This window comes from Cyclopterus lumpus, chromosome 23 (genome assembly GCF_009769545.1).
Source record: "Cyclopterus lumpus isolate fCycLum1 chromosome 23, fCycLum1.pri, whole genome shotgun sequence".
Classification (NCBI taxonomy): Eukaryota; Metazoa; Chordata; class Actinopteri; order Perciformes; family Cyclopteridae; genus Cyclopterus; species Cyclopterus lumpus.
Genome location: NC_046988.1, coordinates 10,206,806 through 10,350,984, shown reverse-complemented (window position 1 = coordinate 10,350,984; position 144,179 = coordinate 10,206,806). Strand labels below are relative to the sequence as shown.

Here is a 144,179-nt window from a genome sequence, read left to right as displayed (position 1 = left end):
CTGTGTACGTGTGTAAATGTTTGTGTGAATAAACAATGGCTGTCATCGGGGGTTTAAAGACAGGACAGCCTACTGTTTCAGCCTCCATTCACTTCGGGTCGAGCAACAATACGAACCAGCTGCATCTGAGTCCCCGGAGATCATAATAGATTTGAATAATTAATTGAATTCAGGGGACTAAAATTGTCACTTAGCTGACATTCTTTAGGTGGTAGGCGACCGTAGAGCGTTGTCATGGAAATAGGCATATAGAGTGCACGAGACTCTAAAAAAACGATCTGTTACCATGGCAAATGCTTCATAGAGTTGTGTTAATCGTGAAGCGCTCTGAAATGTATGCCTCATAGCGCTTTCCCCACATAACACAGTCATTCCCAGAGATCAAGCATCTGCTGCAGAAGGATCGCTCTGTCCTTTCTATCCGCTCTAATTCTACGATATAAACCTGCTAATCTTTCGCCGTCCTTCTTGTTTTGCATCAAAGGCACATTTGATCAAAAATGATAATTGGAATGACACATAATACAAGACCTTACACTTTTATCATTATCTACTCGTCAGAAAGGGATGTGAAAAAAAAGAGGTGTTTGTAGTGAAGTGAATGAAATGGAACCTGAGAGCTTTGTTGATTCTGACACAAGGCTTTGAGACTCAAAGGCGACCTGAGGACAAGTTCAAAGTCGTTGCCACCTTGACATTCCTTCATCGCCATTCTGCATCTATATTCGCGCCGTTTTTTTTTTATTTATGCTTTGAAGCATCTTCCCTTCCATCCCACAGATGGAAACCTAGATGGTGATGGGGGGAGGAGCAACGGATAGGACCTCTATAAATCGTCCACTAAGATGTGTGTCTGTCTCTGAACTTGTGTGGTGTGTGATTACATGTATGTGTTCTTGTTTTGTTAGTTGTTTTTTTTGTGCAACAACAGCAGCCTGCAGGAAGAAAGAAAAAGCAGGGAAGTGTGTCTCTTTTCTATCGATTCAATGCAAAGGCAGTTGCCATGGCAACACAGCAGTCCCACTGTAAGCGGCTTTCACTCTCTGCCCCCTCTTGCTCTGCTCGGCAACAAGGTATACAGGCATCCGCCGACACGATGATGATATGTTGCTCCTCTGATGGAGTGTTGACAGGTGGGCTCCACTGCTTTCCATTAATTTTCTGAGTTTATCTGCATTCTGGAGCAGCTTTTAATACACTGCCGATACTCATAAAAGGGTGTCTGTCTTCTTATTAAAGAGTCCTCTCACCTCACCGGCTGCCTGACGAAGAAAGGAGGAACGGTTCACCAAAGGTTGTGGGGGATAGGGGATCGGGGCTCAGGGGTGTGTCAGTGTTTTTTATTGCTTGTGTGTTGGTGAGGAAGAACGAGTGTGTGTGTGTGTGTGTGTGTGTGTGTGTGTGTGTGTGTGTGTGTGTGTGTGTGTGTGTTAGAAAGGGCAGGAAAAGAAAGGAAGGGATGTCAGGAATAAAAAGAGAGAGATAGAGAGAGAGAGAGAGAGAGAGTGGAGAGGCAGTTACTCACATAAGCTGACAGAAGCAGGCTGAGGTGCTGTTTCCTCTCGCCTGTCACTCAAACTAAAATCAATTGGTGTAAAAAGCAATGAGGGAAACTGGACTTAGGCAGCAACCTGCTCTCCTTCTGTCTCGCTCTCTTACAAACACACACCATGTCCATTCCAACTATATTTCACCCTACAGTATCACACACACACACACTTAAAGTATACTACACACACCATCCTCTAACATTTCACGAGCCTGGCAGCTGGTGAACCATAACAGGCCTATCTCCCCTTACTCTCTCCTTGTTAGCAGAGAGAGAGAGGGAGGGAGGGAGTTAAAGACAGAGAAGTGAGGAAGAGAACTACTCTACATTGTTGAGAGGTCACAGAGTCTGAACATGTGAATGTGAGTTCATGCACCTCAAGGAGAAGGATAATAGCTGCTTCCCAGAGACATAATTTCAGCTTAGTGAAGAGAGACTTGATATACTTCCAGTGATATCTTCGGTATGCACTGATGAAGGTCTTTTAAACCAAAAGTTTGAATACAGTGTAACACTGCATGGATCTACGTGTACAACTAACTCTTTTAGAAGAGACACCTTTAAAAAGATTCTAATTAAAAAGGCTCATAATTCTATGTTCATCCTTCTCCTTCAGTGTCTGACTCCACAACCCTGCTCACAACAAAGTCAAAGTAACACGGGTTACTATGGTAACTATAGGGTGACAATAGCAAAACTACTGTCGACCCCTTGGCGGTAACCTTTCTGCCTTTCAGTTTAATCATCGCAGTTGCAGATATGCCAGATCCTGATTGTGAAAATGAATATTTCATGAAGTGAAACAAAATAAATAAATAAATCTTCTTCTGGGGACCTGTACACAATTGAGCCTCATGCACTCTAAACACACCTGGGATACCGCATTCACGAGAATGAAGTGGCATCACTTTTGACCTTTGACCGCCAAAATCCAATCAGTTCACCCTCAAAATATGAAGAAAGTTTCCGCTAGAGATACTTAGGAACACCTTTTTGTTCTGACTGAGTCAGAGGACACAAAAGAGAAAGATACTTTAGCTGAGAGCTTCGATTCTTTCCTGTCGCGAAAAAATCCATATGTCGTTTTCTGATACTTTTATATTGGGTGAAATGAAAGTCGTTGCCTTCAACATATATATGTAGGACTTCTGAAGGATGGATTACCCTGCAATAACAATCTGACACAGTCGAAAACGCTCGAGGAGCAAATGATTTGCTTTTGAGGAAAGATATTGAAAACTAATTCATAACACGCAGAGAAATTGCTTGTTGCGTTGAATCCCTTTCATTAACAAGACACAAAGAGAATTTGACGGGGATTCTTCCTCTGCGATAAAATATATATATATATCACTTTCACGAGATAAACCATTCTCAGATGAGCTTAGAAAGGAGCGGAATGATGAGGTCACACGAGTTTGGCTTCTTTGCTGTGGATGGGAGTGTTTGTGAACAATAGCACGCTTAATCATTTTCACAAAACTGAAACACACTCTTCCACAGCATCCAGAGAACTGTGATGAACTCCGGTAAAAGTATAGCAGCAGAGAAATTGCTTTTTGTACCACAATTTAGAGGAAACACAGTAACTTTATTATTATCTATTGGTTATAGGACATATTATTTTTCTGTGTTGTGAAAGTCTAGTACAATCTCTCTCTCATACGTTCATGCACACACCCCACTGATGATGTAACATATTTCTATATAGCCAATGTCCTCTCCTAGTGCCTTATTAAGTCTGGAGGCATGGTTAGCAGGTATCATGTTGTACTCTCAGTACGTGGCAGTGTGTGAATGCATAAACCACAGCAGAGTGTGTGTGTGTGATCTCCGATTGGGAGTCCTGGAGCGCGAGCATTAATCAGACCCAGGGGACCTGGGGCTCAGACAGGGCCTTTGACAAGGCGTGTGTGTGTGTGTGTGTGTGTGTGTGTGTGTGTGTGTGTGTGTGTGTGTGTGTGTGTGATGTGGGGCAATGTTAGAATGACTGCTTTTGACAGACATCTGATGAGCAGACCCAAAGGGAATCTGCTGACCTGTCTTTTAAAATGTAAACCACTCATCCACAATGAAAATCTGTTGGCTAATAATTAACTTATTGTAACAATTATTGAGTGTGAATGGAATAAAATAAAATAAAGTACCCCAAGATGGATTATATGTGCATGCAGCGCTAATACAAAGTCATTAGACAGCAACTTTCACTGAGGACTTTAACGCCGGGTCCTTTGGCCAGGTGATTTAAGTCGCACACCTTGACATGCATCAAACATATTCTCATAAGACACACACATACAGGTGGACCGACACAGTTCGCTGGTGATCTACGGTAGCGGAGCTGTAAAAATCGATTGAATTCAGGGTCACCTCACACACAGCGGCAATATGCACATCTCATACCTCTTTTCTGTCTTAGCCTCCTTTCGTCACATCCTTTAAAATCCATCCATCTGTTCAACATTCCACATCTCTCCCATATTTTTTTTTCCACCACCGTTCTTTACCTCGTGTTTCCACGTGGCTTGTAGCTGCTCATAAATGATGTCTTTAATTCCTCTCCCCTGCTCTCTTAACCTTCCCCTCCACCCTTGGTAGTCTGTTCCATCTGTGTCTTACTCTCATCGAATGTACGTTGTTAAACTCACAACGCGCGTGTGTGTGTGTGTGTGTGTGTGTGTGTGTGTGTGTGTGTGTTTACAGTAGCTATAATAGTCTTGTGTGGCAAGTCAAGAGGATTACTGCTGGGCATATCAGTGGGAGAAAAGAGAAGTAGTGTAGTTGAGGAGAGAGGGAGGCGGGGGGAGGTGATGTAGGGACACAGACAGGCAGAATATGCGAGGAAGTGGCTGGCAGCAAGAGCATCAAAGGTATGATTGGTGTTACAAAAGCAAATAAGAGAGGACAACATATTTCCCATTCAAAACAAAGAAATTTAACGTTAGAGGAAATTGCACACTTGTTGCCGTATTTAATAGGCAGATTTTCCAATTTACTATAATGCCATACGCCGAGTGCAATTTCTGAGCCGGATGAAATGTATTTTTGATTTGTTCCGTCAGTACCGTGATGTGATTCAATTCCACGAAAAATAGCCTGTGACGATAGCTGCGGGGTGAAATGCAAGAGTAAAATGAGGTAGCAACGGCATCAAGGGAGGGGAAAAAATAACACAAGTTGAAATGAGTAAAAAGACTGAAGCCAAATCAAAAGAGAAAGACAGATCATACTCATTGTGTGACCTTTTCCTCACAAATGGAGAGACAGACAGAGTGGATGAGGGAGAAGGCTGTGTGATGAAACCCATTCGTGTGAGCCCGGCTGCCAACAATATGTTGGTTCTCAATATGGTGCACTCTTTGTGTAATCCTAACTGCCCACACGCAGCCATATAATGCAGCACACTAGCAGACACACACATACTCTACACATTCTGCAGCAATTCACACACCCATACCCCCACACGCCCACGCGTGCTAAGGCATCGCTATGGGTGCAGACGCACATGTGAAGTGAGGCTTCCCACACATTACACACAAGGGTGCACAGAAACACACACACACACACACACACACACACACACACACACATGACACAATTTACCTTGGCTCCAGACTCACTGAATGAATCACCCTGAAATCTGTCCCTTCTGTCCAAAATTCTTAGCCTCAGAATCCCATTCTGCTGTAAAGAGCAGGCAATGAAATCAGTGGCTAATGTTCCTTTATGTCTCTTTAACTGGTTATACAGGAGACAAGGACAAAAAATATGTTGTAAAAAAAGCTTTTTGACAAATGCATTGTGGCTTTTTGCCCATCAGATTGTATTTTTGTGTACAGTTAAATGAGAAGCAAAATGAAAGTTGCTGTATGTTTTGGGCTCCAAATCCCTTCAAAATGAACAAACAACGTGAGCTGTGTCTGAGTGATATAACCCTTTTGTAGGACCAACATCCAGGATCCAGAGAGGGAGAGAGAGAGGGAGAGTAAATGTGAGTTATATGGTTCTGTCGAATGTTGTTCTGACATTTAGGTCAACGCTCTAAATGGCATGCAGACAGATTTACTGAGGGCTTTCAGAGAGGCCGACTGCTTGTCTCTTGACTGTCAAACACTCAGGGCCTGCCTGGTCATCGCTAAAGCTTTTCTTAACCCTTTGCTTCCTTTACCTGCATGTCAGTTTCAAGATGTCTTTTTGTCCTTGACTTATCTGAAAGCACTCCTAAATCGCCTTTTCTCAATCTTTAAATATTATTGAAGCTCAGACGGCACGCTACATTCGGTCCACACATGACTGTAGGAGGCTCTCTCGTGCTGGCTTCAAATGTAATGCGCGTCTTAATATTTTGTTCTCAAACGTTGGCGGACAAACTCTTTCCTAACACTGCAGCGGTGGTGAATTAAGTTAGATTCAGGGTAGTTTTTGCAGTTGGGTTAGTTTAAGGGGAAAATGTTCGAATGCTTAATATTTTATAAGCTATAACAGAGTGCAGTCAACCTTTTAAAAGAGATATATCTGTGCTCAAGATTTTGATAAAGCTTTAACCCCGGTTCACCTGAAACTGCATTAGCGTTAAGTCATCATTCAACGTGCTGGTGAATACAGGCCTTACTATTGAAAATGAATCGCTATGGAAACAGCTTTGTTTTACTTTACTCTCTGCAAGCGGAAAACAAACTTAGAGTAATTTATAATGTTTCAGCTTTGTTGTCTGCAGGCTGGGACTGGACTAACTGAAGAGCATTTGTGCCTGAACATTTCTACTGACTCAGGATATTTAAGCGATGTTGTTGATGGCATCTACATTAGACCTGTGTCCCGACATTAGTCACATATTTACAACATCAACATCTAATAGTGATGAAGTTGTTGATGGAAAACCATTTTTTCTTTGGTAGATGTAAGTAATGCATGAATATGTCCGAAGAACAAGCACATTTTTAACAGCAGATATACTTTACGTTAAAGGGTGACCATGTCACTTTAAGACAGTGTTGGATTATGGGTTGTTTGTTGTCTCAGTGTTGCTATGCTTGTGAATTTCTGCCCCGTCTGTCGACAGTGTATCAAAGGGTTGTCAAGTTAGTTGAGAAGCTCATGTTTGTGTTTTTTCTGCCATCAGGAAACTAGAGAGCCAATTGTGAAAAATATTTGCAACAGGAACATTTTTAAGATTCCATATTAAATTAAATGACTTGTAATAGTGAACATCTTTTTTTCTGTGCAGATGTTACATGATGCCAATTTTCAAAATTATACTTATGTCATACAAAAGATTTTAAGATTTAAGATTGAAAGAAATTAAAAGAAATTATGCTCTGATTGGGTCGAGCCAACATCATCTTGCTGCAATCAGCCCGTGATCTGGAATCAGTTCTTCAGCAAGTGAGTCCTTCAAATTCACACTGTGGCAAAACAGTGAACGCAGCCCGGTCAGCTCGGTCCACCAGACGAAGGAGGTTGGCCTCAAAGCACCATCTTTAGACTGGATGCAAAGTTATCGGACCTCCTCTGAGTTTGTATTATAATTCAAACGTGTGAAAAGTACGAGAGCAACCGATTCGTGGCCGAAGGTGTAATTAATCCTTGAGAGGGAAACAGTGCCTGTTATATATAAAACAGTTTAACAGTATATGATTAATGCCTGTATAATGCAGATGGATATACTTGACATTTACTGGAGAACTGAAAGAACCGGTCTGCAGCTATTGCAGAATTAAAGCAGTAAACCAGTTATTAAACAGTCTCGCAATCAACCCTGGTCTGAAGTTATGTTATGTTTCTTTTCATTCGTTTATTCTGTTTCCCTGTGTTATTTTTGACCTCGTCTTTCCTTTGAAATACCTTTTGTGTGATTGGCCTGATTAGTTCTTACCTGTGTCTCATCGCCGTCTTTTCGTTTGTGCGCCCACTTTATAGAGTTCAGCCTTTCAGTCGGAGGACTAGAGGTCCATATACCATTTTAATATTTATAAAATAAAAGTAGGACATCATACAACATCAAAGTATAAAGAATATAAAAGTTAAGAAAATATGTATATTTTATTTATTCACTTTACCCCCTATTTTATTCTTTTTCATATTTTAGGCATTGTCAGAAATCATTACATTCATACATTAAAACAAACAAAAGCATTCAATCTGGTATCATAGCAGCGATGCTGTTACGGCCTATCTAGTGTGCCTAGGCCGGGGTACATAGGGCGTAACATACGGGTATCACAAAACCGAATGAAAAAGGAAACAATAAGGCGGGTGAAAAATACTTAAGGAGCAATAATACGCAGCATTTATTGACAATTTACTGATCAACACAGGTAAACTAACTAAAATGGAAGCAAAGGCGTCAGGGTCTCAAAGGCCAAAACCAGAACCAGAACCCAACACTAGCTAGGAAATAAGGTCAACTGGCCTATGTAAAAGTTCAGAGAATCTCGAGCTGCCTGGTGCTTGGAAGAAGAAGCTCTGAAGCCAGAGATATATAATAATCATTATTTAATCATAACAAACAAGAGTCATCTGTATACATACACACAGTCCAGGCCCGGACGCGCTCACATGGCTTCGCTTCCACAGTCTCCTGACTTAGCCAACAGTTTCTGTCTGGCGTCACCACGTAAGAGACCAAATTCACGTCTCACAATTAGTTTTATTCGCAGTCCATTCGCTGAGCTAAGCTCCCATTGGTTAGTGGAGGTATTCATGCAAATACCTTTCAGAGACACAGCATGCTACGCTGACCAGCGAATAAGACATGAGGTTCACACCTGAAGGTTAGTTCCATTGGCCACTTCAAAGAATGCCTCAAATCGATAAAGTAGCAGGGTCAAAGCTCACACTTCCGGTCAAGGACAGGAAGTTCCCCTTCAGAATAAAACCCTATTATCCTGCCTTCAGAATAAAAGCAACATCTCAGGTTTCAATCGGCATCCCTTTAACTATTGTCTAAACAATAAAACATCCATTCATTCTCATGCATCATACAATTAATCATTACATTTGTCATTAACAAACAGAATAATAAAACAGTCGCCTCACAGCAAGAGGGCCGCGGGTTCAATTCCCGGTCGGAGCGGTCCTTCTGTGTGGAGTTTGCATGTTCTCCCCGTGGCAGCGTGGGTTCTCTCCGGGCTCTCCGGCTTCCTCCCACAGTCCAAAGACATGCTGCAGGTTAATTGATCTCTAAATTGCCCATAGGTGTGAATGTGAGAGTGAATGGTTGTATGTCCCTACATGTGCCCTCGATGGACTGGCGGCCTGTCCAGGGTGTCCCCTGCCTTCGCCCTATGTCAGCTGGGATAGGCTCCAGCGCTCCGCGACCCTAATGAGGATAAGCGGTATTGAAAATGGATGGATGGATGGATGGATAATAAAACAGTGATCCTCTCTTATGCTTCATAATACATTCCTCAGAATATTCCTCAAATTAATTATCATAACTTTCTTTATGTATTAATTTAAAACATAACCTCTCTTATCTACATGTGCACGTGTATATAAAATCCACTACAACTCAACACCTACCGTAGCAAAAAGAAAAACAATACTGAGCTCCCTGATATTCACAAAACAGGAGAAAATAGAAACAACAACAATAGGAGAGGACCCCTAATGGAAGCTAGGAGACAGGAATAATACTACTTTTTTTACTCATTAATGGTAACTTACTTTGGGTGGAACTGTTATGAGGCTTTGCCATTTGAGTATGTTTTTGAGTTGTCATGTGTTTTTTCATATCAAAGTTTGACATAGAAATCAGCCTTACAATACGTATATCTTTTATTATATCTCCAGTAAAGAGTATGCCTGTGTATCATCTCCAAGAAACGGCTTCAGTCAACCTTTGAATTCAGGGTTTGAGTCCCACTCCTTTCTTTATTTTTAAGCGTACACTTTAGACTGAGACATTACATTTATTTCAATTACGTTTATTTTGTATAGCCCAAAAACCCACATTACAAATTTGCCTCAGAGGACATGATGAGCTAGATGTTTAGCTGATGTCACAGAAAGGCACACGCAGTGGACGAATAAGTGACTTTATTTTAGTGTCAATGAAGAAACATTTACATCCCTCTCTGTAAGCCAAGGCGGGATCCGCGGCGGAGTTTTTTTGTTTTTTTTGTGAGTCTCGTCTCAGTTCTGACTGCTGCGCGAGGCTCCTGTGAGACTGACCGCCTGTGAGTGCTTTGGTACGGCGGAACGGGCTCACGGCAGCACCCGCTGCTCGTTGAGGATAGAAACTGCAGACCGATACTTGCTTTCACGTCAGAGTTTCCAAGACACCAGAATAATCTCCAAAAGTGTCCAATACCACCAGAAAAAAAGTTGCTAGATTTGTAGCAAAAAAAAGTCGCTGAGAGGGTTTGTAAAAATCACAACAACAAAAAAGAACGTTGGCAAAACGGGGAGGAGCTTCAAAGTGGGCGTGGCCCCTCTTCCCAGTAGAAGGGGGCGTAACTGTTGCTATGCAAAGTCGTCGAATCAAAGGACTCTGTGACGTCACGAATTCCTTTATAGTTCTGGAGAGTGTTCCATAAATAGAAGGACAACTATTTTTCTGTTATAGCAACTTTTTCTCAGACTTCTTTTTTGTTCAGAGACACATTTGATCATTTAAATGGCAAGTGCACAGTACAAGAGAAGTCAAGGACAGAACGAAGAAGACATGGAATTAAATTCCACGGAGGTTGAAGCTCCAATGAACTTTTACCTAAGTTCACTGGAGGAGCAAGTACGGTGTGACTTGAACGACAGCGAGGCAACACTCACCCAGACTAAGTCTGAGGGGAGAGTCCTTCTAAACATCAGTGAGGACTGCCTGCAGCAGTTCCTGGATCTTCTCCAAGGAACAAACGGAGATATACAGAAGGAGATTTATCCTCAACAGGATAATTCTCATCTCAAAACACTGCTGGTTGAAGCACAAGCAGAGACCAAGAAGACGTCAGAAGCCCTGAAAGAGAGCAAGAGTCTGCTGGAGACTGTGCGCCTCCAGTCTAAGCAGAAGGCTAACATACAGAATAATCTACTGCATCAACAGAAACATGACATTAGTAAGCTCAAGACTGCTCTGAACAAGTTAGAGCAGAAGCTGAAGTATGTAACTTGGTGTGAGGCGGAGAATTCCTCTCTCAGAGCAGAGCTGACGACAGCCAGGTGCTCTAACAAAGGTCAGCTGAAGACCATAGCTGATCTTAAAACCCAGGAGGAGCAGATGGACAAGGAAAGCAAGGACCTAATGGCAGCTCTGAAGAAAACATCTAACGTTAAAGATAACCTGGAGAGTAAACATCTCCGATGGCAGCAGGAGAAAGAGTCCTTTGGGATTCAGCTGGTCCATCAAAAAGAGGCAAACCAGACCCTCTTGGCTGCTATGAAGAAAACATATAACGATCACCTGGAGAGTGAACATCTCCGATGGCAGCAGGAGAAAGAGTCCTTTGGGATTCAGCTGGTCCATCAAAAAGAGGCAAACCAGACCCTCTTGGCTGCTGTGACGCAGGCAGAACATCTGCTGGAGCTGCGTTGCATCGAGTGGCAGGTGGTAAAGACCTCCCTCCTTAAAACCAATGACAGCATGGAGCAGGCTCTGCACCAACAGAAACAGGAGCGGGAGACTAGTGAGAGCGTCTGGAAGACCCAGCTTGAAGATCTCCAGACCCAGATCACCACGATGAAGCGGAAGAAAAAGTGGTACAAATGTTTCATACCATGCTGCTAAGTGAAGAATATAGCTGATCTTAAAACCCAGGAGGAGCACATTGACCAGGAGTTAATCGCAGCTCTCAAAAGCCATCTGAAACAAGACGAGGAAAACAAGGACCTCATGGCTGCTCTGAAGAAAACATGTCCACAAAATGGAATTAAATTCCAGGAGGTTGACCCTCAAATTAATTTATCTAAATTCACTGGATGAGCAACAACAATGTGACTTGAAGGACAGTGAGGCAACACTCACCCAAAGACCCAAAGACTCACAAAGACCATCTGAAGAATATAGCTGATCTTAAAACCCAGGAGGAGCAGATTGACCAGGAGTTAATCGCAGCTCTCAAAAGCCAGCTGAAACAAGATGAGGAAAACAAGGACCTCACGGCTGCTCTGAAGAAAACATGTCCACAAAATGGAATTAAATTCCAGGAGGTTGACCCTCAAATTAACTTATCTAAATTCACTGGAGGAGCAAGTACGATGTGACTTGGAGGACAGCAAGGCAACACTCACCCAAAGACCCAAAGAGTCACAAAGACCAGCTGAAGATCATAGCTGATCTTAAAAAACAGGAGGAGCTGATTGACCAGGAGTTAATCGCAGCTCTCAAAAGCCAGCTGAAACAAGATGAGTAAAACACGGACCTCATGGCTGCTCTGAAGAAAACATGTCCAAAACATGGAAGTAAATTCCAGCAGATCAGCAGATACCGTAAACACTGGGGAGTAATAGACTGAGACACTTATGCATGACCCATCGTGTAAAGAGAATCTTCTTTCCTGAACTACAGCTTAAGCAGCTCAGAAGAAGAAGCAATAAGAAAAGCAACAAGCATTAGCCATACAGCTGAGCAGAAGCCAGCTTGGTGTCCTTAACACAGAAGCCAAGGTCAAGCGGAGTACCGAGGAGATGCAGGCTGTAATCATGAGAACCTCCTCAAGGGGGCGGAGCACAGCGCTCGCCACCTCTATAGCATCAATGGCCAAATCCCAGGTTTATGCCAGGAAGAAGAGAGCGTGGCGGGGTGGGAGGAAACTTTGGACAAAGACCTGGTTCCAGAGGGCCACAAGGGGGCTCCAGATAACCGTTTGACCATGGACAAGCCCCACAGAGAGAAGGGGGGTATCAGAACCCAAGTGACCCACAGCAGTATGAACAGAACAGTTGGTATCAGTGTTGGCATTGTGGCGACCCGGACACCAAAAACGAAACTTTCCCAGGCTATACCAGTGACCACAGAATCACTACTGCACATCTTGGTGTTATGATTAACTCTAAAGACCCTGTCATAATTGTTATAATCTACAGACCGCCAAAGTCTAACAGTGTTTTTATCCAAGAGTTTAACGAACTTTTAGCCTATTTTATATCACAATATGACAACATTCTTATTTTAGGGGATTTTAACATACATGTCTACTGCCCGTCTCAGACTCTTGTAAAAGATTTTATGGATGTAACAGGTTTCCCTGTCACCCGGTGAGTCGCGGACTTTAACAGAGGCAGCACAGTACAGAATCAGTGTCAGAAGAGTCCACTTTTACAATTGCCATCAATGGCAAGGAATACACACATTTCTTAGTGGACTCTGGTGCAACGGTCTCCAGTGACAGATGGTCAACTCCTTCCCCAATCCATAAAGACAATGCGTGTCACTGGCTTCTCGGCTTTGGGACCCATGGTGAAGCGTGGAGTCGAAGCACTCTGGTTCCCCACGGACAATTCCTACATCCACCGAACAAAGAATGGAACAATGACCAGATTGTCTGTAGTGTATTTTGTCTCCACAATAGCCAAAGAAGTTATCCTAGACAGAAGTACTGTCTACCAGCTAATGATGACCAACTCACAAAGCAAAGACGAAATACCAATACTGAACCTGAAAACCCTTTGTTAAACACAGTACCAGAAACTCTGTGGACAAAACATGCCACATATGTAGGGCTGTATTCCCTCAGCGGGACAGGTGCTTATACAACTCAAAGCAAACGCCCACCCTCCGAACAAGAGACAATATTCTTTGTCTCAAGAACAAACGGCAGGCATAAGAGAAACCATTTGTAATAATAATAATAATAATAATCCATTTATATAGCGCTTTTTAAGATACTCAAAGACACTTTACATGTTACATGAAATGTCTTCTAGGGATCAATCATATAGAGCTAATTGAGAGAATCCTAATTAAAAGGGCATTATTGTAAACAACAGGATAGGGTTTATACACAGACTTCCTTTATTACCATCCTAAATACGCACAAGTATAAGTAAATCACATCTGTAACAGTTAACCACAGTTAATAATAATAATAATAATGCATTTAATTTATATAGCGCTTTTCATAGTACTCAAAGACACTTCACATAATTAAAACATCCAAAAAGCTAAAAATAAATAAATAAGAATAGCTAAAATACAGGTAAAACAAATAAAACAAATAAATAGGGACTTTGAGTCGCTCGGACCCTGATAAGAAAACAAAAACAAAACAAACAATCACACATTAAAGCAGTTCTGAACAGGTGGGTTTGATTTGCGATTTGAATGAGAAAAGATCAGTGCAGTCTCGGATGAGTTTGGGGAGAGAGTTCCAGAGGGAGGGGGCAGATATGGAGAAGGCTCTGTCACCCCACGTCCGGTGCTTGGTCCTATGTGGGATGGACAGGAGATTGGCATCAGAGGAGCGGAGCTGACGGGATGGAGTGTGGTGGGTGGAGCAGGTCGTGAGGTAGGAGGGGGCCTGATTATGGAGGGCTTTGTGAGTGAGGAGAAGGATTTTGTATTGGATCCGTTGTGGGACGGGGAGCCAGTGAAGGCTCTGGAGAACAGGGGTGATGTGATCACGGGAACGGGAGTGGGTGAGCAGGCGAGCAGCAGAGTTCTGGATGTATTGGAGTTGTTTAGGATTTTGGAAGATGTGTCATAAAGAATACTATTGCAATAGTCAATTCTGGAGGTGATGAAGGCGTGGATTAAAGTTTCAGCAGCAGATGAGGAAAAGTGATGAGGCGGAGACGGGCAATGGTTTTTAGGTGTAAGAAGGAGGTTCTGGTGATTTGTTTGATGTGATGTTCAAATGAGAGGTTGCTGTCAAACATGACTCCGAGGTTGCGGATGTGAGGGGAGGGAGACAGAGGTGGAGTTTGTCATGGTGAGGCGAAGTTGTGACTGGTTTTGGTGAGAGATTTGGGGCCGATGATGATCATATCCGATTTATCACAGTTGAGTTTGAGAAAGTTGGTTTGCATCCATGATTTAATGTCAGTGAGGCAGTTGGTCAGAGTGGAGTGAGTAGCAGTGGTAATGGCTTTTGTGGAGATGTAGAGCTGGACATCATCAGCGTAGCAGTGGAAGAGGAGACCGTGATGACGTATGATTGTTCCAAGAGGGAGCAGGTAGAGGATGAACAGAAGAGGACCAAGCAACGAACCCTGGGAGAACGCCCTGAGACAGAGGAGCAGTGGAGGAGGTGCAGTTGTTGATGCTGATAAATTGTTGTCTGTTTGTTAGATATGATTTGAGCCAGGAGAGAGCAGTTCCGGTGATGTTGAGGGAAGATTCGAGCGGGAGAGAAGGATGTTGTGGTTGATGGTGTCAAAGGCTGCAGTGAGATCCAGGAGAAAGAGAATGTTGAGGTGGCCAGAGTCTGAGGAGAGGAGGAGGTCATTGGTGACTTTGAGAAGTGCTGTTTCGGTGCTGTGCTGTGAGCGGAAACCAGATTGAAATGGCTCGACAGATCGTTTGAAATGAGGTGGGTTTTGAGTTGTGCAGCGACGACACGTTCCCAGTATTTTTGACAGGAAGGGAAGATTTGAGATGGGCCGGAAATTGCTCATGGTCTCAGGTCGAGTCCAGGTTCTTGAGGATGGGGGGTGACAGCAGCCAGTTTAAGTGTGTCGGGGACTGAGCCGGAGTTGAGGGAGGAGTTAAATATTGCTATGATGAGTGGAGGCAATGGCTGGGAGACATTCCTTGGTGAGAGTAGATGGTATGGGAATCCAGAATAACAGGTGGAGCTTCTCATTCCTGTTATGAATGAAGAGAGCTCCAAAGGGGACACAGGGGAGAACTGAGAAAGGGGCTGAGGGGTGAATATGGGGAGAGGGGGTGGCGAAATGGAAAGTGCGGGTGAGGTCTTCAGGTTGCTGGTAAATTATATCAATTTTTGTAATGAAAAATGAAAGGAAAGAGTTGCACTTGTCGACTGTAAAGGATTTGGAGGGTGTTGTCCCTGGGTTTGAGAAAGCTTGTTTATTGTTGATAAGAGAGCCTTTGGGTTGGAGGAGCCAGCGTGTATGAGGTGTGAGTAGTAGGTGGTCCGGGCTGAGATGAGAGCGTCATTGTATTGTTGAAGGTAGTCAGACTGTGCTTGGAGATGGACTGTTAAACCAGTTTTCCTGCAGAGTCTTTCAAGCTGGCGCTTACAGGATTTCATGTGGTGGAGATCAGGAGTATACCAAGGAGCTGAGTGAGTGAATGAGACCGTTTGGGTTTTAATAGGAGCCAGCTGATCAAGACAGGAGGAGAGTGTGTTATTGTAGTAATTTACGAGATCGGAGGGATTATCAGACAGTGGGAAAGGGGAGGCCGACATGGTACTGGCAAGAGAGGCTGAAAGAGTTGTGGGGGAAATAGTTTTGAGATTTCTGAAGGATATGTTGCGCTTGGTTCTTGGGATGGGGATAGGGATGCCGATGTCCATGGTGATAGCCAGGTGGTCGGAGATATTGAGGTTGAGGCTGGAGAGCTGAAGTATTGTGAGACCAGTGGAGCAGACCAAATCCAGGATGTGACCTCGGCTGTGAGTGGGGAAGTTGATGTGTTTGTGTGAAAGTTGAAGCATTGGTAGCAGTTCTAGGAATTCTATGGCAGGTTTACCATTCCGTGTCATCAATATGGATGTTAAAATCACCAAGGAGGAGAACGGCAGATGAATTGCACAAAGCTGGGTCAGAAAATCAGAGAAGTCAGAGAGGAAGGAGGGGTTTGTCTTGGGGGGGAGCGGTAAATGTTGGTTGGCTTTAAAATGTGGCTGAATATATATATAGTATATATATTATATATATATATATATATATATATAATATATATATATGTAAGTACCTGAAGTAGCCTTATGCTGCGTTCACACAAACGCGTCACGAATATTCGCAACGCTTTACTAGCGTGAGTTAGTCGCCCGACAAATTGTGCTGCGTGCGTTCACACCAAATGCGCGACCGGATCCCATGCAAAGTCAATGCTCAGACGCATTAGATGCGAAAAGAGGGCGGGGCTTATCTCTGTGGCTTTTCTCCGTGAAAACGGTTATAACTTCCGCCATCCACCATGAAATAAATAACCACTATTTCTACTCTATACTTGTTCTGGAAATACCACAAACGTCGGAACATCAGACGTCCTCGTATTTGGGTTCATAACATCATCCGTCGCCGCACACAGCTCGGTGAATTTCACCGTCTTCTCCAGGAACTGCGTCTGGATGACTGTGGCTTCCAGCGCTACTTCAGGCTAACCTGTAGTTGTATTAAAGAGCTCGGGGTGTCCGCAAACCGCTACAATGAGAGTGCTTCCACGAGCGAAGCATCTCAACGCTGATTGGCTTTCGCCTCGGGGGAATTTTTCGCCAAAGTTCAAATATTTGAACTCTGGCAGAAAAATTTGCGCTGTGCGATTCGCGTCTTAACGCGTCTGTGCATTGACTTTGCTTGGGCTCCGGTCGCGCGAAAAAATCGCAAAAAGTTTGGTGTGAATGCATCATTATAGTCTGTGCATATGTATTGGATGGATGTTTGTGTTGCTGACTATGTTTCAGGTTACTGAGGCAAATTCGTAATCTGTGATATTGGGCTGTATAAAATAAACTGAATTGAATTGAATTGAATTGTTTCCATATTGTTTGTTTTTTTAAAAAAAGGTCAAATGTGAGTTTCTGGCCTTGAAAATATCAACCAACAACGGTTTATGGCGCAATGCTTGTTTTCTTGCAGAGAACAAAGGACCGCCTGGCACCGTGGTTTTCTACAAGGTTCAGAGAATGCCGCCGAAGGGAACATTTTCTCAGGAAAGGCTTGTCTCCTTATATTAGTTGGCCGAGTTGCAGGACATTAGAGGGAAAAAACAACTCATTGTGATTCACTCTGCACTGCAAAAGAAAAGTCCATTCTTACAAGCCCTCTTCATCCAGTAGGTGAGTATTTTGGCCACATAAGGTTTAGGGTTCACAACTATATTTATTGCTTCTTCTCGATTAATCTGGTGCTCGGCACCAAAAGATTCACCTTTGCACTCTTCTAGTTCCTTGCTATTCCTGTTTGGTACCAAAACATGACTAAATCAGACATAAGCTTATGCATACAACATTCCTCATGAGTAAAATATCTGCCCCTCCTCCTCCTCCTCCTCCTCTCCTGCTCATCTTCCTCCTCATTCTTTCATTCACCTCTTCGCTGTGATGAAACAATCCCAACCGACAGCACTGAGGATGACAAACGGCACCGTCATCTCATGGTTATGCAGCAAAGTCTCTTCCCGATAAGAGCAGGAGTAGCTGGGGAACGAGGAGAAGAACGGGGAGCAGATACTGGCGGAACGTTCGGGAAGAGGAAACCCGACCGGCTGTGAAACGAACGAAATAAAAACCCGTTAATTGCAAAGATCCCGTGTGTTGCCCTCTTTTGTGCCTGCCCGAGACTCACACCTGTTACAGTCATACTTTGATAAAAGCGACACACTGCTTTTGTTTAAAGATGCAACTTATTTCAACAGTAAACACCTTTCTAAATAAATAGTTTGGGTAATTAACTAACACATAGATGTATTGCTTGTTATTATGTTAAAACACTCATGTACAAGTTCAATTAAGTTGAGAGAAAAAAACCGTTAGCCCCATGGTACCACTCCAGTGTCTTATTCTCAGATGGATCCCGCAGCAGTCAGTGTGGTGCAATCAGTGCGGAATGGGAGGTGACGCATGCACAGCTTTCAAATGCCAAGTGACAGCGGCAGAAAGCCATGGCTGTCTCAGTGATGCAAGAGCCAGCGGACATCTGGGAATGTCGAGGCCCTGAGGGTAGTGAGAGGAGGAGGCAAGTGGTAAATAGGGGGATGGGATGGGGGATGGGATGGGGGGGGGGGGGGGGGGGGCAGGAAGCTGGCAGGTTGAGGGAGGGGCTCTGATGAGGCAGAATGTGGAGACGGGTGAATAAAAACGTGTTCCTGACAGCGACCCATACCGGCCCCACGGCCAGCACCCCTCCCTCGGCTCCCCAATCCTCCGAACCCAGCAAATGCCGGCACCCTTCCCAACCCGCAGGGGGTCCCTCAAAACACCAGGGCTGCCCGGAATGGCAATTGGTAAACACACCCCGGCCATTCCGAGGGCGCGTTTGCGCCCTCTGCATTAATGAGGTACCGTTCGAATGAATCGCCATGGACCTCATCTGGCCATTTCACCGAGTGCACGCGGATATCGCTTTGTGTTAGTCCTCGTGGATTACGCAACATGATATCCGGAGGCAGTGCCATTGCGCAACATTTCTTGTCTTCCTGAGGTGGTCTACGATGCATTAGAAGTGGAATGAGTTTGTAACTATGGATCATTCTTTTCAAATATAATCTAAAGTTAGACATAAATGGTCTCGTGAACTGATTTGAAGTCCGAGATTTTGACGAGCTTTCATTTAAAATCAAACATCAGAATGTCTTGATTGTCTCTGAGGGACATCTTGAGATGGTCTACTATGGATCTGAAGTGAAATTAGTTTGTAACTATGCACCATTTCCTTCTAAATCTAGTCTAAAATTAGAGACACATTTGCTCATAAATGTGATTTCCCTAGAGCTTTTATTTTGAAATTCAAAATCAGAATGTCCCAATATTGGGAAGAGTTACCTTCCTATTTTTTCTAGTCATAATTCATAAAATTCATGATTCTTCATCCATTCATTTATTGTAATCAATTACTGTATCTGTATTCAAAGGCGTATTTCATCATATCAGGTTCATCGGAAGTTTGCTCTTATTTTGAAGTCAGTTTTTACACACTCCTACCGTAATGCCTACTATACCAGTGATGAATTTGGTGCGAGACGTGTATGTTTCTGAAAAGTGGAGCTGCATTGTCATCTGCTGGAATAAATGCAACATTGCAGCAAGGTTTTTATTAAAAAAAAATAATAATAATCAAATCCACTGTACGCCTTTTAGTGTACATTTACAGTGTCCAAAGTTTGCAACGGTATCTTGACATGACTTTTTAATCCTGGGTAGCCTTAGTAATGGTATTCTCTAAAAAAAAAGTTGTTGAGCTACCTTAAGGCCAACATATTTCTTCCTTTCTTCCTCATTTTCTCTTTGTTATGGAATTAAATTCCAAAAAAATGATCACGAGGAGAAACAGTAAAGTTATGTAATCTCTTCGGGACCTTGATAACTGATATAGGACCACAGGAAGCTTGTGTTGAATACGAATATAGGAATGCTCTCCTGAAAATATCTCTTACATGATAGCGCGACCCTCATTCTAGTTTGCCTGCATACGCACGTATATCGAGACAAATGCCAACACCATCCTGTATACACACTGTAATGTGAGAGTGTGGAGAGCATCAATGTTTGATGATTGGCTCTCAGTTCAGCCATGAGTTGTATCACAAGGTGCACGGTGTGATCCAGAGAGTTGATGCACGTGACTGCCTCGACCTCCTCAATGACCTCGTATGGATCAGAGTAGAAACTGTCACAAGAAAGTGTCAATTAAGAACATATTGAGTTTAAAATACAGTCCACGAAGTGAAACAGTTCAAATTCCTTAAAGCGAATTAACAACATTCAATGAATGAAGTGCCAGAATAGGCAAATAAAGAAGTAATGCTGACCGTTTTCATGTTCATATTTTTTAATATTGCTAAACAGGTAAAGCAGTTAATTGTAATTTCATGATTTGTGGATATTAAAGTCTCCTATCTATGACTTCTCACCGCCTTCTGGATTTGTAAATGTGCAACCATATCCCTCTTCCTGATTCTGTCCGTACATGTTGGCCTGTGATTTAGTAAATTCTACGACCTCAAGGTAACCTCAGCTCATCGAGATTCTGTCCTTGCTTCTCACTTTCTTCCTGCCACTGCTACTTTTTGTGTGCACTCACACAACAGTAGCAGTGCCAGGATTGTACTGCGTCCTCAAAGCAGTGCCCTGTGCAGAGTAGCCTTCCCCATTGCCAACATTGGCTTTCGGCCAGTTTGCTGAAGGTGCCAGCACGGGATTGCAGCCATCTTACAAAAGGTCAACATACCCCGGACGGGATCAAGTGACTTCGACTGCGCCGCAGTGTCACTCAGACCGCCACTTTATCGCACACGGTGTCCACACAGGGAGACTTATCTGCTTCTTGGTGGATAAGAGGATAATATGTAGTGACGCAACAGCCTGTGTAAATATAGTACCAGAACGAAAGTTGAGACAATTTATGTTGTCATTATTAGTTGGGAGGTGCATAATATTGTAAAATCCGTATCGCTGAAATGAGCTCAAAATGTTTTGTGTGCTTGTTTAGGGTTGGACTTGGATGGCATATTGCCATACAACAGATGCTTGCTGGAACGGACACGTTATCAAACCACCCATGACAGACAGAAAGGCATGTATTTAATGTATCAAGAATTATTTCCCATTAAATCCTAAAACGTCTCAATACCGTGTGTATTTATATAATTCACTTCTTCCTGTGCACACTTGTTGCATTTGCTTGTTATCATGTGGTCATTGTTTAGTTACAGTATGGACAACATGCTACCTCATAAGGGATAATAAGGGTTTCCCAAATGGCATGTATCGTATTGTGTTATTCACCTAGTTATATAGTGCATGCTGTAAGTCACATGGAGCAAACATGAGCAGGGATGAAATGGACTATTTGCTATGTTCATTTCTCTTAATCCCAGCTTCTTTCAGCAGGGCCCTAAAATGTAAATGATGAATGACTCCGTAGAGACCGGAGGCAAAGATGGGAGCCTGGTTTTCTCTTTAAAGACAGCCTGCTAAGGTTCAAAGAGTTAATTTATCTGATACCCAACGTGTAATTCTACTGAAGCTTCCAAAGATTATATTCTTTAAAGATCATAATTCTGACCTTTTTCTTAATGCTACAAGTTCCTCGAAATGAATAAATTACCTTTTTGAAGCAGTTTCCAAATCCAAGAACAAAGAACTGCTGACTGTTCCTCCGGTCTGTGAAGGGCGTCATACAAAGTCAGTGACTGAGTGACTTAGACTACAGTATGTCAGAGTGTTTCTGTTAATACACGGTCTGTGAACTATTGCCAACAAGGATTATGACCTTTCCCAATCACACTACAGGCGACTGTAGACACATTCTGACCAGAGCATTCATTTGAGTCTTCAAACACCATTGTATGTATGCCTTGTTTCCAATCCAACATGTTGTGAAGCAATGTGGGTTAAGGCTTCACATTGCCATAATTAAAGGGACACTTATGTCCAGTAAAATTCACAATGACTAAATAGGTAGAAGTTCCGTGTATCCTGTTTTGCACACAGTTTCTATGCTTTTACAGAAGGTTATAGTTATATAATGGTAATAAAGATCTTCTGGGTTTATATTTTGAAAGAACTATTGTGAACTATAAATGGTGATTTGAAAAAATTAGAATATATGAAAAACAAAAAGTAAAGAGAGAAAATGCATGATGTACAGTATAAATGTAAGCAATTAAATGAATGGAATTTGACGATCTGAAAGATAGTATTTTTTACAAAAGTATGAAAAATGTCCCTGTGAATTTACAAAAAGTTGAGTATAAAACTCAGAGAAAGCAGATAGATCATGGGTAAATATTGGGCAGAAATAGACCTTGGATACTTTTTGCATTCATCAATATACATTTAGCTTTTTTCTTGTTGCGAATCATGAAATAAATATACAAAGTGTTTCTAAACTCTCTCTGCTGGTAGCATTTCTTATTAGTGGGGCCAACATTTAGTAAAAAAGGTACATTATCAACAGAAAATTCAAATGTAAAAGAGTCAAGAAAAAGTTTAAAGTTGTTTTTCTTTTATTGAAGAAAAGCAAGGAAAGTGAAACATTTCAAATCTAAATCAAACACAGACTGACTTTGTTCCATTTGGTGCATTGTAAAGTGATATTGTGCCCATGCAACACTGCAAATATACACACATTATAGAAATGATTGTTTACACAAAATCTGCATTAACTAACGCATTCAACAACAGGTGGATTCTAAAATGAATTTCATCAAAGAAAGAACATTTAGTACTTTTTATTTTCATTTTAATGTGAAGTTGATTAAATTAAATTAAAGATTTGAAAAGATACAATTGCTTCTTGATTTTGTTAACAAAAATCAAACCTCTCCTCGTTCACTAATTCAGTGGTTCCCAATCTGGGGGTTGAGACCACCACGGGTTGCAAGAAATATTTAAAGGGCCGGGGTTTACATTATAGAAAAATACATTTCTACTACATCAAAGTGTGTTTGTAATGCTTTCCTCTAACCATTAAAACAACTAAATAAAAAATAATAATCTGTCTTTAGTTAAACTTGTGACTTGCAACAAGTGAGAAGGAGGAAGTAGGAATTGCTTGGTTAGGGGTCACAAGTCAAACATGGATGGGAACCACTGCACTAAACGCACGTAAGAGTTAGAAACAACCAAATATAAAAACACAAAACCAAACACACGTTAGTGCTGTGGGTTGCATTTCGTTTTGTTATTTTTGTAGCTATTTTTCACAATGGCCTACCAGGCTGAATAAATAGTATGACAATATTGAGGCCATTGCAACTAATAAAAGTGATGTGTTGACGGTTAAACATGTTACACACACACACACCTCTCTCTCTCTCTCTTGTAACTCCCGGCCTATCCCACCATCCCCTTGTTTGTCATCACTTGATGCCTCTTCCACTTATAAAACCACCAGCACAATGAAAATATGTAGAGCACAAAAAATGCTGGGAAGTCATACAGGAAAACGATAAAGAAGAATCCAGCGATCAAGAGGATGCAGATTAGAAGTCTGGTGATTTGACTCAGGATGTATAACACACTCCACCAGACAACATTATTGGACTCTTTTGATTTGTCGGATGAGGAACTCGGATATTTGTGAGCTGTGTGTGTTGATGGATTAAAACTCTCCCTGTGGGTGACCACCCGGTCTTCTATGTGTCTGCCTGCGTCCCGACAGGTGACTGATCTTTCCTTTACTTGAGTGTAGTTTTCCTGATCCTTTGGCGAGCTTTGGGATGATTCAGTCAATGACGGCCTACTCTGAACAGCTAAAATGGGGGTGAAATCTTGACTGAGATGAGCTCTTGAATTCAAATCTGTCTGAGATTCTGAGAGAAAGTGGGTTTGTTCTGCTGGGGTGAGTGACTGACTCGTCTCTTCTGGGACGTAATCAATGCTCCTAGTGGTGGAGGTTTGCTCTCGGCCTTGACAGAGATCTGTCAAGGAAGAAACACCTGAATCAAATGCATCATTGACGTCTTTCTCAAATGGATGATGGCAATCTTGTGTAATATCAGGTATATCTGCCAGCCCCATTCTATCCACAATATCTGGGTCTCTATTAGAGGCCTGTTCTTTCCGACCAAACACCTCTTCCCAAATCCCCCTGACCAAATTGTCTCCAAATCTTTCTATGAACATCTTCTCCAATCCGGACTCTATCACTTCAAGTGCGACAGCATTTTCTGCTGTAATAGGGTCTTTTGTTCCCTCTGACAATTTGTTATATTCAACACGTGGAGAGCTCTCAACTTCTGCTGACAACTCTTGTTCTTTCAATTCAGCTGGTACATTCTCCGTCTCCCCCTGAGCGTTCTCCGCACTACCCATCAACTCCCCCGGTACTTCTATTTTCAGCTTTCCAATACTCACCCTCTCATCTTTGTCTCTCTGACTCATATCTTCATCTGTTCTTTCTAATGTCTCCGGTTGGTGTTGAAGCTCTGTTGGAGTGTCTTTCTTTGCAACGTTCTTCGTCGCCTTAACTTCTTCTGGGCTTATTTCATGGCCTACACCCTCTTTCTGACCCTTCATATCTATCTAGTGAATGGATACCATCTCGTTTTACCACCTCCATGGGATTTTGGGTGCTTTTATCTGTTATATTATCACCTTGAAAGACCTTTTTCATTTCCCTTGATTCCACTGTTTGTCTTGAATGTGGTGCCGGGTTTATTCCCTGTTGCTTCTCATGTATTCCATCACAACTCAAACCTTTTCCTTCCTCAGTCTGATCTGAGACTAACACGTGTTCATCTGCTTCAGATTCCAAGTGCATTTCCTGTATTTGTGTCAGTGTTGAGTCCTCTGATTTATCAATGCACTCCTCTTCCCCTGCTTTGATTGACCTTGACTGTTTATTATCTGCTTCTGAAATTATTGATGTGTTTCCCCTCTGCCATGATGAATTACATTGTAAAGCTTTATCATAAGAGTCCTCATTTAATAACTGAATAATGACCTCTTCTGCACCAGTTAGTGTGTTTATTTCATGGATTGCTGTACAAAAGCAAGGTTCCCCCTCTGTCTTTTTGGATACCTTCAAGTCTTTGTTATTTGATGCAACATCTTCCCTCTCGGATTCCTCCAATTTGAATTCACTTGCCATAATTTGTCTTTGCCTGAAAGACGTTTGACTTGAATTGGATTCATCTGCATTTGGCTGTGCAAGTCCCAATTCATTTTTTTCGTTCTCATTCTCCTGTAATGGATTTCCACTGTTTTGGTTCGGCCTCAATTTCTCATGTTGCTTTTCATCTGCATACCTATGGGAGATGTTACACTCTGTTTTCCATGGCCTAAATATCTCCTCATCTGTAGCTCCTTTATTTTCCATACAGTTACTCGTGATCCCTCCCTCCATTCCTTGTCTGGATGCGGAGAAGACAAAACTCACCCCATCCTTTGTCCCCTTTCTGATTGTCCCCCTAAATGCCAGCGTGTCATCCATCACATTGTGTGCGGTACCTGTAACCTCCTCTTCTCCGCTGGAAGAAAGACCCTCATCCAGCCTTGATCCCTGTGAGATCCTATCAACGGTGGTGGCATTCTGAGTCTCTGGCATTGCTGTCAAGTCTGTTGTCTCTGACTCCCCTGAGCTTGTTACTAAGTCAGCTGTGTGTGGTGCTGAGGGCTCACCTCTTTCTATTCCTTCTGGCTCCCTGATCGCACACTTGTGACACTCAGTTGAACTTTCGCCATAGCCCTCAGACACAGGCGGTGTCCCCTCGAGGCAAAGTTCCCTCAGAGTGTCTGTTACGGAGTTTTTCTGTGACCTTTGGGATGCATCTTGTGTCGCTGCGTTGTCATCTCTTGGGCTGCCGACACACGCCTCTGCCGGCTGGTGGTATTCAGTGTTCACGGCAACATTAGCCAAAGATATTTGGCAAGTATCTGACAGCAGCTGACATACAGCTGAGGTGTGCACATGTGCATCTATGCCCACCTGAAATTCATGCTCCTGACTGCTTGCTGCACATTGAGCATTGGGCTCTTTATCGTTTGAGGGAGACACTAACGCTGCTGTCTGCAGCCATTCTGACTCCGGAACACCAGAATGGTCCGTACAGCTCGGCCCATTAAGAAATGCCTGCCATACGTCGCACGCAGAGGTTTTTTCATCAGCGGTATCATCTGAACCGTTACGAAAGGTCCCCCACATATCATTGGCAGCAGGTGTGTCTTCTATATTTTCCTGTGACGCTTTTGACAAGGTCATGTTAGCTCTTTCCGTCCAGTTGTCACCCATGTCAGCGGTTCCCCACTGATGGGCTTTGTCAGTGTTCCAGTCCAGTGTGAGCAGAGGAATCTGGTGGTAGGTGAGCACCTGTGGACTTTCTCTCTTTTGGCGTTTCTGAAGGGAGCCCCACAGAGTCGGCAAAGGCTGAGAAACATTCTGGCCATTGGCTGAGTCATGTGAATAAGCCTTTGTCACTCGCTGCCTCCTTTGTGAGAGGTGGTCCTTCACATGTGCCATACATGCTGCTCTGTGTCTGCGTGTTATGCTTTCCACCTGTCAAAAAGGTCAAAGGTCAAGCCAAGTGTTAATGCTTGAACTAGTTGAACTATAACTAGAGACTTAAGTTGGTCTTTAAGGTAATCAGCTACTTTAAATCCTCATACTGACTGTATGCCAAAACTGGATGCAATGGCCCATTCCGTTTTCTTTCATATTTAACATTACTGTGATGATGCAAGGTAGTGCAACGCTGCTGCAAGATCAGCACATAAGACTAATTTTTGTTTACATCATCACCTGTACTGCACCTTTTACGAGCAGGTTGCATTTATTATTAATAGTTTGCACATTTCAGACATACTGTCAAGTGTCAGATTAGCTGACTTTTCACATCCTTTTGGGGTTCAATGAGCACCGTGCATTATGGGATGCATCTTTGCCTCAGCTATCATGTCTTTGCAGAAACAACACACACACTTTCTTACTTTATATTTACGGTTTATATGTGCAGCTGAAGATATGCTGACTGGCGTGGATTGTGAGCAGTGTTGTTGCAAACAGTGTTTACTTCGGGGGGATGTCGACGTTTCATTTTTTACACAAACATCAAGAAGAGTCTGTTCCTCCAGAAGATGATAAATGAACCTCACCAAAGGTGTGTGTTCTTCCTGGTAAAGTAATGATTGTACATCTGTGCTCTCCTTTCCGTTAGCCCACGTTGCTTTAAGCGTAGCCTCTGCAAAAAAAAAGACAAGGGTCAAAATGTGCTTGCACGCTCATACACACACTTAACTCGCGTACATGCATGCATGCGCACACATAGAAACATTTGAGGGGAACAATGGACATTTTAAGAAAAGAATGATATTATTCTGGAGGTTATACAACATGATTATACAACATGATGGAAACTAATATTGAAACCTGCTCATGAAATCCATGACAGAATAATCTATTTACATAATTAGCTATAAGTAACGTTATATTTTACTATCTAACCAGCTAGCTAGCACAACTTAATATGCCGTGCCTGTAGCTAGGCACACATGAACTATACCTACCGGAAGACGAAAGAAGTCAGAAAAGTACGACACACTTTCCCTGCTTTCGTAGTGTGTGTAACAAAGATTCAGAAAGTGACAGCATGTTTATTTATATTGCAAATGTTTCAATGTTATACTCTGTTCATATTGCCACTGGCTGGAGGTTACTGTTGACCATGATGACACTGCATCCCTGTTTCCATGTTTTTTTTTTTCAATCATGTTAGACTCCAGAAAAATCTTTTGTATTTTTAAGAAGTGACCATTGTTTCCTTTTAAGTAAACACGCCCACCTGCAGCAGCTGTTGATGGCTTACTGGTCTCCCTGGTCTTTTCCTCTGCACTTCCCCTCCTATGGTTCAAAAGGAAGTAGGAATACCATTACATAAGCGTTGCACATGTTTGGCTGTATTTGCTTCTGTGAATAGTGATGTGTGGGATGGTCAAACCATTGCAGCTTTTCAAAAGATCAAATCAAATCAAATAAACAGTCTCTGCATTTCATACTGCACCTGCTCAGATTATGATACACGGTAAGAGGTGTACAATAACTAGCTGTGATCCTTATTTCCATGCAGTGTGCTTGTGCCAGCAGCCTTTGACACTGGTACAATGCAAATATGAATTGTGTGTAATGTGTTTGTCTACTTTATTATTATTATTATTATTATTATTATTATTATTATTATTATTATTATTATTATTATTATTATTATTCATTCTGCAGCAAGTCAGACCAGAACAAGCACAGATACAAAATAGGGAATGAATGTTCCTAAAGCAGAAACAAAGCATTTTGTGAATTGGAGTCAAAGAGGACAAAGTAAGCATATGTGGCTTTCTAAGCCAGGGTGAGACGTCATGGAAAACTGGACGGACACCTGACCTTAAATGGGCAATATGTGTTCTGCAGTCCAAAAAGGCCATTACTGAAAAGTTACATAACATCTTACTGTAAACACACAATTGCCCTTCCAACTTCCTCCTAATGAGCGAGCAGCACAGTTTAAACACTCACACAAACTTCTATGTAAAGTTAGCACTGACGGATCCAAATAACCCCCGTTCCATTTAAATATTGATTATGTCATGTTGTCTTTTGTCACAAGTGGGATGTGACTTCCTTCAGCAGAGGCATGTTTAAAAGAAAGATTGAGAATCAGCTTCTCTCACCTGTTAGCTTTGAGACAGCTCCTCTTGCTCTTGTAGCCGATACTCTCCTCTTGCACTTGAGGCCGATGCTCCTTTACTCTCTGGTGGCAGAACACCACATAGTTCATGTCCTTGTTATTCGCCCAAAAAGTGCCCACTGAAGTTTCATAACGCAGACATATCTCCACTCTGGTGCCTTCCTTTGAAAGAGGGGGGACCAGAGTGTACTTGAAGGTAAACCTGTCGGTTTTCCAATCACTGGATCCAGGCAGATACTCCGCTGGCAGGTCAAAGTAGTTTGTCCAGCGATTCATGGTCATCCGGGCAAAAACGGACTTGCTGTAGCAGAGGTTGACCACCCTGATGATGCCGCGGAGTGTGGTGGTTCCCGGGAGGAGCTCGATGCTTTCAAGCTCGACCATCTGCCTTTGTAGCCTCTGGTGTAGCTCCTCTGGGGATGAGGGCACTGCAAACAGACAGGACATGTAGAACTCCGCTAAGGAATAGGTTGCCTCATTCTTAGGGGGCCGGCTGACTTCTGACTCTGCCACTTCGGGATTGTCAAACTCCTTGACTGACACCAGGTTCAGGCCGAAGGCATCTGCGAATGACACCTTCCTCCGAATGACCTGTGGGGGCTCCGGTTCGGAGTCCTCATCCGTTTCCTCGTCTGTGTCTGAACCCATGGGAGACGAGGCCTTCATTCCTCCCTCTTCCTGCTCCCCATTTTCTTCCCTTTCCTCCTCCATAATCTCCCCTTCCTCTTCCATGGGTGGGCTGTCCATAATGTGCGGTGGCCTGAGAGGCAGCTGTCGGCCCGTCCTGCCGTCTGTCTGGCTCGGAGGGTGGCACAGACCAGAGTGCCCCGAGCCTGGCTGCAGTGATACTGTAGATGGGAGAGCAGGGAGAGGACGTGACTTGACAGATGGAGTTTGGTTACAGCTGAACATTGTGAGTCTGAGCCATGCCTATTAATAGGGCACATATAACTAGACCAGGGCCGGACAGTTATCCTCACACAATATGTTTGCTAGTTACAAAATAAATAAAGGGAAATACAGCTTTTTTAAAGCACTTTAAAGTACAACTAGTGTCTGAACAGGTCCATGTTTTAAATATATTGACAGTGTGTCTATATTGTGCTCCTTCAAATGTGAATATATATATATCTCTAAGTTAATCTTTTTATTGTTTTGTTATGACAATAAAAACACAATAATGACATGGCTGAGATGAGAATTGAAATTCTGAGTGTAATGGTATGATGCAATGTCTTCTGGTCATGGTGGCAGGTGATAACTGAGTCATGTAACCATATCGTTTTATCACCACGACATTTAATCCGTGCATGTCAATACACAGCTGGACAGCTTTATGCCAGATGGAGATGGTGCTTATCTCAGGATTTGCAGACTTGGAAACTGAACTAACAACTACAAGCAATATTCATTAGTGTGAACAATGTTGTATTTGGTTTAATTTGCTTCAACTGGGTATTTAATAAAAACGCAGTTGGTTCTCCAGACTTAAATATCTCAATATAAATCACATTGCCATCACATTTTGCACAGACATCATGTCTGAATGAACTGTAGTGACTTTGGAGATCCCTTAACTTCTAGCGCCATCATCAGGTCACAATGTAAATGTGTTCAGAGTTTGGTTTCATGACTAAATGTTGGCATGCTAACATGCTAAAAAACTAACACGCTGAACACGTCGAACATCAGAATGCCACCAATATGTTAACGTGCCGACATTAGCATGTTAGCTCAAAATACTGCACCACAGGGCAGCGAGTGCAGCTGCTTGAGAACACAAGTTACCCTCTGTACAGGAGACGTGCTGCCATTTGTCACATATAATCAGTTACACACACACAAATGGCTGTCAAAATGGCCTATATTTATCCAAGAATCTCTTCAGTTTGTTAATGTACAATCTTAAGTATTATAATTGACATAACTTTGCAGAGCAGGACGCTGCAGTGAGTTGACCTGCAGTCCAAGGAGCAGAGTTTAAGAAGGACTGAAGCCCCCAGGACATTGTCACCCTAATCCTGACCTCTGACCTCCGTGTGCAGACAGCAAAAGAAAGAAAATTCCCTGTTGAGATCGATAATGTCTCAAATTATTATTAGTGCTGAGGCTGTGCTTGAAAGCCATCTGGATTGAGTATCTACAGAAACGCTCATTGTGATTGCAGCCAGCCGTCATTATTTAGGTTCACTGCATCTTGGAACAGAAGACTGAGGATTATTCTGTTTTTTGTAGCGAGCCGAGTTTGTGTGTGTGTGTGTGTGTGTGTGTGTGTGTGTGTGTCTGTGTGTGTGTGTGTGTGTCACCATCTCGGATAAGAAGTTCAACTAATCCTCGAAGTGCAGTGTAACTCTACACCCAAATCCAGTATATGTTGTAAATAGACTTTAGTGCTGGTTACACAATCCTCCACATGATAGGTGAGCAGCTTTTTGTCCTCAAATGAACCTTTTGTTCTACGTTTTTTGAACTTTTAATTGCAGTTTTTATCTTTAAATAGTATCACAAATTCTCATTTGCATTTTCTGTAAAGGCAGCTTGTTAAGTGTTAAGAATGCTCTATATTAATAGGTACATACAATTATTTAAGATACCGCCCACACCTGTATGCATTCAGTCTGTAACACTGTAATAGTTCATCCAAAACATAGTCAGCTGCTCCCAATCATGCACAACTTTTTTTTTAAATTCTATTTTAAGGGTTCATTATTAAAAAGGAAGCTAACAAAGTATGAGGGAACAACTTCCACCACAAAAAAAATAACAACCAAAAGCTGAATCAACAACCTCTTTAAAAACCTCTTTTATTAAAAACAAATGTGTTTGCTCCAATTATTTTGTCAACCCTTTGAATTGATTAGCAAAAAAACAACTTCTATGTCTAATGTACATCAGTAGATGGCACTATGCGATCAGATTAGAACATACTATGGCAAATTAGACTACACATCAGCCCAATTCATTTGCATTTCCAATTTGTGATAATGAGCTTCCAATTGTGCAGATTGTTTTGGAGAAGAAAGAAAACATTCAACATAAAGTGGAAAGGGGAAATAAGACAACTTTACAGTGTATTTACAGTCCATTGTCTCATGTTACCTCGGGCAGACGGTTATTAAAAGCGACCGGTAGGTGGCAGCATATCACCACAATTCCGCCATACTCGTTTCCTCTTTCCATCCTCATCACTTCCAAGATGCTGTTTCCTCCTACTATTAATTTGATGTTTTTTTAATTAGCAGTTGCGCAAACAAAAACACAACAATCAAATAGACCAGATTGTTGCATGTTAGGCAAAACGATGCGCCTGTCCCATTTTGTTCTAACTAGAACAATACTTGTTTTTTAGCACATACATTTTTCAAAATCTTCTCTGACAATTTGTCTCTAAAACTCGGCCAGTCTTGTGACATTTTGGACACACTGTATTGTAACGGTGCAGCATATTCCCATTAATGCCCACCACATCTGGGAACATAGTATTAGAAGTAGGCCTACTGAAGGGATGACGCTGTTATATTCATATGAATAATAATCACTATTAAGGACAAATCGAGTAGTTTATGCTTTTAATCAATTACACTATCTCCACGGAAAGACACCGAATGCAAACTGTGTTTCTATCAACAAGAAGAAGAAAATAAATGCTCAAATCACATTTACCACAATCACTATGAATACAAATCAGCATAAACAACATGAAATATAATTTAAAATGTTGACAGTAGAGAAAACAAGACAACAATACACTTGTCGCGTTTCCCACATTTTTTAAAACGTGTCCCCCACCCTTTCTTTTCTTTTTTTTCAGTTGATAATAATCTGGTCATTCATTTCTTGACCGTGAACGTCTCAGCGGTTTGAAAAAAGAAGAAGAAAAGAAAGACGAGACAGAAGAGAGCGATGCCTTTTAACTACTGTTAAATGTATGATCTACTATTAAATGAATAAATAGGCTAAATTACCTTGTGAAGTATGACAGAGTGGATAAGGAAAAAATCATTCAGTCAAAAGGTGTATCTCCATCTTTTTGTAATAAAGTATTGATTGAGCAGTGATTTTATTACGACGACATTTATAAAGAGTTAAAGGTATAGTCTAAACTCACGTGTACATGTTTACATTACAATACGCAATTCCGCATGATGATCATTATAATTCGTAAGATATTACCGGTATTGATCACCCGTCATTTTGCTGTATGCATACACGTTCATCAATACATTTATTTTCCACTGTAAACTGAACAAATATAGTGGAAGTGAAATGTATTAAAAATAAATAAAGGCTTATTTAAAGAAGTGTGACCAACAAATGCCACATACGTGATGCGCAGGTTTAAATCCTGACTTGGGAGGAAGATGAAGATATAATCAGTTTTCTTCTTTACACAATCAAAAACATGTTATCTTCAATCTGTATCGATGTAATTCCTATTGATTCAGTTCCCCAACAATGACGAGCCTACTTATTTATTGTAGGTATTGTAAGTATAAATAGAGTGTGTGAGCGACGTACTTAACAAATATAACACACAACTTCTTATAAGAATATCCTAAAGATTAGAGAGGGAAATATTATGCTATAACGTTGATGTCGGTCACTGTTTGGTCTCTCATGGAGAAGGATATATATGCCACAGAAAAGTAGACTATAGTTGAAATATTACCGGGATATTTATTGTGTAAAAGCAACACGAATGTGCTGTTCCCACAATTGGATTGTTGTCAACTTGGCGATGTCCTTTTTTTTTTTAATGCAGAAAACATTCTCACATTGTCACACCGGGCGCACTCTCGGTCGGTAGAACCGTCCCGTTACTGTGGGGAAAGGGTTACCCGGTTGGACAACGCACGACTATCGCGGAAGCTTCCTTTGCGCACACGACGCCTCCGCGCCGCTCTCTCCGACGCCGGAGACGACCGCTTCCTGGAGGGGAAAAACCGACAGCAGCACCGCGCGAGACGGTTTTTTTTGTTGATAAAATCGGGAAACAAAACTTTTTTTCTTCTTCTAAAAAAAATAAATACAAATATTACTTTTTGTTTACATAGCAGGTGGCCCTGACGTCACACGGGGTCGCAGCACGCCCAAAAATAACAACACACACCTCCGCGCACAAGCAAGTGCCTCCCCTGGGGGTGGTGTGTGTGTGTGTGTGTGTGTGTGTGTGTGTGTGTGTGTGTGTGTGTGGGGGGGGGGGGGGGGGGGGGGGGTCTAGTCCCAAATATACTTGCTTGGCGGGGGGATACTGCTTGATGTGTGTTTGAATCGTAACGGGAAAAAAACAAGCCGCGTCTTCCTCGCATTGCACGTCATTCAAACAGGACTCGGTGTACTGCTTTTCCCTCTGTTGCATTAGTAATAACAGCGGCGTTGACGGGAGACAGCAGGAGAGAGTGCGTGTGTCTCCGACAGCGGTGCCCAGCGGAGGAATATTCGAGCTTTTTTTTTATTTACTCTGCAGCTTGTTGTTCATATTCTCCGTGTTATGGTGAACTTGGACGGTCACGTGCGAAGATCTCTGCAAACATAGAGAACGGCGGCTTCTCACCTGGCGTGTCCCCCTTTTGACTTTTTTCTTTCTCCGCGAGGAAAAATAATTAAAAAAAAGGCTCTACCTGCCATTTTTTTTTTGTGGTAAGTTTTTTTTCTTTTTCTGCCCGACTGCATGTTTTCTCTCCGCACTCTTTGACTTTTTGTGTGTGTTTGTTGTTTGTGTGAATTAGGAAGTGGACCGCCGCCCACAAGTTAGTCAAACCCCTGTGTTGTCCTCGCGCTCTGCAGCTTGACTTTATTATCATTATTTACACGTTGCGCGTGGACTTCCTGTGATTAGTTTTTTTTTTTTTAATTACCCAGCGGCTGTGAACATATTCCAGCCAGGCTTATTGTAGTTCGCCCTTTTTACGCTGGACCCTCAGGCAGCAGCGGCCAGGCTGTGCCTGCTCTGAAAAGCTGCACGCGGACTTTAAAAAAACAAAAAAACGCACAGTTATTGTTTTTTTTCCCCATCTGCATATTGTTTTAACCTTTTTGAATTCAAATGCGGCTTGTAAATTGTAGCGATTTATATGTAGCACCAATTGATGGAATGACATCTAAAAGTAATTTAAAAAGGAAAAAGTCTGTTCAGAAATGTGCTGAATTCTGTAATATTTGGCTATTAGTAACTTGCATTTTTTATTTTATCTACCCACCTTGAACAACATATAATGACAGATTATATCTGCATTGATGTCACTAAAAGCCATTTTAATATCTGGTTGGTGTTTGCTGGTTATTGCTAAATTGCAGTAATTGCTCAAAACGAGTAATCAGTGAATTAATTATGTGTAATACAGCTCGTTATTTCTATATCATCTACAGCAGATCTATATGGCACCTTTTCTTATTCATTAAATAGTCAAGGATCACTGCGGTTTAGACATTCCTTTAGTGTTGTATGCCATGGTATTTTCTTCAGTGACACTGGCGTATAGTTCAAAACTATTTCTTTCTCTTCAGTCACAGTTTCTTAAGTTCAAACCTATATACAAAAAATGAAATGCATAAAGCATACGCTGTAGTTGTTTGTAATTATCAATGCTTTATCTGCATGATCAATACCTGTCTGGTTATCAGCAGTCAACACCTTACCGTGCTCGCTTGCTCCATTTCAATATTCCGTTTTTGTCCAAACAAACAGGGATGCAGGTAGTATATTTCAGAATTCATGATCATTGATCTAAAATTCTATCTTAATTAATCAAAGCAGTAAAAGCTCATAAAGAGCTTCGGCTGAGTCTCTCTATTTCACTCCCTGTGTCTTGCCACTGTTCTCCTGCAATCACTGTGGCCCAAAAATCAATAGATGTAACTTCTTTTTTTTCTCCTTTTTTTTGGGGGGGGGGGGGTAAAGAAAGGCTAACAAGGCAGTGAGGGCTGCTGAACTCTTCGGGCCTGTCCTCTGATCAGCTTTCACCCCTGGATTAGCTGGATCGACCCTCCTTATTCCAGCCGCAGGGTGCACAGGTGTTCCCTCCTCAGTAATGCAGGTGTGGGCCAGTTCCCCCCCTCACTCAGCAGCTCTCACTCTTCAAAGGACGGGTGGCAATAAATGCCCCACGTGAAATATGTCATAGCTAGTGCACAATCAGCCCCCTTTGTTGAAGAGACCCCCGTAATCATTCCTTAAAGCATGTCTAAAACAGTCCGTTCTCTCTTGTGTACTTGGTGGTACGTGGCATGTGCAGTAAGTAAGGTCACTGGTATTGTGTAGAAACTGGATGCATATTTCCCCCCAAGGCAGTGGGAGAGCTGGAGAGAGACTTGCCATTAGTCTCCCTCTGACACTGACCGTTGTTGGGAGCAGTGCACTTATTACCCCGACTCGCCCCACTCTGCGTCCGTCTTTTGATTGCTGCATTTATCATCGGGCAGTCGTGCTCTACATTATGGTAATAGGAAAATGAATGTCCTCCACAGGATTAATGTGTATACCCTGTCATACGTTTCAATCATTTATCAATATTAAGATTCAGATTTCAGCTCAATGAACACTGGTTGATGCATGATTTTGTTTATCTTTTAGATATGGAAATTGTTGCTTCCGCCCGAGCGGAAGCAGAAAATGCTTTGCAATTTAATTTTTTTTTTTTTTTTTTTTTTAATTTCTGAGAGTCCTCTGAAAGCGTGCACTGTGAATGCAGAGACGGCTTCAGCTGACAACACAGAATTCATGCAAAATGGCGACTCGAGAATAATATTCGGAGTCCAGAAAAGGGGATTTTTTTTTTTTGTGCACAGATCCCATCCATTCTGTTTTGAGTCAGAGTACTTCTTAGGCAATGAAACACTTGCTCACTTTTGGATTAGCTTTTGAATTGCACCATCACCATCCCCCAACACCTCTGTAATGAAACACACTGCTCGCTCAGCCCTTGAGGTGTTGCTACATTTTTGGGGAAGAAGGGTAAGAAAATCAAGGGAGTGGTGCACCAGCTTCACTTTTCTAAACAACTCACTGAGCCCATCCACGCGAGCTCCACAGTGAGTTTTCAGATGCAGCGAACTTGGCCCTGTTACGAAGCTTCAAGGCAATTAAATGGCAAATGTTCAGGTTTTATCCCGGTTAACTTCATAGAAATGTTTCCATGACAACCTCCATGCAAGTTAAAGCAACCAGAAGTGATCAAGTCCTTTTTTTTCTTCCCTTCTTCTTTCTCCCGTCTCCCCCCCCCCCTCTCTCTCCTGCTTTGGTTTCCCCCGCCCCCCTCCCCCGTAAGAATGGAATTTGTGTTGACAGTTTTGGCCTTTAATGGCACTTTTGTGCCGCGGCAAAAGTATTTGTTTATGAGGATCATATACTGCGAGCTGTCGGCTTGGGAGAGATTGACTTCTTAAGATAAAAGAGTGTATTACATGCTTAAGAGGCCACCCTTTTGCACTGTAATTATCCACATCTCGGTAATGATGTTTTGTGTGCCACAGTTACTAAGAGTCTTGAGACAGCTCAGACTTTTTTTAGTTACGCTCTCTGGGTCACTTCTTAAGCCCGACTCAACGGCGTTGTGAGGGAGAGACGTTGTGACTCTTTGCTGGAGAAAGCCGTGCAGGGTGGGGTCAGGGGGTGAGGATTAGAAAAGGAGATTGCAGGCTGCCCACCACACAGGGGTGAGCGGGAGCACTATCGGCCAGTGACTTATTTCCTTCACACTGAGTTCATTTTTTAAATTTTTTATGTCTTTCACGTTTGCCCGGCCAAGTTTGAAAAAAAAAAAACCGGCTTTGCGGTTACGTATATTTACTTAGAGCAAAACAATCAAGTGTCAAAACATCTTGCAAAGATTGTTTTTGCAAATATTAGATCCTGCGTCATGGTACCTCCCTCCGAGGATTGTAAAGCAACAAGAAGTGTAGCTTTTGGCTGGTGTGCGCGTGACCTCGCAGTGTGTCAGATTCTGCAATGGAAAGCGACATGCATGTTAGGTTCTAAAACAAACGTTTGGTCTGCTTACACAATATTTCTTCAAAGCGGCGGGAGATAATTTATGCCTTTTCATAAGGTTTAGAGTTCACCTCTTGGCACCGCCGTCTCCACGGTGACCTTGTAGTTTAACGGTCTCCCGTTGAGCTGACACTCCAAGCTGCCATAAGCTTGGCCTGTAACGCTCACTGACTTGTCAGTCTGTATATCCAATAAACTATTTATTCATTTAAATCACGGTACGCCAACAGCAGCCACAGACCTCGCCTCTTTTTCTTCCCTTGTTGAGTTAACAATCACATGTTTACTCGCCGGTCAGTGTGGTGCGAAGTCACGGTCGGATGAACAGTGTTCTGGGTGTGAAAAAATGTGTCGGTTTTGGTGTCTTGCCCCGAATTAAAGATAGAGGGTCACTCATGGTAAAAGGCAAGGTCGCGGTTGCTCCGCTCGCATTCAGCCATCAGCCTGTCACTCGTAAACAGTCAGACTTCATGTGAGACAGCACCGCGGGCTGAAAGTGGAGGCTAAGTCATCCATTGTTTAAAAAAAAAAAAAAGCATCTTTTAGTCATAACAGAGTTTGATTATTAGTGGTATTTGAAAAGGGGGGTGAAAAAGGAGCACTTCTTTGGGTCAATTGGGACAAGCATTGGGGTAATGATAAAAAAAAGAAGAAAAAAAAGATGAGTTTTGAATGTGTGCGTGGCTATAATAGCTGAGCTTTTGAGCCATAGAGCGTTTGTGTTTCTGACTGGGATACAGATGCAATAGTGAACAGTTAACTGCGTTAACTCTGCCTCACATCTCCAAGGACCTTTTCTCTTTACCCAGAGAGCAAAGAGAAGAAGGAACAAAAAAATGTTTATTTCAAACATGTTGTGAGAGGGGAAAAAAAAATACATCGAGGTGGGGGGGGGATTCGTGACAGTAACAGTTTTTGACAGGCACATTAGGCTGCAGAAAGAGCATCCAGCTCGGGGCTGAGGGCATATGGTGCTGCCTTCTGCCGGCGTAGCTCTAGACCAAGTTACAACACTCGCGCAGGGTCACGACTGTCTCAGGTTTGTTCCTTTCTCTCTCGCTCATCTAAATAAAAACAGGAATGAAAAAAATAAACAAAATGGAAGTTTGGGGGGTTGGGTGGTGGCGGCAGTGTTGAGTGCGTTTGGCGGGCAAAGGGGTGTGTTGTACAGTAGCTGTGTCTCTCAGTAAAGGACAAAAGGAAATGTTTCCAGCGGAGCCCTTTGGGCCAGGACATCATTTGGTCAAAAATGGGGAGGAGAGACATTTGACATTTTCAGAGATGCATCCCTGTTAGCTTGGGTTTGTTTCACAGAAACACAATTTGTGATTCTGGCATTGGGGAAATATGGATTTGCATTAAACATAATAGCAGTTATCTGGTTATGAGTGTTGTGATTTTTTTTTTATTCACCATCTGAACACCCAGCTTGTGCTCTGAGATGGCGACCCCGAATCACAAACAATTACCTTGTCCTCACCACATTGGCTCTGTTGGGGTTTTCTACTCTAATGTGGAGAGGATGGACTTGGATAATGTGTAGGGTGACGCAGGGCTCTGGTCTGAAGACAGTGGATCGGTGGGAGGGTAATTACAGGCTACTGTGCGGCTCTCTGGGTTTTCCCTGGATCACAGCTATAGGCCCTCAAAGCTCAGCCTCCATTGCTACTCTGAGAATGAAATAAAATAACTATGACATATGGAGGCAGCAAAACAATGGTTTATTTTTATGATATTTGATGAGTGGTTTTTAATTTAGATTGTCACTTCTGGCAAGCAACAGGGCAGATGGTGCAGACTTGAGTGCCCATTAGAGCCTAAATACCTCCAGGCAGCTGTTGGTCATAAACTTTGTTTTTTTTCTCTTTTTTTTTCATGCATGCATACATGTTTTATTTTCCTCCTCTTCTTCTTCTTCTTCTTCTTCTTTGCATTTCTCTCTTTAACATGGCTCGGGTCAAGAGGAGTCAAACCTGTTGTAACACCTGTTTCTACATATGTAAATCTGTTGTTTTGTCATTTCATTAGGCAAGGCAAAAAGACAAGTGTCCCTTGTGGTTGCAAATGCGACTGGCACCGCGCCCAATTGGCATGCTACACGGCAGAAAGATGCTGGAGGCGGGGTGAGGGGAGGGACCAGAAGTTGGGTTTCCGTGGCACAGCGACTTAGCCATTGGATGCCTTCACATTACAGCTCAATCTGGATGGGTTCCTCACAAATTCCAATTCAAAGTAGTCTTGAAATCGAGGAGGGGGCCCATTAACTGGCTTTGTCTTTTTTTTTGGAAAGAGTAGCGGCAAGTGAATGACGGAGGACATGCCCAGTAGCCCAAAACTGGCACACGCGTGTCTGGCACACGCAACACGCCCCCCTCACCTCACCCGCCCAGTGTCCCCCCCCCCTCCTCCTCCTCATCCCTTCATCATCTGGCACTCTCCCGCAGCGCTCTCCTCTTAACCACATGTGCCAGTGCCGGGCCTGCTCTTGCTCCGGGGCTAATTGTTCACTGGTAAACTGCATGCTTGTTGGTGGGGGTCTCCCCTTCATCCAGGCACACTGCTACAAAGCAGGGTGGTGATGGTGGGTGGGTGGGTTGGCCGGGGGGTGGGGTGCAGATCATGATCTCTCCATGCAGTTTATTTTCGCTGTATAAGTCTGAAGATTGTCGGTTGTAATCCAGCCTGTGCTCTGAATGCAACAAATACACCATGAAATTAAAGGTTATTGCAAGAGCGTAATGCAAAAGCTCTGTTCGAGATTACCGACGCTGTTTGCAGACCTGGGGAGAATGAGAAGGGGGGGGGGGGGGGCAGCAGAGTATGCTGCTGTTTCATGTTTATGACAGTCAGTCCCAGAATCTCACTGGTTTCGGCATTTTATTTTATTTTTTAAGATATTTATTGATATTCTTTGATTTAGCCTGCAGTCCGGTTGTATAAAAATCCTCAAAGACACTGCATAATGAATTAATTTTGACGGTTGCTTAAAGTGGAAATTCCATGTTGAATTGTTGGTTGTTTTCTTTTCTAGTTGTCCTGTAAAACTGACATGTGGCCGTGTCCAGTAATCCTTTACTTGTTCACATCAAGTGCTATTGTATTCTCTTTATGAGTGCCTTCCTCGGCCGAGACCAAAGAGTCAGATGGATGGATGGAAAGCCCATAGGACTAGGACGGTTCTGAGTTAATCTCATCTGATAACCGAGGCCTTCCTCCTCCTCCCTCTCCTGTCTCTCCTTTTCTTTTCTCCGCCTCTCTATCTTCCTCCTCCTATGGCTCGGTGGGTTTGTAGTTCTGCTCCTCTCTCCCCACACAGACGGCATTAAAGCCAGGCCCCACAAGCCCCCTCTGATATGGGAGAGTTCATTAGAGATGTGCCTTTGATGGGCAGCCTTTTCATGTGACTACCGGTTTTTCAAATACCTTGATGTAGAAGCTTAAGAAGGCATTGTGCAGTAAGCCCTCCTTTTGATGCGACTTATTTAGATCTGCATAGTAAATCAGGGGGGAGTAAATAACCAGCCAACAGATGGAAGCAAGGAGATAAGGCACCAGCGAACAATCGCATTTGTATTTTGTTATGATGTTGACAGCAGCTAAAATTCACTAATCTAGAGCCACTGATCTGCATTTCAAAGAAATCTCATTTAGCAGCGGGGAGGATAAAGTTCCTCTCATTGTGTCCATTTTATTGCATTCTTCGCTAATTTATCTGGCCACAGATTTAACGTGCAGGGCTCGGTGGTAGGAGCTGGCGTCCGCGCGTTGCATAGGGGGGTCTTAAATACTGTGAAAGCGGTTACGTCTAGACTGTGAGCTGAGGGTAATTACACGTCTGACCATGAATAGAATGAGTTTGAAGACTCATCTTTCTTCGGGCGGGCCTGAATTGCTCGACTAACACTGATAAGGAGCATTTGGTCCCCACAGAAATATTGCCAGTGACTTTCCATAATGCCCCCCTCACCCCCCTTTTTCCAACACCAAGGATGGTATTTACTTTTAAGATAAAGTTATTGTGTACAGTAATCTGACTTGTTAGCATAATGTCCTCTTTCATCGCAGAACCCTCCTTTTTCTGCAGTGTGGAAGTATTTGTGGTCCGGGTCTTAAATAGTTTATCTTGACTTAGTGCGCGAACGCTTTATGTAAATATCAGCCTATAGCATTATTAGTCCTTCATGAATACTTGAATGCATTTGCCATATTTATAAGTTGATAGAATTTACCAGTGGTTTTGTATTTGGCATGAAGATATGTGTGGTATTTGTAAATCCCCGTGAATTGGAGGTCATACAGACTAATAGCATTCCTAATGCTTTTCCAGTGAATAAAATATGACATCTGCACAGCCCAGAGGTGTTGTGATATTGAAGTCTACTCAGCAGCAAATCGTTTTAAGTAAAGGGGCATTAACTTGAAATAGAGTTTTCTATCTAAATCATATTGAAAACAGTTTTCTTTACTTCACGGTGATGTTGACAGCCGTAGTCATCGCATGTCTTTTTTTTTTTTTTGCGAAATCACATTACATCTTTTAGACCTTTGTCCATCTTTTTACTTTATGTAACTATATATTTCAGTTGTTCACGATGTAGATATGTCGACACAAATTACAAATTAATCATGTGATTGTCTTTTGATCTGAAACCTTTTCATGCTCGTTTGCCCCACCCCTACCTCAAACCCTCTCATTGTGAGTCAATTTTTGCACGGCAATCTGTGCAGCATATTTCCACAAACTCAAAAACATTGAAAAATTATAGCAGTTTGTTTTCATCTGTGCTCGTTGAGCTGAGGGCTTTTTGTACAGTTCAGAGAGCACATTCCTTAGAATTCGGCAGTCGTTGGGTGCCTGTAGGGGTCATTGGAATTCTGGGGAAAAAAATAAAGGAGGAGAAAAAAGAAAAAAAAGTCTCGGAGGGGAACGTCCAGGCCATTTTGTGCCTGGACGTTCCCCACCCCCTGTGCCCCACCCCCTGTGGCCTCAGCAGCAGAATTCTGCCCCCACAACGTTCTTCAACGAGGGGAATTATTTATTGTGTTTTGCCCAATGCTCTGAACTGCTCCATGTACAGCATGTGCAGTAAAACTGTCAGTTGTAGTATTGTACACTACTGTAGATGTGGGATTAACACAAAAAATCATCAATACTAATAGTCTCTAAATTATAGGGATGCCATAGCACGTGTACTTGGATGTAGACAGCTGAATGGACAGACAGCACACGAGAAATCAATCGTGTCAGTTTAATAGTGTGATTTACTTGGCGTTGAGAGCTTGTGCCTTCAAGGCACTCCACCTTTTTAACTTGGTGGAGGGAGGAGTGTGTGATGGAGGGGGGGGGAGGGGGGGGGGGGGGGGGGGGTCCATGGCTTTAACTGTTGTGTATCCTGCCTGTTTGTGCATGCACACCGACACACACCCACGCCCACACACACACACACACACACATACACACACAAGCTCTCATGCTTAACAGCAAAATCCAGGTGCACTTTGTTGTTCCAAAGTTTATTGCTTTCTCCAACGAGCCACACAGACAATAGTTATGCAAGACACAATCGAGCCCACACATGTCCACAGCAGCACTGAAGTAACCGGGGAAACATTTAAAAAAAGATCAGTCCTTCATGAATGGCTTTGGACTAATGGTATACTTTCTGTTTTGTCTTATCTCAGATAGCTGACATCGCTGGACTTCTTCTGCTCCTGTGACGGACAACAACAGCAAGTTCTCTCCCTCAGGGTGAGTACTTGAACACGGCTCCTTTATGTCCACCTGTCAGAGAGTCCTTAACCTCGAGACAGATTAGACGAGCTTTTCAAGGATCAGTGTTCAAATGAACAGTAAACTAGTGCGAAGGCTCAAGATCAGTCTTCTTTCCAGAGTACAACTCTCATGTCTTTCTTTTGTTTGAATAAAACGATAAACTCCCTTTTTAGTTTTTTCTTCTTTACATCACTGTGTCTTTGGAGGTGGTTATACAGTACTGTTAGCCCTACTGTGTTTGGGTGATTGTATTGGCTAGTAGAGGTCAGGGGGGGGGCTCTCCATTCCCCACTCAAATGTTACAAATCTTCATCTTGTCCACCTTGATAGAATTCCCCCTCCACTGGGCAACCTTTCAGTTGTGCCTGTTTGGTTTTCACACCCCAAGGATTTTTCAATCTACTCTAGCTTAGAAGTTATGATATGCATTATGGCCGGCAAATGTGGGCACGCTCGGATTTACTTTGTTGATGTCTCGATTGAGATTTGTAGCCGAACAGAACAGAATGAAGTGTGTGTGTGTGTGTGTGTGTGTGTGTGTGTGTGTGTGTGTGTGTGTGTGTGTGTGTGTGTGTGTGTGTGTGTGTGTGTGTGTGTGTGTGTGTGTGTGTGTGTGTGTGTGTGTGTGTGTGTGTGTGTGTGTGTGTGTGTGTGTGTGTGTGTGTGTGTGTGTGTGTGTGTGTGTGTGTGTGTCAGTCACTCTTCACTGGCTCTACAGAAACTAGAAGGCAGAGAGCTGCCGCATTATGCTCACGTTTTCAGTCCAAATATCGATTTGTTTATCTCTTTTTTTTTTTTTAGGATGAAATATGCACACTCTGTGCCCGTAGAAAAAAGCAGACGACACACACCGTAAAGTCCAAAGTGGTAAGTGGAAGCAGTTTTTCTTGTCTTTGCATGCCTGGTGTTGTGTTTCTCCCCCCAGATAAATGTGTCCACTGTAAAGAGCCTCATCAGTCATAACTGTGGCTGAGGTTTGGCTTCAGAGTAACACAATCGTGGGTGCTGAAATGACAAAACGGCACAGCCAGATATGAGAAAGATGTACCTGTTGGTACATGGGCCTAACTTTATTCACAACCGTCTACTAAATGTCATCATTTAAAAAGTACGCGTCCATTTCCGGTAGTAACTTCTCAAGGACAGGTTTATTTTAGCTTAACATTGAATAATAAACATGCATGAGTGAAAATATATATATATATACAGTATATCTGTTAAACAGTTAAGATCGAATAAATCTGACTCTTTGATTGATCCTGCATCTTTGCAGTTCTGCCAAACTAGGACATGATTAAAGATGGCTCCCTTTTCTGAGCTAATGATACAAGGTGGTGTTTGTCACCGGGTCAGACCACAAATGAGGGTGAGGAATCTTAAGTTCACGTAATGGGAATCGCCAATTATATCTCCCATCATGGGGCCACTCTATTGATTTAGAACTCTCACGCACACTCATGTACCCATGCCGCACAACGGCACACACATACACACACAAATCCATGTAGTGGCGGGGGGAAGAGACACAATAACACTTTTAATTGTGTTGGTTTGACAAGTAAACATGGCGGTGAATAATCACGTTTCTTGTCAAAGGAGTGGTGCGTGTGTGAGTGAGAGAATGTTTTAATAGAATGATTTGTTTCAGGTATATTTCCATGTGCTGTCACTCAACTCACGGCTAAATGAATTGTTTTAATTCGCCTACCTAATTATGCCATAGAACAGTGAAATGTAAAGTGACTTCATTAGCGAGTAATGTTTGGTTTGAAGCTGTAAATCGTTGTCCGTTTGCTTTGAGGCCGTAGGTTTATTTAGATATTCTGCTCCTCACCTAAAGGAGGAAGTGTGTCCACCAGCGTGAAGAACGTCTTTGAGGTCCAGCTGTGATTAAAGTCTATAGGCAGGCGTGAAGATGCTGGTTGGCTTGGCCGTACATCCAAGTCCACCTCCCCAAGAGCCCTAACTTTCCAGAGTGAAGCAGAGTCCAGATTTCCTTTTCCACCTAAAAGAGATTTAAATATTAGTTCTTAATTTGCCTAGTATTCAGTTAAATCTTCAAAGATGAACTCTTACTGCATATCTGCTGGCCTTTAAAAAAGTCCTTCTAATCATTGCAAAAAAAAAAAAAAGAAAGAAGTGTAATTGCCCCAACACTGCAAGCAGTACTTCATACTTCCAATGTAGACATATATAAAAATCTACAGCAATTAAATATATCTTTGGCTGCCTTTTTTTTTTTAAAGAAGCTGCAGTTCGGACTGAACAGCCCTCTGCTCACATTTCCAGTTTGAAATTGATTTCTTGTCATAGATCAGAGACCTCTTGTCATTGCACTTCCAATCCTCAAATGGTTTCTCTGAGCCTGCTAACTGCCGTCGCTGTGAGTGGGCAAACGGGGGGAACCTCCACGGATCTTTACCCAGGGCACTCAGAGCAGTCGAGGGGGTAGAGGCAGAAATCAAAGGGACTTGGATCATTCCCCATTGGCAGCCTCCATTGTCTAGCTGATTTAGGATTGGTGGAGAAGGTGAAAACTGCGGGCTGGAGTGTGGGGGTGGATGGAGATCAGGCAAAGGAACCCCCTTTTCCCCCCTAATCTTTATCCACCATTAACCCCAGTGCCCCAGTGTGTGGCTGAGATCAGGGCCATTGGTCAATCCCCCATTCACTGCCACCCAGAATATTTTAAAGTTAAGCCCCCTCGCTTAACAAAAAAAGTCTTACTCATCAAAGGTTTACTTTCCCCTCTCTCCCTCTCTTCCTTCAGTCCCAAGGACCTGCTGCCGTTCTTTATGCACCCTTCTTCTCCCTCTGGTCAACTGTTTTGTCTTCACACTTAGGCAAGAAGGAGGGAGAGAGGCTGGAAGTTTTGGAAGTTCCCCAAGTTTCCATATTTCGATTTAATGAGGTTTGGTTTGGGGTCTGATAGTGCCGTGCTGTGAGCAAATTGGAGCAAAAGGGGATCGACCCTTTGCTGATCTCTGGGATTTAGAGCTGTCCTGTTTTGAAATAGATTCCGGAATTGTACTTACATTATTTCCGCGGAGGAAGTATTTTTCACACCTGTGACGTATATGTTTTCCAGCTTCTCCCATGCGAGAGGGCCCCCGCATGAAACCCATCACACGTTGAAAACATAACCATAACAAGGCAGAATTCAGTCCAGACCTCCGACGCCATATTGAACAGATTCTGGATTCGCTCTCTTTCTCCACACTACACCTTTTCGTGTATCAGGTAATTATCTTGCACGTATCTGATGTGAAAGAGAAATGACTGAGGGACAGAATAGGAACAAAAAAGCAAGAAAGGATGTGGAGATGGGGGGGTCGACGGTGAGGAGGGAGTAGAAGAGATTGCATGAAGAGTGTTTGACCAGAGTGCACAGTTGCCATGAAAATGGAGTTAGAAAAGTGGGAGGTGAGGAGGCTCAGAATGAGTATTGCCATCATTTCTTAAGGAGAAGATAAAGAGGCTCAATGAATCTATTGATCTAGTGGCTGCCTATATTGTTCCTCTCTTTTTTCCTCCGCCCCAACACACTATCAGCCAGTTGTTTATTTGAAATGCCAAATCCTCATTGGTTGTTTTTTTACAGAAGAATTTGGGATTTGGGAAATTAAATTGAGGGGAAAAAGATACATTTGACCCTGAGCAAAGTCGGCCTCAGCGTACACACGGCCCCTCAATTGTTCTGTATATATAAACACCTCATATTAGACATTACTGTTACTTTAGCATTGACTGATTGCAAATACTGCATGCACCACCTTCACTTCTATAAACGAACGGGGATCTAGTGTTTCACGTGTTATTCTTTCCCCGCAATTTAATTGGAGAAAGCTTGGGTGCGGAAGCTGGAGCCGATGGCATCTCTCCAAGAGCCGGAGATTATTGTGAAACCCAACCCGAGGCAGGCATGACATCAGAGCAGCCTGACATTAGTTTGAACTCCTTATTTCAGGTGGGAAGAATTATGAGTGGCTTCACTCGCAGGTGATCGTGTCCAATGAATCGGTCGCACACAGTCGCACATTCTTCTCCCAAGGTCTAAATGCTGATTGTCTTGACAGATTGAACTTGTGTGTTATCGCAAAGCTGTCACGCAGCCTCATTTTTTAGCCGGCGCAAATAGCCCTTAGTTTATGTTAGCCCTTCACAGTCCAGTGTTTTATAGTGATACTGTCATTATGACATCAACTAAATCGACACTATTTTAACCTGGCTGATGAGTTCTATTAATCTCAGCGACGGGCATCCTCAGAGTAAAGAACTATCTCGGGACAAGTCGATGCTGAATTCTTAGTAAGACGATGTTAATATTGCCACATGCTCTATGTTATCCACAGAAATTGGCTGCTAAGAAAAACACCTCTCTGTTTTTGTACTAAATCGACCTATAAAAAAAATGAGCATTTGGCTTCCTGCGGAGAAATAATACTTGCTTTGTTTAAGTAATCAGATACAAAAAAATGTTTGTATAAATGTAAATGAGATTGTTTGTTCTGTCCCTTGTTATGTGTATATAATGAGATTTAGTTTCATGCCATTCTAAATGGAGAGACGACAGCACTCGAATGGTTTCACTCCGAATGTGTCAACTGCCCTTTTTCATTGGTAATATTTATTATGAAAATGACACGTTTTAAGATTCCTGCATGAGATAGCACCCTCTTCCACTGTATAGCTCTCTCTCTCTCTCACTCTCGCTCTTTTGTTTGTTTTAGTAAAAAGTTTTAAATCAAACAACACGGTCACAGTCAATGAAAAAGCTTTTACTCCAGAGGCAACGAGCCAAGTCCTTTGTTCATAATGATCACTTAAGCTCGGGCTGAAACGGGATCCAGGTGGCGGAGTCCTACAAGAGCTTAGAATCGGACTTCCTCGCCGCAAACCACAGGCTCAGATAGTGCAACTGTTACTACCTGGTTGGAGACAAAATGGGCAGAAAGCATGCGTGTGTGTGTGTGTGTGTGTGTGTGTGTGTGTGTGTGTGTGTGTGTGTGTGTGTGTGTGTGTGTGTACAAAAAAAAAACACACACTCGCACAGCATGCTCGATTTGGGTCACGGAGCTGACAGACAGTGGAATGTGAATGTGTGTATGTTGACAAACTCCACTGCACTCTGAATGGGGTTTGTGATTACACCTCATCATGCGTGCTGCATCGGTCCTGTCCCGGCCCCCGATCCTTCTCCCTGTCTCTCTCTCTCTCTCTCTCTCTCTCTCTCTCTCTGCCATTCACTCTCTCTCTCTCTCTCTCTCCCCCCATTTCTTCCTCTCACCACAATGCCTCATGGGCAATCATGTGGTCACACTACCTGACTCCTTGCTGCTCAAGAGTGCAGTTGACAAAAACAGCCCGAGGCCCGTCATGTGGAAAAGATTCAGTCGGCACACAGCGTACATTCTACCCCCCCAACTCCTCACTTTCTCCCACTAAGTAACTGAAGCACCAGGGTGTTTCCTTCTCCTGCTCACCTGTGAAGGGAAATAGCGTGGCTTTCCTCTTGTCTGAGTGTGTGTGAGGGTGGATATTTTCATGTTTGCAACCGTGTGGCCACAGTGCGTGGATGCCGCTTTAAAAAGCAGTGTGTGTGTGTGTGTGTGTGTGAACCCGTCTCCCTCCCACACACTCTGAGAGATGCAGGCGGTTTCTCTCTGTCAGTTGAGTTGCACTCCTCATGTCATGTAACATAAAGCTGGCGGTCAGTGAGAGCTCTCAGCTGTCAGTCAGCTTGGTGGTCCTGGCCTGTCGAGCTGCTCACCTGTGTTTAATGGACAAGACCTGCTGCACACTACCCAGGGAGAGCACCGTGTCTCCATTCCTTTTCCTTCTTTTGTCTCTCTTCCACTTTGTTTGTGTCTATTTCTATCATTCCCTTTGTCCGTCTCCCTCACTCTTTCTCCCAGTCTCACAGCACAATATCACTTTTTATTTAGCTTTTTTCTTCTTCTTCAGATCCACCCCGACCTCTGCTCCCCAGTTCTCCTCCCCACTGTCCTGTGCAGTTTATTTTATTTCATTTTTTTCTGCTTCTCCTTTTCTGCTGTCCCTGCTGTCCGTTTTTATTTTGTATTATTTTGAGACCTCTTTGTCAGTCCTTCGTTTAAAGCCGCGGCGTCTCTTCGGCGGCGGTGTTCATCTCTTCTCTACACCTGGCTGAGCACACGCATGAGCGTGCTCACACCGCCGCTAGACGGCTGATTGAAACTCGTGTCTCAAAGTTGCTAATGTTCACTGAAGCATTATATTGTAGATAAAGTAAATAAACTAGGTTACCATGGGAGAAATCTCTGGAATAGACTGCAGTGATCGACACAAACACACACACACACACACACACACACACGCTTTCTCTCTTTCACATAAACAGGCACACACACACACACACATCATGGGAATGGCTGAAAAGGTGTCAGTGATATTGAGGTGTGAGCGGAGAAAAGGGTCGGGAGATATTTTCTATGGCTCAGGAAGTTTTAATGTTTTTTGAGGAGCTCTCTAGAGAAATAAAAACCAGTTGGCCTGCAGTCAAGGGTCTGCTTGTATTGTCAGTCCTTAGTATAAAGTCGGCACATAATATAACATTTTTACTGCAAAGATCATTTAGTTTTTGCTTTGTGAATTTACCAGAAGCCATACTTAACCAGATTATCTTAGATGTTCAAAAAGTCTGAAAAGAAAAAGTTATTATCTTACCCGGGGCCAAAGGTAGTCTCAATCGTTTTCAACTTCTTTTATGCGCGTTTCTCTTTCCTCTGAACGCTGTAATTTTGCTTTTATTTTCAGAAGTTCTTTGGAACCGTTGTTCGGCCTGTCCAATTCAAATGATTTTTGTTGGAAAGACTCATTAGCTGGGCCGGTTCGCATATTGGTTAAACCCAAAGGCGGACTCTTTGTGGCCACAGGGGTCCACTGACTGATCCCTCAGGTTGGGGTGCTGGCGAGGCACTAAAGCCACACATCGGAGGAACGTGGCATTCATAGTTCCACCTGGTATTATATGAAACTCCCTTGTGTTTGCCGTGGTTCCATTTTTTGCCGTAAAGTGGTATAGGTGACATGGTAATACATTTGCATTGTGCCCAGTGATAAATACTCTACCAGGTCTTACTCACTCCGCCGCTTCCCAATGTGTCCGGACAGCGCCTGCATTGTCAAAGGCACGGGGGCTCATTCAAAACCCGCTCTTCCTCCCTTCCGCCTTTTGTCAAATATTTCTGCGCGGGTGATAGTTTTCTCATTTATTTAGTGAATAGTCGGCGGCTGAAGAAGAAAGAGAGTTTTACATTATGGAAATGATGGAATGGGTTATAATCTCCCACATATTCATCACGGCAGACATTGGACCCTTGTGATACCGTCCTCCATTTGGCCATTGTTCCGGTTCTCTTTTTTTCGAGAACTGTTCCCCTCAATGGGCAAAGCAGACTCTCTTTGGAATGACAATGTTTACCAGCTATCATTCAATAAGGAGCCAGGAGCATGACACACATCCCTCTGTTAGTTAATGCTGTGTGAATGTGCACAAACCACATTCAAAAGAAAGGTATTGTTGGCCCTCCTGAGGATGGGATGGAAGGGTGAGGCCGTTTGTGTGCATGCTCCCTGACGACCTAAAACCGCTCGATACCTTTCCACCTATATTTCTTGTTTTTACTGTGTACGTTGCATTGCAGTTCAAACTTGAGCCCCAAACAGGCCTTTGGAGTCCATACAGCAAACACACTGACATGGCAGCGTTGGGTAATTATTGCCTGTAAGCAGGGATTGTGGATGTTGACAGTGAATTGGCTTTTTCGGAGCACGCGGATCAAACACATTCTAGCAAAGAGCGAAGGTGTCTGTACAGAAACGCCCTCTTCTGTCACGTCGCCCTGGTGTGTTTACAGTTTCACCAATAAATATGGCCTCATTTCTCCCACTCGCTTGTCTCCGATTGTGAAAGGGCTGATGAGATTTCAAAAAAAAATTGTATAAAAGAGAAACAAAGAATCCAGGGAAGCTAAGATGTTTGTCTGGCTTTATTTGCCTCCATTTCCCTTCCAAATTGTGTTCCCTTCAAAGTCTTGACAGCAATAGGGATTAGCGCCATAGCTGCTGACAATCATTAGTGTGTGTTCACCATTGTGTCATGCACTGTTTTCTGCGACACCCCCCCCTCCCCCCCTTACCTCCTGCACATGTCTCCTGCTTTCGTGCCAAGCAAGAAATGAAAAACAATCGCTGCGACCTCCAGCGACCCCTTCTGACGCACAGACAGTTAAATGGTTTGTAAGACGTTTAATTACCAAATGGTATAATCGTTATTCATCTCATCATTAGATGTATGATATTAAGTGAATTGCCTCCCTTGGGTCCCTGTGTTTCACAGATCAATAGATTTAGATGGAGCTTGAAGGGGGTGCGCGGGCAGGGGGGGGGGGGGGGTAGGGGGGGGTAGGGGTGGTTTGTTAAAACACTTCTAAGGCCCCTGATATGAACAAGTTGCATTGTTTGTGTGATGCACCACGGTGACATTAACTCATTTATTTATGCAATTAGCTTTTTTTTTTATAGGCTTAATTATGCAAATGTCTACGTTTGAACCCAGAAATGGCAATATGTCACTTTTGAAAAAAAAAAAAATTGTAATGGATTTGCGGCTCCTGGGTTTATTTTGATGGTGAAAGGACATGAAACAATAGACAAGGTTACGGCACTGCAGACTTCCCATCGGCAGAGTGCTTGCGTTTGCACTTTGGGACACTTTGTTGGTATCAAGCATTGTTTGAAGGCATTGTGGAGATTGCTAATGCGGCGTGTACACCTCTGAGGCCCAGTAGCCTGCAGCTTGATATCGCCTGTATTCCCAATGTGAATATGGCTGAGTGGTGATCGGGGACTCGCTGCACCACAAGCTGCTATTCACTGCAGCCGGCACTACTAGCCGGAGTTAATTGTCCATTATCTGCTATTATCTAAGCTCTATCCCTCTCCGTCTCTTTTATTCTCTCTCACTCATGATTCTAGCCGTCGCCACCAGTTCCACTCTCTCAATATGCTGTGTCCACTGCTACCCCCCCCCCCACCCCCCCCCCCACCCCCACCCCCCCACCCCACCCCACCCCACCACCACCACCACCACCTACTCTAGCAACCTTACACCAGTGTTGAAGCCAAGTCCTGGCAACTGAGTACAAATAGTAATAATGATTCCCTTTGTTCCTGAGGTACCTCGAACATGAAGTCAGCAAAGCATCGTATTCATTGCTCGTCTTATCGTCTCCCTACTTGAGTGGGAGGCGCTCTTGTGTCTAATATTCCCATCCAGAGTAAAGATTTGATTTCTGAGAAGAAGAAAAAAAGATGTACAGATTACATTTGAATTACACCTTACAAACGGTGTGTTTAATAAGTGTTGGATTGATGACGTATCTGTTTGACAAGACATGGTGATAGATTAATAAATACCATTTTACCAAGTTTACAGGATAAGGCTCTTTTTTAGATTGATAAAGGTGATAGATCTGCTGAGGTGTTTGAGGAATCCTCAGAAATTTCACTTGATGGCACTGTTTTCCTTTTTGCTCCAGCTGAAGCAACAGGGCATGTTTTATGTATGCTGGGAACAACGTGAAGAGCCTGGCTGTGCCACAGATGTGTGTCTTCCTTTCTCTTCCTGTCCCTGGGCACTGAGAAACATGCTGGAACACTGACAAACAATAAGCTCACGCACTCTACTATTTTTTAAAAAAGCATTATGCGTCAGATAAAATGGTTGAAAAATCAAGTACATATTGGCACAGTTACTGCGCAGTTGTTTATTAATTTTTTGGGGGGGTGTTGCTCGATGCTTCTTTTTCTTTCAAAAAAAGTTTAAGGTTTTTATTCTGTATTTTATTTCTTGCCTGCCAGAAAAATGTAATGTATATTTTAATGTAAATTTGAACTGTCACTATTCAGCAGTTTAAATTAATTAAATTGCATTCCCCCTGTGCTGCCAGGCGATGCTTTAATAATTACATCAACAAGATGATACACATTCTAAAGCCTGGAGTGTTTCTGCAGTTCATTTCAATCATACACCTCTCAACTGATATAGTTGGATCTTCACCTGCAATTAGTTCCCCCCCCAACCACACACACACACACACACACACACACACACACCGTACTATACCTTTTCGACAGTGTTATAGTTTATGGTTTAGAAATAAATACATAGTATTAAAGCATAACATTCAGTTGAAAGGGAAAAATGGTTGCCCTTTGTCCATTACTCTCCCCGCTGTCTAACGGGGAGGGAGGGGGATTAAACAGAGTTTAAATAGAGGTTGGATGGATGGATTGGGGGTGTGTAGGGTGGTGGGGGTCAAGATCGTATTAAGAGCTCACAAAGCAAAAGGTGTTAGGAGGTGTTGGTCTGGTGGCCCTGCCTCATGAGCAGCCTTTAAAGACGCAATACATCACAGTGAAAAATGACTAGCGCTTGTATTTCAGCGTCGTGCGCATCATAAATAAAGGTGTGCCTTGTGTAATTGAGGCTCGTGCACGGGGAACTCGGCTGGAGATGAGAAATGGAAATCTGTGTACTGGTAAATAGATAATCACACAAAAGTAATTGAGGTTTTCAAACCCCAATCTAGTCTGCCAGCGTGAGCTCGTTTGCATGTTAATCACGTCAGTGATTTCCCTTCATCACAGGGAAGTCCGTGCACACTTCCATAACCAGCTTTTAATTGCATTTAAAATGTCACAGAGGTGGAACACATGTAATTTAGCCAGAACTGTGTCCAAATTAATGGGTACTACTGAGACGCTCCATTGGACAGGGTTGGAAATGAGAGAGGCTGTCCATTGTTTGGGTCTTTATTAGAGGGTCTTCCAGTCTCTCCACGATAACATCTCTACAGGATATATCAAGACTTCAAAATTAAATCTGACAAGCATTTTGTGAAGGACTTACCACGACTGTAGATGCCAACTTCTTGCAAAATACCCCAAATGGATGGGCATTAAAAAAAAGGTGGGAAAATAAACATCAAAGCGAAAGACCCCAACGCCAAAGAGTTGGGTTTTACATGGAGAAAGAAAGGGAGGAATAGTTTATTTTCTTTCATCACCAGGTGTTCTGTGGCGTATGAATTACCAAGATGATGTTTCCATAACACAGCTTAGGGCACTCTAGAGAAGGGAAACCTGCAAAACAGACCTGTTTAATTTTTCATTGAGGTGGACCATCAGGAGCAATAAGCCAATATTCCTCTTCCCCTTTTTTCCAGATGCCCTCCACACCACTGTATCTTACCAAAACCCAAGCCCCTCTTACTACTTTCTTTTTTTAAAGGAAAAGTTCTGCCGAGACCCACATGAAAGGAAGGAACTGTTGAAATGTTAATTTTACCATCTGCTGTCGAGGCCTGCTACCTTTTCTTTTTTTGTGTGTGTGTGTGTGTGTGCATTTTCTTTTTTCTCCCTGCCTACTCTAATTCCCAGTAGTTCTGTTCTGTTTCATGAATGTGCTGCTATTTTGGCCGTTTGAAGTCATGGGGTCTCTGCTAGCATGGCTTTGACTGGCTGGAAAAATACAATGCCACATGGTGGAGACTGTCCATTAGTTTCCTGTTAAACGCCCGGTCTCTGCTGGTAACCCTGTTTCTTATACCAGTCCCAAGGCTCCAGTTCCGCTCCCATGCCCACTTCCAGTACACCGCCTGTCAGTCTCTCCCACTGACTTAGTCTTGCCCTTGCTCCCTTTCCTTCCTGAGTGTGCACGTCTTTGGGGACCTATTTAGTGTGTTTATCTTAATGCTGAGGATTTTAATCACTCGTTTACAAGACCCCTAGCACCTTTAGCTGATCAGCGTCCTCCCCCCCCCACCCTCTCAGCACACATGATATTAGTTTTCCTGTAAGGTCAATAAACACCAGCATATCCCAGATAGAAATGAAATTCCTGACAACTGTGCTCCTCCATTTTCTTTTCTTTTTTTTTTCGTCGCGTCTTCTCATCAGACAAGTTGACACATTTTAAAAAGCATATTGCCAAGTTTGCTGTGAAGATTTTGCCAAATGGATAAATTCCATTGTGAGATTTGATAGTTGGCAATTAGGGTGAGACATCCTGTGTGCAGAGTTGCTTAGCATTTTCCTTGGCCGGGACCGGATTGTTTAGTCTGCTCTCATTGTGAGCTGTTTCTGAGCTGCACTTGACGGTTGTTTGCAGAGCGCTGGGGGAAAATGTGAGAGGGGCCAGTGCCTTTCTCTATTTATTTATTTTCCCCGTCCTCGGAGCTGGAATCTGATTTGTGTTCATGTTTCTCTATTCTCTCTGAGCGGTTTTTAAGTGTGGCTGCTGAAATCTAGACTCTGTATGACCTCACTGTGCGGCCTGTGTTTCATTAATGACCAGCCCTGTGGTTTGGGGAGAGGAATATTTTTCATATGACACCGCCTTGCATTAGCGTGGAGCGGCAGCTGCACAACCACAAAACCATTCCAATTTTGTGGCTTTGAAAGGTGTGAAAAGTTCAGCTCCCTATAGAACGCATTGCATTTATAATTATAGTCAGTGTGTGTATATATATATATATATATACATACACGTGAGTATATGTGTCACGGAGCGGAACTACTGAAGACTTGTAAAAGTAACAACAACAAAAAAAGAAGTCACCTGCTAATGATAACATTTGTCTCTCATTCTCCTAGGCAACTCGTGAAGCAAATAGTGGAGATATATTTCAGAGTGAGACATGCTACGCCTAAGAGAAGCCACCTAAAATAACACGCAGTAATTCAAAGGGGAGTAGGTAGCATTTAGACAGCTTGATTCATTTGGAATAAATATTTTATTTCAATATGGTTTCATACGGTTTTGAGCCTCAAAGTCCCTAATACAAGCAAGTCTTTTTAAGTCTTAAAAGAAATATATATATTTAAGTGCCACATCTGGCATAAGAGGTATTTCTTCGCAGATTGATTGATTTCCCAGGCTTTGTTGGAAGCGACTCACGCAAGCCACACAGCAATTGACTAAGAAGCATGCAACAATTCACAGACACACGTAGCCCCGGCAGCCCTCCCCTCCAAAGAAAAGCCCAGACACTAGACTACTGTAACTCTGTTTTGTACCTTGCAGGATATTGAATATCCAAAAGGAAACCTCGGATTTGTCCCGACCCAAAAACAAAGAGCCCTTGTGCTGCCGCCCTGCGCCTCTCGCTCCCTCTTCACTTTACAACCAAACGGGCTGCTGTCATCATCGCACAACAAACACAACTCATTTGAATACAAGCTTGTGTGTATATCCAGATCACGGCCGTTCATCACTGCACTCCCTGGCAGCATTAAGCGCGGTGTTGTCAGCTGGAAGGCAGGAGGTAGACCAGAGGAGAGATTGAGGTTAGTCACCGAGGCTCAGGGAGAGTGAACAAAGGAGAAGATTACCTAATAGTCCTGCAATGTATTTGAAGTGGAGCCTGCTGTTTGTTTGGGGAGGTTTTGGGGGGCTGCATGTGCGGGGAGATGTCTCGCAGGCAGCTGATGGGTACTTTTAAGCTGTCAGAAGCATCCCCCATGCCATTCGTCTTCCCGAAGAGACGGCAACGGGCTACCACGGGGGGGGGGGCAAAAAGGCCACGCGGGAGGAAAGTTAATGATGTTTCCCCAAAGTTCGCAAACTCTCTGAACAAAAAATGTTGCCTCGAAGTATAATTGGGTGCCTTTATTGTAAATTAAAAAAGTCATCCGTGATGATTGCTTGACAAGTGTTTTCAAGCCGCTGACGCGCACTCCGCACACTATTTTCCGGGGCGTCGTGTTACGAGATTCTCTAATGAGTCTGCTCTCCACTTGTTTGTGTTTTGTAAATAACAATCTCGCAGGTTGTCAACCGAGGGAGGAGAAAAAGTTCTGTATTCTTGCTCGCGACAGAAATGAGTTCGTAGCCACGGCACAAACATCATCAACCTGCCGGTAAACTACTTAATTACATGCCACGGCTGCGTAAAACAAACTAAAGACGGGGATCCACGTGTGCATCCGAGGGTCATTTATTTAATTTGTTGCATCGTTTTTTTTTCCCAAAATAACCTCATTAAGAAAACACAATACAAAGGTACACACATTTCTTGATTTCTAGGTTGTGATACACTGAATGTTAAACCGGGTGAATCAATTTTGTGAACAAAACACTTTTCCTATTTAGACTTCTCGAAGGCGTCGTTGGACAGTATGACCCAAACCCAATCTGTTGAAAACTTTTTAAATGGTGTCGCCGAATTTCTTTTTCTTTCCACGCCCGTAAATTGCAGACTTCCTTTCTCCGGTGATTTTGAACAAACGGTTACAACTCTCGATTCTCTGAAATCCCTGCCAGGCTTTTTCTGTTTTGATAAATTGTTCATCTCGTCCTATTTTCAAAGTCATCAGCGATTGCTTTTTTGCCACTCAGAGTACTGAACATGGACAGCTTTTAAAGGTAGTGAGTAGGTATGATAAGTGGCTCAATCCTTGTACTAAAGCATTTTTACTGAAGATTTAATAGCTACTGTATAATTAATTATAATGTATTCTCTCCAATTGCAAATTTCCTCTAATATAGCTTGTCTGCCGGAGCAAAAAAGTCCATCTGAATATTATTGTGACCAGCTTTTAAAAAATACAAATCAATTGCATGGTTTTAAGTAGTTAGATTCATACTTTTGTTATACATTTCCCCCAATGCCAAATGGAATGGTGCTTGTATAACCGGAATAGCTAACCAATTTCAAGTAGTGACATCATGGTCAACTATATGTTTTAGTAGAAGATACAACCGTTCATCCGAACATTTCAGCCTAGTTTGAACTCATTGAAAAGCAGCAGGCTTATGAATCATCTTGCTGTTCCAATTTAATGGAACATACCTTTCAATGACAGCGTGTACCAGCACATCATCAAAGTGAAACTTCCAAAGTTCCGCTTAACTTGTTGCGGAAATAGTTTCTCGTTTTCAAGAAAATTGCAGTGCGCCAAGTCTCAAGAAGTGTATCAGGGAATCTTCCCTGAAGGAAAAATTGCCACTTGCATACTTGTCTTTGACCAAAGTGAAGCCCTCACCCACTCCAGGGGAACACACGCTGTTTAGGAAGATATATAAAGGAGTAATTTTATTACTCGGTACATCTCCCCTCAGAAGCCATTTCATTTCTCCTTTCAGCTTCCACAGACGCCTTTTATTTGATCTCATATTCCAGAGTATGACTGCCTCGAACCAGTCGGACTCCGTTTATTTTCATTTGGAAAACACATTTAGTGTTGGTGGGGTGGCAGTGAAGTGGAGAGCATGGGGCTCGGATGTGGAAGGGACCGAGGCAAGTTTCTCTATCGCATGTTAATGTCCCCCTGCAGGGAGTTTTCCACTGTGCCTGATTGTTGGGAGCCAAAACTTTATATTTAATTCCCCCAATTTGATCAGAGGGACTTCCTTCAGTGTTATAAAGAAAAATAATCTTTCAAATATGTCCACTTCCAGTCCTCTCCTCCATGCACACGCTTCCCCTGCAGATAACTGTGGCGTTTGCATCCATCCAGTGAGACTGATACAGCTGGATACCCTTTACTTAGTGCTTTGAAACGGCAGATCATTGGAAAAGTGTGCCATTTATTAGGCAGCCCACTTAGGCAGCCCAGATGTAGCTGGTCACTTGAGAGCGAGACGTCCTCATAAACTTTGAGACTTTAGAGAAGGGCACAACAGCCGACTGTAGAGTCCAAATTAACCCCCGACCCCACCCGTCCTGAAACTCCACATCTTTTGCTATTTACCAAACCAGCTGTCTGGAAGACCTCAAACCGTATCAGAAGTCCAGCATTTTCTGAAAACCCTCTCTCTCTCTCGCTCTCTCCCCCTCTTTCTCTCTCTCTCTCCTATTTATCTGTGTCTGAGTCTGTGCCTGCAGCCCCTACTGTATATCCTCTCCAGCCCTTTTACTGGTGACAGCACAAGGAAAACAATTTTTTTGTGAAAAGTGTCTTTTCAGTGCTCCGGAAGTCCCACTCTCCTAAATAGTTCCTCTATGTCTTGTGTGTCTCTCTGTTTTCTTTTCCTTCTCTTTTTTTTTTTTTTTTTTTGCTGGGTAGGGGTGGAGGGGGTATCGTAGTCTCCACTGGGCTCAGTTCCCCTCGATGAATTACCTCCAGATGTAATTCCTATCCCCCGCCTTTCGCCCTCAAATTAGTGGCTAGTAAAAATTAGGTTTGAATTAGCCACGGCGTGGAGAATAGAAGAGTTTGAAATTTCCATATAATTAGTTTATTATTATTCGCTGGAATGCCGTTTCCCTGAATTAATTTGATCTGGGTTCCTTTTTTTTTTTTTTGAGGTGTTATTGGTGTCTAGTTGAATGGTGTTTTAGTCATGAATGGATAGCCACTGTGTCAGCAGTAAGTCCGAAGGCCGAGGTAATCAGAGGACTCTGAAGTCCACACACTCCAGCAGAACGCTCCATGCCTCGACAGCTTCTGGAGACGATACCCAAACCTTCTCCATTATCCAATTCCTGCTGGCTCTTTAATTCTCCCGTCTTCCCGCATGGAAGTATTTTTCATCACTACTTGCGAAAGCATCTGCAGGATTCCTCGGGCCTTAGATAGCGGTCGTTGCTTAGCATATACAGGTGTTGTGCTCCTTTGACTGCCAGTGGAGCTTGTCTTGCTGCCATTCAACTGTGTAGTCACGGTTCTGGGAATGATAATCTCTTTGGCAGAGCTGGAGCTGTGGGATCCTCAGACACCACAGATCACTGTCGTAAATGGGTTTCAGATCCATCCGAGTGTCTGAAACCACTATTGTATCTCGCTTTTTCTTCTTTTCTTTTTCTTCTTCTTTTTTTTCTCCTCATCTCGATGACATCTCAGTGGCCGGGAACATTAAAAAACAACAACTCAGTAGCATTTACATTACTCTGAGAAGGAATCTAATTTAAACTGCAACAGCCTTCACTCTATGATAATATCTACCACTGTGAAAAAAGGGAAGTTGTCTGCCATGCGCTGCTCTTTCATCTAATTCCAATCTGCTGTATAACAGGTAAACTGCTGTGAGCCACACTTGCTTGTTTTAAATTTACCCGGCTCAGCCGAGCCTTTGATTTCAGCAACTCGTTTAATTCAAATGTGCTTTTTGAAGAAAAGCTTCTTTTTTTTCTTCTCCTTCTTCTTTTTTTTTCAAATATTTCTTTTTATATGCAAGCGGGGTTGGGCATTGGAGGCAGCTGTGGTGGTGAGGAAATAAGAGGAGGCGCAGGAGGGCCAATTTAACCTGAAGTGTCTGTCGCTCGTCTACCAGCTCCTCCGCTTCAAGAGGCCCGGTCAGCTTGAACTGTCTGACTTCTGTCATTTCGATCTCTTTTTATTTTTCTGCTGTAATGTATACTTTAATTCCCGCCCGCCTGCTGTCTGTGTGCGGCGGCGGCGTCTGCAGAAGCAGCTGGAGGGGAGGCGCAGGTATCATTAAGCTTTGGAGAGGCACCAGCAGAACGCCGCTGAGGAGCCGCGCGTGTTGATATTTCGAGGCCCAGTGAATATACAGCGTGGTATATTTTCAATAGGAACCCGAGGCAGGGCTCTGCCGGAGAGTCCCCCCCCCCCCCCCCCGCCCCTCCCCCCCCCCGGGCTTCTTACTCGGGCTGTTGATATTGAGTCAAGCAAACACTCTCTCAGGGATGTCCTGTTGGGCACTCAGCCAAAGCCGCAAATGGAAGTCACATGTGGAGACTCCCCAGAGGAAGGCAATTCACACCACTCGCCCCTTCTTTTTTTCCCTTGCATAAGTTTTGTGAAAAGCACTACATATATAAATAATAGTTATTTTGTCCACCGAATCATCGAGCCTTGCATTTGTCTCACTCACTGATTTAGAAATTGTATATTTCCTACAAGGGCCGGAATTTTTCGAAACAACAAACACAACAGCATGATTTATTATTGTGATTGCGGTAATCAGGCCCCTCTTTACCTCCATTCACCGCTCTCAGTTTTTGCAGTGAAATACATATGCAAATATATTTGGACACTGTCATTATCAGCCACTTAATAGGCATTTCATTAGGGATTTTCTGAATGCACGTTGCAAAGGCAAGTTGCCATGGATACCTTGGTGCTTAAGTACAGTATATTAAAATGGTGCTGCCTTCCAACCACTTATATAATCACTGGTCTGTAATGGTCTCTGCTCTCTGGCCATAAGCAACATATCGTCTGATCAACTGTGGTCCAAACTAAAAAGACCCCTTCCTCCTCATTAAGCCTTATTTGGCTTCTTAATTCTTTATTTGTAGGCAGGACAAAGTGGCTCATGAATTGTGCTTGTGAAACATTTGTGTGACATCTAATGAATGGAGCTGATGTGTGTGCGTTTCATATGTTTTTGCTCTCTGGGAACAGTGGTTATCATTGTGTGGGAGTTGTCAGGGGCAGTTGAGCACATTTTAACAGACGGTAAAAATCACTTTATTTTGTCTGACTAGCTCATAAATGTGGGAATGGACAAGGGAGGAGGGAAGTCGAAAGGATAACCTCCCAATGCAAAGTTAACGTCACTGATGCTCTTGGCAATTATTATTCAATAAATACCACCCCCGCAGTCAGAGGAAAGCCACATAGTCTTTGTCTCCCTGCGCCGTTCTCTTTGTCTTCTGTCCTCATTCCACTTGTGTATATTTCAAAGGTCATGCATCCTTTTATTTAAAAGACGCACTAAGCGTTTTTCGCTTCCAAATTCCATTCATTTCTGTCATCAGCGTCCACGTTTTAGGCTTAATGGTTGTTAAAGGAGTGAGTCACATGGCTGCAGGCTGGGCTGCCTCTGACTGACAGACCTCACGGCCGCGCACGCACTTTGTGGTGGAAGTGTCGTTGGCAGAAATGGCGAAGGGAGCCGGCTGTGATGGGCGCTCGACTTTGTCTTATGCCCCCCAGAGGTAGTGCACTTCACTGTGGATTTAATTGAAAATGAATAGTTAGTGGTGGGGTGTGTGTGTGTGTGTGTGTGTGTGTGTGTGTGTGTGTGTGTGTGTGTGTGTGTGTGTGTGTGTGTGTGTGTGTGTGTGTGTGTGTGTGTGTGTGTGTGTGTGTGTGTGTGTGTGTGTGTGTGTGTGTGTGTGTGTGTGTGTGTGTGTGTGTGTGTGTGTGTGTGTGTGTGTGTGTGTGTGTGTGTGTGTGTGTGTGTGTGTGTGTGTGTGTGTGTGTGTGTGTGTGTGTGTGTGTGTGTGTGTGTGTGTGTGTGTGTGTGTGTGTGTGTGTGTGTGTGTGTGTGTGTGTGTAAACCGTGAAAATGATAGCGGTGCCCGGGAGACGGAAAGCAACATCCGTCGCCATCGTTGTCGCGGCCGTTGCGCTGCATCACAGATCCACTGCTCCCCCACTGCTGCTGCTGCTGCTGCCAGGGTTGGTAACCAGCTGCTGCCACCCTCACCCCTCCCCACTGTACCCACTACACATGTCTATCCTCCCACCTCCCCCCCTTTCTCTCTCTCTCGCTCTCCTTTTTTTCACTGTTCTGCTGCCACCACATCATGACGCTGGTGGGCCTGTTCGTCTCCGTTGACCTTGGCAGCGGGAAGCACTGGAAGAAGAGACATAGGGAGTAAATACCTGAAGGGAGGAGGCACGTAATTGTCACAGATGTGTAGAAATAGGCATAGCGGTCCCCTAGTGAAGCAAATGTTTCTAAGGCCGGGGGCCTCTTGTTTGTCTTTTCCAGTGAGGCTCTCTGAGTCGTTTATTAAAGGGGCTGAAGGAGCTTTCTAGCCCGAAGCCCTTAACGTTGAAAGAGAAATGGGAGAAATTACTGACATAATGTGGATGCTTAGAGCAATTAACAGCAGTTGTTTAATGTTAGCTCCCTTTGCCTCTCTCTGTCTCTGTTTTTCTCTCCCTCTTGCTTGCTTTTGCTCTCTTGTCATCCCCCCCCCCTCCCTGTCTCTCCCACTCTGCCGAGGTTGTTTAGTGTTTACCCTCCCTGCTTCAGAGTACACTAATGAAAATGCTACATCCTTTGGCCTGTGTTGGTCTCTAAATAATTATATCATACGGCTGAAATATGCTCCAGCGGAGCCCGGGAGATAATATGCTACTCAGAGCCTTTTAAATCATGCCAGTGCACCGCTCAGAGCTGCGGGTTCAAGTGGTCTTTACCCCATGTTAGGGGGCCGCGTCTTTTTCCTAAATAAAGCTGCCATAGTTGCTGTGGGTGCCTCTCATTTTTAAAACATAAAAGTTCTGGCACTCTCAATAACCTCTTGCTGTGGCTGACTGTGTGCGTCCGTCTCATGCATTTTTATTTGGATGTTGCATCTCTGCCAGATTTAAATGTCTGCCTGTATTTGATTCCATGTATGTGGCACAAACTTATGTAGGCAGATGAAGAAGAAGAAGAAAAAAAAGAGAAAAGAAAACAACAATAAAAAAAAATAAAAAAAGTCCCGTCTTGTATTAAGTCTCTCAGGCCCATGTGGCAGAGCGAGCTGGTGGCAGATGGACTTGCTTTCTGCATCTGCTGTGTGCAGACTGGGGGCTTTGTACTCCTCTCTCCTGGGGAAGACCGAGCCTTTCTTCTTGCCAGTAGATTCTTGTCTGTTGGAGCGACTAAGAAAAACATCTGTGGCATGCAAGAGAGAGAGGAGGAAAGGAAAAAGAAAGAGAGAGAGAGATATTTTAAAAAAAGACAAAAGAATTGGCAAACACCATTAGCCCCTAAATGTTCCAGCTCATTGCCTGTTGTGCATTGTTTACAGAAGGAGGGGGGGGTACACGTTGATACTTCCCATTCAGCACTTCTGAGCTCAGCCCAGCTTAATTCAGCTCGCTCCAGCTTTCGTCGGCTTCTTTAGCAGCGAGTGGGGACCGGCGGTTTCTGTGGTCCCAGTTAGAGATACTGAACCAATTCATCAGGAGAGAACTGTTCAAATAACTCAATCCTCATGTAAGACATCTGTACATACACGTTTGCCTTTTATCAAGTGGTAAACCAAGCTTTTCAGAAACTGTGGCGGAGGATAAAAGCTGTGAAATGTTTGTCAGCTTGTGTGTTAAAAAAAAGAAGAAGAAAAGTGGATTCAATATTAAAACCATAGACTCTTCACTGTGTTGAGCGTGAATAATTAGTTTGGCCAGGCGTATTGTTTCATTCTTAAAAATGTACTAGAGCAGGGGTGGTGGCATGTTGGCAAAAGCCTCTCAAAAAACGTGGTCCTTGTATTTTGTATTTAAAAAAAAAAGAAGAAAAAGTGAGGGAGCATTCGGCATGTGGAGGTCCCCCCAGTTCTCAACCTTTTTGTGGTCTCCCTCCCCTCTCAGATTCCTCTACAAAACAGCTCTTCTGCACACACACCCCCCACCCCCCCCCCCCCCTCTTATGCACACACGCGCACGCACACGCGCGCACACACAGTCCCACCCCCTCACCATTTCTTTGCTAACTCTCGCCACCCTCCGCCCCCTCCTCCCCGCGACCAGCCCCCCTACCCCACCGATCAAGCCGTTGGGTTTTTGTGTACTATTGGTCCTCGGGCGTCAAAACAATCCAGTGGGCTGCCTTGTTTTAATTAGGCAGCACTGAAACGGCAACTGTCTCTCAGACGTGACCAGGCAGAGGTGCTCTCCCCTCGCACTACTGTAAATACCGCTGTCAATACTTCTCTGCCGACGTCTTTGACAGTAAGCGTCAGCTAGTTTCTCCTTACTTTTTCTCTCCCACCCCCCACCACCCTTTTTTACCCACCCCCCCACACACACTTTTGATGCTCTGATTTCTACTAGTGGCATTTCCCCCTCTCTGCATTTTTGATACACACTTCCAGGCTTCTGAGAATACTTCTTCAAATGCTTTCTTACCGGGTGGAGTGGATTTCTCACTCATTGTTCGAAAGGTAGGTCATTTCGTCTGCGACTCTTGTCGCTCTCTCTTTTGCAGTCCTATTTATGTATTGTTGTGTACTCGTGGTGTCGTAGCAGTGCTTTGTGATCGCGTGTTACTTGGTAACGCATCGGATGTGATACGGCTAATTGTTTCTAAGAGCCCTGTGCACGCCGGAGCGCAGTGTGGAGGCTACCGACTGCCGCTCAGCCCCTCACTAATCCCATTCAGACTCTTTACATCCACACGCACGCACACTTTGACATGCACACAATCGGAGCTGAATAGAAAAGCAGTGAACTGTGCTCGACTCAAGCCAGACGACACATACCTTTTGCGGCGAATGCACCTCTCGTATCGCGGCGTCCTCCAGCCCTTCTTCTGCCTCCGTTTCCCCCTCGTCTCTCTGCGCCGCCGCGTACGCAGAGCAGAGCAGAGAGCCAGTTGGGCAGGTTGTGTGTAAGAGTGTGTGTGTGTGTGTGTGTGTGTGTGTGTGCGCGTGCGTGCGTGCGTGTATGTGCACTTGTACAGGAGAGGGAGAGAGAGAGAGATAAAGAAAGAGAGAGAGGGAGAGAGGGAGGGAGGGAGGGAGAGAGAGAGAGAGAAATCGAGAGTGTTCTGAGAAGCAGATGTGCGATTTAGAGCGTGAGCAGCGCGAGCTGCCGGGGAAGCATGCAGCCGAGGAGCAAGGGGAGAGCCGGCGAGCATCCTGCAAGGAGTCGCAGCACTCCCCGTGTGAAGATCCCCTCACACACACACTCTCTCTCATTCACACACACAGGACCCACCCACACACACACAGGCGACCTACACACACCCAGTTGCTCTTCCACATTTGCACCCAAATGCACAGGAAAAAGAAAGATTTTTTTTTTAGATTTACTAAAGTAACACATTTAAATAAATCTAATCATTTGAAGGCCATACCCTGAATTTAATAGGCAGCAAAATAGAAGTCCAACTCTTAATTGCTATGTCTCTCATTTCCAATAAAATGTGGAAATGATATGTAGTGTTTTCCAGTAATTGTGATATATTTCATCAGCGGCAGGCATAAGAAATGATGGTTTAATTATTTCCAGTGAAGACAGAGAAAGAAGCCACCGTGTCTCTGTCATAAATTTCCATTTTGTACACTGCCCCCCCCCCTTCCATTCTCACACACACACACACACACACACACACACACACACCCACACACCCTCTCCCTCCGCTGTCCCACTCTTTTCCTTCTCTCCCCCAACTCAAGCCCTCTCCGATCGGGCCTGCATGTCCGACCCGCACAGGGGGCCCCGGTCGGTAATTGCCCCGGTGACAACTGGAAATGATAGAATAATTGTCAGGAGAGGCGTCTGGGCTTTCTTTTTTTTTTTTTTTTTAATGGGGCGAGGGTGATTTAAGTATGCATGAATGGCACGGCGGCGGCGGCGGTGGTGGTGGTGAGGTGGCGAGAGGGAGAGTAGAGCGAGTGAGCGGGAGCGGGGGGAACTCTGGGGCGGGGGCTGGGTGGCGGCTGGCGGGGGGGAGCTGGCTTGTTTATGATGCCATCCCCCATAAACACGGCTGAAGTGATGACACAGATAGTGTTGCCTCTCCACGGGGTGACACCAGTAGACGTGCGGCCGTCGCTTCTAGACACCCTCGGCATTGGCAGAGGCAAGCACTCTGTTCTCTGGTCAAGCTCTCTGGCACTCCTCACCTTCAGGTAAAAAAAAAGAAAGAAAAAAAAAAAAAAAAAGTAATGCAGACTGTCCATCCATCCATCTCTCCAGTCATCCATCATCCATCCATCAATTCTGTGTCATCCGTAGTCGACTCCAGGCTCTTGGCTGTGTTTAATGGCTGTGTTTTATTGCCGGGCTGTGCCTTCAGCCTTCCCCGCTGGTCGTCTCACTGTGTAACCGGGCAGCCTTGGTCTGCGGGCTCCGTTAATCTGCTGCTTAATTAGTGCTGATGAATGTCTCAGTGTGTGTGTGTGTGAGAGCGTGCAACGTTTTTTTTTTGTCTTTGCGTGTGTGTGTGTGTGTGTGTGTGTGTGTGTGTGTGTGTGTGACTGAACTCACTTCTACGGTGGTAATTTCTGCTCTCGTATTAGTTGTGGTGTTTTTTTTTGTTTTTTTTTGACGTTGCCACTTGCTCGCTAAGCTAATCATTGATCATTAAAATCAAGAGGACGGAGATTTACTGTTACAGTGAAACAGAATGAAAGGGCACAACCACTGGACACTCTTTTCATAAGCTAATCACGTTCCAACATGAATCGGTTGCAGATATGTGTTTTGCGAGGGCAAAGCTTTGACTTAAAGTTTGACTTGTTTGTTTTTCTCCCATCTCTTGGTGTAGATGTTTTTAGTTTGAGAGGTCACAAGACTGATAATCGGTGAAGCACTAATTATCTTTATCAAAGGCGAGTGGGATAATTTGTTTACTTAAATATTGATGAGGGTGAGCAAGGCATGGATTGGGCTATTGTGGGCATATTATTAACATTTCATAGGGCTTTGTGCAGGAATGCGAAAGGGACTCCTCTTCATAATTTAATACCCTAATGCATAATGAGCTATGTGATTAGTTCACATGGAGAATTGGCCAAACTCCATTTTGAAGGCAGATAATTTACATTGTTCTCCAGAGTCTGGCATATAATAGGTTCTTTAGCGCAATAAAATTAAATGCTACACATTTTATATTTCGGCTTACAAATCCCCCTGGCAATATGCAGTCTCGAGTCCCTCTTTCCACGTTGGTCTCATTTTGTTCATAATAATAATAATACAAAAATGGAAGGCTGGGGAAATGAATTTCAAAAATTGTTTAACTAAAACACATGTTTACTTACATGTTTTATTTAGAATGCACACTGGCCAATTAACACCGTTCATTAGCAGAGCCGCGTTATTTGTTTTGAAAGTTTAACCGATCACTTTGTTATGCTAATTGTGATGTAATTTAATTTGAGTTCCCGTAATGATGATGCCGCTATTATCCACATAAATGATGCAGTTAAGCAGCACAGTCTCATTTGCATGTGCTTGAAGGGAGAGAGGCTGAAAGGAGCCGGCTCCCGTATCACTCTGCTTTAATTTTCCAGCTCTGTTCACTCCTGCCCTTTGGGTCTTCCTGGCCTGTCGCTGGCTATTGATGATCAGCACTTTTATCTGAATTTTTTTTAATGACAAAGAGGCCTTTATTTGTCCGCTAACAGACTCCTAGAACTGCAGTGTAGAGAAATTAAATGATGGAAATATAAGACTATTAAAAAATGCAAATTACTTTTTTCCTGAGTTGATGTATCAAACAGTAATTGAACAATTGATTTGTGTGCCCCAGTGACACACACCTACTACACACACAGATGCACGTCTCTTACTTCACGTTTTCATTGGTCCTGTTTTGGATTGCGGCGTGTGTGTGTGTGTGTGTGTGTGTGTGTGTGGATAGGGGCTTCTTGAATTTAATATTTCCATATCAAAGTGCTGCTTTGTTGGCAAGGGCTTAATTTTTAATCTGTTGACTCCATCATCATATTGGGTTTGGACGTTATTCAGATGAGGGTTTGAATAGTCTGGTGTGTTTTTCAAAAAAATGGAGAGGTGCAGTCAAGCTGTCAGACAGTACAAAGTCAACCAGTCTCTGCATATTTTTTGTAAAATCAATTTTTTAATGCTAAGAGGAGCAAGAGCGATCCCTTGTTCTGAGCAGTCCCCAACCGGGCAATGGGGAAAGTGTGACTAAGCCGGTGTTAAAGGCTGCCTATTATTATCTATTTTTTCCTGGGTTCGACTTTGGTAATTTTCCTGTGGACTGATCATTTTTTTTTCTCCTGACCAGTCCCCCCCTGTTATGCGCCTAATTGGTTACATAAATCTTGTCTTGGTATGAATGAGGAATGTTGCGGTGTTGTCAACTGCAATCTTCCCCCTTATTTACCAATTCATTAAGATCTATCGATGCAGGACTGCTGAGGGGGAATGACAACATAAATCAGAGTTGGAGACATAATGGCCCTAATCAACCAGAAATAACTGGAAACGTCACAATGAGCTATGTCTCTGTCGCCGTGCCGACCGCCGCTCTCTCCCTGCGCCTGTCTGCTGGATCTGCCGCGCCGCGGTGAGGACCGGAGACTCAGGCCATCCAACTGCTCCTCTGATTCTTCGGCTCCCCCCCCCCCCCCCCCCCCCCCCCCCCTTCCCCGACAAGGCACGAGACCAGTGTCAAGAATTTGTCCATTTTCTCCTTGTTGTTTTCCAACTCTTTGCTCCATGTCTGGGCAGCTCGGTCCCGATCCGCTTTAGTTCAGCTCGGGAATAAAACGTCTTTTCTGAGTGGAACAGTTCCACACACGAGGTCTATAAATACAGTGCGGTTTGGAAGTACCCAGCATTCACCGGCGCACCTCCTCTGCTCTTGGTGATTGGACGAGACAATGAGGCCTCCCCTCTTTATAGGTCAATTAGCCCTGATTAGGTGGGCCGAGTTAATTAATGGAATTGGCAAATATGCAAATGAGAGCCGACTGATCAGCTTTCGTCACTGTCTCGCTGAGGCCCAGCGGTGGGGCTGTCTCCTGCTTCAGCGGAATGAGGTGCCGGATGTATAACGTGGAGACGATATGGGACGAGCCTAAATGCAGGGGGGGAAAAAGCCCAGTCTCTCTCCTCCTCTTTTTCTCTTCTGCTAGGGGCGTGCTGCGCTACAGTCATATATTTAAGACGTGTGGATGGATGTAATGCAAAGGAAATAAACTGTCAATTATTTTATTTCATCGTAAAATATGTTTCATCTTCTTTAGCACAGAATGATTCATTGTTGATTTTAATTTAATGTCGGCCTACCATGTGCTTTTTTTAAATTTATTTTTGTTAGTAGTATTTGGATAGGCCATGGACAACAACTGGTTTGTTGTATTCCAGAGCTGGTTGTATTCATATAAAATGTATTTGTGTTAACATCGTATCATGCACACTATTCATGAGTGCCTCTTGCATTTGATTCGAAGAAGACATTGTGCAGACTGTACAATTGAACATGCACTTTACACACTTTCCTCTGGTTCTCTTTGTCATTTCTATTCCCTTTCTGTACTCCACAAACACTGACTCTGACACACACTCCCACTCCATTCAGGGACACTCACACACTGTGGCAAATAGTCTGTCTTTTATCTTATTCTGTCTCATCTCCTTATTGTAAATAGAAGAGAATTAAGTTCTGAACATTCTTGACTGAATGTCTCCTATCACAGAACTACGATTTATTGTCAGCTCAAGTGAAGAATTGAAATATGACTGAGGTTTTCTCAATGTGTAGGGCTCATTGGACAGGAGATAACCACATTTGATTCTGTTGCTTTGAATAATGTTAATCCCGAAAAGTCCATTATTCATATTCATCTCTTTTCATTTGGCCCCATTCCTGATTTTGTAAATATGATTTCTTCAGCCCCCTTTCTTTTTTTTTTTTCCAAAGCAATCTTCATTCACCGTTGAAACACTTTTGAAATTCCTCTATCTGAGAGCAGAAACCATTACCATACACAGGTTTATAAGAAGTAGTCATTAATGCTCTTTTATGGTGGCCTTTTAGTGCCAAAAAGGAAGCTTTTAATTCTAAGGCACGGCAGCCCTTACTTAATCTGCGGGACTGGGTTGTGTCGAACGTAGCTCTCCAAGTGGTCGGTTTTTTTCCACCTCCGACTCCAAACTCCCAGCTTGAGGCTGTAATAAACTGCATGTGGTCTCCCTTTGCTGTGACAACTGGCAACCAGAAGAAATTACAGTACACACCCAGTAAAAACAAACATATGATCATAATCAATGGTGATTTCAAGGCAAACATGTATGTCATGCCAAGCAGTTTTTGATTAAGTTATTTTAAACTTCTTTGCTCTCTCTTTTTTTTTTTCGTCAGCACATATGTGGCATTTTGATTTATTAAGCAATCTGAAGTATTGGGTATGTGAGCCCTTGCCCTTGCCCATTTACTTATTTTATTTTGTATGCATAGTTACGTATGGCAATGATGAATTAATTTCACTCAAGCACAGAATCTGTTATTATTTAAAATGGTAACCATATCTCGACTTGATCAGAGAGCTGTGAGGAGTCAGCAGACTGTGAAATGTAATTTCTATTATTTTATTTTTTTTATTTTGATCTCACAAACCAAAAGAATTCCAGCCAGCCACCTGAAATGCGAACTGAGAGAGAATGAACAGACGTCGGGGATCACAGATTTACAGGTCACTCTTTTCCTTTTTTTTTACAATATATATATATATATATATATATATATATATATATATATAATTTTTTTTTGCAACTCATGCATATTAAATGAGGGAATGGATCAGTGTTCTCGATCGAGACACAGTGGAGAACATACTAACATTGAAAATGGATAGTTCAGTGTGTGTGTGTGTGTGTGTGTGTGTGTGTGTGTGTGAAATTCCCCCGTGTTCCCCAGACAGTGTTGGAGCACAGCAGACAGCTGTGTATTCCCACGAGATGGATGGCCAGTGTCATAGTGTGTGTTTACTGCACATGATAGAGCGGGAGACAGGGCAGGTAATGAGGCTACATTAAGGGCTTTTAGAGCTAGCAAACAAAGATGGAGGGCTGCTTCTTTTCCCTTTAATGATAGGTGTGTGTATGTGAGAGAGAGAGAGAGAGAGAGAGAGAGAGAGAGTACTCGTTTGAGGCAACAGAAGGCTGAATTCTCCTTACACCTTTGCTGTGTCACTTCTCGGAAGATAGAGGAGAAATTCTCTCAATCTCTGGGCCAAATACGTCGTCAGGACAGTTTCTCAGATCCCGTACCTGATGGAAGAGACAGATTTGTGAAGTGCAAGATGTGGAGAGTAAATATTTGCTCAAGCTGAAGAGGAATAGCAAGCAAGGGCTATGGTTGCACAAGGAATGAGACAAAAGCTGGAGTTGGTCTGAAGCTTTTGCAAATATAGTGCCTGTCTGTGTCTTTCTTTCCTTCATCTGGAAATGCCTTTCTTTCTATTGTGCCTCCACCTTAATAGAAAAGTTAAAGCCATCGGCGATCTTTTTGACGACAGTAAATTTAGAGAGTGCAGACGAGTTATCTCCGTCTCTCACTATCTCTCCACAACCTAAACATTTAGTATCACTATCATCTTCCTTCCCGTTGCCGTACATCTACAGAATCACCAGCGTATTGCCAAGGCAATAACAGGCTTCCTCTGTTTTTCCTCTCAACGCTAATAAGTGGTATAGGTTCTCCCTCATTGGAAGATTATGGCTTGAGGAAATAGCATCAAATAGTGGGTGTGTTGAGACGCAGGACACCGGCAATTTCTGGGATGTCAAACACACGTGCTGGCAAGCCGGCAGCCTCACTCATGCAGCATTGAAGCCGCCGCAGATCCGAGTGAGGGCCCCCTGGTCGATATTGTAGCTGGGGGGGTGCCGGGGCTTCTTCCGACCCAGTTGGTTTAGGACATGGTCAGGGCTGGTATCCCTCAGGGAGAGGGCACAGGGCATCGTGGTCCTGTGGTATAGACACACACACACATATATAATATATATAGTTACACACATGCATACAGTCACACCCTCAGGTGCCGAGTATTGTCACTATCTGTCTCGAGTATTGTGTGTGTGTGTGTGTGTGTGTGTGTGACAGTTCCATCACCCCCGCAGTCGGAGCCGCAGCTCGGTCGCCCGCTCATCATTGCAGCCTGGCTGTGTTTCTAATTGACATTCTAATTGGCAGATTTGAATGCCGCCTTTAGATGGCTAATTAATTTATCTCACCGCTGTCATTAAGGTTAAAGCACCATCTGATCTCTGCGAATATACTTTGCATATATCTGCATTATCATTATGTTGCTGTTAGACATATTGCCACCATTTTATTTTGGAGGAGGGTGAGAAGATTATGGCACCGAGATTAAGCCGGGTGTTTGGGCTTTTATTGTTTGTGTATTAAATTCAAATTATGTCTCCAGGTTTTATTTTTTTGTCCTCAAGCTGTGATGTCTAATTTATTTTCTTCTTTTTTTTTAATCCCTTTTTCTTTTTATCATATTAGTGTTTTAATAATCACGTGCAAGTGCATTAAGAGCACATTCAATTCGCAATCTTCCTGGGATTTCCGTAGTGGATTGCATTCAGATGTTATTAAAAAATCCTTATTTCCTTGTCTCGTATATCTTCAAGTTTTCTGCGCATCCATCGCCGTTCCAAGAAAGAAAGCGAGAAAAAAAAAAAAGAAGAGATATCCAGGCTCCATTAGAATGTTCATAAAATTGTAGTAAAGGCAATCAGACAGTCTTTCTCTGAATATTTTAAACATTGGGCATGTAAAATTTATGCCTAATTTGAATACTTATTAGCCGGCTGATCTCGGCTGCAGCCTTGAGTTTCTTATGCTGAGATTCATCACCGGATTGGTTGTCACATTGTGCCAGTCTCCCCCTCCCACCTCCACCACCGCCACCTTCCTCCCTCCCACCCACTCTCCTTTTCTCTCTCTTTCACTCTCATTCTTTTCATCTGTCTCTCTCCGTCACCCCCCTCCCTCTCTCTCTGCTCCTCTCTCTCTCTCTCTCTCTCTGTCTCTCTGTCTTTTTTCTGTGTCTCTCTCCATCAGTAGTGAGCGGTGCGGTGTTTAACAGGGGCCTGTTTGTTCACAAGCACGCCTTGTCCTGGCCTCTTCCCTATTTACTTGTGTCCCGGGCAGCTGTCGCCCTGCTCTGTGTAACAGCTCAGTCCTGTTTGTTCTCCCCGCTTGGATCCTGTTTATCCTGGCGGTGGACATCCTTTAAGGCCTGTCCTGTATCTGCCCCTCGTCAAACACACACACACTCACACACACTCGCAGACACAGGGAAGGACGTGTACACACTTCTATTAAAAACGGTATTTACTGGCCAAAGAATACACATGGTACCTTGTGGGCTGGGCACAAATGCTCACATGCGCACACACACAACCATAATCACCATTCGTCCATCTTTTGTTGCATGCATGTGGATTAGCTGGCACTGGGTTGCACGGAACGTCCTCCACAAGGTAGTGAAAGTTTTTTGTACCCTCTTTTTAAAATACGAATTGTCTCAAATATCAATTTATACAGCATTATAAATAATTATTTTGCGAATAGAGAAGGCATCCATGATTGTGGGATGCATTCTGAGTTGCATTTTGTTGGGTCTGAGTGTCATTTATTTATTGTGATAATGTCGACTGTTGTTGGGGCTCCTCTATGCCCCAGTGAAGGTGCAGAACATTAAATGCAGGAGAAAATGATAAAACATTTATTACTGGAGAGAGAGGAGGTAATATGCATAATTTATGCTGTTTTTAGCACAATCATTAGTGATATTCGTGATAGATTTTTCCTCTTCTTCCCCCTGTTTTTTTCTCCCTCTTTCACCAGTTTTACATATCTATTAGATGCCAAAATAATTAATTCCATAACTTATATTTATTTAAAACATCGTTGTCTTGCATAGATAGTCTTAGATACCCCTCTATAAACTTTGATTGCAGCTCGGTTTAATTGTGTCCCGTTGAGTGGATAATTTTTAAAAATAAATAAACATATCACTAAATAAATGAATATATCAGGTTTGATTAAAGACGAGTGGATAAAGGAATCAACCCAACGGATGACATACGAGCATCGTGCCCCTATGGAAACCTGTGATTTTATTTAGCCACAGCGCAGATGACAAACCCATTATAGTGTTCATCACCAGCCCTGCACCATGTGATTTGGTGCCACCTCCTCCTCCTCCTCTTCCTCCTCCTCCTCCCCGCCACCAAATTTTAATTTTGCATGATTAGCTTTGCGTCATTAGGCAACTCATTCAGATGCGACACACTAAAAATCGGACAGCCCCAAGACGTCAAATATTTTACGAGTGCCCGTGCTTCTGTTTGTCTGTCTGTGTAGCCTGGCTGTCCTAAAGTGTGAGGGAGATATTAGGAATTAAGCATATGCTCATTTGTGAATCACATAACGGCGCAGGCATATTTCTATGTCTACATTTTCTACAAATGTTTTTTTATTATATATAATGATGACAAAAATAATAAAACTTTTTTTTTCTTCTTAAATCCAGATGCTTAGATGTATGCCCACATTTATATGGATAAAAAACATTTGCCACATTACCCCTCCCATTTTAAATAGAACCAGGACGTGCATCTCTTTGTATTGCTTCATTTACACAATGAATGCATAATTGCTCCTCCTGAACCCCCCCCCCCCTCCCCCCCCCTCTTCTCTTTTCTCCCTCCCTCTTCTTTAAATGCTTTAATTTGCAGTGGGGGACTGAGGGCTTGATAATGGAAGCGTAAAAAAAAAGGAAAAAAGGGGGGAATTGTAACTAGAAGAGCCCTAACCGGTGCCTCTTAATCACTTCTAGGTTTTAAATCATGATGATGCAGGAGTCGGCCAGAGAGACAATAAGCAACAGTTCAATGAGTCAAAATGGAATGAGCACCCTAAGCAGCAGCCAATTAGAGGCTGGCAGTAGAGATGGGAGATCAAGCGCTGGTGACATGAGCAGCGAAGTAAGCACAGTCGAGCTGCTGCATCTGCAACAACAGCAGGTAAGTTGTGTTTCTCCCCCGTCTCGTCTCTCTGCCGTTCTCTGTCTCTCTCTCTCTCTCTCTCTCACTCTGCTTTCCCCTCGCTCTCACACTCTTCTCTGCTCAGGCAGCGCTGGGCTTTTCTACATAGACACAATGAAATATTTTGTTGTGTTTTTTCATGTTTGTTTTTAGGGGAAAAAAAAAACATTGTTTACTTACTCGGCTGTTTGTGTTGTTGGTAAATTTTCACGTTGGTTTGTTTCGCTGTCAGCATGTTTTGCCTGAAGCTTTTGCCTGTGGAGTGATGACAATGTTTTGCAGTGACTGTTTTTAGTTGGTTGTGTATCTTTTGCTTTGGCATTTTTAGTCGTATTTATAGAGAGCATGTTGCAGCAACCATGTTGGAGTTAGTGTGTGTGTGTGTGTGTGTGTGTGTGTGTGTGTGTGTGTGTGTGTGTGTGTGTGTGTGCGTGTGTGTCGGTGAGAAGAAGCAGGAGATAGACAGAGAAAGGGAAAGAATGTGTTCGTTGGAGCATCGTACGGACCCGTTTGAGTCGTGTGAGTGTGTGTGTGTGTGTGTGTGTGTCATGGCAGCGCTGTATCCACCAGAGGGCCTCCTAACTCGGCACTAGTTGGAGGCTCACACACACACATACAGACACTCTATCCACAGACCCACCAGCGGCAGAGAAACCTTTGACCGGGACACTTTTAAAAAGACCTATTTGCATGCAGTTCCCACAACTAGAAAGTCATTTTGATTTTCTTTTAAACCTCACTGTGAGATTATTAATTCTCTGACTGACTCGCTAGTATTATTCTCTTCTGTTGGATATTCATGGTATCGGCAAATATGTGATGCTCTGTTTTCAATCTCTTTATCTCTCTCTTTAAAAATGTTTTTATATCCATGTTTTATTGTACCGGCTCTATTCTTCTCCATCCGAGCAAGTTGAGGGTGAATGAACTGCAGGGGGGTGTTAGAGTTGGTGGTGGTGGAGGTGGAGGAGGGTGGAGGGAGTTGTGAAAGTCAGTCGCCAGCAGAGTAGAGGAGTCAAGTGTCTCTCGTGTCTTTTCACGGTGAATGATGGCTTTGACAGTTCGCCAAAAGAGCAGTGGGAGATGAGGTCAGAGGGCCATGCTTTAGGGTGGATGGGGGACAACACCGCGGGTTTGTAATGATGCGCGCTTGTCCTTTTCGTTTGATGGGTATTTGAATGCGTCCGTGCGTGTGTGTGTGTGTGTGTGTGTGTGTGTGTAAATTTGGAGGCAGCTGAAAGCCTGTGGTCAGTGTGGTGGTCGGGGGGGGGGGCAATATAATAGACGGCGGCGTGTTTCTGTGCGTGTCTGCATCTGTGTGTGCGCACAGGGGAGGTATTTGGTGTGGCAAAATGAAGCATGTCCCGCAGGCAACCCCCGACTCGCCACCTCTTCCATTCCCCCCTCCCCCCCCCCCCATTCCAACTCAACACCCATCCTCCATCCACAGCGCAACCCCAGCGGTCCTGCTGGTGGCTGCGGCGGCATCACAGTACTGTGGCCTTGGCCCCCCATTTATCTCCACTCATTCTTCCTGTACACACTCACCTGATTGGGGTCAATTCTCCCCCTCTCAGTCATCACTCTTTTACATTTGAAGGTGTTGGGACGAGGACTGCTTTCTATCTGTGTTGATACTCTCTGCAGATAGAGAGGGTGAAATAGAAAGAGATAGAGAGCCGGATAACAAGATGATGTTCAACTGTTGTACCATAGGACTTTAAAGCGTTACATTGCACTAGAAAATAGAGTTACATTGTCCTGTAAAAATAATTGTTTGCATTGTTCGAGATTATATTTTAATATTTTGTCCTTTTCAATTGAAATGCTGTAAAATAAAATAAGTGTAAATAATTGTATTTACACATTTGGAGATCTAACATGATTATGGGTATTGGCATAAGCAGAGAAAAGTGTATGTGCGCATGTAAAATGTTAACTCAACAAAGCTGTGTCGTTAAAAAAATAAAATAAAAATGAACCGGGCCACAGCAATGAGAGAGAAAAGCGACGTCAGCATAAAGTGTCCAGTTAAGTCTGAGATGGACGTATCGTAGTGGTGGGGGGGGTTGGGGGGCAGTCGTATGACAGTGTGAGCCTTGTAAAGAGGCCGGCCCGACCTACAGACGGACACATTGAAATGAGCAGTCCAGCTAACAGGTCTCTGGAGGCTTTTTAAAACAGGGGCCCTGTGCTGTTAACTTCACACACACTTCCTGTGGCGTGCTCACACTGCATCTCTTTGGAGAGAGAGAGAGAGTGAGTGAGTGAGTGAGAGAGTGCAGTCCAACAAAATATGGAGTTCTTTTATGCATTTGTCCGCACAGAGCTGTGCTATTTTGCAGTTGTTAGTGTGCTCATCTGAAGATGGTGATGCTGGCAGGTGTGTGTGTGTATAAGTGAACAAGTGTGTGTGTGTGTGTGTGTGTATGAAGCGTGCATTTGTGTGGTCGTATATATTCATGCGTCCATCCATCCTTGCACTTTTCTTGTCCTTTTTTTTTATTTTTTCACCTGTGTGCAGCTAAAAAATTCCAGTCCACATCTGCTCTGAGTCCATTTTGAAGGGAGGCTGTTGGGTGTAATTTTCCATCCGTATTTGGGATGACATTGAGTGGTCCAGTGGGTATAAAAGCTCCAGTCTCTCATCACGCTGCTGGGGGGATGATTAATAATAAGCACTGATGAATTCTCCACTGTCCCTGTGGGTTGTGCCATTACCTAGCTGCTCCAAAATACCACCTGCAGCTATAATTAGAAAAGCAGCATCTTAAGGTCTCGTCGCCTCCGATTCGGCCAACATGCGTATAGGACACAGATCAAGACTGAAGTCACAGGAGCAATCTTTCCATATTCAAATATTGATACTTTTTTCCTCAAATCAAATAGAGCATTTATTTTATTGCAAATCCTGTACATACAATCTGAAATATTGTGTATACAGGTCATCGTGCTCAACGTTAAAAAAAGAAGCCACACACTCTGTTATCCATGTATCTGCATGATAACCGTTGTGTCACAATTGAATTTCCAGCCCCTAATTTCTGCCAGGGTTTCATCACCCCATTCCCAAGGTTGTCTAAATAGACCTAATTTGATTTGAGATCACAGATTAGATACCAACTGTATCTGATTGCAATTTGCCAGCTGCAGATATGTATCAGAGCAAATGATGAATGTTGCTCAGCCCTAATTACTATGCTAAAATGATCACTATGAAAGAAGAAAAAAAAAATGAAGCGCAAAAAAAAGGAAAATTGTGCTGAGCACACATTACCCATCAATTTATCATTGGCCGTGGTATCTAGTAGTTTTATGTTTTAATATTATATGCTGCTATGTATGTACACGAGAGCTATGCATTGATCTTTGGATCTATACCATAATGTCCCATAATGAGGCTGTTAGTTGATTACAGTGGTCTGTAGACTTAATCCTGCCAGGGTTATCAGTGGGATTGATGAGCCGATAGTCAGGACCACTGCCCCCTCTAAATGGGCTCACTACTGTAGTGCATTGATATTCAGAGCAAGATGGAGGCTCTGGCTTATCTTCTGTGGCCCGGTCAGGGGCTTTAACCAAAGACCCCTTCTTCTGTCTACTACAACCTGCTCCTCATCCAGATCACCGACTCATTAAACTAAGACATGATGAGAAAAAGGCCGCTTTACAGAATTGGAATCTTTAGTTATTATTTCTTTGCTTTTGGCCAAAAATGCACTTTACACAAGATGGTTGCAGAGGCCGACATGTCGGTAAACGGGTTAGGTTTGCATTGCGGCGTTTTTCCTGAGGCACATGATGCAGCAAAATGCAAACCATTCGCCCCCATTTAAATGACTGCAGCATTTTGACATAAATTACAATAAGTGCGCAGAGGTGCCATCTTACTTCCAGGCTACCCCCTGTCGCTATACGAGAGCTAGGCAGTGGTCCAACTTGAGAGTGACAGCAATTAACCTGCCTTCCTCGTTGTTTAGCTGGAGGAAATAGAGGGGATGAGAAATATGACAGCGAGTGATGGGTAATATTTAGGGTTTAGGGGTAAATTAAATTCTCCCCAAAATGAAAGCCATTAGGGAGAAAGTTACCCCGCAGACAAAGGACAAAATGACTGTCTGTGTGTGTGTGTGTGTGTGTGTGTGTAGGTAGGTGTGTGTGCACGCTCACACACGTGAGCTCACCTCCCTCTTTTAACAACCCGACTTTGTTGTTAAGTGTCGTTAAAGGCTTAAGATACTGACACCCAATGTTCACCCATCACCCCTCACAAGCAAACCTCAAGCATCTCTCTCTCTCTCTCTCCGTGCCCTTTACCTGCCTCCCTGTTTTTCTCTCTCCGTAACATATTTGAGACGCACTCAAACACACACACACGCACACACACACACGATGCACACACACACACACACACACACACCCCTAAAATGCAAATCTGGGCTTTGCCCTTGAGCATAATTTAAAGGCCTAATCACCCAGACTGTCCCTTTTGGATGGAAAGGGGAAGGAGGGAGGGAGGATGGTGTCTCTCATTTGCACACTTACACAAAGAAGCTCATTAGGTTTATCTTTCAGGCCGGAGATTGCCCCACTCAACTGTGTAAATAAGACACTGGCCTTGGCCTGATGCATCAATCACCTCTCCGGACAGGAGACAGACCTCCGCTGAAATATGAACGATTTCATAAAGGAGCCTTTTGTTAACCGTCATCATCTGTGGGAAGATAAGGGCTTTCTGTAAAGGCTAGAGGAGCGTTAGGAAGCAGCATGTACTGTATGTCTTTTAAAAATTATTTCCCTCTTTCAGTGAAAAGACAGCTCTTCCCTTGCAATCCTTGTGTCTGACTTATTTACAATGAAAGCCATCCTTCTTTTTATTTCCAGCCTGTGTATCGGCAGACAGTCCCTACAGAATAGTACATACAGGCCTGTGATATATAGGCCTGTAGTTCCCCCCTCTGCGATGACACTAAAGATATAAGGTGTGAATGACAGAAGAGCTACTGTTTGCCCACCCTTCCCCAGACAAAACACAGTATTATTCTATTATCTGTATAGACGCCACTTCTTCCTCCGCCTCTCCCTCTGTCTCCCCTTTACTCCCTTTTTTTTCTCTCCTCCGTCTCATTCTTCAGCTCCTCGAAACCCGGGCTGTCCATCTATGTTTAAGACACATTACATGTGGCCTCCTGGAATTTACAGTGGCGCTCTCCCAGTAACTCCATTTCGCACCCGAGTCCCCTGAGAGCATGGCGAAATGTCAAGCTACAGGGCTTGAAAGGGAGGCGAGGAGAAAGGGACCAAGGGGGAGAGAGAGAGATAGAGAGAGCAATAGAGGAATAAGGAAGAGAGGATGAGAGAGATAGACAGAGTGAAATGTGCCGGACATAAATACTTATGGCTATTTTATGCTCAAGCAGTCGGGAGCTGTGGAGGAGGCAGTGTGGTCTACAAGTCGAGGGTCAGCACCTTTTAGAAAATACACGCTACCTGTCGTGTGTGTGTGTGTGAGTGAGAGAGAGTTTGTGTGTGTGTGGTTACAGGCTATCAGATCAATGCCACAGAGGTCACTTGCTGTGGTAAGTTTTCTTTTTTTTTCATCCCAATGCCATAAAATTTGTAGTAAAACAGAAAGTGCATGTAGATAAACATTTTCATAGATTCCAATGATAAATAAATGTAATGGAAGCCAGTTGACATCATTCAATCTGGATTAGGTCTTCTTTTTCTTCTTCTTTTCCTTTTTTCCCCCGTGTAGCGCATTAGCCCAGTGATAAATGAACTGGGTCAGGGTTAACCATCTCGGTATAAATAAGAGGCAACCATTCAGAAGCACACACTGTGGCCAATAGTCCTGCAGTCTCAAGCCAACCTCATGCAGGCCAGGATCAATGGCCACTTCACAACTCATTTCCTTTTACGCCTCCCTAACTGCCCCCCCCCCGCTCCAGCTCTGGGAAATAAATGGCACTGGATCTATAAGTCCACTCAGACAAACACATATGGAGGCATGCATACACACTCGTACAAACACACACCTGCACATACCCGGAGCGGACACAGAGCGATTGCTCCAGCTCAATACTCGGCGCGATAATTAATTTGCGAGCTGCCTCGGTGGTGAATGGCGCATCATCTTTCTTGGCCTCACAATCGAGAACAGGCATTCTGTCATTGTTTGTTGCCACTCCCCTGTTGTTGGCTTAAACAGAGTGCCCGTCGTTAATACGGCGGGGTGGAGTGTTACTGTCACCCACAGCCTGAAAATACACGTGTAAATGGCTCTGTTTTTCCTCTAATGTGGAGTTAACAGGGGGGGGGGGGGGGGGGGGGTTGGGGGGGGGGGGGTAGAGAAAACATGTATGGAGGGGGCTGCTTTCAGATGCATGCAAGGTAACTCATTGCTGTCTGCTTTTTTTTTTCTGTAAATGGTTCCTTCCCCCCCCCCCCCCCCAAAAAAAAAGGCAAGTGGCTTATAGTCATTTGATAGGCCGCGACACCACTATCCATTTAACAGAGCTTAAAAATCCTACATATGCATATGCCGGGCGGTCTTAAGCTGACAACCAAAAGACAGGATTTGCTAGAAGGCAGCTTTGGAGTGTTGTGAATTTAACAAGCATGTCTAGTATTACAGTTCCTCTCCGCTTTAGCCATGAATAGTAACAAATCAGACTCTGAAACGCATTCCCGATGGTTTGTTGTGTGTACACCCCCTCCTCCCCTTCGCCAACTAATATTAAAATCTGGTTTAAGAAGATGACTAGCGAAAGGTAGTGGCATCTTTAATGTCACCTGTGCTCTCTTCCTCTAATGCGCCCGGAATCTCCACTAACAGATTCCAGGTATCATCCATTTATTTCTTCTTCTTTTTTCTTCTCCCCGCTTGTTAACACTCTCTGTTGCTCCGATTACCTTCATCCCTGACCCATTTTTGAATATATAAATGGCTCGATCCTCCTCCCCAAGTTGTTTGTAGTTGTAACGCTTACCAGGCTGCAATGGGGGGGGGGATGCTTTTTGACGCATCGCCTCAAAACACTGTATAACGTATGTAAGAGAGCCAGCCGGGCTCTCAGCCCCTCTCCTCTTCACAGCTTTTCATACAAATGCAGTAAATAAGCTCAGGCCGTGGGGAATTGAAGGCTCCAAACAGGCGAACTGACTGACATGTCACTTAGCGCTGGCTTTGGCTCTCTTCACTCCAGGCTTTAGAGCTGAGGCTGCTGGCTTTTATTGTGTATCAGCCAAGGTCAGGCCCTCACTTTGCTGTCATCTGGATCGTTTTCAACTTTTGTTACAATGTCAGACACACTATTCACTGTATATATATTTATATATCTTTTATATATACATTTTTAAATGTGGGGTAATAGAGCAAGCAGTTTGGCATATATAAAATCTAAAAATATGGTCAAATCTGGATTTATGAAAAACAAAATCAAGCCCTTTTGGGAGAGTAAGCTGAACATTTTGTTTGGGGGCAGATGCAGAGGATAAGATGTACTCCAGCCCGAGGTTAATGATGGAAGTCACTCCAGGACTCCTTTGCAGCAGAGATAGACGGGCCCGCCGCTCTCCGGCCGGTGGTCCCGCTCAAGCGGCCTGCCATTCCTCATCAGGGCATAACCACTGCTTATTTACCCACACTGTGGGACTTAACTGGCACCAACTGATCAGTGATAGCACTGGAAAGCTGCTTGTTCCACCCCGATAGAAGCGACGCCCATGAGCATATGCAGAGCATGCTTTGTGGGCTAGGCGCAGCACTTCAAGCTTGACTAGACACTAAGCTGATATTGGTTTCACGCTTGAGCCCATGGTGCAAAATCTTCCAATTGAAACCCCGAGATTTGATTGTTTCTGCGTATGCATTTATCAGAAGTTTACATGATAAATATACATTAGCCTGGTGGCTTGGCCATGCGTGGTATTGTTTCAGCGATACTATTTTTTTTTTCACGCATTCCTTTCCACCTGTTTGGACTTCATCATCCAATTCGGTGTGAACCTGATAATCATAATTTGCACAAAAACTTCAAATGGTTTGACGGGAGTTTTTGGTCATCATTAGACTTTCCCGGGCTTTTATGTCAGAGAGAGGGGAAAAAAACGTCCCTGAAATTCAAATTCCCTGAAAATGGCATGTTTTTCTTTTCACTTTCAACATATTCTTTGTGTTAGTGGAGTGCCAACTAATTCTCTGATTTTAGAAGTTGAAGTCCCTGCAATATGTGTAAAACAAACCCCCACCCCCCTCTTGGCATAGCCCAAACTTAATTGTGTAATGCCTTGACTGCAGTCCTAAATGATATGTCATTTATCTTTCATACAAATTTCAACCAGAGGTTTTATTTTCTTAATAACCACAGTAATTGTTCTGTCCTTGTACGGAGTGCCGTGAAGGGAGTGATCATGCTTTTGGCACATTTATCAAGGCCCAAGGGAAGAAAAAAAAAAAGAAATGCTTGAAAAGAGGCCCTTTCTCCTCACATAGACAAACTAAGTGTGCGACAGAGTGATACATATTCTTGTTAGGAGAAATTACATCTACTAACTTGAGCTACTTCAGCATGAAATTGAAAAAGAAGCATTTCTTGTGAATTTCCATTCTTGATTCAATGAAAGATGTAGATTAGCCCTTTGGAACAGGGTGGGGAGCAAGAATGAAACTAAAGAAGTATGACTGTGCTCGCGCCTGCTTGCTCTTAGAAGCGTGATATAGGATGCTGTTGGAAAAGGCTTTGTTTATGGAAGTAAAGCTCAGTCAGGCTGGTGGGAGATTAAAGAAAAAAAATGTTTAACATCTCTCTCTCCCCCCTTCTCTCTCTCTCTCTCTCTCTCTCTCTCTCTGTCTCTGTTTGTGTGTACGCGGTATACATTTATGTATTCACACAAAAACCTTTTTGCATTTTTTCTGTTTTCTATCACTGGGACTCTCCAAGCCTCTCTCTTGTGATAGCTACCCTCTCGCCTTCTCTTTCTCTCAGAAACACACACACACACACACACACACACACACACACACACACACACACACACAAACACAGCGTCTAGCAGCCTGTTCTGGTGAGGGTGGTGGTGGTGGGGTGGAACACTGATTGATAGACGCTGGGTGTCAGAGAGGAAGGCAGATAACCATATCTTCTACAGCTCACTTAAAGGTCAAACACACATCGCTGTAATTGGAATATTCACAAGACAACCACCAAGGTACCATGCAGGGTGGAGGGAAGAAAGGGAGGAGGAGCAGCTCAGGAAAAGATAGGTGTTACATAAGCAAAGCGACTGAGAGAGGAGAAGGGGGAGTGAGCGTGAGCCACCCGTCGGCCCCTCCACAGGCAGATGTAGTGGCTATTTATTGAGATGATCTTTCGGGGGAAGTGCAGCGCTCATTGAAAGGTACGCCACCCGTCAATGGGGAGCAATTCTCATTGCGGTGACTTAGGGCTGATGGCAAGACAGAGCAGCCGCATACACTTGTTTAAACTGTGTAATGGCCATTATGTAAAGCCATAAACAGTTGTGTGACTGTTAATGGCTATCTATAAGCTTAAAATAATTGTCTGAAGAAGGAACGTATCGGAGAATGTCCTATTTGCAGAATACGTTTGGTTAAGTGTGTGTCACACACAGCTGCGGGAGAGATCAAGCTGTCGCTATGCAGCGGGTGAGGTGAGGTCGTTTTACAGCTAAGGTCAGGGTGCTCTCTCATCGACCCCAGAACAACAGAGTAACAATTAGACTCAGCACTTAACCTGAGCTCGGCTAAGACGAGACAGACAGACACTCATACTATTGACCCGCAACAGCAGAGCCCCCAAGACGGGATCTGATGGACACACGCGCACAAAGCAGGCACACGGGGCTCGGCTTGTGTGGATTTTAAATTACATCAGCCCCCTTTTTTCTTTTCTTTTTTTTTTAGTCAATCTTGGTTGGTATAAATATAGATGACAGTGAAGCTCGGTAGCTTTCCTGTTTTCCTTAATCATTGTTTTGTGTTGCCCTGTAGGCTTTGAGTGTATATGTGATTCATCAGTGGTTTAATGGAGGGTAAACACACTTAAATGCAGTTTACCTAGCCAGGACGCAGCAATCTTTTATTTACCACTATGGGCCCCGGTCTTTATGTTTTGTGCGCGTATGCACACATTTGTGTCAGCACATTCATCTTTTCTACCGCCTCTATTGGTATTGGCATTCTGCACAAAACAAGCTCTTCCGCGGCTTGTTGTCTGGTGCCACTGTCAGATTGCTCGTCGCCTCTGGCCATGTTTTTGGAGTGGGAGCCTCTTAATAAGGCCTTGTCAACAAACGCAGACACGAGCTCTATGAAAAACAACTTAATTCTGTGTCTGATCCGCTGGCAAGAATGGGGAGAAAGCCCTAATTTACAGCTGTGTTTTTTTTATTGTGTCACACTGTCATATTCCCAGTACGCTGTTGCAGCATGTTACTCCATAATATCACAATGTTCACTTACACTTACAATGTGTGAGTGTAAAGCTATTAAGTGTACTATGTATTTATAAGCAGCTATATGTCTAAGCAATTGAGGTCTTCTTCTCATCCCACAATTGCAGTTTTTCCGCTTGGCTCAGCCCCTTTTCCAAATGAACTACGACTGGCCCGAATGCAACATTTCATATCAGGTATTCATCCCGCTGTCTGACCTCCACTCGCCTGGAACTGTGAAAAAGAGAGGGATCATAATCACCTGAAGGGGAAATCAAGCGCTTCAGGCGAGAGAAAAAGTGTGTTAGAGAGAGAGAATGTGTGTATTTGTGTTTTTTGTGTGTGTGTGTGTGTGTGGGGGTGGGGGGGCTGCACAGTAGAATACTCATACCTCATGCCAAAGAGAACACTTGACCACACACACACACACACTGCCCACCTCAAACAAACACACACACACACCTCCCTTCTTCCACCCACACAAATACCTTCTCTCTGTCTCTTTTTTATAGTATTTTGTTGGTAGCTCTCAGTCGTCGGGCTCTAAAGGCATCAGTAGATAAAGAGCGTTGCTGAGGGAACCGTCACCTTATCTAAAGGTAGCGATATACAGCACAAGTCAGAGTGAAGACTTTGCTCCAGCCAGCAGCAGAGACGGGGCAATGGGAGCGGTGTGGGGTAACATGAATTGAAGTAATGAGGCATGGAGGAGATGGGCTGAGACAATGGACAGAAAAATGGCTGAAGAACAGAACCAGTTCTGACATCTGTATGACTAATAGGCCGATAAGCAAGCATTCAGTATTTTAAGCCACGACACATATGTCAGATTATTTTGGAAATAAGTATTGTCAGGTCTTTCTAACCTGATTTAAAAAATTGGCAAAATGATTTTTGTGTGCATGTGCGTGTATGTTTCTTTGATTTTTAAGTAGCTGTAAACAATTACTCTCCCTTGCTTAAACAGATAGAATATTGTGTTTGCACAGAACACTGTGTTGTTATTGCTGGAGCGGCCTCCCGACGTCTCAGCAGACGCATACATATATCGGCACATATGCACATATATTCAACTCCCTCTCACAGACTTAAACACACACTTTATCCGTGATAGGCAAAAGAGACCCGTGTTTTGTTTACGTATATGGGCAAAATGTAATGCGAGGTTACACAATGGAGCTCGACATCCCCAAGCCCCTCCCACCGCCGCCGACACCACTTTTCTCTCTCCGACGCCAGCTTTCTTCCTGGGGTAGGAGCGAGCAAATTCATCTCGTCAATCCTCCCGGGAGGGTGTAGCTATGCAGCTCTGTTTACTGTGGCAGAAAGTTAATATAAATTTTCATCAGTGGGGGAAGTTTACACATATGATTCTATTTGTCCTTCATTATTAGCACCTGAGTCTGAGGCTGGGTAGGCATAATTGTCTACAGACACAGGCCAAATAGATGCAAGGGAAAGGCAAATAAGCACACCCCAAAATAATTTGATGCTTGTGTGTTACAATCCTCCACCCAAGGAATTCTTAATCTAGAGAATCAATAAACAAGGGGTGAGAGACGTGGGAGAGAGGGGTAAGAGAGACAGAAGGATGAGAGGAAGAAATGAATAATGTGATATGAGCTATGAGGAGGCGGAGGGAGGTGGAGAGAGAAAGAAGTCGAGTTGAATTGAAAGTGCAGTGAAGAGGTGGAAAGGGAGTTGAAGAGAGCAAGCAATCAATACGTAAGGTTTTCTTCCCAAACACCTATTATCCACTTTAGAACACACACAAAAAAAGAGCCCACAACAGCAAATGAACACAAGACATATTTTCATTTTCGGAAGAACTGCTTTATATGTAGAGTCAGTGGAAGCTGAAGTAGCTGAAAACACTGAGATAGAGGTATCAGCGTGGGACACAGGAGCCCATTGTTCTGCTGGATAGCTTTTACCTCCATCCTGAGGCCCGAGCAGATTCTCCATGGACCTCTCCCTCCCTCGTCCACTGCAGACTGTTGATTTATTGAGTCATACATTAAAATGCTCATTACTCCTACATACTTTCCGGATTCCCCTTTTCTCCCTTCATTCTTTCTCTCTGGTTTCTGTCCTTCGTTCTATTTTCTCATGAGAGCACCGTCTGAGATATCACACATAGGTTTTCTGTTGGGGGAACTGCATTCTGGGGGGCTCACGTGCTGCTTTGCGAGCAGTTATTGGAGCCGGACAACGTAAAGTTGAGTCATAGGAGAGGGGGGAGGCTGGGTGAAGCTGACCCGTGGCTGATTTTGATATTTTCATATACTTGTCAGTCAAGTAAATGCACCCTTTTTTAAAGCAAAAAATATTTCTTTGATAGGCACTTCCACATTAGCTTCAGCGTTCAGCAATTCCCTTTGCTTTTAAATCTTCTCTCAGTCCCTTTCCGAGTACTCAACCCAGCTGAAGTGACCAGGTGTGTATTGTCTGTGTGGGTTTGTGGAGGAGATAGAGGAGTCTGGAGCCATTGTCGAGGCCCCGGTGCGTCATCACCAGTTCTGACCTTTTATAAAAGGATCGGAGTCCCTCTTCTCCTGTGGTCGAGTTTCTTAAGATAAAGGGGATTAATGGCAACCCTAGAGCCTGATGCACATATACCTGATTTATAAGAAACATAATAATCTAGGGAGTGTTAATTTGAGTTTTCAAAGATCCTCACAGATTTTAGCTCTGATAGACGCACACTGTGTTGCCAGTGCGATTGAACTCCTGTGTCAGGGCAGTCTTTGTCATCTCAGCGCCATCCAGCTGCGTCCATTCTGCTATGTACGTGAAGCCAGTTTAGGGTTCCTCTGCTGTTCCCACGACGTTCCCTGGTCGCACATTGCTTGTTTTCACAAACTCGGTGCCCCACTTTTGCATGGGGCAACTTATCCTTCTCCCCTTCTCTTCTCATTTGTCTATTCCTCTCCAACCAGCCCTCCAAAATCCGTATCCATCCATCCATCTGCCCTGAATCCACTCATATAAGAAGATAGGGTGTAAATATTTTGGTGTGGAGTGTCAGCGCGTATCTCCCCCGCCAGCGGGCCAGCAGCCTCAGTACAATCAGCCATGTTTGTTTGTTCAGCTTAAACTGTTTGTGCCTTGTTTTCCGTGGCATGCGACTCCCTCCAGCTTGAATAAAGTGTCACACTTTTTCCGTTCCCCCTCTTTCCCCGTCTGTGTTTCCTGGAAGCGAAGACAGATAAGCCTGCTGATGTGTGTGTGTGTGTGTGTGTGTGGGAGTTGTCAAAGCTGTTAGCATGACTGGAGTTGTTCTGGCCTACAGCCTGGTGTTGAAGAGCAGCCCTTTACTCCCCAGAACAAACACATACACATACACACACACAACAAAACATCTGCTCTGCACACCAGTAAGACTGTGTTACCCCGACGCAACCCATTACTCGGAGGCCACCGTGTTGTGAAGACACACCTGTTGAGGGCAGCTTTATTTCACACCAGTGTCATCAGTGCAATATGGGCTATATCTCCTCATAACAACGGCTCCCAATGTGACCTACGCCACGAGGCGATCCGCGCTGTCCAAGCACAATGTCACAGCCCCTCGGTAACATCCAATTCCAATGTCATGGCCGCCTCTCGTGCATGCTCCAGGTGGATTTGAAAGAGTGACATCCCTGGATGGATGGCTTATTTCTTGCACGCATCCCCCCCCCCCACACTCCCACTCCCACCCGCCATGTGTGCAAATAAGCAATCTGGAGATTTGTAATGGTTTGGCCCAGTATTGCAGGGCTTGCTAATGTATTTCATGCTTGTTTAAGATCTTTGCATGCTCCTTACAAAGGTGCATTGTGAAAGGTGTTCCTTATTACCCTGCTCTGTATAAAGTCTAAACACTGGGGCTGGGAGACTGGGGGATAGTGGGAAGGAGGGATGAATGGATGGCTGATATGTGTGTTTTCCCCCTCTCTGTCAGTCTCTTCTCACTCTGTCCCTTTCTCCCTCTCCAGTGATCTCTGCATGCCTATTAATGTAGCAGAGGAATGCCTGTGTAAACATTCTTGTTTCTCAGTCCGTTTCGCATAATAGTTGCCTGTATCGCCTTTCTCCTGACCTCACTATCTGAAACCAATTACACCAGATCCATTTGGGCTGAATCTTATTTTCATAAGGATCCCCGTGTCCCCGCGGTCTTGGTCGCTCTGTGTGTTATTTTCCCTCTTATTTTTCTTTTTTTTTCTTTCCTCTTTTCCAACCTCAGTGATGGATATCAACATCAAATATGCCTCTGAGTGCCTTGTTATTTATATAGCGGGGCCTGGCTCTCTTTCTCTTTCTCTCTCTCTCTCTCTCAGTCTGGCTTGCTCTCTCATTCTGAAGAATGTGTCACATTGTGCTGTTTATACAATGTGCGCATTAATAGACCGAGGTTGCAATTTTTTCTTGCATAGCAACGCAGGTTAAATAGGCGGTGCGCCTGCACTGTGTTTTTGTGTCCCGCTCCGGCAGCTCTTCAGCAAACTTTTGATGACTTTCCTTGGCATGTTGTGCTTTTTGTGTGCTTTGAGATGAGCTCCAGCTTTGCCATCTCTGTGGAGTGGAAAGTGGGTGGCACAAATTGGTGCTTTTTACTGTAATGGCTGAATACTCGGAGCCAGTGTAAGTGAGCGGACAGGACTTTTTATTTATTTTTTTATTTTCTCTCTCTCTCTCTCTCCCTCTTACCTTCCACACCGTCACAGATTCTTTGAAAAATGGCTAACCCCACTTCCACCGAGGAAGTGACAGGTAGTTTCAGGCCTGACGAGCCACTCTGGAAAAGTTAGGCCGGTGTTGATATGGTCTTTGTTATGTTTGGAGAAGTACTCTTTATGCAGTCTGAGCAGACTTCTTTTCTAATAAGCCGCTTGTAGTTGATCTCTTTGCTTCACCCCTGTGTGTCACCTCTCATATCCGCACCTCCCTCGATATTTACCCGGCATGGATATTGGAAGTGCAGTTAAAAACATCTCTTTCTTTGTACTCCTGACCGTGTGTAATATATCGCATGGCTCTCTTGACTTTGGATATAACATAGCGAGTCGTTATTGATTCACACATGGACAAACATTTCCTCCTGACAGCTACCTTGGTCTGCGCTCATAGAGCAGCCCGCTGTGCGCAAGGACTCAATAAAGCTTATAATTACTTTGATTCACCAATCATGGGAGATTAATTAGGCCCCGTGTTTTAATTAGCGAAGCGATTGGCTGCTTTCAAGGAATTTGTTTTGTCTTTTTCCTCCAGTGAAAGGAAGCCAAATGTCGAGCATTGTTTGACTCTCCGTCCATTTTGAAACAGTACACACACAACCAAGCGCCATGCGGCTGCGGCGTGCCCGTCTGCTGCAGGTGTTGTGTGTGTGTGTGTGTGTGTGTGCTGAAGAAAAGCCTTGGCTCAGCTTACAGATGTCACATTACTCCCACACACACACACACACACACACACACACACACACACACACACATTAACCGGTGGCGACTAGGCTCCTCTTACCAAGGAGACAGATCAATGCAGTTAGGACCCAGTGCCAGTGTAATGTGTTTGTTTACTTTAGTTCAGAAAGCCTGGCTCCTCCTGAGCGCCCAGACAGACTGACAGACCCCCCCTCGCCCCGCCCCACTCCCCTGCACCACCACCACCACCTCGTCAAGCATCCCCCTCCCCAGCTCTGTCTTTTCATAATTGATCAGGAGGTGGCTGCGTTCCCTGAGGGGTTAAGACATGGCAACTTTTTTTCTCCTCCTCCTCCTTATTTTTTTTTCTCTCTCTCTCTCTCCCCCCGTCTTCTCGTCTTGTTTGCTCAGGATCTCAATGTACTAGTTCAAACATTGTTCCCACCAGCTGGCAGGGCTGCGCCATATGCACGCCCTGTCAAGGCAGCTGTTGTCATGGATACTGGCAAGCACCAGAAAATAAAATGAGCACCCCTTTTTTCTGAGGAAGTGTCACTCTCCATCTGAGTTTTTATTTATTTATTTATTATTTTTTTTGCTTTCCCTCACTCGTCCCCTTCTTTTTTCATCAAAAAAAAAGAGGAAACACCTGTGAAGTTGTTGTGTTGTGTTGTGTGCGTGTGTGTGTTTCTCCTCTCCCACTTGATGCTCGTGGGCCTGAAGAATACAAGGCGTACGGCTGTGTGGAGCAGCAGCAGCAGCAGTAGTAGCAGCTGTGCACAATGTTCTTTTCTGCCAGACTCTTTCATCCATCTGCTCTTGAAGAATCGTAGTGAAGCTGCTAGCCCAGCTGCCGTCGTACCTGTGAAGCCGGAGCTCGCTCCTCGCGCACATTCAGCACACACAACCAGGCGGGAGGGGATCTTAAATCCCATCAAACCCCAGAGAAATAAATTACGCCACATCCCAGCCTCTCTGATCCGTATCATCTCCATGTCTGGCAAACACATCAAATGGTGTTGATGACAAATTTTACAATTTACAAATGTGAATTTTAGAAATTTTCTTTCCCCCCCCCTCCGTGTGTAAACAGCTGTGAGCTAATTCCATCAGACAGCGAAAGGTCTCTCTTTCTTTCTCTATGTACCTGCCCCATGTTTCTATCCGTCTATCACCCATCCCTTGCTCATGAGCATCCTTAATGCATAGTGTGAAACCTGGGCTGCTAGTTAATTCACTCTAAATCTGATGTTGATTTTGTCAACTTTAATTACAGCTCCCAGGGACACTTCACATGGCGCTGCCTATACTTCAAATTGATATTATGAATATGCAAATGTGGTGGTAATTTGCCGAGAGAAGTGGGTATTTCAGTTGAGCACACACTAGACAGGTCAATTCTACTGACGCTCAGTCTTTTTTCTTCTTCTTTTTTTTTTGTTCAACCCCCCCCCCCCCCCGCCCCCCATCCACCTTCTTCTTGATCACAGCTCTGTGAATTGTTTCTAAAACGTATCTCCAGCGTTGTGTGAACCACGTCGGAATGTGTTGCGCAAAATAGCAGGTGACATTTGACCGGTTTTCACTCAGAGATGACTGTTTTGTCTCTGAAAATGTGAATTATCTCCGCTGTCGGACCCAGGAAATCTAATAGTTTATTTAGTCTTTTCATCCCCTCCTCCCCATCTTTCTTTCTCCCTCTTTTTTCACACTGTCTTTTGTCTTTGTGTTCTTTTCTTCCCAGGCCCTACAAGCAGCGAGGCAATTACTCTTGCAGCAACCAGGCAGTGGCCTGAAATCTCCAAAGAGCCGGGACAAGCAGCGTCCACTGCAGGTAAAGCAGCTCCCCGTCTAATCTCTTAAGTCCATCCATAATACATGCTCCTCCGAAAAGAAGATTTCCTCTGTTCCACAAGTGTGTTTGATTTGCCGACGCAATCCTCGGACCTGCCATTTGAATCCTAAAGCTGGACAAGCCAGTCCCCAGGAAGCTAAGCGTCGCATAGATACAAGAAAAACACAACGCACAGGCGGATCTCAGAGAGCCACGTATACAGTGAGGCCTCCATCAAACTGGACAATAATTAATACGCAAAGCAGAGTGTGTAGGATGACACCTGATTTGATCTGTATGCTTTTCTACAACAGATCCTCCGCACAAGATCCAGTGGTTAGTTATTATTTAAAAGACACGTCAGCCTGACTAGTGGGTTACACAGACAGCTAATTGTAACTTCCTGTCAGCGTCACTCTTCACAACTAATTTGCCTTATTGATTCATAGAGCTGTCTATTTCTGTTGTCAGTGATTTGGAAAAGGTCACACGTGTACACGTATGCACACAATCTCACACGCGAGTTGCACACCTACACCACAATATACACATTAACACATCCTCTTTCCACCTGGTGTTAAGATTTTCTCACACTAGCGAGTCTTTTTTCATTGTGCTCGTTTTAAGTCAACAAGACAATTAGTTGCTTTCCCCCGCTTCGAATGATGTCAGGCCCCTTTGACATTTGCTCCTATGTTTTTATTTTTAGGATATATATATATATTTTTTAATTTAGTTTATTTGTAGCCGTTTCAAATTGAAGTGTGGGAGTTTGTGCCCTCCACTTGGCTAATAAGTACTATCAAGGAGCAATGGTTTAACTCATTAGGGGCTCTGTGCATTTCATTAATGTCAGGGAAATTGGCGTTAACCTCACTCATTGATATTCTCACAGAGTCTAACAATGGCGACACCTTCAATTGGAGTCACACCTCTGTGTACCTAATTACGTAGTGGCGAAGAGATAAGGTTGGCAAAGACTCGGTCATGCTTTCGCAATTTAAATAATTCCACTCAACCCCATCAATAGTGTTCATATTACTGGTATATTCACACATAAATGGCATCAGAATTCGAAATGTGTTTATTTATTTGTGTGTATATTTCCTATTCGTTTAGCTGTGAGGGGGAAAAAATAATTCCTAATTGAACAAAAGCTCTCTGTAGCTTATTGCCGGGGTCCATTGCACTTCTTCTATTTGAGGTTCTGTATGCCAGAGTGAATTGATTCAAACAAATGGGATCCTGATCTACAAATGCCTGCATAGTACATAGTACAATATATACATGGCAGGAGGAACAATATTGGTTGAGTGCAGTGTGGGTGCATGATAACCGTCCGCCCATGTCCAAGCCCCTGCCTCTAATAACACCAGCAGATGGTAAATATTGAATATTTACATTTGCTTACTCCATCCTTGCCTCACGTTGGCGATATGAATCAATATGAATCAGAGGGCCTTGCCGATCGGCCCGTCCTCAGCCCCCAACTAATCCATCTGTTGATCCAGCCTTTATTAACATCCTCACCTCTTTGTCCCAAAAAGTCTCCATGCAGAGCGCCGAAGGAGAGGCACTGCTGACTCCCTTCAGCGATGCACACTAGCAAACAGGGCGCAGTGCATTCTGGCCCAAGATCATTTTTACAGTGGGAATATGCGGCGGTGTGCCCTTGAATCCATTCATTTCAAATGACATTTTAGCCTTAATACTCCATTGTGCAAATATCAGTGTGACGCAGAAAAAACTCAGACTTGATTAAAAAAGCCTTGTTTTGCTATTCTTATTTTTCTATTGCTTCCCTCCTGTCAATAACCAGTTGTCTAGAGGGAATTTACACAATAAAGCTGTATTATTTACCTGGATTATGAAGCCACAATGGGTGCTGTAGTGCAATAGTGTATTAGAGTCACGACTTGATAAGAGTGAATAGCAATCAAGCTGCATGTTTTCCACCAGAGGAATCGGGCGCATTGATCCCCTTGTATGATTAGCAAAGTAGAAAGTGGGAAAGGGATTAATATTACCATGACATCCTGCTTATGGTAGAGATACTAATAAATCCTCTGCCAGTCTTTTTTTCTTCTTGTTCGCCGATCTTTGGTATTTAAGAGCGGGAAATGATCCATAGATCATGGCATGTAAATTATTTAGTACACAAGCATCTAAGTGCCTCGGCTTGCAGTTTTAATTACGCGTATTAGCGGCTAAAGGCTCTCGCCTGACTAATTCTATCTGCTCGCTCATCGCTGCTTCTCAGGAGTTGATGATGCGGAGGCAGGCAGCTCTGGCATGCATACACACACACACATAAAAACAGTCCCACAAACACGCACACAAGCTGCTTCTCCACATTTGCGTAATGTGACAGGTCTATTATTACACAGTAAGCCCATGGGAGCACTCAATAAACACCTATTTCTCCCTGTAAATCCCCATGCCTCCGCCATGCTGCTTACACGGCTCTCCCAAGGCACACAACACCTTCTCGTCTCTGCTCATCTCTGTGGCAATATCCCCCCTCTGAAAGGCATTTATACACTGACATTTGGAATACAAATAAAGAAATGCGGACAAGGAGAGGCGGGGAGGATTACCGTGGCCTATGAATCTGACAGTTGTTTTCGCTCGCGCACATAATGCATCGACGCATGGCCCGCACTCGAAACACACGGGCACAATGCAACTTCAAATGTCTCCATTGCCAGCAGTGACTTTGTGCAACACTTGTTTGTTCGCGGCTCAGGACGGGACATGATTTAAAGCGGCTTAGCGCCGTGTTTGGAGGAATTGCTCCAGATTAATAAGAATATCCAACAAAATAAACTGCAGCCGTGCAAAAACTCGACTGACTATCTCACCACATCTGTTCTTAACATGTCACCCCGAGGCTCCCATTGTTAGGGGCCAAATATAAAACAGCTAGAATGACCCCCCCCCAACCTCCCTGACAGTGTGAAGGTACCCCATGACCCCTCCTCCCCGTAGTTAACATCCAATTCAAAAAACCTGCGACCGCTGCTTGTCCCCCATTCACACTATCAAGCTGTGAATACCTTTTTACAAGACTAATAACCTCGGCCCCATCTGTGCTCTGCTCTAACTACGAATGTTTAAATGTGTTATACTTAAGGTTTTTACAGTTTGTGTAGGGTTGGGGACAGATGTTGGTTTAGCCCTGTTTCCTGTGATTTGGCAGCTTCCTGCCCAGGCCAGTCAGATTGGCCGTGGGCACTGGGCCATCCGAGGAAGTGTCACACTTTTAAAGGTCAGGTCCCCGCGTTCTCACCACTGAGCGAATATCACCTCGATGGCAGAACTCATCTGCTTATTGGCTTTCATCCGGAACACACACAGATGCACGGGGAAAAGGGCTGCGACGCTAGGCTTGAGTATAGGTTAGCTGACTCCAACGTGCGTGGCTAAAGGATTGTAGTTCACATTTACATTTATGAATATATCTTTCCACTTCATCCCCTCTGGTTGGATCTGAAAAAAAGAGAGAGAAATTATCACTGCGGAAGGTAAAAAAAAAAAAAAGAGAGAGGGGGAAAATAATATGTTATTCATGAGGAAAACTTCTGTTGACTCTGAGAGAAAGAGAGAAGAAAAAAAAACGTCAGCACATTTGAAGTCAAACACCCTTGGTTACTGCTTTTGTAACCAGAAAACAAGATTATATATATTTTTTCTCTCCCTCCCCACCTTTTTTTTTTTCTTCTTCCTGCATTTACAACACCTACAGGACAAGATTGCTAAATTGCGAGGACAGAGCAGGTTCATCATTGTGATGCAAAATAAGTTGAAATGCAAACCCCAAGGCGAGGTAGAGTTTGGGGGATCAAGAGAAAGTGAGAGGGAGGGAAGGATAAAAAAAAAAAAGAAAAAAAAGTAGCTCAGACCTTTGATGTAGCAGCAACAAATTTACCTTGTGACAGAAGATACATGGGTGCAATAAACGAGTTATACCAGCCCTTACACATGCAATCAGATGATTCCGGCCAGGGTGTTAATTGGATCCTAACCGGCAGATCTGATACGCCTGGGCCCCGGTGGTGAGGGGGAAAGCCTTTCCAAGTGATGAACTATAATTCACTGAGCTGCTTGAAGCACTTGTAATTTACTGTGTGTCACTGATGAAGAGGCTGATCCAGTGGAGGCCATATTACCTGCAACATCAGAAGGAAGTGTCTCCCCCCTCCCCCTTCCTCTTGCTCTCACTTGTGCTCTCTTTCTCTCTCTCACACTTTCTTTCCATTTCAGCACACTCCTCTCCTCTCTGCACTTTCTTTTATAATTTTCTCCCCCCTCTATCTGTCGCTCCCATTTCCTCTTGAAAGATGTGCACCTGCAGGGAGGAATCAGTCGGGAGTGAATTGTGCCAGTTTAATGATAACGGTGGAACAATTTGTACTGATAATGACACAAACAATGTGCACAAGCGATGTCACACAGCTACAATGTTGTACACTACATTCGGGGGGCTTAATCAATGACTATCTGCATGTAGAGATAAATCAATATGGAAATTGCGCTAAGCCTGTCCCAATCTCCTCAGGCTTTTTTTATTCGAGGCTTTTGCATGATGGGCCTTTATGTTATGATAAATTGCACTTCCCATGCACTGCTGCCAAACCGCGATGGAAATTGATTTGGGAAAACATTCCGTAATCTACTTAGCTTCAGTCCTGACAATCTAGAGTATCGATCTCCCTAAACTGAAGACACCGATGTGATTTTTACACAGCAAACACGCGGTGCACTTCTTGCAGACCACACACTTGAACTTCACAGCGAGGCACCCGCCAGGCGAGCTGCCCTCTAGCTGTGGTGGTCCTCGAAGGGAGAGTCCCAGCTATCAATAATCGCGTGGCCGTATTTGGCAGTAATTGGCTCTTAAATGAGCAGTGTCAGCTGAAAGGGAGTTGAGAGGTCAGAAGTCCACAAGCTACGAGGGGAGTCTGAGTTTGGGCCCCCTGGGATGCTCAGGAGATTGAGATGAAATAGGGAGGGGGGGGGGGGGGGGGGGGGGGGGGGCTTACTCCCTTTTTCTCTTGATTTCTTTCTCGCTCTTCCTGTGTGTGAAAGGAAGCTTGTGGTTTAATTAGCTGTGAGTCTCCCTGCCAAGGATCCACAGTAATTACCGACTAGGACCCTTCCATTTCTCATTGCCGTTATCTTTAGCAGTGTCTGTAGAGCGGCTCAGTCCCTTGTCCAGTGCTATACAGGAGCAACCCCTGTCGTTGATAACCGCCACGCATTCATTGCTCCCGCCATGTTTATGGCCGACATCTAATCACCAGTCGTCCGTGTCTCCCCCCCCCCCCCCCCCCCTGCTTATTACTGCTAAGTGAATTGTACAGAAGGAAATCAAATAAGAGGAATTCCTCTCTGCCGGGCTTTAATTGTTTAAGTTTGAACTCTGGAACACCACTTATCTCCTGCTTTAGGTAATTTTACTCATAAAAACGAAGATAAAATGCCACACGGTGGAGTGGGTGGAATTTCTGGAAGTGTATTTGTCCACGAGTCCAGATAGTAAGAGGCAGAAGGCATGTGGAGTTGTGGTGTTTTCTATTTAATGGCTGAATGCCCAGTTAGATCAAACATAACGAGAGACTCGGGTGCCAGCTTTGCCTGGAAGAGATACCTGAGCTCTCCGTGGAAGAGCTTGACCTTTAGCGAGGCATTGGACAGGCTGGTTATAGCCTGCGGGTGTGACAAGAGTGGTGTAATGATCTGCTTGTTCTGGTGAGGGCCCCACCAGTGTTTTCACATCAGGAGCCAATTTAAAGGTCCTTTGTTTTGCTCCCCGACTTTGAGGGCAAACCACATGGCTTCAAAGTTTATGTCAATACCGCTCATCGTTCTCTTTAAGGCAAGGGCACATACACACATGAGGTTTAGAATGGTAAACACAGTATAGAAAATGTGTTTTTTCTTCGTCACAAATGTTAGCAAAGAAGGGGTTACATTTGAATGACTACCCCTTTCAGCACCTCCTCTGTTATTAAGTCGCCCAGTGGCCACATCAGCTGCAGCTAATTTCAAACGATTTAAATAAATTCCATATATTATAATAATTCCAATATGTATTTTGTTGTGCTAGAGTTGGAAATATAGCCTTTTGGATTACAGTGCAACAGAGGCGCAGCCCAACTGGGTATCATGGTCGCTCTCCTATAAGGGAGTCTTCTCACGGCGCGCGGATGTTTACGCCACTGCCATCGTCTGGTAAATGCTCATTAATTTTATCCCTTCGTGGCAAAATCATTTCTGGGAGAGGCAATTCAGCCGCCTGTTCCTTTCAATTCACCGCTCACGTCAATCAAGCCCTCGTGCAGCATCCTGCAAAATGGAGGTGTTATATTCCTGCAATTATCATGTCATATACTCGAAAATGTAAATGAACGTGTGTGTAAAATTAAATTTATGGGTTGTCAGTGAAGAATAAGAACCAGGAGAGCAATTACTTATCTGCTTTCATCTTGGAGCCTCCGATATGTCAAGCAGAAAAGTATGCAGTTAAACGCTGGAATTAGCATTGTGCTGCACTTCACAATGGACGTGGGCCAGTGCCTTTTCCCCCCTCTATTTCGTCCTCCTGCCTTTTCTCCCCTCTTTCTTCCTCCTGCCTTTTCCTCCCCTCTCTTTCTTCTTCCTACTGTCTTTTCCTCCCCTCTCTTTCTTCCTCCTGCCTTTTCCTCTCCTCTCTTTCTTCTTCCTCCTGCCTTTTCCTCCCCTCTCTTTCTTCCTCCTGCCTTTTCCTCTCCTCTCTTTCTTCCTCCTGCCTTTTCCTCCCCTCTCTTTCTTCTTCCTCCTGCCTTTTCCTCCCCTCTCTTTCTTCCTCCTGCCTTTTCTCTCCTCTCCTCTCTTTCTTCCTCCTGCCTTTTCCTCCCCTCTCTTTCTTCCTCCTGCCTTTTCTCTCCTCTCCTCTCTTTCTTCCTCCTGCCTTTTCCTCCCCTCTCTTTCTTCTTCCTCCTGCCTTTTCTCCCCTCTTTTTCTTCTTCCTTCTCCCTTTTCTCCCCTCTCTTTCTTCCTCCTGCCTTTTTCCCCCTCTCCTCTCTTTCTTCCTCCTGCCTTTTCTCTCCCCTCTCCTCTCTTCTTCCTCCTGCCTTTTCCTCCCCTCTCTTTCTTCCTCCTCCCTTTTCTCTCCCCTCCTCTCTTTCCTCCCCCTGCCTTTTCTCCCTTGTCCTACCTCTCTTTTTGTTTGGAGCACTGGTGAAGATGATTATGACCCGTAACGTCTCTGGAAAGCTCATGAAAGTGGAGAAAAAGGAACTTCCCAATTTCATAACCAGGTTGCTTCCTGTTTTTTTAATTTATTTTGTATTATGTTTGTTTTTTACTCGTCGGTGCTGAAATCCTACATTATTCATTAACAGGTATCTGGCTACGAATGCATATATTTCACAACTCGCACAATGACGAAACCGCGTGAAGTAGAATTTAGATTTAATTCCACTTTATTTATGCGCGTGCATACGTTGGTGTTAAATCCTTCATGTCTAAGCCCGCATCTCTTTTGTGAACCAAAACATCTTTGTGCTCGCATCCAATTAATAGTCTTAATGAGTGCATCACTCATGTTGTTTCTCAGCTGCACTCGTCCCATTGTCACGGCATCCAACACAAAACCAGGAGTGACTGCGGGGGTAATTACTTACCTAGCAAATGTACCTTTAAGGGTTAATAACATTGAAGGTGTAAGCACAGCATTTGCATAATTACACACGGACTGTTTAATTTGCAACTTTTTGACGGCTTTTGTTCGGCACTTTGCTTATTGTGAATGCATTTTCTTCTGGCACTCTTGCATAGAGGAGTCCATGGAAGAAAAGAGATGTACCACAACATCCTCCTCCTGCTCCTCCTCCTCCTCCTCCTCCTCCTCCACCACCTCTCCCACCTTAGATGGAGTCCCTTCTCTCTAAGACCCTAATGAACAATGGAGGCAGGATTTGTTTGAATATGAATATGAATGTGCAGCGGGGCCGGCTGGAAGTTGACCTTCAGCTGTGATTTTCAGTTCATCAGGATTAGTCAAGGCGGGCGATCAGGAGCCACTAATGCATAATGACTTCTAAAATGAAAAATGTGTAGTGACCATGCAAATGTCTCGGCTAATCAAAGAGGGGGGAAAACCTGGGGTGGGGGGGAGGGGGGAGGGGGGAGAGAGGCGAGCTAAACAAGGACGTGTCAAGGCCTGACAGACAGAGAGAGGGAGGGAGGAGAGACATGCATGGAAAGTAATCAAGGCAGCTTGATTAGCTGGCGATGAGGACAGGGATGTCTTATTGGCCCCTTGACACACCATATAGGCTAGCTACTGTCATGGCAGCTCCACGCCAAACACTGTCGCAATTAACGTCAGCGAAGGTGCTACTACATGTTGATATTTTAATTGTGTTATAAAGCGTGTGTTTCAAGACTCTTTGTTGACAGGATGCAGCATTCCGCTCGGAAAAAAATCTGAGCATTAGTACATTGTTGCGCTATAAGCTGATTAAATGACACATTAAAGGTCGTATGGGGAATGAAGAGGTGATTCGAGTCACTTCAATCAGGCCAGTGAAGTGTGTGCGTATACGGACAATCAACTAGAAAACCGTCAGTCAATCGTGCTGATTTTATTTCCCAAAGTGCCACCGAACAAGTTGACAACAGTTAACGCGGTATTTTCTACGCCCGACAAAAAAAAGTTGTGGAATTTTTATGCAGCCACAAGGAGCTGAAACTCCTTAATGTGGCTGTTAGCCCACACTCCCCTGTTAGGATATGTGCACGCTGCACACAATCAAAGTGCGGAGAGAAACGCATCCTTTGTCTCTTGATCAGTCGCCTTCTTAGAAGAATTTGGCAGAAACACAGGATATGTGTCTTTGTTTTGTTTCGCTGGAGTTCTTCTACTGCAGTTTGACGGCTCGTATTTTAATGATTATCTCCCTAAAAGTGACACACAGTTTTCAAAATGGCATGTCGGCAGAGAGCCCGCCACAATTGTGCTTTTGGCTGCTTTTTGTGTGAATATAAAACTCAAGAAAATGTCACCGCTGAAGGCACCGAGTAAAGAAACTGCCCTCGACATAAACGAAAGTGTCCGTGTCTTTTTCTTTTTTACATATCTCCCTCCCCTCCGACATAAATTAATATTAAGGGTGACGCCACGACCCACCTCATCATGCCGCTGATGTGTCCACTTCATCAGTGTAGTTTTAATCAACTTTATAGTGGTGCATTCACTCTGTTTCACCATCGCAGCACTGATAGGCACGCTAAAGTGGGGGGGGTCAGGGGTCCTGCTAATTAAGGTCTACGTCTATTTAAATCCTCTACTTTTCCCAGCGGGGTGGAGGCAGAGCAAAATAATATGAGCAACACAAAGGCACAGCACCCATCTGTCCTTCAGCATCTCCTCTAGGCTGCCAAGCGTCACGGCCATGGGAGGCCTGCTCTCCCTACCTCTCAGTCACCAATTACTACACTCCCAGTAGATCCATGCCAGTAGGCCTGACGCACCTCTCCAATGCTCTATTTTTCATATATGCTTTTTTTCTCTTTACTCGTCCCTCCATCCATTTGACGCCTGTTCTTCCATTGTTTACCCCTCCTCCTCACTTCACATCCCACACGCCTCCCCCGTTCGTCACCGCTCACATCCACCTGACGTTCTCTCTCTCATGCCGTCCTCCCTGTCCAGGTACCAGTGTCAGTGGCCATGATGAGTCCCCAGGTGATCACGCCGCAACAGATGCAGCAGATCCTCCAGCAGCAGGTGCTTTCCCCCCAGCAGCTCCAGGCTCTGCTCCAACAGCAGCAGGCTGTAATGCTGCAGCAGGTACGGACACTCGCCCTCACTCTCAACCCATCACATCTACACACATGTCCTTATGAAGAGGCACACAAATGCAATTGCACGTTACTTCATTTAATCCTTAAAACAGCGTCTTTAGGCCTTTTTATTTTTTAGTGTGTGTGTGTGTGTGTGTGTGTGTGTGTGTGTGTGTGTGTGTGCAAACAGACACATAAACGCACCATAACCCTCCACACCCCTGAGTCACTGCGGTGCTCCGGTGTATCGCAGCCACCAGTCGCCCATGCCAACTCACCACAGTCCCTGTGTCCTTGACACGCTTACCAAGAGGAATCTGGAACTGATGTACTTGCTCACGTCACCTCTAATTAACTGTCTCTCGTGTGTCGCTGGTTCAAGTACCTGACAAGCATCCATCAGGGACTGGGAGAGTAGGGCACAGTTGGGTTGAACACCAGGAGCTGAATGATAGGTGACATATGATGTAATATTTGGAATCAGCTTGAGAAAGCACACACTTGGCACAGTCTGGTGTCAGAGTTGAAATGCATTTGTCATTCATTGATTTGATTAAGGGAAGGAGAATTGTTTAATTAAGAGTGTCAGTCATTCTGATTATCCCTCTTCGTTAAGAGCGCCCAGACTCTCCATTTGGTTTTCAGTACAGTGAAGCGTGCCTCTGCCTTTTTCCGCAGCAACCCGAGGCACTTAACATTTTCAGTTTGCAGATTTCGTACATGGTCCGTCGTAATTTAGCAGTTAGGCATCCATAATCCTAAATCACACGGTCACAACCTGTCCTCAGTCAGCACAGAGTGAAGTTATATTATTGATTTATGTTGATTAAGCGACTACAGCCAGAGTTACAAAATAAGCTCCAGGGGCTTAACATTATTGTCTGTAAAATCATATGGATATTTATATGGCAGTTGGCGGAGAACTGGACCATGTATTCCATTGGCCTGTTTCGTGAACTCCTGTTTCAGGCCAAAAAGCCATCGTGAGGATTATATGAAATAAAACTGAAATCACTGTGTAAATAGCTGTCAGAGTACGTGTGCTAAAGGAATCAGTTCAATGTAGCGGACCTGTTCCTGAGAGGGTTCATTCTGTTTATTTCAGCCAGTCCAAAGGAAGCCAGTGCACTCTGGCAGCCAAATGCGTAGTTAAGATGATGAATTGTTGCCCGCTACACAACTGTGGGACTATTAAAAGTCCACATTGAGAGGACTGTGAAAGACAGCAAGGCTACAAATGCCAAAAGCAGTAGAAAACGTTATTTATAATGCAAAACAGTAAATGCATAACCAACATGTGTCCAGCTGGAGCTGAAGAAGTGCAGGCTTAGGAGTAAATGTCTATTTAATTATTAGGGATCTACTTTGAGGTTGTTTTTTTCAAATCAATTAGAATTAGTAATACATCCTCAACTTGGCATAAAGGCTGATACATCTTTTAGAAAAATTTAAATAAATCAAATAAATCTTATAGCAACCCTGCTCCATGGCCTGTGAATACGCTGCAGAGATGAATACTTACCCATTATCTTACGCTTAACTCTTTCTCTGTCTCTGTCTCTTGGTGTGCGTGTGTGTGTGTGTGTGTGTGTGTGTGTGTGTGTGTGTGTGTGTGTGTGTGTGTGTGTGTACAGCAACACCTGCAGGAGTTTTATAAGAAACAACAGGAGCAGCTTCATCTGCAGCTCCTCCAGCAGCAGCACCCTGGCAAGCAGGCTAAAGAGGTAGGTGCACCCCATGCGCACTTATTGATATTTTTCTACAAAACCAATGATTATAAATGAGGACAAAACCCTTAGATAAGTCAAGAAAAAAAAGGGAAATTGGATTAGAAACACTTGTTTATTTGGAAGTCTGTCAATGCGTTCCCATTTTATCAATCAAGAGCACACATTTCCTTTCGCCTATTCACTCCAGATGACGGATTTCTTGGCTTTTATTTGAACAAAATCAACGGGTTAATTTGCTATTAGTGAGTAGAAGAACCCCCAAGTACTCAAGCACCACTAATCAACTGTTTCAAGTGACGTTCACACACACAGACACACACATACACTACGCATGCACACGCGTTCACTCGCACGCTGATTTAAAGGAGGGAGACCGGAGACAAAGGGTCCTCGGTCCAACTCCTTAATGAACTGTTCCTGCAAAACGTACAAACACATGCACCGCCGCTAAAGTTACAGCGCGCGGCGTCCATAAATCACGCTGACAGGCAGCCTGGCCGACGGACACGGCTCCGTCTCGTTCTCTCTGGCTATCGGAGAGGAAGAGACGAGCAAGACGGCCTCAGCGACATTTGTGTCGTCGCGCGGTGCTGAACCCTGAGATGAGGGCCACATCCAGGCAGCACTGTGCTTGTGGAAGCAGTTAAATTGATCAGAAAAGAAAAGAAAAAAAGGTATCACACAACACCCACTCTGCCTCTCTCTTTCTCGCCATCTCCGCGTCTCCTCATTATGCCGCCCCTACAGGAAGCTGCAACTGACCTCCCGGCGGCTTTGTTTCTGTTTGGATTTGTGGATAGAGTTTTTCAGGGGCCCCCGCCATCAAATATGGAATAGAAATTGCTCCCTTATTTCTCTTGAGGCCGGGGACGGGTGGGGTGGACAAACTGCCTTCCTCCATCACTCCATTATGCAGCCTGTTTTCCAGTGAGCGCATCACAAGTTTTACTCTCTTTCCCCCCCCCCCCCCCCCCCCCCCCCCCCAGCCACAATTCTTTTGAACGTCCACCATAGTATGAACATACAGATACACGTAAGCATACCATGCACATACACATGTATATGGAGAGGAGAGAAAAGTAAATACTGACAGAATCACAGCCAAAATATGACCTCTGAGCTAGAAAGACTGAGCGCAGTCTATCAACTCTAATACTGTTCACTTATAGCCAATCACTACCTGAGTTTTCAGATTCTGAGCTTTTTGTTCCCCCCTAAAATCCACTCCCTCTCCGACTTGTTTTGCCGCGGTCACTGAGTTTGATGCTTTTCATTTTGTTGTTGTTTTTTGTTTTTGTTTTGCACAGGGCTTATGCAATGGGCTGTCTGGCCCAGCGATAAACAACTCTGTGAGGCAGCGAGGAGAGCGAAACAGGGGCAGGAAGGGGGGAGGGTGGGTTGGTCGACGGGCATGTGTGCGCATATGTGTGTGTTTGCACTTGTGTCTGTGCATTCACACGCATGTGATGCTGTAAATCTCTCATTCTGCCAGCTCCCTCTGGCCACATAAGCTGTAACAGACCATCAGTGAAGGCGAGACAATTAACTATCAGGGGTGTTGGAGGGGGTTGTGGGATGGGGGATTATACCAGAGGCTTAGTATCATACACAATCACAAGCCACATACACTGATGGGCTCGAGAGCTGGTATATCAGCACAGCTTTGTGTCTGTTTGTGTGTGTGTGTGTGTGTGTGTGTGTGTGTGTGTGTGTGTGTGTGTGTGTGTGTGTGTGTGTGTGTGTGTGTGTGTGTGTGTGTGTGTGTGTGTGTGTGTGTGTGTGTGTGTGTGTGTGTGTGTGTGTGTGTGTGTGTGTGTGTGTGTGTGTGTGTGTGTGTGTGTGTGTGTGTGTGTGTGTGTGTGTGTGTGTGTGTGTGTGTGTGTGTGTGTGTGTGTGTGCTCACAGACATGGGCACACAAAGAGAGGAGAAGGCAACAACACGGTGGTACAGCCCCAAAAAAGACTAAGTGGGCACAGACAGAGAGGGAGAGGCAGGGAGGTGTAGCTAAGGTCACGGTGGAGGCGAGTGAGTGCAGGCACTCCTCTCCTCTCCCACTCCTCAGTTGTTAATTTGTCTGTAATTCTTTTTCTCTCCCTCCTCCTCCTCCTCCTCCTCCTCCTTCTCCTCCTCCTCCTCCTCCTCTCTATAGCAACAGCAGCAGCAGCAGCAGCTGGCCGCCCAGCAGCTCGTCTTCCAGCAGCAGCTCCTGCAGATGCAGCAGCTCCAGCAGCAGCAGCACCTGCTCAACATGCAGCGGCAGGGCCTGCTCTCGCTGCCCGGGCCCGCGCCCGGCCAAGCCGCCCTGCCCGGACAAACCCTGCCCCAGCCAGGTAAGAGGAAGAGGAAGAGGAGCACCGGAAGGGAGCGGGGGGTGGGGGGGAAGTAGTAGTAGTCGTGTTGTAGTCTGGAGCATGTGACTTGCAACAGTGGTGGTCACATGCTTCCTGTGTTTAGCCCGCAGGTGTGAGTTTCTGTTTGTGTCCCTTCCTCCTGTCAGATCTCCACGCCTGTCTGTCCCGTTGTCTCTTTTCTGTCTATCCATCATGCCTGTTTTAGTTTTTCTCATTGGTATGCACCTGAGTCCCCCCTGTGTTATCTCTAAGTGTGTCTGTCTGTCTGCTTGCCCCTCATTGGTATGCTCTTCTACCATCCACTTTGTCCCTAACTCTCCACATGATCGTTTTGTTTAGTCTTCCATTCTTTCCTATCTCTCTCTTCTTGTCTGATTGTGGCTTTCTTTGTCTACTTCTGTTTCTCTCTCAGCTCTGCCTATGTTTGTGTTTGTTGTTTTTCCATCTCTGTTTCTATTCCCCCGCTCCCCAACCCCCTCCTTCCTTTCCCCGGTTGTTGTTGTTGTTGTTGTTGTTGTTGTTGTTTACTGCCTTCACTGAGAGCCAGCGAGAGGAGAAAGAATAAAAGGACAGAGAGAGAGAGAGAGGGGGAGAGCAGGCTCCATTTTCTTCTGCTGAGCCAAGTAAACACCTATGTTTGTTGTTTACCGCCAAAATGGCGCTGATAGAAAACAACAGGCAGGGAGGTGTTAGAAGGAAATCAAAGTAAGTGAATATTGCCTAATTAGTTCCCAAGCTGAAAACAAGCGGTGGACAAAGCTGGTTTATCTCCGGTGGAATGTGCACACACACACTCATTGTAATCAATGTGTTGTAGTTCTTCCTCATAGGAAAACACACACATCTTTGCCGCTGAGGAGTACGTGAGTGATCTGTCAACAGGTTTAAATCATGACTTTCTGGGCAGAGAAGAAGAACACACTTGGTTTTATGGAGCAGTGCCCTATGAGTTCAAATTCAGGTCTGCAGTGAAGCAGGATCGGATGGCAGTCTGGCTGAGGGCAAGGCCGTGACTCATGCCGCCCTGTGCAACTTTTATTATGGCTGTTGGATAAAGTTGGCAGAGTTCAGGCTTCAGCTTTTGTCTCTTTAGTTGAGCAGCCTTATTAAAACCATAAACTATACATTTTATTTAATTGTCTCTTCCTCCCTCCTCTCCTCTCTCCCTCTAAATTCCACTAGCAGGCCTGAGCCCCGCAGAGCTCCAGCAGTTGTGGAAGGACGTGACCGGAGGCGGCGGTCACGCCATGGAGGACAACGGCATTAAACACAGCAACAGCGGCAGTGGCACCGGCGGGGGTGGCGGCGGTGGCGGCGGTGGCGGCGGTGGCGGCGGTGGCGGCGGTCTGGACCTCTCCACCAACAACTCCTCCTCAACTACCTCCTCCTCCAATCCCGCCAAAGCATCGCCGCCCATCTCTCACCATTCCATCGCCAACGGACAGTCCCCCGCCCTCAACCACAGAAGAGAGAGGGAACGGGAACGAGAACGAGAGCGGGAGCGAGAGAGGTAAAGCAATTGAAATGTCAACCCCCCCCCCCCTCACCTTTTTGATGCAGCAGCGAGGAAAAAGGCAGAGAAGATGAAAAGTTTGCAGCAGCTTGTTTGCTACCCGTCACACACGCTTGTTTTGTTTTTTCCGTTACATGACTGTAGGAACACATCAGAACGCCGCACTCCCATCCAGAGTATTTGTCTTCGTTTAAAATAACAGCATTGTTGCAACGGGGAAAACAAGATGTTTTGTTTGTTTGTTTAATAGTTTATTAGCGTCTCCCGGGGGAACACGAGTGCCACTGAACGCACTTAGCTTGCACACAGATATCAAAAGCAGGGAGAGGAAGCCATGCAGGCAGGCGCACTTACAACAAGCCTCTCTAGCAGGCAAGACAAGGTAACCTCCTTGTACATTAAGTATTTAGTGTTTTTTTCTCTCTTTTGAAAATTACCTTCTTTGCTTGCTTGTCATGTAAACAGAATACGTGATGCCTTGAGTGGCGTTTCCAGGATGTTTATCCCTGTGATGGCGTCTCCTTATAAATGCACCCAGCACCAAAACACTGACTGTTCACATATCTGCCTATCTGGGCCATGCATTATTCAAAGGCTTTTCTTGGGCGATATTATAATAAGGACTTAGGGTAGCAGTGTGCGTGTGTTCCTGTGTGGATGCTTGGTAGAGACTCACACTGGAGGTGGAAGTGCTGTGTAATTGGTTTAAAGTAGATGCTATCTCGCCAGCGCCACTAAAAGGAGGCTTGAAAAAGACACCTTTAGTACGAAGACAGTGGGGAAAACAGTGGTGGGGCGGGAAGGAGAAGAAGGAGAAGAAGGGGGAAGAAGGGAGGAAAAGGTGTTTTATCTGCCTGTGTCCCGAGGGGTGTGTGGTGTCTCATAATGATCGAACAAGGAGTATTGTCAGGAGCACTGCTTACTCACATGCCATGGATCGATGTGGGGAAAGCCCCTCTGTAAAACATAGTGTGAGCTCTGCTAGCACTAACACACACACACACACACACACACACACACACACACACACATGTTCTCGGGCCACACACAGGCATGCATGCACATAGTGGTCGACCACACACACATACATGTGCAGGCATCACCGGCAAGCGGACGAATGTGCGCGGGGCCGCGTGCAGCGCAACACACCCTCGCTCCCATTTTCACACAGAGAGACGCACGCGCCAGTGCCAAGCCTAAAGGTTAAACTGTCATCTTTAATAGGATGTGCTGTCTAGGCAGGGTCGTAACTTATTTGGGTGCCATTTGAAAAACGCCGGAGCACCCCTGCCCCCACTGTCCTCAAAGAACATAAGTTACACAGAGTATTAATCTCCTGATGAAAATGATATGGCGGTCTGGATTTTTAATGTTTACTTGAAAGCGTCCTCCCCTCTCCCCCTCACATAATGGCTTTACAAGATGCGATGGTGGCCGTGGTGGATTCTAGATTTCCATCGGGCACGTTGGCTCACACATTAGTCTTTTGCTGACTCGAAGTTAATGGAGTAGCCCATTGTGATCATTTTGATTGATTGGAGATGAACTGGCAGCCATGGCTAGTCCTCACAGGCGAGCGTTCAAAGGTTTCCTCTTTTAATCGGCCTCCGTCAATATATTTATATGTTCCTCTTTCTTGGTTATTGACTAATTCAACGTAACTGACCCGTCTGACCCCGTTCTTGTTGATTGTCACAAACCTCCTCGAGCCTTATCAGATTATGCCATGAACCCGATGCTACCCTCCCATCCTCGCTCTCCCGACCCACCTCCCTCCTCTTCTCCATTGTGCTGTCTCGTCTGCTTATATCTTGTTTTCTCTCTCTCTCTCTCTCTTTTGTTTCTTCTTTTGCTCCAGTTCACTACATGAAGAATGTGGAGGGACCCACCCCCTGTACGGTCACGGCGTGTGCAAGTGGCCCGGCTGTGAGAACATCTGCGAGGACTTCGGACAGTTTTTGAAGTAAGAGCGGTGCGCCAGTGACATGGATGTTCATGATGTCTGCTCCTCTGTGTGGGATTTTTTTTTTTGTACATGAAGCTGGTATCTTATTTTATTGTGAAAAACCTAGAAGTTATCCCCCACACCACAGCACCTCCTCTTCTGTGGCTACAGAGGGGCCTGACAAAGAAAGCATCACTGCCTTTCAAAGAGCGCATTTTGACCTTCCCAGACAGCCGCTTGACAGGGTTCAGCTCGAGCGGTGCAGGATGCACACCAACTCTGATCCATAACAAATCTCCTTCCTGGCGTGGAAGGGCCCGATAGGTTTGTGAGAAAGCGTCAAAAGCTAATGGCAACTCGCACGGCCGCACACTTACCTCCACAACAAAGGCCCCCATTCACTGTTGTCATGGTGCAGGCGCCAGAGCGAATTAACTCTTCATGCTCCATCAACAATTTAGTTAATTAGCTCATTTGTAATTGGCCGGCTTTGTTGCCAGGATGTTAGTGGGGGGACATCAAAGGAAGAAGGTGTTTGCAGCACTGCCGATTACAGGTTATCACATTGCCACTCACTGAGAGCCTCTCTCTCTCTCTCTCTCTCTCTCTCTCTCTCACTATCACTATCGCTCTCTCCCTGGCTCCCTGCTCCCACACAGAGAAGAAAAAGAAAGGGAAAGCTTTAATTTGAATATTCTAATTAGATTTGTAATTAACTGTGAAATAACGATCTGGTGAGTGTTTTTCACGGGCTGTAAATGTCCATGTGAATTCGCATAAACTATTGAAATCAGGACATTGTTCGGGCGTATTTTCCAAATTATGCATTTCTCTACAGTAGTGAGTGTAATAAGTTGCAGAAAGCAACAAAAAAAAGTACTAATACAATAAACCAGTCCACCCATGGGGGAGCCGCTGCAGGATTTAGGTCAGGCTTTCACTAATTCTACAGCAGCTTCTGAATTGAAGCTAAAAGGTGTATCTGTGAAATGACTGTCATAAAACAACTAGTGTTTACCAGTGTTTGAAAGACGCAGCCCGACATGACATTAAGCTGCATTTGTACACTCCATCAACACATACAGTACACTCAAAGGAACAATAATTGACAGCGATAGATTTAAATGAATCAGAGGTGAATATATATATATCCCAACTATTGCCTGACAAGTGTGTTCGCTTATCCCCTTTGGAAAATGTGTCACATGTCAATGCCTAAATCCCTTTCCTTCAGCGAGCATTGCACACCCTAGCTAGTATAATTTGAAGCCATGCTTATGAAAAGCCAGTTTGCTGCGTGCACTGCATCGTTCAACCTGGACCACACATCCACAAGTCCAGGTAGAGGAGTTTGCCTTGCAGCTTGGGAACAAATGTGTGCGTGAGGAGGCAAGCCTGTATCAGATTAACAGGTTTTCTGATTTCTTGTCCTATCACCTCAGTACACTTACTTAAAGAAGGCATCAGGCTATCCCTCTGCACCGCGCGCTCTGTTCTAAGTCTGTGTGCGCTAAGGATCCTGTGTCTAGGTAGCTTAGCTTGGTTATTCAGGCGAGGGGCAGAGACTCACTGTATAAAGCAATGTGCCTGTGAATCCGGTAAGCTGGTAAGCCAGTGCAAAAGGATGCACGCTTGTAAAGACAAACGGAACAAGCAAGAGATGCCGACAGAGAGAGAGAGAGAGAGAGAACAGGTAGATTTCAAACTTTAAAGCAAGAGCACAGGTTGGCAGACGGTTTTGTAAGAACGCTTGCCAGAACATCGGCTGCTACAAAACAGAACAGTGTCTGGGTTCAGCCCCCCCCCCCCCCCCCCCACACACACACACACACACACACACACACACACACACACACACACGCACACACACACATCCGTGCAAGTCAGAGGCTGGCTCTATACTGTAACCCAGCCAGCACATGAAAACAGGCACCAACAAAGAAGGCAGACTCGTCATCAGAACAAAGATGGCTGCTCGGTGGCGTGCCTTGGAGCAGTGATTGTCGGTGTCAGAGAGAGTCCTTTCATGTTTCTGGAGATGCCAGTCGGCTACACACACACACACACACACACACACACACACAGACAGGCACAGTTTAAACGGAGTTACATAAAGCAGGTGTCAGATTTAGATGACAGTTTAGATGTTGGTAGGAGCGGGTTATGTGTGCGGGGTGGGAGGGAGGGAGTGTGGGGTGGGGTGTACCCAAGTCAAGCTGCCGTCTCGTAGCTCGCTGTAGGAGCTCAGCTCAGCACCGGTGACACGTTTAGTCATCCGTTGTTTTGTTGCATGAGGAAACTTGTCAAGATCAGCATTTAATAGCTCTTCAGTGTGCTTTTAAGTGTTCTCACCTGGAAAAGGTAGCCTCGAGGTGGCTGGCACCCTGAATTAGCTCTCTGAAGTTCAAAATGAAATAATATTGCTTGGGAATGTTTCTTGAGTGGTGGGTGTTGGGGTTTGTGTGTGTGTGTGTGGGTGGGTGTGTGTTTGTGTTAGTAACAGAAGAAAAAGAGATGGTGAAACATTAATACTATTAGTGCATGTGCTGGAGCTATTTGTGTGCCTTTATAGCAGACACAGAAAATAGCGAATGCAATTAATGCTTGAACATCACACCACTTCATATGCACCATTTGAATATGTGTATAGAGCCATGCCTGTACAAAACCTCTACTTACTTACTGCAGTTCAAGTAACCACTACAGTTATTGATTTAAATCAGTCCTATTTCCATGCTTCTCCTTAAAAAAAACTCTGATTATCACATCCAGATTGTTGTTTTTCTTCTCCAACATATACACGTCTTTGGGCCTTTCACCTTGGATATCAATATCCTCCCACCTCAATAAAATACAATCTTATCTCGACATAAACAGATAATTGCTCCCACACACACACGCTTAACTCTTCCACTGTCTGTCACCCATCTGCGCTCCTTATTACTGGCAGGAATGCGGGCTCCATGTTAAAATGGCAAGCTCAGCCGCTAACGTGAACTACGGTGTCTGTAACCCACTGCTAATTAAACCCACAAGGCTGTAGCCAAGTGTCTCCGTCTCTATATAATGTACACACATAGACAGACACACACACACACACTGTGGAGGCAGGCCCCTGGCCCCTGGATAGCTGAGCTCCCCTCTCCCCCTCCACATGTCTGCTGCACTGTGACAAGACCTTTAAAACGGAGGGCATTACTTATGCACCACCACCATGGGGAGTGTGTGTGTGTGCTCTTGTTTATGCATGCCAGTAGGTGTGCAATGTGTGTGTAGTTGCATACGAGTGTGTTTGCACTAGTTTACATTTGGTATTGGTGTGTGTACTTGTGTGTCACATGTAGCAGACAGTTTGGGGGCCTAACTTGCTGTTCTCTGCTGGGCCTCTCTAGCCCCTGATAATACACACAGACAATTAGCCAAAGTGTATCATCCATATATGCTGGCTTGAGTCGATTTATTATTGGGCCCTTAGTGGACGTTGATGGCCTATACATATTCATATACACAGCTGTGGAGAAAAAGCAATGCGATGTTTTATTCCCTTCTCTTAAGCGAAGGAGAGAAACTGCAGCATCCAATAATAACAAAAAATAAATCGTTATCAACGTCTGTTTCTCACCTTCCCCCCCCCCCCCACACACACACACACACACACACACACACACACTCTATTTATCACTCTCTTTGTCTCTTTATTTGCTCTGAGTTCTCTACCTTTGTTACATCCCTCAGTCTCCATCTCCATCCTTTCTTCCCTGTTCACACATGGTCTCTTCATCACACGGTTAATTCCCTCTTCAAGGCAGAAATCGATGTTCCTCTAAACTGAGGCATGAAGAGTAAACATAAACAGGAGCCAGCCGGGCCTGACCTCCAGGTTTAACAGATCACACCTGGATGCTACAGTTCAGTTAGAAGTCACTTTGACTATTCATATTTCCAAATACAAATTGTTCAACTACAAAGGATTTAGATTTGTTTATGAATACAGGACCAGCAATCAAAAGGCAGCAAGGATCACAGCTCCGGTGTAATTATATTTTTCTGTGTTAAAAAAAGAGGAAGAATCCTACAGGAGAGAAGGGGAGACAAAGTACTTGTGTGCCCACATTTCAGTAAATAAGACAGTCCTTCATTATTGTTTTCGGTCTGCCCGTTTTCTTGCACCCCCCTTCTTCTTTTTTTTTGTCTTTGTGTGACATTATTATTGCACAGTAGGACACACTGCCATTTGAATATTTCATAAATGCATGTAGTAATCTGGTTGTAATGGCCTCGCTAACTGGCCAGCGGTGGAAGGTGTGAGTGTGGAAGTAAATAACCGGCTAGAGCACTGTCGACAGGCCTTATCACAATCACACACACACACACACACACACACACACACACACACACACACTGACAAAATGTAAGAAAAACAAGCAGCTTGTCGATGAGAGGCAAACTTAATAAAGATTTTTTACCCCCTCTTTTTTTTGTAATGAGGTATCTTCAGGGACAGCGAGCAGCCCGCTCTGTGCTTTTGAAGCAGCTGTAATTCATGACACACGCCATACATCAAGTGCATAAGATAGCATTATGGGCAGTGAAATGAAAAGGGTATTTGCAACATTAGTTCCCTCATCCTGCGAGGGACGTGATTAAATGATTAATGTAATGCCCCCTTTTTGCATGCACATTCTGAAACAGCAATTAGGCACAGGGCTGGAGAAATCCACCAGTTCGTCCCTCCCCTTTCCGCCGCTATCCCTCATCCATCCCTCTCCCCGCCCCTCCTTCTCTTAATGCTACCTTATAATGAAAAAAATTCGGAGCATTAGACCTGAAATGGTGACAGAAGTATGAAATGGAATGGTTTTAAATGTGCGCGGCGTAATTGAAAGGTACAGAGCTATTGTGATTACAAATGTTCTATTCAGCTTTTGATTGGCAGGCCGAGAGAATCCGGCTCAATGGGTTCTTGTTTTGCACATTGCAGATAAACAAGAAGTGAGGGGTGTGGAAGAGAATGGAGGAGCGTGTGGTGGGAGTGTGTATTTCCGTGTGTTTCGGTATCAGTGTGTGTGCCAATCGCTGTTTGTGCAAGTTCATGGTAATGGAGGCGAGTGTGTGTGTGTGTGTGTGTGTGTGTGTGTGTGTGTGTGTGTGTGTTTGTGTGTGTGTTCTTAGATAAAGTGAAACCCAGGGAGAGAGAGAGATTTTGTACTCCCTCTAATGCACTGGAGGCAGCGCTGTAAATGATCATTGAAGGGTCTGCAAGCTAACCTATAATTACTGGAGATAAAGTGGCAGCTCTGGCATTTCATAAGCATGCCTCCTCAAAGCTTGCTTTGTGAGTTTGTCACCAATGATCATTTAGATAGAGGCTCATTACCCAGCATCACAACACTTTAGAAACCCCTTTCGCCCCATATTTGCGCGTGTGTGTGTGTGCATATGTGTGCTTTAACAGGAATAAAGGTCTATCTTAATGGTGAGGCTCTTTTGTTTCCTACAGACGAAATCCAATCAAGACACACACACACACACACACACACACACACACACACATACAAGAAAAAAGAACCCTCATTGACTGTTATGGCTGTCTGGCTGCCTTTTTCCTTTTAATGAGGCGAACACACCAGATACGTTTAAGATGTCTGCCGCTGGATAATGCACCTTCAGTGGAAGAGCTGCTTTTGTGTGTCAAATGTTGCCGGTGTTAAATTGTGTGTATTGTTTTCGGTAAACGAAGGAGACAAAGTCGTTCTGCTGGGAAAGCATCTTTTATTCTCTGCAGAAAGCGGCGCTCGGGGGGTGGTGCTGAAGTTAGCCATCTAAACTGGCACAGGCCCATTGTCATGTTAAACATGGCACCACACACCGTCATGTTTCTTCTAATTACCTCATTTCACAGCTGAACAATGGCTCCTAACCGTATCCTATGGATGATTGTCCCAGTATAGAAATATTATCATTAAAACAAAAAACGCGGTGAAGTTGATACTGTAATTATCAACCCACCACCATTTTGATTATGGTGAAAATGAATGGAGGCTTGCAGTTTTCTGCTAGCTGTGACATATTTGATAGGTTTTAAATGTATTTTTTTCTCTTTCTCTCTCTCCAGGCATTTAAACAGTGAACATGCCCTCGATGATCGGAGCACAGCCCAGTGTAGAGTCCAAATGCAAGTCGTACAGCAGCTGGAAATACAAGTAAGTTTTCCGTCAAGTAATAAAGAGCAAAAACGCACCTCAGTGCAGAGTTGGAACAGAGCAATATGTATTGTTACATGTCTCTTCGCCATTGTCCTCCTATCGTGAACTCATTTCTCATTTAAGTCGCTTCACATCCAGTCAAAACAAAATGTGTGAAAGTTCTGTGAGTGAGAGGAAGGCCGTACTGTGGTCTGCTTCATACTTCCAGACAAGCAGGACCTGCAGAATTCAACAAAGCCTCTAAACAAAGGAATCCTCAGGCCTTACAACCAAAGCCATTATGGCGGTTTTAATTGAATTAAGCGTGCGCTTTATTTTCTCTGCTTTCTTTTTTTTTTTTTTTTCTCTCTTTTTCTTTCCAATTAATAGCGAGCGCATCTCTCCCGGTCTGCTGTGTTAATTAACTGCACTTTGCACCTGAAGAAAGCTCAAAAGGAGGGAACTATTTTCAGTAGGTGGAGCGTGACCTTATTAAGAAGTCATGCTGGCTAGATAATGAGAGCGCTGATTGAGCGACATTATTACTCAGCAGTGCCGACAACCACTGCTCTTCCTTTAGAAACAAATAGACACGTATGTTTTAAACTAGGCTCAAGCAAAGTGCCAGCTGGAAATATTCAGATTCAGCCTGCCTGAAACCAGGCCGTCATGCTTTGCACGCTAGCGTACTGTGGGTCAGATATAAAGTTATTGTAATTAAAATGGGAGCAATACTCTCCGTGATATAAAGCATTTAATGGCAAAAAGGTTTGCGTTCTAAAGAGATCCATTTGGAATGTGGTGCTTTCTTTAGTAAAGCCAAGCACTTCCTCAAGCACGTACTTATTTTACGGTGTGATAAACAGTTTATATTTAATTGTTAAGCATCTGGTCTTAAAAGTAAATAGATTCTGTTGGCCCGTTAAAAAAGAAGGAGAGAAAAAAAATAAAGGATTTCTGTTATTTTATTGAAACACAAATCTATTGAAGCATGTGCTTTACAGTGTGACCAATTACAGCGCACTTGTGTTGTCTGTCCTGTCTCTCCTCTTTCCCCCCTTTTTTTCTTTCATTCCTTGCTCCCACCATCCCTCTCTTCCTCTTTTTTTTTCTTTTCTCCACGAGAGCCGTCACTAGTAATGAGGTGTGTGTGTGTGTGTGTGTGTGTGTGTGTGTGTGTGTGTGTGTGTGTGTGTGTGTGTGTGTGTGTGTGTGTGTGTGTGTGTGTGTGTGTGTGTGTGTGTGTGTGTGTGTGTGTGTGTGTGTGTGTGTGTGTGTGTGTGTGTGTGTGTGTGTTAATGGTGTGGGGGGGGGTTGAGCCTTTCACATGGTCCGGTCCCTGTCACTCCCTGTGAATTAGATTGATGATAGGCGATGGCCGGGGCCACTAACTGGGCCTTGGAGGCGGGGCCGCCTGGTACCCTGTTTGGAGGACCCCTTCACCTCTCGGCAGCGGCTGGCTGCGCTCCGTCCCCCTAACAGTGTGCACGGGACTTTGAGCAGACGCTCAGGACCACCTAATTTATGGCTCAACTAGCTTGTTCCTGTCAGAGTCTCGCTGACCTAAATTTTGCTATTGACAAAAAGATGAAATGCTATTTGTTTGCCCTGACCTGTCTGCACACCCCCCAACCCCAACCTCTTGTTCTCCTTCCTTCTATCACCAGCAGAACGGTCTCTTTCTCGCTTGGTTTATGTGAAACATCGTTCTTTGTCTGTCTTCTCCCTCTACCGGCCCAATGCTCCATATTATTTATTCTATTCCTCTCCTCTAATCTCCTCTAATGTACTCTCTTCTTCTTCTTCTTCTTCTCTTAACAGCTTTCTAAAGAACGTGAGCGTCTTCAGGCGATGATGGCCCACTTGCACATGCGGCCCTCGGAACCCAAGTCATCTCCCAAACCAGTGAGTGCATATTGCTCTGGCCGCCATAAACAGGCTCGTCTGGGAATGAGGCCCCCACACAGAAAATGAACAGTTTAGCCACACGGCAGTTGTGTGAGCGAGTCACAGCAGATGAAAGGGGGGGAACGTTATTTGTATTACAGAGTTATATCTGCTTCATACCAGCTATTGTGCGCCGTGAAAGGACAATAGAGTTTGCAGAGCGGCAGAGTCCTTGGCTAAAATACCGGGTCATTTCTTTGTGATTGATATAATAGCCAAAACAACTTGTTGGCTGCTGATGACTGTTTGGCTCGGTGGCCGCGGTCGCACTCCAAAGACGAAATGAGAGAGGAGAAGATATGTCATTTTAACAACAAACACCTGTAAATTACAGCGGCATGGAGAAGACGGAGGGATGTTGACATAAATAGCAGCGGTGCTGCTGAAATTGGTGGCAGAGAGAAAGAAATATCCCAAACTGTGAAAGGGGGTCCTGGAAGAAGTAAAATAGATGTAATTCTGCATTTTCTGTCTCTCGCCTTTTACTTTTAGATTGACTGATTATGAATACATTTCTCCCAACCAGTATTTGAATTTAATATTAATATGATACGTTTTAGCAAACATTTTTTCTTTCCCGTTTTAGACGTTTTGAAATACTTCAGAGCAAAACATTGTTAGCGTGTTTCTGCTGCTTAGTAAGTGCCTACTTTCAATAGAATAATTTTCCTCATCACCTCTCATCATAGAATGTAGATAATCACAAGATAGCATAATTATCCCATAATTCCATCAGGAATCAAACTCCCTTTTTATTATTCAATCTTTCTCTCTCTCTCTCTCTCTCTCTCTCTCTCTATTTTCTCTCTCTAGCTTTTTTTTTTAATCTTGAAGAAACTCCAGCAGCTTGCTTCCATCTCGTCCAATAAAGAATTTGCAGCCTATAATCCACGCCTGAATATGAATGAATGATGCTAATGAAGTATTGCATTACATAAAGCACACATGAAAGAGCGGCTAATTGCATTTGATGGTGGGGGCAATTCAGACAGAATTCTTAAACGAACAGTTAAGTCCTCAGTTTTAAGGCTCCCCACCGCTTTTTTAAGATGAAGATTTTGGTGCGGCGAACAACATGCACGTGTGTGTGTGTGTAGGTGTGTGTGTGTGTGTGTGTGTGTGTGTGTGGCAAATGTGAACAGACATAACAAAAGAGAGATGGTTGTCGGACTTCAAATGACGGCATGGATTTCCGCCCAGGTGCAGCATAGAAACGTCAGATAAATATGAGTCGTCTGCGTGATACGTCTTCTTTTTTTCAATATGAAGCTCACGAACAACCAGTGCCAGACGCCAGCGCCCTGTCTCCAATATGACCCCATTTATTCTCTGAATCACACTTCATTAAATGCTACCTTTTGGCCATGCCACGGATGGATGCAAATCAAAGTTAGCAAGGCTGCAAGTTCTGAATAATAATCTCTCTCTCTCTCTCGCTCTCTCTCTCTCTCTCAACCTTGAGTGTGTATTCAGATGAGCGAGAGGTGACAAAGTGCTCACTCCTCCATCCGTTTGACCGTATACAATATTCTATTTAGCGAAAACATAATGGGATGGCGCGCCCGCAAACACGTCACGGTCGTCGCCGTCTCAAAAAGGACAGGAACATTCAGTTTCAACGTAAGACATTGACACGCATGAATGCATTTTATTTTGAATTTAGTTAACATATTTTGAGGTTGTTTCCTGCCACACAGTAGGTGAGGACATACGGGTGCATGTAGCAGGATGCAGGGAGTGAGCAATCATGTTACACACACACACACACACACACACACACACACACACAATGTCATGACCTTAACCACTATGAAGTTCATGGCCATTTGCACATGACATAATATTAATAAATTAATGTTAGTAATCAAGTGTCTGTCAGAACATAAAACACTATCATTAGTAGTTTTCTGAAAGCAAATAATAATCGTACACTTTATTTATATGACTGACCAATGTTACAAAGTGCTTCGCTAAAAAACAAAAGAAAACCAAACAAGGCAGATTAAATGAGAATCAGGCCAAAGGACAATAGTGTAGATGGTAAAGATCAGATGAATTGGATTGATAAACTTAAATCAAACATTTGCAAAAACTTTCACAAATATATACTGTGTGAAAGTATGTGTATATATATATATATATATATATATATATATATATATATACACACTTTCTCAACTGTACTGTGCAGAGGCCAGTACATGCAGCCAGCTTGTCCCAGCCCACTGTGTAGCAGCTCATTACAGCTAAGTGGGCATATAATTATCATCTGAAAACCCCTACGTCCACTGGAGTCTCTCAAACTTGACATTTTATCCTATTTATCAACACATGCCACAAATGGCCGCCAATACCTTCCCCCCCCCCCCGTTCCCTTCCTTCTTTCAAGTCGCTTTTAATCCAAACCCTCGCACCGAAATGCATTCCACTTGTCGACTCACAATTAAGGCCATTTGGTTTGAATATGTAACGATGTCATTACCATTCCAGCTAAATTAGCGCGCAGACTAAAAGGTCAGTTAGGAATTTTCCAGTCGGTTAGAGCCTCTCACATGAGATTTAGGGAAGCTAGCGCAAAAAGTGGTGGAAAAGCCGGACGATTAGCGAGCACAGTTGGCATTCGTGCCAGAGGTGACGAGCACTCTCTGGTCCCTGATGTTGAAGGAGTGGAGGAGACGAAGACAGACAGAGTGAGTGTGTGAGTGCGAGTCCATGCAGTATTTGTTTTATTTAAAAGTGTCTTTCATCTACCGTATAGAAAGAACATGAACCTCTACTAAGTGTTATACTTCCTCACTGGCTTAGGGGGGATAACTGTAACAATGACTTCTAGTTGTGTTGTTGATGACGTTTTATCAGATTTATCGCCGTACGTCTTGCATGAATGAGCAATCAAACGGATGGATCTAGCAGGGTTATTACACTCTCTCACGACACAATGCACTTACTGGTTCCACTTTACCGGCTGCCAATATCTACGACAACAGGGCCACAACAGCAACTTAAGGGTTCCCCTTTCACACATAACGTCATCGTGAGCCGGGTTGTGGCTCTGGACCTGGTTCGGATGACTCTCGTTGGCCCGGTTCCCACCAACGGCGAACACGCTTTTACCACCTCATTGCTCCAGTGTGGACGGAGGGTGGGTTGATAGTAGTGGGGGAGATGGAGAAGGAGGGAGGGAGTGATAAATAGAGAGATAAAGAAAGATGGGGCTGGGATAACACGGAGGCTGATCGTTGGATAATCTTTAACAGCATGCTCTAATTAGAATTCTTATGATACAATTTGGTGGTTGTAATTAGTGGAGATGGGCTGGCTCCTCTCCACGAGTCTTGTTAGTGGAAACACAGCTGTGTTAGAGAGGAGGAGAGCAGACACTCGGCTCTGTCAGAGAAATCACAAAATAATGCCTCTCTCGCTCTTTCTTTCTCCCTCCCTCCCTCTCTCTCTCTCCCTGCTGCTTGCATCTGTCTCTCTCCCAACCCCAGCTCAACTTGGTGTCCAGCGTCACCATGTCCAAGAACTTGCCCTCAGCATCGCCCCCCAACTTACCTCAGACACCCACCACGCCCACAGCACCAATCACACCCATGGCCGCCATGCCCCAGGTGCCATCAATACTGGGAGGAGCAAACGTCCCCAGTATGGGAGCCATGCGCAGACGCCACTCGGACAAATACTCCATGCCTCTTTCGTCAGGTAGGACCAACTCCTCGCGACACAGAGATATGATCAGTCAGTTGATGACATGTGAATCCGTAGGGGGAAAAAGCAATATAACGTTTTTGTGTTGTGAAATTCATGAATATAGTGTTGAATATAATGTAAATTGAGCCTCACACACACACACACACACAGAATGATGCATTAAGACATTGGGCTAGTGGATGTCAATTTGGCTCACATCCTCATCCTGTTTCTGAATTGTGTCACTCATTTGACACGTTTGATTAAAATATCAATTCAGAATTTGTTGACTTGGACACTTGTTTTTTTTTTCTCTTTTAAACCGAGTTTCTATTAAAATATAATGACATAGAAATGACAAATTACCTCAACCCTGAACACTGCACTATTAATAGTACTCAACCCATAATTGCATTGCAGTGCTTTTTTTTTTTTTTACACACACATAGACATGCCTGTGCACACACACACACACTGACATAAAACACACACAGCCACATTGGCTTGTTGGTCTTAGCAATGTGAGACGTCTGGGTTTATAAAAGCAAGCCTGTGTTTAATCACTCTATATGTAAATAGAAAAGAACTTCCTCTGTGCATAAATATTACATGAATGTTAATTAAGTTCAAATAATGGTGGAAAAATACAATATTTATTACATTAAGACATTCCGTGTATTAAGCTTAGCATTTTAAACGGTCCGTCTTTGATGTTTATATTTACTCTCTCTGTGTTTAGTGTGAAGACGTATAAATTATTCAACTTCACCCTAACTAACTACACGGATCTCATTTTATGGATGTATGAGTGTTTAAGATCTCTCACGAGAGAGATTAATTAAAAATGCATTTTGTTAGACATAGAAAATGCTGATTTGATGTGCCACCCCACCCCAGCCTACCCTTTTCTCCCCCTCCTCCCGTTTCTGTCTCCCCCCTTTTAATTTGATGTAACCTTGAGTAAATTCAATACCTAAAGGAATAACATTTACCAATTATTTCAGGTGGTGACACAGTATTTATTTTTCCAGAGATTGCCCCAAACTACGAGTTTTATAAGAACGCAGATGTCAGACCGCCATTTACTTATGCAACCCTCATAAGACAGGTGAGTGGGAAATAAATTAACTTTGCCTGATTAGATTAAAATTAATTGCTGCATGAATCATGGCAGCTTTCTCAATCTGTTGGTGTGTGCGAGCGTGTGTGTGTGTGTGTGTGTGTGTGTGTGTGTGTGTGTGTGTGTGTGTGTGTGTGTGTGTGTGTGTGTGTGTGTGTGTGTGTGTGTGTGTGTGTGTGTGTGTGTGTGTGTGTGTGTGTGTGTGTGTGTGTGTGTGTGTGTGTGTGTGTGTGTGTGTGTGTGTGTGTGTGTGTGTGTGTGTGTGTGTGTGTGCGTGCGTGCGTGCGTCAGTTACGTGGTCTCGTTAGTAAACCATTATTTGATGTCATCTCATTTCAGGCTATCATGGACTCTGCCGACATGCAGTTAACGCTTAATGAAATCTACAGCTGGTTCACACGCACATTTGCCTACTTCAGACGCAATGCTGCAACTTGGAAGGTAACCCCCGATGAACCCTTGGCCCCCCCCGATGCCGCCCTCCACCTCGCTTTGCCCTTTCACTCGTCTTCCTCTCGCTGAAGTCAAAAACTAAAACCATAAGAAAGCATATATTTACCCAGCACCGAGCAATTAATACTCCTCTCCCCTTCGTCCTAACCCCTCTCTTGAATGCAGACCCTTATTTATTTTTTCCTTCATTCTTCCCCGGTTCTGTTTGGAGATGACAGCTGAAGGAATTATTCTGCCTTAGCTATCGTTTTCCTAATTCGGGTGCAATTAATAGAGGAGGTTTGGCGTGGAGAGGAGAGGGCTGCGATGCACTAATTATACAGCAGCCACTCCATCATCAGCACCTTTTGTTAAGAGAGACACCCCACCTCCTGAGTCCTGAAACCACCTTCTCTCGCATACCATTGGTTAATTAGGAAGAAAGATGGCTGTTGGCCTGTTAACCAGCTCTCAGCTATGCGAAGGGGGTAGGCCAAAGATGCCCACTCACAGGGGCTCTCGCGTACACAAACACATAAACGGTGTCTGAGAGTGGGTTCAAAGGTGCGTTCATGTGGAGCTAAAGTGAGAACCGGCCTGTCATGGAGGTAGCGACTCTTTATTCGCCCACACAAAGGGCCCGTTTGTAGATCTGTCCCGACAACTTTATTGTCCTGTCCGCCTCCACAAAGATGGTAAAAAATGTCTCTCCTGCAGCACATGTTTTAACCAGGAGTGTGTCTGCCTGCTGATAAAGAAAGCCCCTCGCTGAGCGTCAGTGTGTTTTGTGTCCCGTGGCCCCGGCGCGTCATTCGTTAGCCGCCTTTAGCCTTTGTGGTTGAACACAGGACTGGAGGGAAAACGCGACAAGCCCCGCTCATCAGTATGCAAGACGTGGCACTAGATTTAGCAAAGTGAATTAATTTGGATTTGGGATGCAAATGAGCACATGGGCGTGTGATCACCAATTCAGGAGGGCATGCGAAAGGATCGGTGCCCTTTTCCTGTTTGTTAGGTACAGTAGGCGCCGTGTTTCGCTGCGCGCCGATGTTGTGACAAGATATGTTCTCAGAGGTTTTGTTGTTTGCTGCACAAATGCACCATTTCAAATGTGTTTATTTTTTTCTTGCTTTACTGAGAGAGAGAGAGAAAAAAACAACCTCCTCCGAAATAACAACACTATCACAATGACATTAGAAAATATCCTCGCACAATAACCAAGGTGATCTATTTACATCCACAATTGTCGTTGTGAGCATTAGTGGGATGATCAGCGCTGGGCTTGTCATCTGATTAATGGGCAAAATTTGTATTTTTTTTTTTAAGAGAGAAGAAAGAAAGAATGAAAGAAAGAAATGAAAGGTAGTTTAATATCTCAGCTTGGTCTCAACAGCTCAAAAGAAGGATCCCCCCCCTTCCTCTCTCTATTTTTCTCTCACCCAGAAGCTTATTAGTTCTAACTATATAGCATGCATAATAAAACTGCTCATTTGCTCATTAATATTAAAATTATCATATTCAGAGCCATGGGCATTAAGATCAATCAAATCCTGGGATTTTCAGGTCAGATGCGAGATCTGCTTATGAGTTTTTTTCCTTCTTCTTCTTTTTTTTTTTTTTTTTGGAGTCCCTTTTTTCTTGGAGAAAGAGCAGTACACACCGAGCTAAGGGAGATGATAAATATGAGAGACAGGGATATTAAAGTCAAGGTTATTATTTGTAGAGTCTGATGCATGTTTTAATTATGGTCATATTAATATAAGAGGGCTTTGTACAATAGGTTTTCCTTATTTTGTAATGAATGAAAACACCTCACTGGATTATTGTATGAAAGATATATGCCGTTTTAATTTAAACACAGCTTTTCGTCATACATTTGAGAGATAATGTGTCATTTAAGCATGTATTCAACACCCGATGTGACACCACACAGAGAACATATGGACATATAGATGTCAGATACAGTTCACCTTAATCCTCCTTATTCTTTTAGGCACACACACACACACACACACTCTTTCAAACACACACACACACACACTGACACAAGGGCCTCCCGATGACTGTCTTTTTTCTTGCAATACTGTCATCTTTAAAACGATGTGTCCATTAAGAGAAATGCTTTTCTGGAGCAGAAAGGGTTACTGACATCACCATTATCAAGGCCGGCATTACCACTTCTGTCACCACCATAAGCCATTCGCTATGCTGATTACCTCCTTTTAGCCTACTTACTCTGATTGATATGTACTGTGTGCAGGACTTGTAAGAGCATTCGCTCTCACTCAATTTTTACTAATTAAATCAATGGTGCGTGAATGTTAAGAATTTCTTCAAAATGCAAGGAAGAAAAAAAAAAAAAATCAATTTCCAAGCCTTCGTTTTTTTTTTCCTGATGGTTAATGAATGAATGTGATTCGTTTTTTTTTTTTTTTTACCTCATCCCTCTGACCTGTGTCTCGTGTCTCTCTGCAGAACGCTGTTCGCCACAACCTCAGCCTGCACAAGTGCTTTGTGCGCGTGGAGAACGTGAAGGGGGCGGTGTGGACGGTAGATGAGATGGAGTACCAGAAACGCAGGTCGCAGAAGATCACAGGGTACGAATCCTGTCACCTCTCCTTAGATCTAGATCTGAAGGTCAATGACATGGAGAGGATCAGAGGGCCCAAATGCAGTCCTCTCCTTTGAAACACACTCTCTCTCCCCGTCTCCTTTTCTGTCCACTTATTTCCTACTTTTTAATTGTGGAGTTTTTAAGTCTTCTTGCTTTGCAATTTCTTCTTCAGTTACTAATATTTTATATATTTTCTGTTTAAATTTATACATTTATTACGAACAAGGCCAAGTTACAGGTTTAACTCTTTTCTTTCTTCTTTTTTTCTTTTTGTATCCAGAAGCCCATCACTTGTCAAGAACCTGCCCTCCAGTCTTGGCTATGGAAGTGCACTAAACGCCAGCTTACAGGTATGAATCAAAAGCCTCAGAGAAGCTCTGACTCACCGGCTGCCTGTTGGTTTGACTGACAGGCAAGACGTGTGACTGAATGAGCATGGTTGCCGTGAACAATAGGGCTCCACGTTAGTGCACACACACACACACACACACACACACACACGCCTAAGAGCACGCAGGTTCTTTTTGTCCTTGCACTCGGGTTTCCGCCTCTTCCTCTACTCGTGTGCTTCTGTATCTCTTCTCTTTCACCTTCCTCTCTCTCTCTGTCTCTCTCTGTCCTCCTCCTCCCTCTCTTTCCTGTGCACCGTCAGACTCAGAAGGCCACCCAGTGGTCGAATCAGGAAGCAACTGCCCCTCTTTCTTTCCGTCCTCCCCCTTCTTTTTGCTGTGGCAGCCACCCTAGATTGATAGTGGCATGTGCAAATGCAAGGGCATGTGCATTAATATTTATCTAAGCTGTCATAAATGATTTGGCTTCATAGTGTACGACGGCGAGGTGCTCATGGCCAAAACTTTAAAAAATGTAATCACTGTATATAACTTTAATGCGCAGCAGGCGAAAGTGTCAGGAGCTTTTATTATTTTTGAGGTACAGTTTTGGGGGACTTTTTTTTTTTTAATAGCCAAACCACACAAGGGCATCTAAATGGCAGCTGGAGGGGAGGTAGTTGTCAGCAAGGTGTCACAGGGGGCGGGGGGGGGGGGGGGGGGGTGGTAAGAGACAACTGTGTTTCAATAATTACTAGATTAAATCTTACCATTCTCTCACCTGCCATGTTTCCCTCTCGTATGGATCTTGTATGCTTACCATTCCTCACCTGCCAACTAGCCTTTACACTTTTCAACTCTTTCACCCCTTTTGACATGGCTGCAGGCTGCCCTGGCTGAGACCTCCCTGCCCTTGCTGGGGACCCCCGGCCTCATGAACAGCGGCTCCACGGGCCCGATGGGCGGCAGCTGCCACGGCCTCCTGGGCGGAGACCCGTCCATCCTGACGGGCTTGAGTCCACCCGGTATGTTGGGCGGGAGTCCGCACGGACTGCTGGGTGGCAGCCCCCCCACCATGATGCACTCTGCCCATGATGGTTTCAACGGCTCACTCGACCACCTGGACACCAACGGACACAGCAGCCCCGGATACTCCCCACCAGTACACATGTGAGTTCCAACAGATTACGCCTGCTTACTGACACTGTGGTACACACAAGCGCTCATTCCGTGGTAATTTGGGCTCATTATCTCCTGTTTTTATTTTTCGACTGTTCATTTGATTATGAGGGGAAAAAAACAGAAAATAAGAATGTAAACCGACAAAGTGAACTCATTATCCTTTGACCCAGAATCCCTTTCCTGAGATAATTGTGTCACACACAGACTCGCACATCCTACATTTTTTTTACGAGTACCTATTTGAGAATTCAAGCACATGTTCAACCACCCACCTCCGCTCCTAGACTCGCTGTCCTTATGCCCTTTGTTAGTTTAATTGCTTGATATTTAACCCACAGTACCAGTATGTTCTTCAGTATGCCATGACCTGAGGGCAAGGTTCAATTTCCATTGTGTATTGTATTAGACTCTCACTGCCTCTGCTTTGGTTTTATTTTAATGGCAGTTTTGCTAATACCTGAAGTGAGCCTGACGTTTTGGATAACAGTTGGTTCTAATTCTATAAATAGGCTCTATTACACATTCATCTTTAATTACACCACCGTCTGCATTATAGGGTTTTAGCTGCGATATTTTATGCAAGACTGTTCCTATTAATATTGAGTAAGTGTAATTACTTTAAAAATCTCTCCTTTTCCCATCTCTGTTTTTAATGGAGCTGAGAGAGAAAGAGAGTGTTTAAAAAAAAAAAAAAAAAGAATCTCATGTGAGTTTCAGGAATGTCTGAAACAACCTGAGCCGGTGGTGAAAGCAGCACGCAGGGGAACGCGAGCGCTCACAAGGCACACGTGAGACAAACAGAAATCGCACATTGATGATTCTCTTCCACTGGCCATCAAAGCTCGTGTCGCGAAGTCGGGAGGACATTAGCTCACCGCTTCTGTAATGGATGAAGGGAGCACTCAGGCCGCGTGCCTCGCTCCGAGCGTATCTGTGAGAACAGGAAAAAAAGGGTTTGGTCGGCCCGAGCAGACGTCTATACGTTAATCTATTTGGACGTGTTTACCCCTCACTGAAATGGGGTGTTAAGTGGAGCAACTCTGCCCAGCTCTCCCAGTGTTACCACTCCCCCAGGTCATCTAACTTTTAGCAACCGGACAGCATTGACTTTCTCTTTCTTGCTCTCTCTCTTTCTCGCTCTTCTCTCTGGCCACGCTGCCTTGACAGCGACATGAGTGGATATGGAGGATGAGGATGCATTCATCCATCCCTCCCTCCCTCCATCACCGCCCTGGCTTTACACAGCCGCGACAACCTCAAAATGGAAGAAATGTGTTTTTCATGACTGGCTTTTTTCCGGGATGTTGTTTAAATAATGGAGTGGCTTGTAGCACTAAACTAAATAGCACACCACCTTGAAGGCCTTTCTCAGGAGGGGGACTCCAAGCAAATCCAACAATTAGACAAACCTCTCCCTCCCCTCAACGTCTGAAGGTTAATGCTATCTGCTTCACCGCAAACCAGACCGCCCCGGGCCACGCTAGGGTGTGTGCGCGCGCACGCGTTTGATTGCGCTTGTGTGTACGCGCGTGCGATACACTGATACACTCACCCTAAGGGGTTAAGCTCAGGAGAAGAAGCAGCAGTGCTTTAAACCAGGAGAGACTCTGCAACTGTGGGATCAGCGCCAGCACATTAGCAACTCCGCACCAAATGAGAATGACCAGAGTAGAACATTTATTCCTAGAAAACCAAACTTCCTGCTGCAGTCGGATTAAAGCAAATCAAATCTACGTAATATCACTCTATTTCATCGGCGGTGCCTTGTGGCGTCACATCAAATTGTTTGGTGTTAGTTAATGAATCGCAGGGAGATGTTATGAATATCTTTGGTCGCACCCTCGGTCCTCGCCGCCTCCCTTTGCCCCCCCCCCCCCCACAGCACCTCTCCTGTTCTCCCAACCTACCATTAGGCCCGTGGACTAATGACCTTATTTGCATCCCTGACATACCTCTGCATGATTGCCGGTGCTAATCTCCAATTGATGTGAGAGCAGGCATCTCGAAGGCACGCACACACAAACGCAGAGCGCCACGTATTTATTACACCGCAAAGTCCGGCGTTTACTCCTGTGTGACTCAATAATGGCAGCTCGCCATTATGTACTAAATGGCTCATCCACATATTTTAATAAAGTGTCAGAAAGCTCAGGCCTGTGAATATGGACCTGCATATTTTTCTTCAAAGACACACAAACTATATTATTCGAATAACAGGGAAAACCTTTGGTACGCGGTATATACAACAGTAATAAACGGTGTATAGTGCACTCTGATGTGGTTGTAAACAAATTTGTGTTTTTGTTGACAACTTTAACTCCTCCTATGGGCGCCTTTAATTTGAGGCTGGTGTATAAATACAATAAATGACAAAAGAGTAAAAAGGAAAACATTTTGTGCCGGTATTAATCACTTCTAGTTGGTACAATCACATTATATTGTATTATAAACTCTTTATTAAAACATTTTTAATAAAGGGTTTATAAGACGCCGCTTATGAATGCTGAATAGAAGGACCTAAAATTAAGTGTTAGCATGTAAATCTATCCTGAACCATTTCATCATGATACAAATGATAGCAGTTATTTTCTTCATGCAGTAATGACATGTTTGATCATTTAGTTGATAGATTTATGCCCAAAGGTCCCAAACTCATATTACTATTATATAAAGTAGTATTTAAAAGGGCTGGAGACAGAGAATGTTTGTCAATTGTTGTTCAATAACTGAATCAAAAAGCAATAACTGACATAAAAGAATATATATGAGTATGGTATAATTTGACTGTATTTCACAAAACAACGACATAATTGAATTTACTCGCTCATAAAACATTATCTTTTCATTCAGGGCGTTTCTGTTTATGTGTTTCTCTTTTTCCTCTCGCTGCCTTTTATGAATCTGAGGGGCAGAAACAGAAATATTCATCACTCCGCTTGCATCCTGCTAAGATCAGCCTCTTCTTTTCATCCCACCACATGAGAATATTAATTTACAGTATTTGGTTTGAATATTTTTTTTAAATGACCCCCCCCCCCCCAGGAGAGAGGCTATGAGACGAGTCCTAACCCACCAGCACTTGATAAGCCTCTCTCTCCACTCTCCTCTTTCATAGTCTGGGGGGATTGTCTGATGCATCCGATGCGTCAGAAATAATTAGGTTTTGTCAGATTTATCATCGTGGCACAAACCCCTCTCCCCGACTAGGGCCCCAGATCATGTTATGCCTTGTTTGTGTGTGACAGCATTATTATTCTTTTTACTCGCCCAACACCTCTTTCCGCCCACTCCTCTGTTGTTCTGAAGGGAGCGGCGTCCCGCTCGCAGCGCCGCTGCTGCTTTTGCTGCCGGCCGCCTATTGACAGTGGCTAAAGATATTCATCCATTTAGAGTTAAAAACATGTATCATGGTGTCCGAGCCAACTGCCGGGGCTGAAGTTGATTAATGGCAGAACCTAGCTGCCGGTTTCTCCTCTTGAGGAGCGACATGCACAGCCCCTGCATATTAACGAGTGGCTGCGCTTTCTATTAACTAGATAAAAAAGCCTCTCCTCTGCCTTTGCTCCAGGGGGCTCAGGGATGAGAAATTCTCCATTATTTATCATGTGGCCTGTTTTTTTTTTTCTGTTTTTTTCTTTTTCCTTTTTCATGTATTTCAACCTGGTGTCATCAGTAAACTTTTAAATGCCAAACATGTCTGGAACATCACAGCTTATCGGCCTTACAGGGGCCATGCTTTTCATGCAATTTTCATGCGCTTACTTACAGTAGACGTGAGGCATCATGTCAAATTAGCGTCTCGCAAACAACACGGTTGTTACTTTCACTAGATAATGCATGTAGTCGCTGTTATCTGCCTGTTTTCTGATAAGACAACATATTTATCTGTGAGTTGAACCCCACATTGTGTATTCCATGTACAGAAAATGTGCTTAATGACCAGAAAAATGTGTAATGATTTGGTTTTCTTAAATTCTAACAACGGTGTAATTTACAGGTAATTCAAAATAACACCAAGTGCTATTGGCTGCAGAATATTGGTGATAAAACATCTAACATTTCTCGTCAATGTGATTGTGTCATAGGCCCATTTACGTGAAGGAGGAGCCACTTAACATGGATGAAGATGACTGTCCGATGTCACTGGTGACGACAGCCAATCACAGTCCAGAGCTGGACGATGACCGGGAGCTGGAGGAAGGGAACTTATCAGAGGACCTGGAGTGACTAGGATACAGTTTTTGGTCAACATGTCCCTTCCCCCAGCCGCACTGTTACTCTCACACAAACCTCCTGCAAGACTAGAAACCACTCCACAGTCCAAGCAACCACAGCTGACTCTCTCTTTGTCTCTCTCACCACTGGGACTATTTATTGAGCATGCATCCGGATGGAGACCGGTCCAAAGGAACTCTTTGTTGCAGCCCTTTGGGATCCCCACACATGACAGGCATGAGATGTCTGATTAGAAGAATTAACTCTTTGAGACCTATTTCATTAGACAAGGCGTGGCCACACACAGTACAAGGATGATGGACTCATGGATGGGGGAAAAACATGAAACAAATGAGCAAATCATGTTCCGTTGAAAGCTAGCGGCCTCATATACTGCCAAAAAGGAAGACGTTTTATGTTTGTGAATAATCCAACCCCCAGTAGTTGTTCATGTCTAGAGACAATTGCTGGTTCAATTCAAGTTGTTGCTCTGTTATCATTTGCACAGGAGTAGTCTCAGAAATGTGTGTCACTGCCTGTATGTTGCTACTATAATGAAAACCAGTATATTATTTTTAGCTTCTTTTTTTTCCCATCGTTAATTTCTAAATCTGATTTTTAGACACTAGACACCAACAACTGTAAATGCCATTCCCTGAATCACATCAGTAATGGAAATGCAGTACCGAGACTGTTGTTGCAGCTGTCCAGAAAAAAAAAGTGGAGAGAAAAAAAAAGAAGTTGGCTTCCAGTCTATTATCTGTTTGTGATTAAAAGTAAAGAGAAGAAGAAGAAAAAAGAAAGAAAGAAGAAAAAAAAAACTGGAAATTAAGATGGGGGAAAATAGTAGTTTGTATAAAGCACCATTTACAAAACAAATGCATTTCCGCATAATTTTCTTCTTGCTGTTCTCCTTACCTCCTCGTTCTAAAGCTTTGTCTACCTGCAAACAGTCACAGGCAACAGCTAGAAACCAAAGCCAACACTAGCAATGGCCAATAGCTTATAGACAGAAGCCACCAAACTCCTCTTGGTCCGTCTTCTGTGACTTTAAACTAGTACAAAGAGAAGCTTTTGTTCCGCAAACTACCTTTGAATAACCTCTGGGATTGTTTCATTTAGCCCTATACAAAGATGATCACGAGAAAGAGAGGGTGGGGTGGGGTGGGAGTAAATGCTGATTTTGATGTGTAATTTGATAACTCATTGAACGTCCACTTTGGAGATTTTCTGCCAGACGTACTGTAGGTAAAAAGGTGATGTGATATTTGAACTGCAGGCATTTTTGTGATTTGACTGGTAGAGAGCAGCTAACTGTAAAAGTGGATCCTGACCAAAACAAAACATTTGTGTATTCAATGGAAGTGCAGAAACATTGTGTTGTTGTGAAGTTAATTTTTCTTATTTTCTTTTCTTTCTTTTTTTTACGCATTACCACATCACACGTCATTTTTTTTTTTTTTTCACGTTCCTTTTTTTTTTTTTTTTTCTGACCTGGTGAATATGTATTGTTCTAAGTGGGACTGTCAAAATACTGTCACGTCTTATTTCCGTGGCGGTTTTGTTTTCCGAGCCGCGTCGAAACCGAAACTGAAAACATCGCTAACCAAACATGAGAAATATCTAGTGAAGCCAAATAAGTCATAATTTCAAGTTGATATGAAATGGCTCGGTTACCATGTAAAAGCAAATAATAATAGCCATTGCGGAAGAGGATATCTTAGGTGAAAGTTAACCTTTTCTAGGTGATATTTGCTTTAACGTCATCAAGTACTCATTGTGTGGTTCATAGCTTCTAAACTATATGGATATAACCGGTGTGCGCACTGATGTACTCCGTATAGGTAACCAGCTGTTTATAACACACTTGGTCTTCAGAGAGGGCGAAAGGGGAAGTAGTTAACTTGAAGACTGCGTCCCCTCGTTTCCCTCGCAGGTAATGTCATCTAGAAAAGTGTTGTTGCTTTAATGGTCATTTCTGTTTTCAGTAAACCAAAGTTACACAAAATTCTGCCTCCTCTTGTATGGGATAACAAAATGCTAAAACACACACACACACACACACCTTATCAGCATACATGCAGGTGAACAGACACACACACACACACACACAGACCCCAAGCTTTTGGTCTCCCAACCTTCTTGTTTCGGTTAACGACTCTCCAGCTGCAGAACATGCACGCTGTCAAAGAACCGACGAGTGGCTTCGTATTGTGCTGTAACGACCAAAATGGAAACACTGTTTTCAAGCGCTGTGCCGAGCCGAGGAATTTGCTGCGAGAGCTTAACACGCAGACACGTGCAGTCCTGTACAAACACGCAGCCTGTAAATACACACACACACACACACACACACACAGACAGACAACACACACACGCACGCCAGTTCCACGTCAAGAGGGTACTGGGCCCAGGAACAAAGCTTATCCCTTCAATACTTAGCTGGAGTCAGCAAAACGACTTGAAGACAACGTTCTTAATAATCTTATCACACCAAATAAAGAGGACGCTGCGTCTTTCAAACAAAAAGAAGAGAGAAGAAAAAAAGGGTTCTCCCACTTACCCAAAAAGGCTTTCTAAAAGCTTCTACCTCTGCACAACAAATTCAGAACAATTATGACAGATTGCACGAGTTATTCGAATGCCACAAGAGCTGTTACACGTTACAACGCTTGTCTCATAGGACGTGGCTCAAACCAACGTTTACATTCCCTGCGTCAAGATACGGAAGATTTGCATTGTAATAGGTTGTCCTCAAACATTTGTAGAATGATAATGTATAGATTACCTGTAAGGGAATATTGTGTTTTAAAAAAATGCATGTCTAAAAAAATCATTTGGTGGACTGGAAACAAGAATGGATAAAAAGAATAATAATAAAAATCATCGGGACGATGGCCTAAATGTACGTACAATGCATAGGAGTGCGTTACCTCAGATATACTGTTTTGGGAGGGATACAACCTGTCAGCCACAGAATGCATATTACCTGTAGATTTGCATGGGTTTTGTATAAATTAAGTTAAAAAAAAAAAATGTCTAAAATAGTTGCTTGCACATAATACCAGAAAGACCTCCAGAACTGCGATCTGCTCCTCCACTAGATTTTAGGATTGTCTGGATTTTCTGGGTTGATTTTGTCTGTATTTTGATAACTGTGCATACTTATGTAAAAAAAAATGTTGGTGGACCCATAAATTTACCAGACTTTTTTCTAAGAGAAAAAAAAAATCTCAGTGTTTCTTTTCTGACTTACCTGAATTTTTACTGTTTCTCTCTCATTGCTCGCTAAGAATAGCAAACCTGCTTTTTCTGCATCTGCTTTGCGTAGCTGTAAGGCTTAACCTAATGTGTGTATTTATTGCTTGTACCTCTGTGCATACTTTATGAAGCATTATGTCTGGCAGTTGAGTCATGTATCCTTTCTACTGCTATCCTTCTCTAATAATTGGGAATATGATCCCCCTATGTATACAGTAAATTGGGACTGTAGCAAACATATGTTTATGTAATTGGTGAAAACTTTTTTTGTTTTTGTTTCATTTCCTTTTGATCGAGATTCAACTACTTTTTTTGATACTTTTCATTACTGTGTACTGTGTCCATACGTTAAAGGTTCTCTGACATTAGAAGGTCATGGTTGAGAATTGTAACAGACGTTATTATTTTCTGTATTCATGGCATTTCACTGCTGAATAAAATAAAGGACCAAAACTTGGAATTTGAAAAGCAACTGTCTACCTCAAGCATCAGAGACTAGCCCCCCCCACACCCTCCCTCCCCCCACCCTCACCACACCCCCTCTACTGTTACACATATATCTTTTATTCTACAAAGGCACAGACATGAAAATCTAGCACACTTTTAACATTTCAGGAGGAGATGTGAAGGAAGGGGTTGGGGGAAGAAAAAAAATAATTAAAGTTTAATGTGTATGTTACAAGGCTTTGTTCGGGCTTCCAGCACCTAGAGTCTTGTTTAGAAGAGTGGGACAAGGCACTGCATTGCCCACCCCTATGGACCTGTAATGGGTTTAGCCCTTGTATGATTCAAGCCCACTGCCTCCCATGTACCACACGCGTGTCCCAGAATGCACGGCGGTACCACCCTGTACCTTCTTGAGAGACTTTACCCGACTCGGCTTCATTTCTGGGCTACACACGCTGAAAAAGTGCTTTTGGCACAAACCATATTGTGAAGTCTGTTGTCATGCTCATGTAGAAAATTATTACCATCAAAGGCACTGCATCATGTGGAGGAAAACAAAGACGCGGAATTTCATCAGACATGTTTGCTCCATCTTCAAGACGGCGCTTTTCCCCTCTTGACACTTCAAAAGAAAAAGAAGAAAGAAAAAAAAAAATGTATGGATGTTGACCGATAAAACGCTATGACAGGCCGCGTGGCTAAATCAACTCCAGCAGGCCCACCACACCTTGTCGGTCATGGAGCAGCCGCACACTGACACCCTCATTGAGATTCAAACTGAATCTACCGTGACCAATAGGTTGCCCATTAGCTCGTCTGTATGCCGAGAGCCTTCTACACGTTCCAAAAGGGTGCTCTGGGACATCGTGGGACCCTTTGAATCGTGGTCATTTAATCGTAACGCTGATGCGTGTTCTTTTTCCTTACCATATGATGTCCCATGAGAGGTCAGAACAACAGCATTTTTCATAAAGGCACACAGACACACACAACCCCCCATGACAGTTTCAAGCATCAGCCATGGCAGGCTCCTGTTATCTCCTCAGCAATGGCGTTCCAGAGCATTAGCTAGCTTCGCAAGGCACTCGTCCTCCATGCTATTTATGCACTTGGAAGTGTTTGTGAATTCAAGTGAGGGATCGCATACGGAGTGCAACAAGGGCCGCTGTGTACTACACAACATCAGAGGGAGCTCCGGCATTAAAGTGTGAGAGCGCCTGCTATAGACCCTTCTTTCAAAGGCCATGAAATAATAATGGCTTGTGGTTAGAGAGGTATCCGTGAGTCACACTGGCTGCTTTTCATAAAGTGGAGTTATTTACAGGACGATGAATAAAAGAAAAGGGTAGCTGGTGGTGCAAGCCTTTTCCACATGAATGGCGGGGTGGGAAAAAAAAAGAAGTCCCTTTAATATACAGTGGCAGAGCAGTACACCCACACGAGAGGCTGGGACACTGAAATGTGGGTTATTTTTCATGAAAGAGCGGGTGTTTTGTAAGCTTTTAACACAATAGTTTAACGCATTTGGAAGCGTACTTACTTTGCAGTGTGTGTTGGATGTGGCATCAATCTTCTCCTCTAACTCTGGATAAAGTGCACGTTAAGGGGCAAACTACTCCTTTAACTTCCTGACATGGAATAGCTATCTCCCCGGTACAATGGTGCGAGGCCAAATAACTTACATCCTGCCCTTTTGAATTAGATCCTGGCATCATTCATTTCATCTCCAACACTGACCAATTAGGTCAATTTATGAACCGTCCCCTTGTGGGATTGGGTGGTAAATATCTCTAGTCTCGCAGTTTATTGATTAAGAGTGCCAACTCTCTCTCTCTCTCTCTCTCTCTCTCTCCCCCTGTCTCTTTCTTCCTCTCTCCACCACTTCGGACCTGACGATGCGTGTCGGCTCCCGAGAAGACCCTCGCCCCCGGGCTGCAAAATTGCCTGCTAAATAGTCCGAGGCAATGGCAACGCTAATTGAGATCATCATTATTATAATTGCGAGCCCTGAAAAGCGCGTCTTAAATAATTTGCATTGCTCTCAAGTTGATATTGGGAGCAGTGCAAAAATAATTGCATAGCTCGGAGGCATGATGGTCGGTTGGGTGGTGGGCGAAGGGGACTCTTGCGCCCGCTCCCCGCCCCACCCGGCTTCCAGTAACCGCCCACCCGGTGCCGAGTTTGGTGCCACAAGGCGCTCCATGCCTTCAGAGGAGTCACGCGTTTTGCCGCGTCAGCAGCGGTGGAGGTTTTGGTACATTTCTTGGTTTAGGTGGGTCACTTTTATGTAAAAACCTTTATTTGTCGAGACCTCAGAGTCGGGCAAACTTCCACTCAAGTCAGAAGTTCAAATAAGAACTATAACATTCCCATGAGAATCAGACTTATTTCATGCTTGTCCCCAGTGCTGTGTTTTCCACATGGTCACTTTGTTTTTCATGTAAATCTTCATCCACCTGCCCCATCGCTACATTTCCGATGTTCCACGCTGTCGAAAAAAGGAGCTGCTGAGCTAGACAAAAAAAGAAAGACTGTGTGACCCCGATACATAAAACTTCACTCATCATTACATCAGACGGACCTGACGTAAAAAAGGTACTTTTCACTTGGTGGGGATGTGATGTGCAGGCACCGGTGTAATGTATGCAAGAGAAGCGCCGATTTCTCCAACTGAAACAAGGGATTAACCCAACAAAATGGTGAGAAACTGCTGATATTCATGAATTCTTGCCTGTGGCATTATCCACACACACACACACACACACACACACACACACACTATCAGGTTCTCTCTCCCCTCACACACACACACACGCACAGATAGACTTGACAATGAGACTAATGAATACGATATGGTGACATGATATGGCTCATTATTTGTTTTTCGTTGTGCTTGAACCACAACAACAACAACAACAACAAGCCTTCCGGGCTTCTGCCCATAAAAATAAGCACATCAAACAAGAATGAAGACGTAGAATCAGATTAACTAAATCCTCTTAGAAACAACACACTATTTATCGCCTGTGTTCTTTCTTTTTCACACGTCGTATCTCTCTCTCTCATACTTTCTTCCCCTAACATGTAAGTGGTGATAAATCAAGCTGTTTGAGGTGGATAGTGTGCAGGTGGCTGGAGAGGTTATGGCAAAAAGAAAAAAATCCCAACTATCATCTTTAATCCATGGTAATCACCTCTGGCCTTAATCACCAATTCATAATGGAATTTATAATGGAATGATTTCAATTACCTACCACCACCGGCACCACAGAGTACTGCAATTAAATTAGGACAATGCGATGGTATGTCTTTGTCTCCAAAGCTCTCAAATGTGTTTGTGTTTAAGGAATCTGGTGCCTTTTTTTTTGTTTGTGGAACTTCTAGAGGAGAAGTTTGGTCTCGTAAAAGAAAGATATATGTATAAATATATATATATATATATATATATATATATATATATATTTTTTTTTTTAAAGAAACAAAAAACCTTGGGAGTTGATCATGTGGGGGTTCGGGGTTGGTAAAGAAGAAAAAAAAAGAGAAATATCTAGCATTAGTGAGGAATGGTGGGTTAAATCACTTACTGAGGATTTTTAATGACATTTCAGTGTTCCTCGTATAATTACTCTTCATCCGAGATGGGCCGTAATGCTGTTGGACAGTCGCGGTTCAGGCTCGCTAGCTCGCTTCATTAGCGTGTCATTCCTATTTCACATCAGAGGCTTTAATTGTAATGCTGAATATGCACAGCTCTCCACAGAAGCCTAATCAAAGTGGATCCACTTGTATTATTAATATCAGAAATCAGCCCGCTTGCTATTTTTTTATAAATAAAAGAATACAGACGCATAAATCAGCTGTCATTTATTAGCATGGCCCTGGCATATCCGCCAGACATGCAAGAAGAGCAACCCCACCCCACCTCCATCTCTCCCCGCATCACTCATCAAGATTTAAAAAGAATAAAAGACGGAGAGGAGAAAAGAAGAAGAAGGGGGAGAGAAAAAACTGCATTAAATATGCATACTAATTCCGCCATGAAGTAATCAGATTACAAAAGCAGGAAACACCGGGCGCAAAAAAAAAATGTGGACGGCTGGCAACAGCAAGGGGATGTGGAGGTTCACGGGGAGAAAGGACGGATGGACACATACAAAGAAAAGGTGGGGAGAGGAAAGAGAAGAAGGGAGGATTAAAGATTTACATTCAAAAGCAAATGCCACAGGAAAAAAGAACCGATAGTGCAGACGAGACCGCTTCATTGAGGACGGCTGGATGCAGACTGAAGAGTGTGGCACTGCACAGGTTGTGCTGACCAACTCTAAAATTAAATTTAAAAAAACAGCTGTGTTTTAAAATCCTGTGACAGTGAGAGTCAAAGTGCTGCGAACCGCTAATCCACATCAGAGGAGGGCTTTGGTGCTGATGCAGATGGCACATGCAGAAAGTGCAACGGAATGACTACCTGCTCCGTCTCAGAAGAAGAGATACTGAAGCTTTGGGAAATTAACCTTTACTTTGTGGGGGAGAAAAGAAGCTTCCTTTCCTATGTGTAGGATTTTTTTTTTTTTTTTTTACAATGACAGAATAAAGTGCCAGTATATTTGTATTCAGCATATAGATGGATTCTCAAGGTCTTAATTTAAAGATAATAGATAAATCAAGGCAAGGAAGATACTGTATGCTTTCTTTCAGTAAAGTGGAGAAGACAGTGGTGGAAGAAGTATTCAGATGCAGTGTGTCGCAATACTTCTTTTACAGTATTAGTCCAGTGGTTCCCAACCTAGGGGTCAGGATACCTCTGGAGGGTCACAAGATAAAGCTCAGAGGTCGTGACTGATGACTGATGGGGTAGGGAAGAAGAAAGAGACCAAATGTTCTCTCCATGGTCTTGGGTCATGTTCAATTGCACTTCCTGTCTGCTCTGCCCTGATCAGTTTCACCTGTCCCTCATTAGTCCCGCCCACCTGTTCTCACTTCCCTCGTTAGTCAGAGGCCGTTCACGCCGTCTCGGTTCCTTTGCTTTTTGTCCGCTCGTCTTTGGGTTTTCGTTTGCTAGTATCTGCCAGCTGTACCCGCCTCCCCTTTGGAACCAGTGAGCTTTCTGTGTCATTACATTATCTTCATAATCATACGCAAGTCTCCACATTCTGCATTTGAGTCACTTCCTTCCTCCATGCGACAGTCGTGGAAAATAAAGTCATATTTCTCTCTCAAATCTGGTGTGAAAAGTATAAAGTAACATCAACTAAAAACACTCAAATAAAGCACAAGTCCCTCAAGACTGTACTAAAATACAGCACTTAAATTAAGAACTTCGATACTTTCCACCAGTGGAATAAATGTGGCTGTATTGCTCCAAAAGACGGATTCATACGGGAGGGTAATGCATGTTGACAGGCTGGGAATGATGTCACAATATGATGCCGAAAAGACAAACGTGCCATGGACAAATCTCCAAATCTGTTCGTATTGTGACATGAAACGCTTTGTTTATTTGCCAGTTGAAGTCACAACCCGACAACAAAAGCACGTGCCACGACACAACGTTGTCACATTCGATGTCGGCATACAAGACAAGTTGAGACGGCTTCAGGTGGACGAGGCAGACATGAATAATTAATTAGACACATTAATGGGGAGACAGACATTAATTAGGAATTAATGTGGAGATTCCTCTTTCAGAGTCACATCCTCCGTGCCTATCTTTAGCTCCCCCCCCCCCCCCCCCTCCCCACTGCATGTTCTCTGTGTATGGAGCTGCAGATGTGAACTACACTGCATTTAGACCTGTAGGTTGAGATGTAACATATCTCACAAAATGAAACACCGCTCAAAATACTTCAAATACTTGGAGCAGGTGAAGTTTTTGTCCCACCAGACGTGCGGATCCTCGTTGTTCTGTCCCCCTTTTTCCTTGCTGAAAATTCATCCGTTTTCCCGTGTGCTGAGGCGAGGGGAAAGCGAGACATGCAAACAGGCCACTGCAGTTGCCAAACATCAATTCAGTGTCAACATGTAAGCGGGGAATTCACCACTGCTTTGAGAGAGAGAGAGAGAGAGAGAGAGAGAGAGAGAGAGAGAGACAGGGGGGGGCTTGTGTCTGTGTAAACTGCACATTCACCGGCTGATGAAAACGCTGTATAAACAAGAGAGAAGCAGAAAGGGAAGGAAAGTACTGTAAGGAGAAACTAAATTACTTTCCCAGCGTACTGTACATGATAATCCTGGGAAGGGAGGCAGGCGGGGGGAATGATAGTGGCAGTGGGGGGTGGGGGGGTCAGTGTTCGAGTACAGGTCAGCTCCATTACCTGAGTCCAGCGTGTCTCTCTCACATCCTGAACATACATATATAACCCCAGCTTGATGATATTCTCTCCCAATCTTGCTAGTTTCCATTCCAAACCTCTTTGATCTGTGATTTGCATTTTAGTGCCCACAGGGTGAAAGTTATTTGGATGAGAATTTCTTCTTTTTTCTTTTTTTTCTTCTCTCTCTCCCCCACCGCCTTCTTTTCTGCATCTTCTCACTCACCCATTCGCCATACCTGCGGCTTGTAAACTCATACCTCCCTCCCTCCCTCAGCCCCTCCACCCCCTCCTCCCCTTTCCGCCCTCTTTCCCCAGCTCCCTCCATCCCTCCTTCCCTCACTGCTCAGGATCTCCTTTTAATATCAGCTATGCCCCAGAACGAAACAAACAAATTAGCTGGAGGTAAGAGCGAGTCTCCATCTGGGTTTCTCACCTGTACGCGATCCTTTGGGTGAGAAGCCGACACCTGAACACGGCCCCCAAACTGTACAAGCATGGCCACAGACTAATGTGGTGGAAAAGGATCTCTCTGGAAGTACTGTACTGAAGTATAATGTTAGTAAAAAGAAGATTTCGAAATGTTGGGGCATTAGCTCATGTTTGCACGGTACACGTGCTACATTTGGGCTTGCTTAGCTTAGCACAAACACATAAGCTACCATAACATCGAAGTGTGTTTTTATATATTTTTTTATATTTTTGTACACTTGTGTACAAATGTGTGAATTATAGAGCTTCAAAGGGTTTTTGTGTCTTTGAACCCCCCCTGTTCCTGTCTTCGTGCTAAGCTAAGCTAACCGGCTACTTGCGGTAGCCTTGTGTTTAGCCTACGACTACGAATGAGAGCGGTACAGTATCAAACTTCTCATCGGAGTCTGGCAAGGAAGCAACTAAGTGTCTTTTACAGAACGAGTACACATTTACATTCTGCTGATAACGCAGCTGCACTTTTACTGAAGTAGAAATTTGACTTTCACTTTCCACAAGTGTTTTTTGCAACTTTTCCATCTGAATAGTTCCTCCACCGTGGGACATCAGGCAACTTTTTCACCTAAAACAATCTTCCCACGTCTGTGGACGAGGCGGCTCCATTGCCCTTTAGACCAGACATCCGTCACAGCGAGTCTGCTCCTCGGCGGCTGCCCATTTGATGTTTTTTAAAACTATTTCTATTTGTTATCATATCAAAGAGGAGGCGTGCGGCTATCAAACGTGCGAGGTGCACACTCCCAGCCGAGGGGCCCTCTCAGCCAACCACGTCGCATTCCTTATTCTATTTTATCTCTCTTGGTTTTTGACTAATGTCAGTAACAGCTACCGGTAATAAAATGCTTGTTAGAGTTTGTGCCGTTGCCTCGGAGCATCGGCTTTGATACATTGTCAGGCCATTTGCCAGTGTTTCCTGATTACCTCGCCGCCGACTGCATGTTTATTGATTGGGAGTTAATAAAGCGAGGGCCTCCACTTACTTCGCCCCCGCTTGCTTTTGCAAAAGGTGAGGGCTTCCTTTGATGTGGAAGCGATACATTGTCAGGCAACATAAACGCACGTGTTGTAATGTCAGCTTCGCTCCTAGCCACCTTTTGTGCATTGTGTG

The 144,179-nt window shown here is 44.0% G+C and overlaps 1 protein-coding gene across 1 annotated transcript; it reads left to right on the top strand.

The window, feature by feature from the left end:
- Positions 1-43,168: 43,168 nt before the first annotated feature.
- foxp2 (forkhead box P2) lies at positions 43,169-133,702 on the top strand. The gene is made up of 18 exons (XM_034526833.1): positions 43,169-43,252; positions 44,078-44,143; positions 75,574-75,760; positions 93,389-93,478; positions 103,179-103,316; positions 104,944-105,033; positions 107,196-107,370; positions 108,577-108,862; positions 110,760-110,867; positions 116,965-117,052; positions 118,856-118,939; positions 122,473-122,683; positions 123,676-123,779; positions 124,131-124,232; positions 126,699-126,820; positions 127,118-127,187; positions 128,053-128,336; positions 132,434-133,702. The coding sequence occupies exons 3-18, from the start codon at positions 75,584-75,586 to the stop codon at positions 132,573-132,575; spliced, it is 2,271 nt and encodes a 756-aa protein (XP_034382724.1). The 5' UTR covers positions 43,169-43,252; positions 44,078-44,143; positions 75,574-75,583; the 3' UTR covers positions 132,576-133,702.
- The last annotated feature ends 10,477 nt before the right edge of the window (positions 133,703-144,179 follow it).

Coding starts and splice junctions, on each gene's coding strand:
- foxp2 (XM_034526833.1), top strand. CDS start 75,584: ATGATGATGCAGGAGTCGGCCAGAGAGACAATAAGCAACAGTTCAATG. Junction 124,233..126,698: donor GCAATGCTGCAACTTGGAAG/GTAACCCCCGAT, acceptor GTCTCTCTGCAG/AACGCTGTTCGCCACAACCT. Junction 128,337..132,433: donor TACTCCCCACCAGTACACAT/GTGAGTTCCAAC, acceptor ATTGTGTCATAG/GCCCATTTACGTGAAGGAGG.